Source organism: Oryza sativa, chromosome 11 (assembly GCF_034140825.1).
Source record: "Oryza sativa Japonica Group chromosome 11, ASM3414082v1".
NCBI lineage: Eukaryota > Viridiplantae > Streptophyta > Magnoliopsida > Poales > Poaceae > Oryza > Oryza sativa.
In genome coordinates this window covers 15,948,076-16,092,254 of record NC_089045.1, presented here as the reverse complement: position 1 = coordinate 16,092,254, position 144,179 = coordinate 15,948,076, and the positions used below count along the sequence as shown (strand labels likewise).

General features: G+C 42.9%; 4 protein-coding genes, 2 long non-coding RNA genes and 1 pseudogene across 10 annotated transcripts; 4 read left to right on the top strand and 3 right to left on the bottom strand.

The window, feature by feature from the left end:
• Positions 1 to 49,565: 49,565 nt before the first annotated feature.
• LOC107279459 (ankyrin repeat-containing protein At5g02620-like) lies at positions 49,566 to 73,877 on the top strand. 3 transcript variants are annotated; one of them, XM_066305526.1, is made up of 9 exons: positions 49,566 to 50,306; positions 50,875 to 51,087; positions 51,195 to 51,244; positions 53,173 to 53,339; positions 53,432 to 53,660; positions 67,974 to 68,190; positions 68,329 to 68,841; positions 72,386 to 72,912; positions 73,019 to 73,877. In XM_066305526.1, the coding sequence occupies exons 6-9, from the start codon at positions 68,010 to 68,012 to the stop codon at positions 73,712 to 73,714; spliced, it is 1,917 nt and encodes a 638-aa protein (XP_066161623.1). In that variant the 5' UTR covers positions 49,566 to 50,306; positions 50,875 to 51,087; positions 51,195 to 51,244; positions 53,173 to 53,339; positions 53,432 to 53,660; positions 67,974 to 68,009; the 3' UTR covers positions 73,715 to 73,877. The 3 variants fall into 3 exon arrangements, 1 of the variants encoding a protein (XP_066161623.1); XR_001541319.3 differs by lacking the exons at positions 67,974 to 68,190; positions 68,329 to 68,841; positions 72,386 to 72,912; positions 73,019 to 73,877 and adding an exon at positions 50,402 to 50,694 and having other exon boundaries at positions 49,699 to 50,306; positions 53,432 to 53,944; XR_010737673.1 differs by lacking the exons at positions 53,173 to 53,339; positions 53,432 to 53,660; positions 67,974 to 68,190; ... (1 more) ...; positions 72,386 to 72,912; positions 73,019 to 73,877 and adding exons at positions 50,402 to 50,694; positions 51,780 to 52,135 and having other exon boundaries at positions 50,101 to 50,306.
• A 1,913-nt stretch (positions 73,878 to 75,790) lies between these two features.
• Positions 75,791 to 84,434, bottom strand: LOC9266549 (uncharacterized). 2 transcript variants are annotated; one of them, XR_010737817.1, is made up of 3 exons: positions 83,979 to 84,434; positions 76,906 to 77,030; positions 75,791 to 76,211 (listed from the first exon to the last, which is right to left on the bottom strand). It is a non-coding gene; the product is annotated as an uncharacterized lncRNA (long non-coding RNA). The 2 variants fall into 2 exon arrangements; XR_001541167.3 differs by having other exon boundaries at positions 75,791 to 76,208.
• Positions 84,435 to 94,324: 9,890 nt separating this feature from the next.
• LOC136354172 (protein MAIN-LIKE 1-like) lies at positions 94,325 to 99,589 on the bottom strand (annotated as a pseudogene).
• Positions 99,590 to 101,276: 1,687 nt separating this feature from the next.
• Positions 101,277 to 103,876, top strand: LOC112936923 (probable galactinol--sucrose galactosyltransferase 1). The gene is given in 4 exon segments (XM_026021483.2): positions 101,277 to 101,527; positions 101,633 to 101,965; positions 101,967 to 102,264; positions 102,384 to 103,876. Coding segments are annotated over 3 exon segments (783 nt in total). The 3' UTR covers positions 102,166 to 102,264; positions 102,384 to 103,876.
• A 4,335-nt stretch (positions 103,877 to 108,211) lies between these two features.
• On the bottom strand, positions 108,212 to 110,553 carry LOC9266386 (uncharacterized). 2 transcript variants are annotated; one of them, XR_001541628.3, is made up of 4 exons: positions 110,411 to 110,553; positions 109,627 to 109,705; positions 109,244 to 109,371; positions 108,212 to 108,789 (listed from the first exon to the last, which is right to left on the bottom strand). It is a non-coding gene; the product is annotated as an uncharacterized lncRNA (long non-coding RNA). The 2 variants fall into 2 exon arrangements; XR_010737672.1 differs by having other exon boundaries at positions 109,244 to 109,360.
• A 5,620-nt stretch (positions 110,554 to 116,173) lies between these two features.
• On the top strand, positions 116,174 to 120,201 carry LOC107276594 (ankyrin repeat-containing protein NPR4-like). Its single transcript, XM_015760256.3, has 4 exons — positions 116,174 to 116,401; positions 116,570 to 117,082; positions 118,624 to 119,150; positions 119,256 to 120,201. Exons 1-4 carry the CDS (start codon positions 116,221 to 116,223, stop codon positions 119,946 to 119,948), a joined length of 1,914 nt encoding a protein of 637 aa, XP_015615742.1. The 5' UTR covers positions 116,174 to 116,220; the 3' UTR covers positions 119,949 to 120,201.
• Positions 120,202 to 125,556: 5,355 nt separating this feature from the next.
• LOC107277716 (protein ACCELERATED CELL DEATH 6-like) lies at positions 125,557 to 140,675 on the top strand. The gene is made up of 4 exons (XM_066305136.1): positions 125,557 to 125,740; positions 126,019 to 126,525; positions 139,153 to 139,679; positions 139,773 to 140,675. The coding sequence occupies exons 1-4, from the start codon at positions 125,557 to 125,559 to the stop codon at positions 139,803 to 139,805; spliced, it is 1,251 nt and encodes a 416-aa protein (XP_066161233.1). The 3' UTR covers positions 139,806 to 140,675.
• Positions 140,676 to 144,179: the final 3,504 nt, after the last annotated feature.

Sequence of the window (144,179 nt, the reverse complement as noted above, 5' to 3'; positions counted from 1 at the left end):
CACATTGCAGATTCCACTGGGTGCTTTTACTCATCGACCTGGAGGCCTGCACCGTCAACGTATATGACTCAATGGATAAAAAAGAGTCTACGTTTGACAAGGTTTTCGAACTTATAGACAGGTACCGTCATAAGTTCCTTTGTTAATTAAGAAAATCTTGTTATGTTAATTGCTACTACGAATCATAGCTTTAAACTCCATGTAGGGCTTGGTATCGGTTCCGTCATTTGGTCCGCGGCAAATGGAGAGAAAGACTTAGGCGGAAGTTCAAATTTCCTGTGAGTACACATGCTCTACATTTATATTTCTCCGATTCAAATACATACAAGTGTATATTAATTAGATCTCTCGTTGTTTGTCATTTATTTGTAGTGCGCAAAGCAAAAGCAGGGAACTAACTTGTGCGGCTATTACGTGTGCGAGTATTGCCACTGCCTTGCAGACCAAATCATCACCACAAGAGAGCTCGATGTACGTACAAATAAATTCAAAATTTCATTACGTAGCGATTTCTTGTTTAATTACTAATCAATTTCATACATTCATATAGTTTATTCGCATGAGGGATAACCTGACCACACACAAGGAATTTATCGCGGCGGTTCAAGAACAACTCATGGGATTCATCAACGAAGAAATCCTTGATCCCAAGGGTGAATTCTACTACGACGGAAACACAATTCACCGGTCCTTAGCTTCTGAGCTAGCAGCGAGTACTACTACGTCGAAATCGTAGCTAGCTAGGATATATAATGGATTGTAATTAATACATGACTACATATGTTTCTATATGCATGTGTACACATTTTCTATAATGTAAATATATTTTGTTCATATATATATCTATATACATATGCATTTGCATAACATATATATGTATAAATACATATATATATGTATGCATATATATGTATTGAAACATATATATGCATGGTTTATATATATATATATATATATATATATATATATATATATATATATATAAACCATGCAGCAACAGGGGCATGCAAAAAAAAAAAGGTCAGCTCTATCTTTAGTCCCGGTTGGTAACACCAACCGGGACTAAAGATGGCTCAGCCGGCCACGTGGTTGGTACTCCCGGATTGGTATTCCCGGTTTGGAAACCGGGACTAAAGGGGGGTTACGAACCGGGACTACAAAGGGTTTCTCCACCAGTGATAGTAGATTGATTTTTACAATGAACCGGTCTTGTCCCTTATATAGGGGTTGGTCTTACCCTCTACAGGCCCTTCTCCACATCCAACTCGGGGTAGAATCCAAAGGAAACCCGAAACATGCCTTCCCGAGCAAGGAAACCTCGAGACCCGACGAAACAGGGTCGGACTCGGTCTCGCCGGTCAGACCGGCCACACACCGCCGGTCTGACCGGCCTACAACCGGCGGTCAGACCGGCCCACCTCGAAGAAAACCGGTAGACTTCCAAATTTTGGCAATATTTCCTATTTTAATCTTAGGTGCCAAATTTGGGTGTAAACACATGCCCCCCTGCCTTTTTGATGAACAACGTGAATCTAAAAACATAGAACATGTTTTTTGGTGTTAGGACGATAATCCAATTACCGGCCATAGTACCTCCTAAGCGTCTTGCCAAACACTCGGGAAGTATTTCTTCAAGTATTTCCCATTGATTGCTCGCTGAAAACGCTCCCCTTGTAGTGTCTCCAAAAAGTATGCGTTCCCTCGAACAATGCCGCAAACTCGATAATGACCTTCCCAACTAGGAGACCACTTACCGAACTCCTTGGATCGAGTACCCAAAGGCAAAATTGTCTTTCAAACCAAGTCTCCAACTTGAAACAATTTTACTTTCACCCTCTTGTTGTACGCCTTGGCCACCCTCTTCTTCTTTTTCTCTATCTCTTCCAATGCCTTCGAGCGCTTGTCGATGACTTCATCAAGGTTGTCTCCCATCAACGACTTTTAATCTTTACTTGACAAATCATCTTGCTTGATATAACGAAGAGAACCAAGATTTGCCTCCACTGGTAAAACGGCTTCTTGACCATAAACCAACTCAAAAGGAGTGACTTTAGTGGCACCATGTTTAGATATCCTATGCGCCCACAATGCTTCAGAAAGCACCTCATGCCACCTCTTCGGGTGTTCCTCAATCTTCTTTTTTACTAGCTTTAACAATGTCTTATTACTCGACTCGGCTTGTCCATTAGCCTGAGCGTAGTAAGGAGAAGAACTCAACAATTTAATGCCATAAGATTTGGTAAAACTCTTCACTTCCTTAGACATAAAAGAAGCACCTTGGTCCGTAGTTAATGTTTGCGGAATACCGAATCTATGAATAATATGCTTCAAAATAAAGTCAATTACCTCCGTATGAGTCATATTCTTCAAAGGCACGGCTTCGGCCCATTTGGTGAAGTAATCCGTAGCAACTAGCACGAACCTATGCCCCTTTGATGACGAAGGATAAATTTGACCAATGAAATCCAAAGCCCATCCTCGGAACGGCCATGGTTTGATTATAGGGTTCAACACGGCGGCGGGCGCCAATTAAACATTGCCGAACCGTTGACAAGCCTCGCATCCTCTATAATACTTGAAGCAATCATCAATCATCCTCGGCCAATAGAACCCCGCTCTTCTAAGCAACCAATTCGTCTTGTGGACCGATTAATGAGTTCCACAAATTCCTTCATGCACCTCTCCCATAGCCACTTTAGATTGATCTTCATCTAAACACTTCAACAAGACACCATCTATGTTTCGGCGATACAAATCTCCATTAAGCAATGTATATTTGAACGCTTGCCGCCGAATTTTCCGATCAACCTTAAGTGTGGGATCTTTTAGATATTGAATCAAAGGAATTCTCCAATCCTCTTCTGTGTCCTGGGCACAAATGTCCGAATTTTCAATTAATTCGGCCTCCAAATTGATTGAAGCGTGCCCCCCAGCCTTCTGCCCAGCACCGGTCAGACCGGCCACGCAGGGCCGGTCAGACCGCTCGGGGTCGCCGGTCAGACCGGCGGCATGTGGCCGGTCAGACCACCCCTGGTCACCGGTCAGACCGGCCGTGCAATGCCGGTCAGACCGCCCCTAGTCTCCAATTTTGCCAATTTCGCACAAAGATTTAAAATCAAGCACCGGTTCTTCTAATATCAGAAATAACCCCTTTTTCACATTATAACCAGATGCTTGTTGTGCCAAGTCATTTGCTCTAGAATTATCATGCCTAGCAATATGTCTAATAGCAAAATTATCAAAATTGGCAATAATATCTAAACATGAATTGAGGTACCTATTTAGTGATCCATCCAAGCATTTGTAGACTCCGGCGACTTGTTGCACCACCAATTCCGAATCACCAAAGGCCTCCACATATTTAGCTCCAACCATCTCCATAACTTGTAAGCCGAACAATAAAACATTGTATTCGGTTTGATTATTTGTGCAATAATATTCCAAAAGAACCGATGCCTCATAACACATGCCATTAGGTGAAATCAAAACTACCCCTATGCCTTGACCTTCTTTGCAAGAAGAACCATCAAAATAAATCTTCCAAGGTATAACTTCAACTAAGCAAACATCTCTCTCATAGGCAACATCTATATGATGGTCCACTATAAAATCACATACAACTTGGCCTTTTATAGTTTTCAATGGTTCATAAGCCAAATCATATTCTATCAAAGCATATGCCCACTTGCCAATTCTCCCACTTAGAATTGGCCTTTGCAACATGTGTTTAATAACATCGGTTTGACAAGTAACTATGCATGTACTAGATAACAAATAATGCCTCAATTTGGTACAAGCATAGTATAAGCATAGACAAAGTCTCTCTATAAAAACATACCACGTTTCGGCATCCAAAAGACGGCGGCTCAAATATGTAATGATATATTCCTTGCCATCTTCCTCTTGTGTCAAAACGGCACCAATGACTTTGTCTTCGGAGGCAATATATAACCGAAAAGGCTTTCCGGCTTTAGGCGCTCGCACAACGGGTGGAGTAGTCAAATATCTCTTCAATTCTTCAAACGCCTCTTGTTGTTTTGCCCCGCAAGTAAAATCGGCTTCTTTTTTCAAGCGAAGTATAGGAACAAAAGCATCGATTTTACCCGCTAGGTTAGAAATAAACCTCCTCAAATAATTCACCTTACCTAGCAACTTTTGGACCTCTTTCTTGCACGTCGGCGCTTTGAAATCACGAATTTTTTCTATCTTCTTAGGATCAATCTCAACTCCTCTCTCATGCACCATGAATCCTAAGAACTTCCCCGCTGACACACCAAAAGCACATTTAAGTGGGTTCATCTTCAAACCATACCGGCGCATCCTCTCAAAAGCTAATCTCAAATCGGCTATATGGCCTTCCATACCATCCGATTTGACAACAATATCATCAATATAGATATCTAAGATAATACCTAGCAAATCATGGAAGATCAAATTCATTGCCCTTTGATATGTTGCACCGGTATTCTTCAACCCAAAAGTCATAACAACCCACTCAAATAAACCAACAAACCCCGGGCACCTAAAAGCTGTCTTGTACATATCCTCTTCGACCATAAAGATTTGATTGTAGCCGGCATTACCATCTAAAAAGCTAATCACCTTATGACCCGAGGCATCATTAATCAATCATATCGGCTATAGGCATAGGATACTCATCTTTTGGAGTGGCTTTATTTAAATCTCTAAAATCTATGCAAACTCTAATCTTACCACTCCCCTTCTTCTCCACCAGGACTATGCTAGAAACCCACTCCGCATAACGACATGGCCTAATAAACCCCGCCTTCAACAACCGATCAATCTCCTCTTTGACTCGGTCATATAGTAAAGGATTAAAACGACGAGGTGGTTGTTTATAAGGCCTAAAACCCGGTTTAATTGGAAGCCGATGCTCAACAAGCTCACGGTTAAGACTCGGCATCTCATGGTACTCCCATGCAAAGCAATCAACAAACTCTTTAAGTAGCTCGATTACCTTAACCTTATAATCGGCTTTCATGTTTTTGTTTACAAAAATCGGCCTTGGTTTAGTTCCATCACCTATGTCTACTTCCTCTAATGGATCGGCCGATATAAACCCTTGTCCAATCTTCTCAATTTCATCAAAATCTCCAACGGTTTCACCAATATCGTTCTTTGTAGACCGATATTCTTGCACCCTCTTTTGTAACCACTCTAAACTAGCCTCTTTACTCATTATACAAATTTATATGGCTTAGCCGTGCTACACTAGCCGGCTTTACAGAGATAGGTACAAATTTGCCATCGGAGATGCTAATAAAATCATAGCTAGAAAGATCCCTCCCCGATAAGCATTGGATATTCCCATGACGCCACTCAAAAGTAGCATCGGCCATTGCAACCTCGGCCGATGTATCCGCTTGAACAATTTCAACATCATCGCCGTCCCATTGGATTAAACATTGATGCAAGGTAGAAGGCACACAACAATTTGCATGAATCCAACAACGACCCAAAATAACATTGTAGTTACCTTGCACATCGACGATGAAGAAAGCGGTTGGTAGCGTCTTGTTTCCCACGGTGAGCTCCACCGAAAAGATGCCCCTCGCCTCCGTTGGTTCACCATTGAAGCCATTGAGAATTATGTTGGTCCTCTTCAACTCATCATCCTCACGCCCCAACTTCTTGAATAGCGAATACGGCATCAAGTTCACGGCGGCACCTCCATCCACTAGCATCCTAGAGACCGGTTTTCCATCAACATGGCCTTTGAGATAGAGAGGCTTCATGTGACGGTTTGACTCATCGGGTTTCTCAAAAACCGCGTCTTTAGGACCTAAAGAGAATTGGGCAACCTCGGCTTCATCCATAGCACAAAACTCCATAGGCAACATACACACCATGTTGATATCCATGTCCTCCTTTGGAGACGATTTATCTTTGTCAACCGATTGTTCTCCCTTCTCCTCTACATCAATCGGTTTTGCCTTCTCTATGGATTTAGACCTCCATACCGGTGGTGGTCGCAACTCATTGAACCTTTTATCTCTTTGTTCTTCGGCCATTTTCTCCCTTAATTCTTGGGCCCGAAGACGTTGCAACCTTCTCTTTTGCGTAGCCGTCAAATCCTTAGGCATCCACCTAGGATTCGGCTCTGTTCCAGGAGGCAAATAGTGTCCTCTATTAACCTTGTTTGAAGACGATGAAGCCCTCACATCGCCCTTTGCAGCCCTCCCATCAAACCGACGCTGGAGCCCAGTCAGACAGGCGGCAGACCACCGGTCAGACCGGCCAGACGCGACGGTCAGACCGACGTGTGGCGCACGGTCGGACCGGCCTGAGGCGTCGGTCAGACCGTCGTCAGGTCGGCGGTCAGACCGGCCTGATGGCCCGGTCAAACCGGCTACATGGCCGCGGTCAGACCGGCCAGAGGGCCTGGTCAGACCGGCCGACTGCGAGGAGCTGGTATCGGCTTCGGATTTCTTGCTCGGGGACTTTCCAACTCCATCTCCAGAAGGTATAGGCACATCATGGGACCCTATCTTGATGGTAATCACCTCCGAAGTCCTCTCTTCTACCTTGACGCGCTTTCCTTCCCTCTTCTCTTCATTAACCCGATTTTTACCATAAAATCGGCTTTTGTTTGGTGAAGACAAACGCTCATGAATTGGCCTCCATGGTCCTCCCCATCCTTGGTTGAATCTCATTGGCGGCATATGATTGTACATTGGCGGCGTTGCCCCACATGGCATGAAGTAAGGATAAGGATAACCCGGCGGCGGCATCGGATAAGAACCCCATGACATGTCTTGTGGATGATGATATGAAGGTGAAGGCGATCGCCTTGGTGAATGACCAAATCGCTCCCTAGGGGGTGATCTTGGTCTTTTCCCTTTGTTGTGATTCTTCTCACCACCTTGCTTCTCATACTTCTCCAAAAGTATATCGAAGGTTACTTTGGTCTTCCTAGGAGCCTTAGAAGTTGAAGCTCCACTCTTATTCTCTTTCCAAACACCAACCTTCGGCTTTTTTGGCACCATCATCTTAGGCCTTGGCTCACCAATGACCACTTCCTTTCCCTTAGTAGATTCGGCTTGCTCCAGCCGAATCAACACCTTCTTATTATTGAAATTAATTGTATTCACCGGAAAAGGATCATGATCAAGCTTCATCTTGGAGCCATCGGTGAATTTCAATCGTCCCTCATCTATGGCCGATTGAACCTGTCGTCGAAACACATTGCAATCATTAGTAGAGTGAGAATGAGAATCATGCCACTTACAATATGCTCGACGTTTCAACTCTTCTTGTGATGGTATGACATGGCCTTTAGGTAATCTAATTTGCTTCTCTTGCAAAAGATAATCAAAAATCTTATCACACTTGGCTACATCAAAACTATACTTAACCTCACTTTGCCGATCTTTGCGAGGAGTCTGCATTAAGTTAGAATAAACAAAAGGTTTATTTTTGTTAGTCCATGACCATTCGGCAACATAAATATCATGATCACCCTCCTCTTCACTATCACTAGCATCAGAGTAATAAACTACATTAACATTAGGCTTTTTGTCGAATGGTCTAGCAAATTTTTTATCTTTAACCCGGCTTTCTTGAGCCAGAGCCCTTTGCATAAGTTGACTAACATCAAGAAATTGTTGGCCATCTAGTTTCTCTCTAAGAGGAGCAACTAAACCATTAAAAGCAAGCCCGGCCAAATCTCTATCAGTTATATTCAAAGTATAACATCGGTTTCTAACATCTCTAAACCTCTTAATGTAATCAACAACAGATTCATTATACTTTTGCTTAACCGATGTTAAATCACATAACCTAAGCTCAGTTTCTCCAGTATAGAAATAATCATGAAATTGTTCTTCTAATTGAGCCCAAGTATGAATAGAATTTGCCGATAAAGAAGTAAACCATGTAAAAGCATTACCGGATAAAGATAAAGAAAATAAGCGCAATTTAAAAGTATCACTATTAGCCTCACCACATTGCGCTAAAAATTGACCTACATGCTCCCATGTGGTCTTATCATCCTCACCACTAAACTTGGTAAATTCGGGAACTCTATAATTTCTAGGAAACGGCACATTAACATAATAATCTGGATATGGCTTTTTGTAAGCTCTAGCACGATTCCTAGTTTCGATCCCGAATTTAGTCCTCATAATATCTCTAATCATGTTCTCCATATTATTAGGCCCTTGTGGATTTGGTGGTGGGTTTGGTGGCCTAATAGGTTGGTTTTGTGGCACAATATGATTATATTGGCCTTGCCTAGTATCAGGAGGATATCCCCTAGAAACATCATTGTAAACATTAGGAATATGTGGGGGAATTTGAGGACTAGTGGTGGCAGTAGATACAGGGGAATCAAATGTTCTAAAGTGGTACAAATAACTAGCGTTAGTCATTGGATCTATACCCTGTATTGGAACAATTGCGCCGGTCTGACCGGCCTAGGGCCCGGTCTGACCGGCGTCAGGTTGCGTGGTTGGACCGGCCTGAGGGCCGGTCTGACCGGTGGGACAATACTCGGTCTGACTGGCCATTTGGCCGGTCGGACCGACAGGATAATACCCGGTCTGACCGGCCATCTGGCCGATCGGACCGACGGCTGTGTCGCGGTCTGACCGGCCGTCAGACCCGGTCGGACCGGCCGTGAACGCCGCCCCGTCGGTTTTAGACCCCATCGGATCTATAGGAGGTTGATCAGTAGTGGTATAGGCTTTATCTTTTAATGTGTAACCATCCATAAAAGAACCTAGCCTACTCCTTAAAAACCCATCAACTTTTTCCTTCAACATCACATCTAATCTATCTTTAAAATTAGCCATAGATGAATCTATTGTATTTGCAATTTGTTGGTCGATAGATTGTGATACCTCATTATTACTTACCACGTCGGGAGCGAGCTTAGGACGTGGCCCGGGCTTGATGATCACGCCTTGACGAGTCCTAGTAGTTGCTCTCATCAACGCCTCCTGTGTGAGCTCGTTGATGTATTCCTCCATGGCTTTGCGATCCTCTCCTTCAAAGTCATCTAATGTGACTGGTATCACATGAGATGGCTCCACCTCCGTCTTGGACGATGGCTTCGTCATGGCGAAGTCGAAGTCGAGTTGGCGATGAACGGATCTCTTCCCCAGTGGAGTCGCCAAAAATTGTGTTGGCAACTTTTTGTGACAAGTTGACAACGACGATCGCAGCACCTTAAGCTTTGCGGTGATCCTAGAGTCGCCAACCACCTTGATCTAGCAAAGAGCTAAACCTAGATGGGTTTTGATAACTAAACCGGCTAGCGGAGCCGATTTCTAGATAACTACCTGTCTCATGGGCAAAACGGAAGGTTTTCAGCACAAACCTACAAAGAGATGTCGCACTCTCGCAGCGGCGGCGGACGGTTTACGGCGCAAACCGACAAAAATGGACAAACTAAGAGAAAGCTAAAAGCAATATGAAAAGAACGATTCGATTGATTGATAGTAGATTGATTTTTACAATGAACCGGCCTTGTCCCTTATACAGGGGTTGGTCTTGCCCTCTACAGGCCCTTCTCCACGTCCAACTCGGGGAAGAATCCAAAGGAAACCCGAAACATGCCTTCCCGAGCAAGGAAACCTCGAGACCCGATGAAACAGGGTCGGACTCGGACCCGCCGGTCAGACCGGCCACACACCGCCGGTCTGACCGGCCTACAACCGGCGGTCTGACTGCCCAACACATGGCGGTCAGACCGGCCCACCTCGAAGGAAACCGGTAGACTTCCAAATTTTGGCAATATTTCCTATTTTAATCTTAGGTGCTAAATTTGGGTGTAAACAGCAACTATATATGCATGCCAGATGGGAGATGGGATTTTTTTTGCTCGAAAGGGAAATTCTTTATTTTTTACCTATCATCTAAATAGTTGTAAAAAAACATATAAAAAATTAATAAGATAGGTCGATACGTGATAGTATTACTCAACAAACATGCAAATATTTGACTGAATTTTATGTTGTATGTTTGTATAGTGATACATTACATATTAATCAATTTTGTTATTTTTTAAAAAAGATTTAGTGACAATTTAGGCAGCAATGCAGCATCAAAAACGAGGGTACATGCTCTTGTGACTTGTGAGACGAATAGGCTTTCCCTGTGCGAGTAGTAGGATAATTCATTATGGGATGGCATAGGACGTAATAAAGTAGGAGTAAGAAAATTATGCAAAATGTATACTCCCTCCGTATTTTATTTTAATGTATGACGCCGTTGACTTTTTAACCAACGTTTGACCATTCGTCTTATTCAAATTTTTTATACAAATACAAAAACACTTATGTCATACTTAAAGAACATTTGATGATAAATCAAGTCACAATAAAATAAATGATAATTACATGAATTTTTTTGAATAAGATGAAAGGTCAAACGTTTATTAAAAAGTTAACGGTGTCATACATTAAAATACGGAGGGAGTAGTAATTAGTAAGGTCATTTTCGGTTGGTACAAGAATAATAGTGCTGCCGTAATCGTGCATGCATATTAGCCGTCAAATAAAAGTATGTGTGAATCCTCAAGCAAGTTTGGACGTTTGTTTTACGAGGTTTTGGTAATTAATTAATACCAAGATAAACCACAAATTTGGATACTGTGCTGTGTACTCTCCCTCTGTATTATAGTAGCTTCTTATCTATAAGTCAAATTTGACTAAATTTATAAAAAACATGTATAACAACGTTTTCAATATAAAACAAAAATAGTACCAAAATAATTCAATGCTAGATGTAATGAATCTAATTTGATATTGTGGATGTTGCTAAATTTTTATACATACATAGTACATCTAGTAATCACTAAGGCTTCGTTCGTTCCCGGTTGATCTGGGAGATTGAGAGAGAAACCACCTCATTTTCCGCGCGCACGCTTCCCAAACTACTAAACGGTGTGTTTTTTTTAAAAAAATTCTATAGAAAAGTTGCTTTAAAAAATTATATTAATCCATTTTTAAAATTTAAAATAATTAATACTCAACTAATCATACGCTAATGGCTCACCTCGTTTTGCGTATCTTCTTAATCTTCCCAATCTCCTCAATCCCCTTCTCCTCGAACACACCCTAAATCGTGTGCATGTATATGCTTCGATCAAGCAACCAATCGAAGTAAAAGGGGATCAAGATAGGATATGCTACGTTATATGCTAACTGTTGGGCCAAAAATGGGAATGTTTGAACTTTCCAGTACCAGAAGGACACCAGCCAATATACTATCGAAAGGACACATGCAATAGTTACCCAGAGCTGGACACAATGATTAATATCTATAGTAAATATGAGGATTACAATTTCCTAGTTCCTGTGTAATGACAATTAATTTGGCGTAATAATCATCAGTTTGGAAATATTTGTAGTGCTTGTGTAATGATCGAGAATTAAGTTGGAGAAAGAATCAGTTTGGAAAATGTCGGTATAATAATCCTAGGACACGAAGTTCTTTTTTATATAGCTAGCATTCCTGAATAATATATGTAGTATCTGAAAAATATCAACAATATTTTTTGGCGTCCATGTCATTGCTAGCTTGACCCCAATCATGCTGTACAATTATAGTGGACGGACGATTATTAAAACTAGAACTAGTACGATCATCTTAAAAAGTTGATTAAAAAGTCTCCTAGGACGTTGATGCGATAATGAAATTTCTTGGCGTTGAATGGGTCAACAAGGGGCACTAGTAATAAATAATCATACCTTATCTTTGTGATCCTCAGAATGATTAATTACAACTATATGGTAACATATATAGTTGATCTCGAAGAAAACTGAAAACAAAGTCACCTTCAAGTCAGTGAGATGTAGGCACTTGTAGTTCTGAATAGGAACTTGAACAGCATACAAAAACAGTTATCCGAGGCTAATCTTAAAAATATTAAAGATCAGACATAATTTGAAACAAAGTACAATGGTTGTCCTGAACTATTAAGTTGGACACAAAGCCTCGTACCCACAAATTTACCTTATAAAATCTGGCATTGATGCAACCTAAGCAAGTGAAAAATACATAATCCAAGCAAATTTTTAGTATGATAGGAGTGCTGGGAGGACGTTTAATTGACTTCTAGTATATAATAACTAGCAAACTTGCCCGTGCGTTACAACGGGGAGAAAAAATTGAGAAAGTTAAAAGGAAAGATGGAACATGGCCGAGAGAGGAGTTGTCGTACGACTGACCCTACTACGCTACAATTGCTTTCTGAAATAATCAATTAGTTAAAATATGTTTTTGCTTTTTACCTATTCTGGTCCAAGATTGCTTCGTATGCAACTGCTGATTGTAGACAGGTACAGTAAGATACAATTCTCTCAACAAAATTTTTGACAAGACCAGTACAACACGAGTGTTTAGGACAGAATGGAATGTTAAGAACTCGTGCGTGCTGCAATATAGGCCGGTTCAGTAGCGCACATAAGCCCTAGCCCAAGCAAAGCCAAGCATTATACTATAAAACAACACATGATGCATTTGCAGGAGGACGGAAGAATTGAACGGTGGCGGTATCATCGACTTGGAGCAGGCTTGGCTCCTTGTCGATTTTCTACTCTTGCCTTGGTTACCTCTTCTAGAATCTTCCAGTACTTTCTAGAGCTATGTTTCCTCTCGCTTCTTCTTCTTCTTCTTCTTCTTCTTCTTCTTTCTTCCGCCACCAACATTGCGAGATGTATTACAACATGCAACTTCCAACCCCAATTTCGCTTTTTTGCATTTAATCTTACATGTTATTGAGTTGAGAGAAGAGCTGGTTGCTAACAATTTGGTATTAGAGCTCACTAATTCCCACCAAGCTTACCAAGCAAGCAGCCACGGCAAGGGAGGATAAGTTCGATATGCTTTTGAGACGGATCGCGGAGTTCGAGCAGAGACAGGTGGAGGCAGATTAGAGAAGGAGCGATGATCTGTTGTCTCTTAAGGCGGTGGTAGAATCTGGATACCCAAGGTCCAAAAGAATGCTGAAGATTTGCAAAGACAAGCAGTCCAAGGTGACGCCAACCATGTGTTCGACGACATGCTCTAGCCCCACCGTCGAGCCCGATCCTCCTGTGGCTGGTGGTTACATTTGCCACCACTGACACGACTTCTGTGGAGTTGGTAGCTGTTGATGATGCCATCGAATCAACCTACATTGACAATCCCAACCAACCAAGGGCGATGCTCGCCAAGTGTTCGATGAATTGCTCTAGCTCAGATGCTATGGCTGACCTCACTGTGACCATGGTGGATAGGTGCGCCTCCAATGCTATAGCCCTCCTGGAGTTGGTAGATGGCGAGGACAAGGACCCGGCTCCTTGCATTGGCACCTCAAACTATTCCGTGGTGACGCCAACAAGGTGTTCGACAGTTGTCATCAACATCAGTGACATCGCTATTCAGGTCTTGGTTGCACCTCTAATCATAGCAGTTTCTTGGGAGATGATCATAGGGCTCATAGAGCCATCACAAGTCATGGTGTTGCAGCCGAATGTTGTGCTCATCTTGGAAAAGAAGATGGACAATAGATGTTCGATGACCCTGGACTAGTTGGGCATGCCAACAAGGCACCAAAGTCAAGCAGATGACAGTTGCAAGCAGCATCCAGCCTGATCTTCGGCTGCTGTTCTCCTGGAGTATATTGTTTGCAACCTTGGCCACCACCCACTGAAGTAAGTTATCTTGAATTGGCATGTCAAAATATTGGAATATGTTCCACTGAGCTGATGCCTGATGTCTTGCACTAGGGTGAGTTCAAACCATGGCCTCCACCAGATTCATCCAAATTGTGTGTTGTGCTTATTGCGAATGAAATATACAGTGGCTGGCATCTAGGTGATGATAAGGCTACCCAGCACATGATTATGTTGGATCCTTCTCTTAGATCATGTTACTTTTGTTTGGGTATGAGGTCATTGGTTATTGCACATGCACCAGGTACAGCGCAGAACAAGGTATCATGTACTAAAGAAAAAAAGCTCTGGTGTGATTGGTTTTCACATTGCTATCTATTTGCTCGAGTTAGTAGGAAAGGTGATTGCTCCCTGCAGCAATCTAAACATCAATCAACTTCGTGTACGAGTGCACAGAATTCTAAGAAGAGTGCATATGAGCTCACCGACGGTGTTGTTATCGATGGGGATAATCCTAGAATTGGTAGTACTACAGGAAAATGTTGCATTGATGAGCATAGTGCCAAGGAGGATTTATACATGCTATATGTTTCAGTTACAATTGATGTTTTTTGGCCCATTGAATACTTGAGATATCAACATATAATGGGTGCAATTCATGCATGATATTAACACTGACAGATGATAAAGTTAGTCAATGGTGTTTTCTCATGGACAAGAGATGCTTGGGTTTCTTAGGAATTCAGTCATTGTTAGATGGAATTTGGACAGAGTTTCAATAATTGCTATGCAAACCTGAGTTTATTCCTTGGTGCAATCAGCTTGGACAGACATATGAGTTTATTACAGAGGAAGCAGATCAACCTTTCTATGGTCAATTTCATTGTGGACTATCTTTCAAATCACTTGATTGAGTTAGGAACAATGGTGAACAGCAGTTTTTAGATTGCAACTGCCCTAGACATAGGTCGTGTCAACCCTGCACTTCTGAATCAATGGAAATACATTATTCAAGATGAGATTGTTCATGTCAAGCATTGGGCAAGCTTTCAGTCCAAGATGATGCTTTCAGAGCTTCTTCAATTTTTGGTTGGCATGTCGCAGGCTATATAAGAAAATTTTAGTCTGAAGCTAGTGCAAGCTGCCAATTCACCAAGTAATGCAACATTTTCATCAACCATGACTTTTATGTTGGAAGGTGACAGTTCTTTGTTTCCACTTGAATGGGGTATACTTGAATGGAATATCAGTATGGGGGGTTGGGAGCTACTTGATTGTTACAACAGAACAAGGAGGAATCTGGAACAATTTTAATTAGAGGACAGCCAAGGCATTGTTATACAATCATGTATAACAATTCAACTATATGCAGAGCCAAACTTTTACACCTGCCATGGGAACTAGGCGGAGCTGAGTTTTGCACACCCTCTACTAGTTGGCTTGAGGACAAGCCAAATTTCAAGAAATGGGGATTGTTAAGAACTCAAGTGTGCTGCAATATAGACTGGTTCAGTAGCCCACATAAGCCCTGGCCCAAGCAAAGCCAAGCAGTATACTATGAATCAACACATGATGCATTTGCTGGAGGACGCCAGAATTGAACGGTGGCGGCATCGGCGGCGGCGGCGGCGAATTGGAGCAGGCTTGGCTCGTTGTCAATTTTCTACTCTTGTCTTGGTTATCTCTTCTAGAATCTAGCAGTACTTTCTTGAGTTATGTATGCTCTCGCTTCTTCTTCTTCTTTCTTCCACCACCAACATTACCCCAATTTCGCTTTCTTGCATTTAATCTTTCAGGTTCTTGAGTTGAGAGAAGAGGTTGCTAACACGGAACTGATCTTTTAGGATGAAATTACCATCAGACTTCTTTTTCATTTAGGCTTGTTAGTTCGGTTTTCGATTTTCAACAGTACACAATGATGCAAATTGATGAGAATTATCTAATCGAATCAATTGAACAGTAAAAATTTGTGGGGAAAGATCTAAGACATCTATAAACATGCAACACATCCGGCAAAATAGAATCCAATCCTATCTTACTATAAAGTTATAACCCACTAATTCTAAAGCTCAACATGCAAGCATGCCACCTCATCATCCACTAACAATAATTACATACAAAACTTATGCAAGCATGCAACCTCATCTATAATTCACTGAATTCTACAAATCAACATCCAATTATCTTCCTTATCATATTTCATCTATAATCTCATACAGAGTCTACTAAATGTATTTCTCTCTGAACGTAGTTTGATAAACGAGTTTTATTTGTTGTTAATAACTAATATATTTTTAACTTTTAGCTTGATTATTAAAAAATATTAAAAATTACTTGGGAATTTCCGCAGCAAAGTGCGAGGAAACACCTAGTTATTATTATACCTTTGCTTTGAGGGGCTTCTTGCGTTGGCGGATCAGTCCTGACCATAACAGTAATTGGTCGACAAAAAGCACAGGATCATTGTTGGCAACTTTTTTGACAAGTTGACAAGCACAATCGCAACACCTAAACGCCTTGCGGTGATATGGAGTCGCCAACCACCTCGATCTAGCCAAAGGGCCAAATCAAGATGGGTTTTGTAGAAAAACAGCTAAACCGGCTAGCGAAGCCGATTTAGAGATCAAAATCAGCCTCTAGGCCGATTTAGATTGATATGAGGATAACTACCCATCTCGTGGGCAAAACGGAAGGTTTTCAGGACAAACCTACAAAGAGGTGTCGCACCCTCGCAGCGGCGGCGGACGATTTACGGCACAAATCGACAAAAATGGACTAAAGTTAGGGTAAAATAGAAAACATAGTAAAAGAACGATTGAAGTAGATTGTATTCGGGGGTTTTACAATGAACTGACCTTGTCCCTTAAATAGGGGTTGGTCTTGCCCTCTACAGGCCCTTCTCCACATCCAACTCGGGATAGAAACGAAAGGAAACACGAAACCTGCCTTCCTGAGTAAGGAAACCCGTCACTTTCCAAACTTTAGCAATTTTCCCCTATTTCGTCCATAGGTGGCAAATTTGGGTGTAAACACATGCCCCCCTGCCTTTTTGGTGAACAAACGTGAACCTAAATGCATAGAACATGTTATCTCAGGGCGATAATCCAATTACCGGCCATAGGACTTCCTAAGCATCATGCCAAATGCTCGGGAAGTATTTCTTTAAGTATTTCCCATTAATTGATCTCTGAAAACACCGTCTTGAAGTGTCTTCATCTCCCTCAAAGTCTTCAAACGCTCGTCGATGACATCTTCAAAAATTACTTCCCATCAAGGTCTTGTAATCTTCAACAGACAAGTCGCCTTGCTTGAAATGCCGAAGAGAGCCAAGACTTACCTCAACTGGCAAAACGGCAATTTCAACATTGTTTTATTACTCGACTCGGCTTATCCATTAGCCTGAGCGTAGTAAAGAGAAGAACTCAACAACTTAATATCATAAGATTCGGCAAAACTTCTCACTTCTTTGGACATAAAAGAAGCTCCTTTAACGTTTGAGGAATACCGAATCTATAAACTATATGCTTCAAAATAAGGTCAATTACCTCCGTACAAGTAATATACTCGAGCGGCACGGCTTCGGCTCACTTAGTGAAGTAATCCATTGCAACTAGCACGAACCAATGCCCTTTTGATGACGAAGGATAAATTTGACCAATGAAATCCAAAGCCCAACCTTGAAACGACCATGGTTTGATGATAATATTCAATATAGCGATAGGCGCTAATTTGAACATTGCCGATCCGTTAACAAGCTGCACTCCCTCTATAACATTTGAAACAATCATTAATTATTTTCGGCCAATGCAACTCCACTCTCCTAACACTGGTGGAGAAACCATCTTTCGTCGGTCGGCCGATTTCCACAATAGTCCCGGATGCAATAAAAACCGGGGCTAAAGATGATCTTTAGTCCTGGTTCAAAAGGGTAACGGGCATATTTGATCTTTAGTCCCGGTTGGTAACACCAACCGGGACTAAAGATCATCTTTAGTCCCGGTTCGAATGCTGTCAGGGTATGTCAGGCCCCCCCGGGATCTTTAGTCCCGGTTGGTACCAACCGGGACTAAAGATCATAACTTTAGTCCCGGTTGGTAATACCAACTGGGACTAAAGATCCCGGTGATCTTTAGCACCGGCTACCAACCGGGACTAAAGTCCCACCCCTATATATATGTCTTCTTCCTCCTCCAGCTGCCCGAGCAAGCTTCAAAATTTCTTCAAAAAAGAGGGGAGGTCATGCCAAAATTTCTATTGAATTTATTTTGGTGATTACATACAAATCGAAGGTGCCTAAAAGGTTTGCAACTTCATCCTCCAATGTTTTTTTTGTCAAACTACATTTGCACCTATGTTTTGCACACTTTTTTTCCTCCAAAATTTAGTTGTAAGTTGATGAGAGAGAAAATGTGTGTGGGGAAGAAAGAATATATAGAAATTTAGTTCATTTGCTAAACAAGGTTTTATAAAATATTTGAGAAGGAAAACTCTAGTGAAAGTTAATCTTAAATAATAGAGAACAAACTAAAATTAAAATTAAAAGAAGTAAAACACATTAAAATTAGTTTAAAACTTTACAAATAGTTTTTAAGGATTATTTGGTGTAATATTTTATGATTTTTGTATGAATAAAGATATCTTATAATTATTGTATGACTGTCATTATTGTAAGAATAATTATTTGTGTACGGTTTTTTTGACTCATGTAGATGGATCGGCAATGGATGTACGCTGACTGGCGGTCCAAAGAGTTTATTGACGGCATGCACTATTTTTTGAGAGTGGCCGAAACTAACAGGCAAAGGGGTTTTATTTGTTGTCCATGCAATAAGTGTAAGAATCAGAAGGAGTATTCTGCATCCAGGACTATTCATTTCCACTTGTTTGAGTCGAGGCTCATGCCAAGCTATAATTGTTGGACATCCCACGGAGAGCAAGGTGTTGAAATGGAAGAAGATGAAGTGGAAGACGACAATATTCCGGACTTTGCTCAGTATGTTGGATTTGAAGGAAATCAAACAGGTGAGGAGGAAATAGCTGCTGATGGTAACGACGTTGCGGATGATCTTGGTCAGATGTTGCAGGACGCCAGGGAGGACTGTGAAAGTGAAAAGGAGGCCCATAAATTAGACAAGATGTTGGAGGACCACAGAACTTCGTTATACCCAGGTTGCGAGCAGGGGCACAAAAAGTTGGATACCACTCTGGAGTTCTTGCAATGGAAGGCAAAAAATGGGGTTAGTGACAAGGCATTTGGCGATTTATTGAAACTCGTCAAGAACATTCTTCCGGGGGGAAACAAATTGCCCGAGACAATGTACGAGGCTAAGAAGATAGTCTGCCCGTTAGGACTGGAAGTTCATAAGATTCACGCATGTCCGAACGATTGTATCCTATATCGCGGTGAGGAGTATGAGAACCTAGAAGCATGCCCTGTTTGCAAAGCACTACGATACAAGATTAGACGAGACGATCCAGGAGAAGTTGACGGGCAGCTAACAAAGAAGAGAATTCCTGCTAAGGTGATGTGGTATTTCCCTATAATACCACGGCTAAGGCGTTTGTTCAGGAACAAGGGGAATGCTAGAATGTTACGATGGCACACTGAATAGCGTCAACATGACGGGATGCTGAGACACCTCGCCGATGGTTCGCAGTGGCGAAACATTGACAGAAAATTTAAAGAATTTGGAAAGGACGCACGAAACATACGGTTTGGTTTGAGTACGGATGGCATGAATCCTTTTGGAGAGATGAGCAGCGGCCATAGCACTTGGCCCGTTACGATGTGTATCTACAACCTCTCCCCTGGCTATGCATGAAGAGGAAGTACATAATGATGCCGATTATTATTCAAGGCCCCAAGTAACCTGGTAACGACATCGATGTGTACCTAAGACCACTGGTCGAAGATCTTAAACAGTTGTGGAAGAAGGAAGGTGTCCCCGTGTGGGACGAGGACAAACAGGAGGAGTTTAACCTACAAGCGCTGCTGTTCGTAACCATCAACGATTGGCCTGCACTTAGCAACCTATCTGGACAGTCCAACAAGGGGTACAAGGCTTGCACTCACTGTATGGATGAAACAGAAAGTACGTATCTTAAGCACTGTAGGAAGGTTGTATACATGGGTCATCGTCGATTCCTTGCAGCAAACCACCCGGTACGAAAGAAAGGCAAGGACTTCGAACATAAGGCCGACCACCGTACGAAGCCTAAACATCGCACGTAAGGTTGTGTAGGGTTCTAATATACGGCATTTACACTTAGCATACATGACTTAGATTGTTAAAACATAAATGTCTCGTGACTTAGCAGATGTTTCTTGTATCAACAGATGGCTGACCGCGATGAGGAACAGATATTGTATGATACAATCGCGGAGGGAAGCAGCCAGTACTGGAATGAAGAAGAGGGGAACAAGGATCCAAACCAGTACTTGAACGAGGAAGGGAACGTGGAGAGGGATGCGGAGGAGAACTAGCAAGGGCACGTGGAAAGGGATGTGGAGGGGAACCAGGAGGAGGAGGCTAGTGGTAGTCAACCCTCCGTTGGACAGAAGAGGGCACGCGGGCAACGAGGTGCAGCGAAGAAGCTTGAGGGTGGGCACATCATAACGGAAGTGGAAGAAGATGGACGTCCTAGTGCCCCGGCCGAAGCCGCCAAGAACTATGTACGTCACAGCGGTTGGGTTGTGCAGGATAACGTGCCTGTCAGTACGGTGTACTGGCGAAGAACAAGGGCACGCGGAGATCATGAGAGCTTTGTCCCAGATTCGGAGAAAGAGATGCTGTGGACCACAATGCTCGAGACATTCACCCTTCCTGCGGGTACAGAGGACAAAGTGAAAAGGTGGACTCTGAAGAAAATGGTAGAACAGTTTCAGAGCTTCAAGGGAGATCTGTACCAGAAGTATATCCTGAAGAGGCAGACACCGAACATCGACACATTCCCAAAGCTAAGGGATCACTCGGACGAGTTCGTTGCATATAAGACAGGTGAACAAGGGCAGGCGATGATGGAAAGAAACAAAGAAAATGCCGCCAAGAAGAAATACCATCACCACTTGGGGTCAGGAGGCTATAGTGTCGCGATGCCGAAGTGGGAGGAGATGGAGGCTAGCTTGATTGAGAGGGGTATCGAACTGGCAACCGCCAATTGGCCGGAACGATCGAAGTTCTGGTACTATGCTCACGGTGGAACGCTCAACCCAGCTGATGGCTCACTGGTCTTCAGCGATCAGATACGAGAGGCTGCGCGACGACTAACAGATGCAGTGGAAGCCTCCTCTCAGGGCACGTTCCGACCGGATAGAGATAGGGACGAGCTGACACTCGCCCTGCAGACTCCTGAGCATCCAGGACGAACACGAGGGAAATGGGTGATTCCTTGGAAGATTGGTTTCAAGGAGGACATCCACACGTACAGGAGTCGGATGAGGAGCAAGAGAGATACCGAGGCGAAGATTGCAGATCTAGAGTTCCGGGTATCGAGCTACGAACTCAACATGCAAGAGGAGGTGGCAAGGAAGGTTGATGAACGCATGGCCGCACATCGGTCCCATGATCTCCAGCCGACCATTCCTCCTTCAATGGTGAGCCCGTCAGGAAACCGTAGCAGCTGCGCCTCAACGGGGCAGGTAGGATCACAGAGCATGGACGCCATGCAAACACAGGACGAATCGACCTGTCCCGTTGATGACATCACTCAGCGGACACCATGTGAGCTGCATATTCCTTTCAAGAACTTATCAATAAAGGTAAGCTCGTAGTTTATATATTTTAGATTTAGCCATCCCGCTAGTTGCTGCTTATATATGTTGATTACTAATAAATAATCTCTGACAACATGAAGGTGGCGTCGGGCATGGCCATCCCAACGGACCCTTCAGGTTCTTACCACTACAGGCCGATTCCAGCAGGATACTCGAAGGTCGAAGTTGAGTTGGTCGAAGGCGCGTACGAGGACCTCAAGCTGGATTACCCTAGAGGAGACGGTGAGACGCATCTATGAGACACAAGCCATGCCATTATTCTATGGCGCAGGCGGTACATCATCCTCCCTGGGCGACAAGTGACGTCTCGTGCACCATCTCCTCCGGCTCCGCCATCTCCTCCTTAGGATCCTGCACCGTCTCCTCCTCATGCTCCGCCAGCACCGTCTCCACCTCAGGCTCCAGCACCGACTCCTCCTCAGGATCCTGCACCGACTCCTCCTCGGGCTCCTACACCTACTCCTCCGCAAGCTCCTCTTCCGGCACCTTCAAAGTCAAGGGCCCCCCCCCAGCTCCACCGCCTGCCCACACAAGGGCAACGAAGAAGGCGAAAGTTGACGCCGCCAAGAACAAGGATCCGGGGTACGATTGCACGCAAGAGGAGCTTGACGCTTACGTTGCATCAGAAGTCAAGAGACAATTCAAGCCTCGAAGTCCAGAAAAGAAGATTCCTATAGACCCCAGTGTCAGGAATTTCTTCAGGGGTATATCTGCACCTATCAAGGAGGCCATCAAGCTATCGGACTATGAGCGAACGCTGAAGAAAGCATCTTCTGGAAAGTCCAAACCAGTCCCTCAGCTTGGAGAGCAACCAAACTAGGAGATCGAGCCGTTGGTGACCGGGGAAGACATGACGATAGAAGAATTTATTATTGACACCGGTCTAACTACGGATCAATTGCTAGGAGTTGAACCAATAGAAAAGGCGAAATTGAAATACATGTACGAACTCGGTAAACCGCTTGTCAAGCCCGAGCTGGTGCAGTCCCTACCCACACAAATGTACAAGTTCCATCAGCTGTACATGGAGATGAGCACCACTAGTAGAGAGATGATCGGAGCGAGGATCACGGACCCGGACTTCTTGCAAGGAGATGATATTCTCTGGATCAATTTCAAGGGAATCTACGAAGTATACCAGCTGGACGCCCTCGACGTCTCTATTATGAGTTGCTGGATTTTGTAAGTATATCGTTCAATTATATTTCTTAATTACTACGTCTCCTTTAATTAATTAGGTCCTTGTATATAAGTAGACTATATAAAATAAAATACTCCCTTTTATCGTTGTAGAATGGAGATTCAAAGGGCCCGACGGCGGAGGGTTTTCGATACTGGATTCATCGACCCTCGGAGAGTAAACGTCGCAATGCTCGACCAATATCCGCAGGAAACAGAGGACAATCTCGTCCATCTCCTGAAGGCGCAGCATTACAAGACATTCATACTGTTGCCGTACAACACAGAGTTAGTTTAATTTTACTGTCTTCCTACATACCAAATTTCATTCCCGTACGAACTTGCTAAGTGTTTCATATGTAATGCATCCCACGCACATTGCAGATTCCACTGGGTGCTTTTACTCTTTGACCTGTCGGCCTGCACCGTCAACGTATATGACTCAATGGATAAAAAAGAGTCCACGTTTGACAAGGTTTTCGAACTTATAGACAGGTACTGGCATAAGTTCCTCTGTTAATTAAGAAATTCTTGTTATGTTAATTATTTCTACTACGAATCATATCTTTAAACTCCATGTAGGGCTTGGTATCGATTCCGTCATTTGGTCCGCGGCAACTGGAGAGAAAGACTTAGGCGGAGGTTCAAATTTCCTGTGAGTACACATGCTCTACATTTATATTTCTCCGATTCAAATTAATACATACAAGTGTATATTAATTAGATCTCACGCCGTTAATTTGTCATTTATTTGTAGTGCGCAAAGCAAAAGCAGGGAACTAACTTGTGCGGCTACTATGTGTGTGAGTATTGCCACTGCCTTGCAGACCAAATCATCACCACAAGAGAGCTCGATGTACGTACAAATAAATTCAAAATTTCATTACGTAACGATTTCTTGTTTAATTACTAATCAATTTCATACATTCATATAGTTTATTCGCATGAGGGATAATCTGACCACACACAAGGAATTTATCGCGGCGGTTCAAGAACAACTCATGGGATTCATCAACGAAGAAATCCTTGATCCCAAGGGTGAATTCTACTACGACGGAAACACAATTCACCAGTCCTTAGCTTCTGAGCTAGCAGCGACTACTACTACGTCGAAATCGTAGCTAGCTAGGACATATAATGGATTGTAATTAATACATGACTACATATGTTTCTATATGCATGTGTACACATTTTCTATAATGTAAATATATTTTGGTCATATATATATATATATATATATATATATATATATGTATATATATATATATATATATATATATATATGTATATATGTATATATATATATATATATATATATGTATATATATATATATATATATATATGTATATATATATATATATATATATGTGTATATATATATATATATATATATGTATATATATATATATATATATATGTATATATATATATATATATATATATATATATATATATATATATATATATATACATATGCATTTGCATAACATATATATGTATAAATACATATATATTATGCATGTACATATGTACTGAACCATATATACATATAATATATATATATATATATATATATATATATATATATATATATATATATATATATATATATATATATATATATATATATATATATATATATATGTATTGAAACATATATATGCATGGTTTATATATATGTATAAACCATGCGGCAACAGGGCCATGCAAAAAAAAAAGGTCAGCTCGATCTTTAGTCCCGGTTGGTAACACCAACCGGGACTAAAGATTGATCTTTAGTCCGGTTATTTCACCCGGGACTAAAGATAGCGATCCTTAGTCCCGGATTGGTACTCCCGGTTTGGAAACCGGGACTAAAGGGGGGTTACAAACCGGGACTACAAAGGGTTTCTCCACCAGTGTAAGCAACCAATTTATCTTACAGTCGATTGATGAATTCCACAAATCCCTTCATGTACTACTCTCCTAGCAACTTTAGATTGATCATTATCTAAGTAATACTCCATCTATTTTTCGGCGACATAATATTTGAACACTTGCCACCGAATCTTTCGATCAACCTTAAGTGTAGGATCTTTCAAATATCTAATCAAAAGAATTCTCTAAGCTATTTCTAACTCATGGGCACAAATGTCCGAATTCACAATTAATTCGGCCTTTTAATCAATTGTAACGTGCCCCCCAGCTCTCTGCCCGAGATCGGTCAGACTGGCGGTGCAATGCCGGTCAGACCGCCCTGTCTACCCGGTCAGACCGGCCATGCAGAGCCGGTCAGACCGCCGGTATCACCAGTCAGACCGGCTGTGCAATGCCGGTCAGACCGCCCCTGGTCTATGACTTTGCCAATTTCGTCCAAACCTTTGAAATCAAGCATCGGCCTTTAGTATATAATTTTTCTTCACATAATAGCCAGATGCTTGGTGTATCAAATTATTGGACCAAACATTCTTCTTCCTAGACATATGAAAAATTATGACATCCAACTAATAGGTCTAGAATTCAAGTGGCTTTTGAGACAATAATCATCATGGCATCAAAACACTTAGCCAATTGAAGTATGATCAATAATGAATCACCAAAGTCATATGTGTCACATGCATAGATTCCAATAAACTAAAAATGTAAGTAATCGACTTGAGAATGTATGCAAAATATTAACAATGCCAATGTTCCTAAATACAATAACTCTAGAACAAATCATCACATTGACCATTGACATTAGCCGAATTACTAATAAGCAAAACTTTCATGGTGCAATAAATATGAAATCTATATATTATATGGTGATCCATAAAAACACATATGGTTTGGCTTTAAATAAATATCAGACTCATGAGGCAAATCATACTTTAAACAAATTATATGCCAACCTACCAATTCCACTACCTAGAACTGGCATTTGCAACATGTATGCATAATATCAATTTGATAAGCAAAAACACACATGTGCAAGATATCAAGCAATGTTCTAACATGGCATAGGCATATAATATAACGTTGAAAACAATAAACCCATACCTTGCCTTAGCATCCAACAAACGGCGGCTCAAAGATGTGATGTTGTATCCATCGCCGTTCATCTTCTTTTGGTTCCCTCATGAGCATATTAATGTCTTGCCCCCTGAGCAAAATCGGCTTTCTTGACTACACGATTTCGAAGGCAAGACAAACACCGCACCAACATCCACAGCATCATGTGAAGGAGACTTATCTCTAATGACCGATGATTCTTCTCTCATCAAATTGGATTTATCTCTACTATGGGAAATCACCGGTCTCTTAACTTTTACTTCTTTAGGTCTCCACACTCGCTTAGGTGTCGTTCGAGGCTCTAAATTATTACATGTTTTGTTCTCTACATCTTCGGCCTCCTTTTCTTTTTGACCTATGGCTCGAAGACGCTGTAGCCTCCTCTTTTGAGAGCGAGATAAGCCAGAAGGTATCCACTTAGGCTGTGGTTGTTTTCCAGGAGCTAAGCAATGATTCTTCATATTTTTGGTTGAAGTGGAAGTTCCTTTGTTGCTCTCAATTTTCCCACTCTTCTCCAATGCCCCCCGGTCAGATCGGCCTCTAGGCCCAGTCAGACCGGCTGCAAGCCGTTGGTTAGACCGGCCAGTAAGGTCGGTCAGACCGGCCGTAGACTGGCGGTTAAACTGGCTAGCTGTCTCGGTTAGACCCCCAATGTTGGCAGTCACGGCGTCGGCTTCGATCTCCTTTGCCCGCGTGGTTTCCACCGCATATCCAGTAGGTACATGAACATCTTGAGACTCCTCTTTGGCAGCAACGACCTCCGGTGCTTTGGCTTCTTTCCTGACCCACACCTTCTTAAACTTTTTCACCTTTGATCCACCGGACCGATTCTTTTGTGGGAAACGGTCTTGTCTTGAGTTAGAATGACTTGGTACTGTCCTAGGTGATTGCTTCCATTCTTGATGACACGGTATAGGTGGTTGAGGTATCCATGGCATATAATACATAAAAGGATAACCATATAGTGACATTGGATATGGATACCATGGCATCACAACCGGAGGTTTGTATGGAATCGGTATAGTTGATGGCTCCGATTGCTTCAGTGTTTGACCAAATCTTTTTCTACGAAATGATCTTGGTCTTTTTGAATCACTAGTTTGATTATCAAATCGTTGACCGGCTAATCCTTTATTGTACTTAGCCATAAGCATCTCAAAAGTGAGCTTCGGCTTTTTGGTCCTTTGGAAACTAGATGATTCATCCTTTGCAACTTTATGATCTTCGGCCTTCGCATTTTTTATCCTATTCTTGAGCCGAGGATCCCCAATAATAACACTTTTCCCTTTCTTTTTGTCAACATCAATAGAACTAATAGGGAGAGGATCATTAACAATTCCGGTCTTAGGCATAGATGTAACCGAAATAGTTTCACAAGTGACCGATGAAGTATCAATCGGTCTTTGCTCCATCAAACTTGCATCTTTGAAATAATCATGAAACTCATGCTCCATTTGTGACCATGTAGAAATTGAACTAGGAGCAAGCAAACTATACCATATAGATGCAAAGTTTGACAAAGAAAGGGGAAACAACTTCAACTAAAGCAAGCTACCGGCCTTACTACATTGATCAATAAAGCGGCCGATATGCTCCATTGTAGTCATAGCATTCTCACCTGTGAATTTCGTGAAGTTGGGCACCTCAAATCCTTGCGGGTATGGGACCGAATCTACATATTCAGGATACGGCCTTTGATATGTATGCATAACTACTTTGGATTCTATTGCACCACTATCCCGCAAGACATTGTCATTATCTTTTCCAATATCCACGTGACCGATTTGTGATTCGGTCTTAGGTGACAATGCTATTTCACTTTTGCTTGTGATATAACCTGAACCGTCACTTAGTTCAGCTATATATTTTTAATAATGCTATTATCTAAACTAGCAACACAATCTGAACCACCACTTGGTTCGGCTATTCCATCATTGTCTAAACTAGTAACACAATCCAAACCATCACTTGGTTCGGCTATAATGGTTGTTGCATTATTATCCAAGCTAGCAAGACAATCCGAACCAACTTTTGGTTCGGCTATACTTATTATGGCATCATTGCATAAATTATTAGCACAATCCGAACTATTGCTTGGTTCGGCTATACATGATATTGCACTTTCATCTAAACTAGCATTTAATCTATTGTCATCCACTCAGCTTTCCTAAGCCAAAGCTTCATGCAACACATGATCAACATCAAGAAATATTTGGCCATTCAATCTCTCTTTAATAGAATCAAGCAATCCATCATATGCAATGTTGGCCAAATCTTTGTCAGTTATTTTCAAGCTATAACATCGGTTTCTAACATCTCTAAATCTCTTGATATAATCAGTAACAGATTCATTGTATTTATGCCTAACAGATGTTAAATCAGACAACTTAAGCTCAGTTTCATTAGCGTGAAAATAATCATGAAATTTTTGTTTTAATTGAGCCCAAGTACTAACAGAATTTGCCGGTAAAGAAGTAAACCATATCAAAGCAGTACCGGACAAAGATAAAGAAAACAAGCGCAATTTACATGTATCCATACTACTAGCCCTACCACATTGCGCTAAAAATTGATCTACATGCTCGCATGTAGTCCTACTATCCTCACCACTAAACTTGGTAAATTCAGGAATTTTATAATCGCAAGGATATGGGAGAATGTCATAATAATCAGGATACGGCTTTTGGTTCACCTTAGCACGATTCCTAGTTTCAATCCCGAATCTATTCTTAATAATATCACTAATTATATCCTCCATATTATAAGGCCCTTGTTGATTTGGCGGTGGATTCGGTGGCCTAATAGGTTGTGTTTGTGGCGCAATATTGTTATATTGGCCATACCTAGTATCGGGAGAATATCCTCTAATAGAATCATTGTAAGCATTAGGGACATATGGAATAGCATGACTAACAGTATTAACAGGTGATGAATAATAATTAAAATCCGTACTGCTAGTCGTGGTATAAAAACCTGGAGAAACTCCCAGGGAACCGGTCTGACCGGCCCATGGCCCGGTCTGACCGGTGGTCAGTGGTGCGGTCAGACCGGCCACAGGAGGCGCGATCTGGCCAGGATAGGGCACGGCCTGACCGGTTATGGTAGGCACGGTCTGACCGGCATAGGACGCGGTTAGACCGGTGTCATGACCGGCCATACCGTTAGCTAGGTTTTGCATATAGCCGATTCCTGTACAATCGGCTGTATAATCACCCATTGACCCCCCCTAAGCATTATAAGCATATTGTATAGGAGCAAAACTAGAAGTAGCATATGCATCTACACAATGATTATTAACGTTTCGAATAGCAAAGGACGGGTTAGGCGAATCGAAGGTTATCTTTGGTGAAATTACAACTTGAGGTAGCGGGACGTTTCTTCTCACGACGCCTTGATCGGTCCTAATGTATTGTGTAGCAATATTGTTGAACCCGTTCCCGCTCGTCATAGTTGATGAAGAAATTCCTTGATTAAATCTGGCCATATAGCTCATAGCCGAAATATTTGACCGAATAGATTAATATACGGTCTTAATTTTTCTTCTTATGTTACTGTATGCTACTGTACTCGGCAGAAATATTTGATCTATTTGGTAAGCAACCGGGTAAGTCTAGCGGAAATTTTGGAATTTTCCACAGAACAGCCGAATATGAATCGGCTTTGATTTTTTTTTCTTCAAAATACGTGAGCAGTAGTAAATCGGCTTTGTTAGTCTTATTTTTCTTTTTTAAATAACTTCACTCGGTTTCTGTGCACAACAAAGAATATACAGAAACCAATACTCCTGTTGCTGGCTCTAGATAGATCGGCTTTGTACAGCGGCCTGATCGTTTTCTTTCAGAACGTGTTAGACAGCAAACTAAATAGGATTGGATTCCTTTTTTTTTTTAGACCGTGTACAGCAAGGATACTGCCGGTTGCTTGTTGCTGTCTTGACGACTCGACGTGCACGCGTATAGATTGGTTTTGGCTGTATAGCCGAAACACTCGACTAGATGGGAAAACAACACAAAGACGGCAATATATAGATTGATTGATTTCGGCCGTTCGGCCGAAACTCTCAATTTGACGGAAACAACTAGATTAAACGAAATTCAGCCGTGATATGGCCGATTAGATCGTCCCCAGTAGAGTCACCAAATATCGTGTTGGCAACTTTTTTGACAAGTTAACAAGCACGATCGCAACACCTAAACGCCTTGTGGTGATATGGAGTCGCCAACCACCTCGATCTAGCCAAAGGGCCAAATCAAGATTGGTTTTATAGAAAAACAGCTAAACCGGCTAGCGGAGCCGATTTAGGGATCAAAATCAGCCTCTAGGCCGATTTAGATTGATATGAGGATAACTACCCGTCTCGTGGGTAAAACGGAAGGTTTTCAGGACAAACCTACAAAGAGGTGTCGCACTCTCGCAGCGGCGGCGGACGGTTTACGGCGCAAACCGACAAAGATGGACTAAAATAAGGTAAAATAGAAAACATAGTAAAAGAACGATTCAAGTAGATTGTATTCAGGGGTTTTACAATGAACCGGCCTTGTCTCTTAAATAGGGGTTGGTCTTGCCCTCTACAGGCCCTTCTCCACATCCAACTCGGGATAGAAACCAAAAGAAACACGAAACCTGCCTTCCCGAGTAAGGAAACCCGTCATTTTCCAAACTTTGGCAATTTTCCCCTATTTCGTCCATAGGTACTAAAATTTGGGTGTAAACAACCATAACAGTAATTGGTCAACCAAACAAACATTACCAGAGTGAAAAGAAACTTAGGTGATCACCTCTTTAAACAGAAGCAGAAGCAACAAAGCAACCATTAGGTTAGGCCCTGTATAGATGGGACTAAAACTTTTAAGTCCCTATCACATCGGATGTTTGAAAATTAATTATAAATATTAAACGTAGACTATTAATAAAACCCATCCATAATCTTGGACTAATTTGCGAGACGAATCTAATGAGCCTAATTAATCCATGATTAGCCTATGTGATGCTACAGTAAACATTCTCTAATTATAGATTAATTAGGCTTAAAAAATTTGTCTCGTGAATTAGCTTTTATTTATGTAATTAGTTTTGTAAGTAGTCTATATTTAATACTCTAAATTAGTGTTTAAAGACAGGGACTAAAGTTAAGTCCCTGGATCTAAACACCACCTTAGTACAAAAGACGAGAAACACTACTAGTTCTGTGTTCCTGCTCACGTTTCACATGCTCGCCAGGCGCAACTTGATGCTAGCTACGGCTGGACGGCGATGGTGGTGACGCACCGGCCTGTTCGGCTTGTTCGCCATGTTGTCTGCCAATCTTCTTGTGTTCTCCTGCTGTTTCGATTGAATTCAACCTCTTGGGCCTCGACTCTCACACGGCGATGCCAGCGTTCTCTGCCGCAGGCACCATCGCCAACTTGGTGACCGTCGGCATCGCTGGCGTGGTTTTGACCAGCCCTGTCATGTCAGGTACTCAGGTGTACTGTACTCCTCGTGCCCTCATGCGAATAGACAAGTCCTGGAATCAGGCACATAAACCAAGAAGATGGCAGTAATCCATCTGTCTCAATATAATCTAATCTAATACTATATACGTGGTATTTTAGTATTTTTATTTTCTTCAATAAAATCACAATTTTCTCTGAGAAAATTGTGATTTTATCGAAGAAAATAAAAATACTAAAATACCACATATATAGTATTAGATTAGATTATATTGAGACAGCAAAAGAGTGGTTTCGCTGGAATGCTATCCCTTCAAACTGATTTATTAAAATGCTATCCTAAACTAGAGGTGTTCACCAAAATGCTATTTTCGCTCTTTTGGGTAATAGAAATGTTTTTCCTCATATTTTAACTTTTTCCCAGACCAAAATACCCTTGATACGTGCCTGCTTGTCATTCTCTCTCTACTCTTTCCTCCTCCTCTTCCTCTCTCACGAGGGAGCGCCGGCCACTGCTCTCCTCCGGCCACCGGCGCTCCGCCTCACCTGCCACCGGCCACTGATCTCCCCGTCCCCGCTCGCCGCCCTCCACCCGCCTCGCCCGGTCGCCTCCTTCGCTCTGCTGCGGCGCGCCACCGCCACCGTAGCCGTGCGCACGGCCGCGGCGTCCAACTCCCCGGCGGCCGCGTCCCTAAAGAAGAGGGCGGCGAGGGTGGGGTGGGCGTGGTGGTGCGGGGCCAGCGAGGGTGGGGCGGGTGTGGTGGCGCGGGGCTAACCTCGTCACCGAGGACGACAAATCCACCGCCGATTGCTCCTCGGTGGCGGCGATGCGGCGGTGATGCGGCGGCGGCGGCGAGAAAAAGGAGGGGAGTTGGACGCCGCGACCGCGTCGCACGGCTACGGTGGCGGCGGCGCGCCGCAGCAGAGCGGGCGGAGGGCGGCGCCGGCGGCTGTGGACAGGGCGCTAATGACTGAGGCGGCGGCGGCGCGAGCAGAAAGGGGGAGGTGGGGGGAGGAGCAAGTGGGGGAGTGTCGGGGGCCGGCGCCGGTGCCAGAGCCGGAGCCGACACGGACGGCGACAGCACGAGCAGACAGGCGGCGGCGCGTGCAAACTGAGGCGACGACGCGAGTAGAAAGGGGAGGGGGAAGGGGAGGAGCAGGTGAGGGAGTGGCGGGGGCCGGCGCCGGCGCCGGAGCCAGAGCCGAGCGGAGGGTGATGGCGCTCACCGCTGGCGAGAGGCCGAGAAGAGATGGCAGAGAATGGCTTTGATTCAATTCGATTTGGGGCTCTCGATTTTGTCTCTGCTGAGAGTAGGGTATTTTGGTCAGAAGAAAAACTAAAATAGAGCAAAATCATTTCTATTAACCAAAAAGACCAAAAATAGTATTTTGGTGAACACCCCTCAGTTTAGGATAACATTTTAATGAATCATTTTAAAGGAATAACATTCCAGCGAAACCACTCTTTTGTGATAGAAAATCACAATTTTCTCTACCGTGGTGGTGCCCGTCATGGAGCCGCGTGCTGACCCCGCCGTGGTGCTTAGGCTGCGTCGTGATTTGGGGCCAGGAACAAACCTAGTCATGGCAGCAGAGATGGAGGCGCTACCGCGCTATTCCATGGGCAGGCGTGTATATGCAACCTTGAACTCATATCGCGATCAAAGTCATCGAACTCCGGATGAATCCTGATCCTATTTAATGTCGATCAGGACTGACGAAGTGTGGTGACCATGCACGTCAAGAGTTTGCAATGGATACATGCGCGCTAAAATGAGTAAATGACCCGTCACGCCAACAGATGAAAGCGCATGAGGATGACGCGGAAAAGGGGCGATTGCGCTTCGGTGTTGCCCATCTCCCGGCGTGTCCCCCACTTGGCATCGCTGCTCCCTATCGGAGGACAGATGAAATAAAACACAAGCGGGCGGGAAAAACAGAATTGGACACCGGTATGCTTCGTGCGGCACAAACGACATCAACCGAATCGGATACAGGCAACATAACAAAAGACTTGACAAAGACATCTTCAATTTTTTATAATAGTAGAGGTAAAGAAAGAGATTAGAAATAAAAATAGGAGAAATAGGAATAGGAAATAGCTTTGGGCTAAGGTGTTCGGATGTAATATGGGATATTTTGGGGTGTTCGGATTAGGATCTGAACAAAGTGGGCCTCAACTAATCTGGGGAGGGAGCGATTTGTGAGGAATTCAGTCTGAAAAAATTGGTCGCTAGGTCTCGGATTTTATTTTTATTACCTATTTCCTATTTTCCGGGTCGGATCTAGGGAGGGAGAAGGATTCAGACTAGATATGGGGAGGGAGCGATCTGGTGAGGGAGGGGTCTGAGAAAATATTGGTGGCAAGTTAGATTATATTTTTTATTTCCCCTTCATATTTTCAGGGTCGGTATGTTAGGTTGGACGATAAAATTACTATGAAACTTTTAAGTAGGTACATATAGATGGCTAAAAACTAGAAAAAAGTTACGAAGCGGTATTAAAGAGGGTCAGTGAACCACTCTAAAACTGCATTCCTTTCATAACAGATGGAGTACTAGAAAAATAAAAATGGAGAAATAGAAGTACTGGAACGAAACTAATAATATATGTTTTAGAAACAGCCCAAAATCTAATCAATAACAAAATCCTTCAGCATATCTAAAGCTAAATAGGCTACGGTTTTTGGTCGGTTGGGAGCATCCATAATGTTCTCAAGATACTATCAGGAGAAGCTTCAGCACCATGGATGCTATGCACATGTGAGGTTCCATCCTCTACATTAGAAACGGTGAAAGATTTGTCACCCAAGTAGCGAACAGAGTAGACGCAGTTCTTCTGAATCCCGTACTTGCCACCGGCCACGCACGACGCGCCAAAATAGAAAGGAGCTACGAAGAATGCGCGGTCACCGAGATCAACAGCTCGGCACCATCTCCGCTCGGAGAAATCCATCTTGTAGACACCCACCTGCAATGGCGATGGCGACGACGACGACGACGATGATGCAGGCGACGACTGGGATCCCAAGGTTGTCTTCAGGCGGACCATGTAGAGCTCCCCGTCGGATTCCAGCAAGAAAACGTGGAAGGCTCCTCTTCCCCAGTCGCCCGGTGCGCCGCCGTCCAGTCTGATGGAGCTGAACCGCGGCGGCCCAGCTGGGCCGCAGAACTCGAGCACGCTGATCTCGGTGAAGAAGCTGTTGAAGTAGAACTTACCACGGCATGCTACAATATGTATCTTTTCAGTGAAGCCATACTTGTCACCCTGGATTCCGATGTCGTATTCATGCCTCGTCCACTCTCCGCCGGCGCCGGCGCCGATGTGGTGGTACACGGTGTCCTGGGGCTCCACTAGAAGCACGACGCAGCCGGCGGCGGCCTGAGCGGTGGGCTGGTCGGAGAGGAGACAGTTGCAGTCCATGAGCACGTCGTCGTCGATCCCGGTGAGGGGCGGCAGCGGGATCTTGTCGTCCTGACGAGACTGTGGATCGAGAAGGTAGGTGCTACCGCTCGCGGATTCGCGGACGAGGATCCACCCCAGCGGAGTCGGGCAGACGGTGGCCTTGACGTTAAGCAGTTCCGGCAAGCCGTGGGCGACGGGCTTCTTCTCGGCGGCGCTGATGAACGTCGTGTTGGGTTTGCAACAGCTGCACTGTACCGCGAGGCACGGCAGCACCGGGCGATGGCTCGACGACGACGATGCCGCCATGGACGAAATTTCACTCGATCGGATGCACTCGATTCGATCAGATTTGCACCGAGGCCGTCTACTGAAGATTAAATATATGCCTCGTATTCTATTATGGAAGCAGAGAGGGATAGGACTAGGATTAAATCTTTGCAGGCACAACAGCCCGGCTAATCGTGCTCAAATACAACCGGGGATACCGAACTCGAAAATGTATCGAATATTTCGTACGACAGTTTCGAAAAGTTTATTCGTCAAATCTAAACAATACAAGGGTAATGCCCGTACTTTGCGATGGATTCTAAATAATAATTAGTAACATAAATTACTAATTAGTAACATAAATTAAAATCCTTAACCATAAATCACAATTTGACAAGGAAATATAATCATAAAACTAACAACATGAAAGTATAAATAACTTGACCGAAACGAAAATTCAATATAAGGAAATTCATATAACTAAATCCCCATTTTTTTCGTTTAACTATAAATAATTCAATACAAAGGGAAATTATAGGTTACAATAATTTTGAATTAATCAAATAGTGCTAAAACTAATACTGTAAATAAAAAGATGAAATCTACTATAAATTTTTTAAAAAAACTTATTTTAGCTAATAGATGAAAATCCGATCCATTACTTAGAAGATTGCAGATTTGTTAGGACAACACAAAGAGGCTGTGTTCGGGAGCTAGCACACAAAATAAAGCAGCGTTTAGCGCTTGATTAATTAAGTATTAGCTAAAATAAATTTGAAAAATGGATTAATATGATTTTTTTTAAATAACTTTCATATAGATTTTTTTTTAAAAAAAAGTACCGTTCAGCAGTTTAAAAAGCGTGTGCACGAAAAACGAGGGATGTGAGTTGGGAAAGTGGAGATAAGAACTCAGCCTTACTAGGCCTATGGAATCCAGTATGGCCGATGGTTTTTCATAAGGATGTTCTGGCCAAGCACTGCTACACGAACTTCTGTCTCGCCCTACTTTAAAAATACGGATTACTATTACACGAACTTCTATCCTGTCCTACTTTAAAAATACCGATTTTTTCAATCGTCAAGCTTTATTTCGTTCATCGCTTACGTGGACTGTGCTGAATCGCCCGATTGAGTCATCCAACGTTTAACTCGATTCGGTAAGGATCCCGAAAGTTAGAAGGAATTAACCTGCCTTGCCATCCACTTACCCATTCGATCCAATCATTCCCCACGCACGCACCTGCTCCTCCCTTGTCCCTTCTCCGTTTCTCCCATCTCTCATCAGTGATGTGTGGGTAATGGCGCCTGCTGGTCCCCTCCCTTGATCGCCTATCCGCCGTCTGCGTGTGACATGATTGGTCTGCATGCGAGTTCGCGTATGGTTTTAGAAAGGAGATCGGACTTTATGCTACACGAGAGTTGAGAAAGAGCAAGTATTATGAGAATATGAGTATATCAATATGCAATAGTAGTTTTTATCCATCCTAATTATCATTGAAATTCTGATCAATATTTAGCCTAATAAATAATTTATCTGTCTTTTATCCATAGCGAAGCACGAGTATTTTTCTAGTCTAAGCTAAATATGCTACGGTTTTTCGTCGGTTGGGAGCATCCATAATGTTCTGCAAATACTATCCGGAGAAGCTTCAGCACCATGGATGCTATGCACATGTGAGGTTCCATCCTCTATGCTGGAGACGGTGAAAGATTTGTCACCCAAGTAGCGAACAGAGTAGACGCAGTTCTTCTGAATCCCGTAATTGCCTTCGGCCAAGCACGACGCGCCAAAATAGAAAGGAGCAACGAAGAATGCGCGGTTACCAAGATCATCAGCTCGGCACCATCTCCGCTCTGAGAAATCCATCTTGTAAACACCGACCTGCAGAGACGACAACGACGACGATGATGATGCAGGCGTCTTCAGGCAGACCATGTAGAGCTGCCCGTCGGATTCCACCAAGAAAACGTGGCAGGCTCCTCTTCCCCAGTCGCCTGGAACGCCGCCGGCCAGTTTGATGGAGCTGAACTGCGGCGGCCCGCCGCTGAACTCGAGTACGCTTGTGGAGATTATGAATATCCCATATCTATACGGCTGTTATATTTAGACTGGATATAGGATGCCGAATATAGATAGAATATTTTTATTTGTATCTCGGGTTTGTTTCTTAACTTATACGTCAAGGAAATACCCTGAGGTTTAGTCGGTTACGATTGTATTTTATCCGTATTTTCGTATTCCGTTAGGGATATGAGTTATACCTTATAATACGGACTCCTTCCCCTATATAAGGAGGGGTCTGAGTCCTTCTTGGGACACACAATTCTCTTGGAGATCATACATCCAATAATACACTCGGCGGATTCATCTCCGGACAGGAGTAGGGTATTACTTCTTAAATAAGAAGGCCTGAACCTGTATAAATCCTTTGTCTCCAAACCCATCCACTTTTCTAGCTTGATAGCCACCCCCTTTTAGTATTGCCGAAATCTTGTTTCGACAGTTGGCGCGCCAGGTAGGGGTTGCGTCAAGCTTTTCGCCGATCAGTGCAATGGGTTCCATCTCCGGCATCGACGACCTCGTCTTCCCTCCCGGGCAAGCGTTTCGGTTCGGCAGCCTCGACTTCATCACCAACGACTTCGGCAAGATCTCTCTCCTCGACTCGGAATCAGACCAGTCGGGAGAGAGCCGGATCTCGGCCCCGTTTGGAATTCCGAACGCGGCTAAGATCTACTCCAAGTCCATCTCGATCGAATCGGCTTCAAACCACTCGGACGAGATCGCATCTTTTTCAACGTCACCAGATCGAGATGATGGGGTCTACCCACCGATCCTAATGAAGCTCCCCAACGATTTGACGGCCGTCTTCACCACCACGACGTCCCCTCCCCGTAGGCCTAGGCGGAGGTCGACTTCGATACCGATCTCGCCTAGCTCCAGGGAAGTTGGCGTCATCCTCCAGCCACTCGGCACAGTTTCGACGGACCAGTTGGAGGGCTACTGGAGCTCTCCCGGCGTCGACTTGCGTCCAACCGAGATCGTGGAGTACGATGAGTTTGGCTTTCACAGCAACGACCCGGATCTCGACGACTTCGACGAAAGCCTAGAAGACAACTACACCCTCTCTATTTCGGCGTCTTCATGGCCGATAACGAGACGGAGGAGCAACGCCAAGCCCGAGAAACCGAAGCGCGACGCGAAGCCGAACGACGCCGACTGAAGGAGGAGCGTCAAGCACAAGAACAAGAACGGCTGCGGCGTGAGCAACAGGAGCGCGAGCGGGCCGCAAAGGAGGCTGAGGACCGGCGGCTACGAGCCTTGGAAGCAGGGCGCCGAGCGCGAGATCTTATCGGCCAGCAAGATGTTGAGGGGACACCGGTTTTCCGCACCCCACAACAGAATGTTGTGGCCGCGATCACCCTCCTCGACACCCTCCTAAGGGAGAACGAGCTCAATCAGTCTAATCATGTTGTCAACATCTTGAACCAGACCAAGACCATGATTGCTGCTTCGGTCCCAGTTAACTCCGGAAGCGTCTGCACGCCGAGTGGCAGCCGAGTCCCCCATATTCGATCTCATGACTACCACCAGCCAAGCCTCAGCATCGCCGGCGCAGGATCTAATCGCAGGAGCAGGGGTCACGACGAGTGATCTGTCCACTCGCCTCCCGAGCATCATAGGGAGCGCCGAGTGGAACGACCTCTCTCGCCGCCTCGTCGCCGCCCCGTCGATCTTCGCGACACGATCATTCAGTGCCGAGCGGCCCGAGGCCACCATCATTCACCGGATCGTTACGACGATGACCTAGATGGAGTTGCCGCTTTCACCAACGACCTGCGTCGAGTGGATTGGCCAGCCGGCTTTAAGCCGACTGGAATAGAGAAGTACGACGGTACCACTAATCCAGAATCATGGCTTACTGTCTACGGTCTCGCAATCCGCGCAGCAGGAGGAGACAGCAAGGCTATGGCAAACTATTTACCTGTGGCTTTAGCGGATTCTGCCCGATCCTGGCTCCACGGATTGCCCCGTGGTACGATTGGATCTTGGGCCGAACTACGCGACCACTTCATTGCCAACTTCCAAGGCACTTTCGAGTGTCCCGGCACACAATTCGACCTTTACAACGTTATTCAGAAGTCCAGAGAATCCCTTGGAGATTACATCCGGCGATTTTCTGAACAACGCAACAAGATCTCCGACATTACCGACGATGTTATCATCGCCGCATTCACCAAAGGAATTCGCCATGAAGAATTGGTCGGCAAGTTTGGGCGTAAACCTCCCAAAACCGTCAAACTTATGTTTGAAAAAGCCAACGAGTACGCCAAGGCTGAAGACGCCGTCATCGCATCAAAGCAGTCGGGCTCCAGTTGGAAGCCAAAAAAGGATACGCCGGCTACGGGAGGGGGTGGAAGTAACAACCATAAGGACCGCAAGCGTAAGCCTGAGGAACTTGTTGCAACCATTACTCACTCTTCTCGACAGCGTTCGCGCGTCAACACGTTCGACAAGATCATGAACTCCCAATGCCCGCATCATCCTAACTCCAACCACGCGGCCAAAGATTGTTTCGTCTACAAACAGTTCGCGGAACAATACACCAAGACTACACGGAAGAACTCCGACGAAGAACAAAGCACGTCGAAGAAGAAGGACGATGGCGACCCCCCGGCAGGTTTTCAAGACCACCGCAAGGAGCTTAACCACATCTTCGGCGGCCCCTTGGCTTATGAATCTAAAAGAAAGCAAAAGTTGACTGAACGGGAGATTAACGCTGTTCAGCCCGACACGCCCCAATATCTTTGATGGTCAGAAACAGCAATCAAGTTTGACCGCTCGGATCATCCCGACCGAGTGGTCCACCCGGGGCGGTACCCCCTGGTACTAGACCCAGTGGTCCGTAACGTCAAGCTTCGCAGAACCCTCATCGACGGTGGCAGCGCACTAAATATCCTCTTCGCCAAGACCCTGGATGATATGCTGATTCCCCGCTCCGAGTTAAAATCGAGCAATGCGCCCTTTCACGGAGTCATCCCAGGGCTATCTGCGACTCCACTCGGCCAGATCACCCTTCCGGTTACCTTCGGCACTCGGGAAAACTTCCGCACAGAGAATATCTGTTTTCAAATCGCCGATTTCGAGACAGCGTATCATGCTATACTCGGACGCCCGGCGTTAGCCAAGTTCATGGCCGTCCCATACTACACCTACATGATGATGAAGATGCCCGGTCCCCAAGGAGTCCTATCCCTATGGAGCGACATCAAGCAAGCCGTCACATGCGACAAGGAAAGTTGCGAGATGGCCCAAACTCGCGAGATGGCGTCCGCCCGGGAAGATGTCCGACTGGCTGCGTCCACAGCAAGCGAAGGAGAGGTGCCCGCAACCAAGGTCTCGAAGAGCGGAGAAAGCGAAGCCAAGACTAAGAAGATTCCCCTAGATCCTTCTGATCCCAACAAAACTGCTGTAATAGGCGCCGAGTTAGATTGTAAATAGGAAAGCGCGCTCATCACCTTTCTTCAAAATAATAAAGATATCTTTGCATGGAAACCATCTGATATGCCTGGTATTCCTAGAGAGGTGATTGAGCACTCTTTAAATGTCAAAGAAGACGCTAAACCTATTAAACAACGACTCCGCCGCTTCGCACAAGACAGGAAGGATGCGATCAAGGAGGAATTAACCAAGCTGTTAGCAGCAGGCTTCATTAAAGAAGTCCTTCATCCCGACTGGCTGGCTAACCCGGTCCTAGTTCGGAAGAAAACTGGGCAATGGCGTATGTGCGTCGATTATACCGACCTCAACAAATCTTGCCCTAAAGATCCTTTTGGGTTGTCTCGCATTGACCAGGTAGTCGATTCGACCGCCGGCTGCGAGCTACTCAGTTTCCTAGATTGCTACTCGGGGTATCATCAGATCCGACTGAAGGAATCCGACTGCTTGAAGACTTCATTCATCACGCCCTTTGGGGCCTACTGCTACATAACTATGCCATTCGGGTTGAAAAACGCAGGAGCAACTTATCAGCGCATGATTCAGAGATGCTTCTCGACTCAAATTGGCCGCAATGTTGAAGCCTACATAGATGATGTAGTCGTCAAGACCAAGCAGAAGGACGATTTAATTTCGGACCTAGAAGAAACCTTCGCAAGCATCCGTGCTTTCAGGATGAAACTAAACCCTGAAAAATGCACCTTCAGAGTACCGTCAGGGAAGCTGCTTGGTTTTATGGTGTCTCATAGAGGCATACAAGCCAACCCGGAGAAAGTCACTGCCATCCTCAACATGAAACCGCCGAGCTCCCAGTAGGACGTTCAAAAGCTGACTGGGTGCATGGCGGCGCTCAGCCGATTCGTTTCACGACTTGGCGAGCGGGGGATGCCCATCTTCAAGCTACTAAAGAAAACAGATAATTTCCAGTGGGGACCCAAAGCACAGAAGGCCTTCGAAGACTTCAAGAAACTCCTCACCGAGCCATCAGTCTTAGCCTCACCACACCCACATGAACCGCTGCTATTATATGTATCAGCCACCTCCCAGGTTGTGAGCACAGTCTTGGTCGTCGAGCATGAGGAAGAAGGCCACGTCTAGAAAGTCCAGCGACCGATCTACTTCGTCAGCGAGGTCCTAGCCGAATCCAAAACGAGATATCCTCAGGTTCAGAAGCTGTTATACGGTATTCTGATCACTGCCAGGAAATTATCCCACTACTTCCAAGGTCACTCGGTTACGGTGGTTACATCGTTCCCGCTCGGCGATATATTGCACAATCGTGAAGCAAATGGACGGATTGCTAAATGGGCTTTAGAATTGATGTCTTTGGACATATCCTTCAAGCCCCGAACCTCAATCAAGTCCCAAGCATTAGCAGACTTCGTCGCCGAGTGGACCGAGTGCCAGGAGGATATTCCCGGAGAAAAGATGGAGCACTGGACCATGCACCTTGACGGATCAAAAAGGCTTTCGGGCACTGGAGCGGGAGTGGTTCTAATTTCCCCAACTGGAGAAAGATTAAGTTATGTGCTTTGGATACATTTTTCTGCATCTCACAATGTCGCAGAATATGAGGCGCTCCTCCATGGACTACGGATCGCGATTTCCCTAGGGATCAAGCGTCTAATAGTTCGAAGGGATTCACAGCTAGTTGTCAACCAAGTTATGAAAGAGTGGTCCTGCCTCGACGACAACATGACAGCATATCGACAAGAGGTACGCAAACTGGAAAGCAAGTTCGCTGGACTCGAGCTTAGTCATGTTCTCCGACACAACAATGAAGCCGCCGACAGACTAGCCAACTTTGGATCCAAGCGCGAGGCGGCCCCCTCCGATATATTCGTCGAACACCTTTGTGAGCCGACCGTACCTCAGAAAGAAACGACTCAAGTTGTGGACACTCGAGACATAGCCATGATTGAAGCCGACTGGAGAGAGCCCCTCATACGATTTTTAACCTCCCAAGAGCTCCCTCAAGACAAAGATGAAGCTGAGCGGATTTCAAGGCGTAGCAGGCTTTATATTATTCATGAAGCCGAGTTATACAAGAAAAGCCCTTCAGGAATTCTGCAACGCTGCATATCTCTAGAGGAAGGGAGACAACTGCTGAAAGACATATATTCTGGCATATGCGGAAACCATGCCGCCGCATGCACCATTGTCGGCAAAGCTTACCGACAGGGTTTTTTCTGGCCCACTGCTGTGTCCGATGCCGACAAAATTGTGCGCACGTGCGAAGGTTGCCAATTTTTTGCCAGACAAATTCATCTACCAGCTCAAGAGTTGCAAACAATCCCACTGTGCTGGCCGTTTGCGGTTTGGGGGCTCGACATGGTTGGCCCGTTTAAAAAGGCAGTCGGCGGTTATACGCATCTCTTTGTCGCTATTGACAAATTCTCCAAGTGGATTGAAGCTAAACCCGTTGTCACAATCACGGCCGATAAAGTTAGAGATTTTTTCATCAACATTGTGCATAGGTTTGGAGTGCCTAATAGGATTATCACCGATAACGGCACACAATTCACTGGCGGAGTTTTTAAGGATTTTTGCGAAGACTTCGGAATTAAAATTTGCTATGCCTCTGTAGCGCACCCCATGAGCAATGGACAGGTCGAACGAGCCAACGGCATGATACTTCAAGGGATAAAAGCACGAGTTTTTGACCGACTAAAACCCTACGCTAGAAAATGGGTAGAACAGCTGCCATCAGTACTTTGGTCTTTGCGTACTACCCCCAGTCGGGCCACAGGCCAGTCACCTTTTTTCCTAGTCTACGGGGCAGAAGCAATGTTACCTAGTGAAGTGGAATTCGAATCTTTGCGCTTTCGCAACTTTCGCGAAGAACGTTATGAAGAGGACCGAGTGGATGATCTGTACCGATTGGAAGAAGCCCGCGAAGCAGCTTTGATTCAGTCGGCCCGATATTTACAAGGGTTGCGACGCTATCATAATCGTAACGTCCGATCACGAGCTTTTCTAGTCGGCGACCTGGTTCTGAGGAAAATTCAAACTACATGAGATCGGCACAAGTTATCTCCTTTATGGGAAGGGCCATTCATAATCTCTGAAGTCACCCGGCCAGGTTCCTACCGACTCAAGCGCGAAGATGGTACACTTGTCGACAACTCTTGGAATATCGAACATCTTCGTCGTTTCTACGCTTAAGTTTATCTATGTATTTCCCTGTCTTGACTGTCAACATCAAGCTTTTTCTTGAGGTTGTCAGTCGGGGGCTACCATAATAATAATGGAGTGTGATTTTTATCAATTCCATTTGCTTACTCGGTCTATCATTGCCTTGCTTGATTTTTCTGCTTAGTTTACGAGGACTGAAAGTTTTTAATAGCTTTTGCGGGTTTTAGGCTCAACAAAGCTTGACAAAGGCTTTTAAGAAATCAACAGCTAAGCAAGAAACACCAAGCACAGCATATATACACCGGCATTGTACAAATTGTGCCTCCATCATTCGTCATCAAATATATTTACATTCAATCAGTATCAGTTTTCTCATCATCAGAGTTGCCGCTGCCTGTCGGCCGAAGGTCGGTATCTTGAAACCGATCTACTACATCACCCGCAATTTTGTCGGCTGCTTTTTGTGCGTCGTTGATGAGATCAAGGGCAGCCTCTTCGCTCGTCCCGTCCGCAAAACCGTCGATGGCATCAATGTCGATTTTAGGGTACAAGGATTTGGTCATCGCCAGGGCTAAACTTGCTCCCATGCTTCCGGCTTCTTTAATGTTCTTGAAATAGGTGTCCGGAGCGACTCTTAGCTTGTCAAATACTTCGGAAGCATCGAATCTACTCGGACCATTGTTATTATATAACATTGCCTGGACAAGCGGGGTAGCGGCATTGGCGACCTTATCCATGGCTCCTTCAAGTCTTTTGATCTTGCCAACCAGGACGTCGAACTGGGCTTGCGACTTGATCTTGCGGTCTACAATAACAAATCCATGTCAATGATCTGCTGCATCAAAGAGAGAAACTCAGGTTGTTGGCTGACAATACCTTCAACCTCCTTCAAAGACGAGTCCCTTTGTGCAGCCAATTCTGTCTTGTCACTTTCTATGGTCTTGATTCGCTTCTCCAGTTGAGCTATCTTGGCAGCTTGCACTGTTTTGATTCCAGATAGTTGAGGATACAATTATAACAGCGCGAATTAATGGGGCAAATCTTGAGGTTACCTTTTGAAGAGCCACTCAGTTTAAAGTTTGAATCCTGGAGTTGAGCAATCCGGTCCCTTAGATCGTGCTCTGTCTTTTTAGCGAGCTCTTTAGCTTCGTGTAGCTGATCTCTAACCGCTTCAAGGGTCCCTAAATGAGGGACCAGCTTCTCTAGAGTTGTGGTTTTGGCCTCATTTCGGAGATGGATTCTCTGCGTAATAATTCACAGTTAAGTCTTGCCGAGAAGGAAACAAGGTAGCCAAAGGCAGCCACCCGGAAAACTTACATTCACAATGCGGGTAGCTTCTCCGAGTGCTTTCTTCAGCTGGCGCACCTCTTCGTCTTCTTTCTGTCGGTTTATGACAATGCCTGCAGGCTGCAAGTTGTCGTCCCACCATTTGATTAGAATAGGGGGACGAGAGTCAGCAGCTGCCTTTATCCGAGGAATTTCTTCTTCGTCGCCGGCTAGTGGTCCTGATGTATTCCCAGACATTAGACAGGCAAATCGGAGTTACTCAGATTGGCATTGCCTGAGAAGATGGGTTACCTGAAGAAGTTTCTAGATGAGCGCGAGGTGATCCTTGCCCTTTATCTGATGACCCAGGTGTTGGGTCGTTATCAGCGTTCGGTTCTTGGGAAGCATTAGCCTGAGTTTCAACCTTAGGGATTTCCTGGTCTGGCCCTGCTTCCGACTGGTTTCCAGTCGGGGGCTCCTGGCTGGTTGCGGTTTCCGCTTCCACCGACTGGTTTCCAGTTGGGGGTTGGTCGCTTGGGTTTATGTTGTCAGTTGATGCTTGAGCGCCAGTCGGGTGGTCTTCAGGAATCGACCCAGCGTCTTTGGATGAACTTGTTTTTGTGTTAGCCGGATCGGAGTCCTTTCCGGATGGATCTATATCAGACGGTTTCCTGCAAATGTTTTTTCAGTCTTCAATGATGTTTTCATGTGAGAAGCATGTCAAAAAGTGAGATGGCACCGAATGGTTTATACCTGGAGGATTGTCTGAACTTTGGCATGGGACAGCTAGACGTTTTCTTCTTCGGAGCAGTGTGTTTCGGCAATTTTTTGGGTGATCCCTTATCCCCAAGTTTAGTGTTGTCATCGCCTTCGTCGTCGCTCAGCACAAGCTTTCTTTTGCGAGAATCTGCTTGCCCAGTCGGATTGGGAGCTTTGGATTGGGAGTCTGACCTGATTTTTGGTCCCCCACTCCCCTGGACGGTCTGACAACGGGGAGATCGGCGTTGAGCAATTGGGGGGTCAGACTTCATCAAAGCAAATTCCTAAATAAGATGCTTTCCACGGTCAGTTCATTCAATAAGAAGACACAATCATATTATGAGGAAAGTTGAAGAACTTTAACACATACCGGTGGAGGGGGGTTGAATGCGTTATATGGCACAACTAGCAGCAGATGTGAATAGCTGACGACGATAGCGTTTGAGAAGATCTTGTACATCCTCTCCTTCATGATCTTAAAGTCCAATGAATCTGGATCTTCGCGATTTGGATCATGTTTGCCATCACACTCAAAAGCCGTGCGGGATCTTTCTTTGATTGGAGCTAACCGACTTTTGATGAAGTGCCGAGTGATCTGTTCTCCCTGCAAACCTTGCTCCTTGAGCTTCAGCATACGTTCCATTAGTTCCACGGCCTGAGCAGCTTCATCTACTATAGGCAATGAATTCCATATACCTTGGTAGACAGGAGGAAGACAGGAGTACTCGGGGAGTGCAGGCTTAGGGCTTTGAACATAGAACCAATTGGCATGCCAACCTTTGTTAGAAGTTTTGAAGGGCATGGAGAAGTATTTTTGGCTCAAGGTTCCCCTGAGTTGGAAACCAGCCCCTCCCACGACACATGGTTTACTCTTGTTTGGTTGGGGCTTGAGGAAGAAGATGCGGCGGAACAAGGCGAAATGTGGCCTAATGCCCAAAAAAGCTTCACAAGCTTGAATAAAGTTGGCAATGTGGACTATGGAGTTTGGGTTCAAGTGATGCAGGTTAATCCCGTAGAAGTTCAAGATCCCACGGAAAAACTTCGAAGTTGGAAGAGCAAAACCGCCATAGAAGAAGTGAGAAAAAACCATGACCTCATGTGTATCGGGGGTTGGGAAAGCTTCACCAAATGCTGGCCGCCATCCGATGATCTCCTTTGCTGGGAGAACGCCGTGCACCACCATCTCCTTCAAGTTCTCCTCCGTCACGTCGGACGGCGCCCATTGGCTTTTAAAGCTTTCCTTTTCTTCCGTCATCGATTTGATCCGAATGAGTTGATTTGATTCGAGAGATGGCTGGGGAGAGATGTGGAATCGAAGCGGTGAGTTGCGTGGAGGATTTTTGTGAACTTTTGGAGGTGGATTGGGGTGGAATGGTGAACCCTAGTTTCGCCGGCGCAGCTCTGTACTGTAGCAAGGAATGGGGGAAATGGCGAGAGTTCCGGCGGGGAAGACGAAGCGCCGCTTAGACTTCGGGATTTTTGTTAAGGATTTCGGGGGTGCTAATGGGCCTAGGCCTGAACAGTACTTCAGCCCAATATTATTAACAGCGTGGCCCGTTGTGCTCCTTAGGGACTCAGGCATTTTTGCTTTGGCAATTTATGCTCGCAATGGTGTGGCCCAATGCTGATAAAATCCTTTTTAATGCGGTTATATAATTCTTCGGAATTATTGCAATGCAAATTAAATGGTACCCGACAGAAAAGTGTTATACTATTTTTGTAAGTTTTTTTTTAGGCTGCAAAAGCTGTCTGGGTTGATTTGGGATGACTTGCTTTTACAATGGTCATTCTCTTGGCGTGTTATATGCCTATTTTAATTATGGTGAGAGTCATAGCCTAAGCTATTAGACTTATTAATTACCATAATTTTTATAACATTTGATGGATCATCTTGAGAGTTTTTACTCGGATGCCTGTCGAATATGTTCATTTGTGAACCTTTTAGAGTGTTATTCACTCGGATTCTTTTTACTATGGCTAGAAAGCAGTCGGCTGAATGTCTTGTTGGACGCCGCATGTGCTTTTGCCATATGATGCTTGATTGTGCAATTATTTTGTTATTGACTACATGTTTAGTTTGTTTTAACTAATCATATAGTCGGGGGCTACACCTAATTAGGTGCATCTATTCGATGCACCATGTTTTTTATTTTTCGCCCTTTACAGTCTTCGTTTTGCTACTCGGCAGCCCTTAGCAAGAAAAATTAAAGCACTCGGATTATTATTTTTGAGAGAGCTATGTTGTCGACTGCAAAGGTCTCGGGGGCTACTGTGGAGATTATGGATACCCCATATCTACACGGCGGTTATATTTAGACTGGATATAGGATGCCGAATATAGATAGAATATCTTTATTTGTATCTCGGGTTTGTTTCTTAACTTGTACGTCAAGGAAATACCCTGAGGTTTAGTCGGTTACGATTGTATTTTATCTGTATTTTCGTATTCCGTTAGGGATATGAGTTATACCTTGTAATACGGACTCCTTCCCCTATATAAGGAGGGGTCCGAGTCCTTCTTGGGACACACAATTCTCTTGGAGATCATACATCCAATAATACACTCGGCGGATTCATCCCCGGACAGGAGTAGGGTATTACTTCTTGAATAAGAAGGCCTGAACCTGTATAAATCCTTTGTCTCCAAACCCATCCACTTTTTTAGCTTGATAGCCACCCCCTTTTAGTATTGCCGAAATCTTGTTTCGACAACGCTGATCTCGGTGAAGAAGCTGTTGAAGTAGAACTTGCCACGGCATGCTGCGATCGGGACAATATGTATCTTTTCAGTGAAGCCATACTTATCACTCTGGATTCCGATGTCGTATTCATGCCTTGTCCACTCTCCGCCGGCGCCGATGTGGTGGTACCAGATGACGGTGTCCTGGGGCTCCACTAGGAGCACAACGCAGCCGGCAGCGGCCGAAGCGGTGGGCTGGTCGGAGAGGAGACAGTTGCAGTCCATGAGCACGTCGTCGTCGATCCTGGTGAGGGGCGGCAGCGGGATCTTGTCCTGACGAGACTGAGGATCGAGAAGGTAGGTGCTACCGCTCGCGGATTCGCGGACGAGGATCCACCCCAGCGAAGTCGGGCAGACGGTGGCCTTGACGTCAAGCAGTTCCGACGGCAAGCCGGCAGCGGCAGCGACGAGCTTCTTCTCCGCGGCGCTGACGAACGTAGTGTTGGGTCTGAACAGCTGCACTCTACCGCAAGGCACGGCAGCACCAGGCCATGGCTCGACGATGACGCCATGGAGGAAATCTTTACTTGATTTCGATTTTGTCTGTGCCGAATCCATCTACTGAAGATTAAATTGGGCAGACTGGCAGTACATCAGAAATGCTACTGGGCGAGCGATCGCCCAGAGCGATCGGTTCCCTCCCTCTCCCCCTCTCCACCTAGTTTCTTTTTTTGGCACCGCATTACTTTTCTATTTTAATAAATTTATACACCTGAAGTTTATACACCTTAAGTTTACACATCTAAAGTTTAGAGACTTTGAATTCAAATGCTTTTTATATATAGTATTTCTATACATCCAAAGTTTATACACCTAAAGTTTATAGACCTAAAGTTTATATATCCGATTCAAATTTAAATTTGGACTATGTCCTATTCAAATTTGAATTTGAATTCAAATATTTTTCATATATAGTATTTCTATACATTTAAAGTTTATACACCTAAAGTTTATATACCTGATTTCAAATTTGAATTTGAATTATACCCGATTTCAAATTTGAATTTGAATTATATCTGATTCAAATTTGAATTTGAATTCAAATTTCCGATTTAAATTTGAATTTAAATTCAAATATTTTTCATATATAGTATTTCTATACCTCTAAAGTTTATACACATAAAGTTTATAGACCTAAAGTTTATAGATCCAAAGTTTATAAGTCAAAAGTTTACGTACCCGATTCAAATTTAAATTTGAATTCAAATTTTTTATACATAAATTTTTCTAACTTTTTGTTTTTTTTAAAAAAATTTTGTGTGGTGTAATGTAATAGGAAAAGAAGGGGAGGAGGAAGGGGAGAAAGGAGGGGGCGGGACCGATCGCTGGATCGCTCGCTGAGCGATCGATCGCCCATCAGGCGCCCCCGCAGTAGATCGATGGAAGCGGAGCGGAATAGGACTCGGGGTAAACCTTTCCAGGGAAAACGGCCCCGGCTAGTCCTGCTCAAATAGATTTCGTTGTGGAAAAATAAAACTCAACCTTGAGATCCAACGAACGAAATTCATCGGACGATCCTCCCACGCGCTCTGCCTCCCATTTTTCGCGAAAAAACTGCCTCCCTTTCCCCGTTCCTCCATGCCGCACCGCCTCCCCATCGTCGTCGTCGCCGCCCCGTCGCCCCTGCTCGCCCGCATCCACCGCGCCGCCTCCCTCCCTGGGGGCCCTAGCCCCTTCTTCCTCCCCCCACCGCACCCCCGTGCCTCCCTCCCCGCAGCGTCGCCATACCCTCCTCCTCCTCGCTGCGCCCCCGGCTCCGCCCACATCCACGTTTGGGAGTGCATATTCTCCGCGGTCCGCGGCGGCCAAGCAGTTTTCTCTCACGGGTGGTGCCACCCCCTCACCGCCGTTCGTCTTCTCGGCAAAAATCCGGCGACCAAAGCAGCAATAGGAGGTTGCAGGATGAGCAACAGTCGGTCACCCCGCCGCCGCAGAACGTTTGCCAAGACGGCCGGGGGCGAGGCCTCCCGCTCCTCCATCACGTCCGGATCGGCGGGCACGCAGTGCTGCACATTCTTCACTTCGCCGGCTAAGGCGGCCTCCTCCATTGCTTTCGGCTTCCTATTCTTTATCTGAATAACCACCCAGGTCTTCATTTCTATCGCCACTTCTTGCGCATCTCATGCTCTGATTTTATTGCAGCAGCCAGCTGGAATCAAAGAATTCCTCTATCGAGGCATCGTGTTAGATCACGCCGGTAAAGCCTTCCGCTCCCAGTCCATTTCTTCCTTCGCATAATCTGAAATCGAACAGAAAGAAGAACAAACTAACATGATGTGCTTGTACATTTAGACCTGCCAAAATGTCTGCCACTGGCCCACTGCCGCTTCCGCCCTTCCTCCTGCTCCCCCGCGCCGCCGCGCTTCACTGACCCACCGCTGGTAACCCTTGCGTTGGTCCCACTTTCTCTGAGGTCGCTGCCTACTTGGAGGGCCGGCCAGATGTGGTCGTGCAGTCCTTGAGAGAGGAGGAGGGTTGGCGCCATATGCATTGCATCACACGCAAGTGCGTCACTACCCCGAGCTCCGTATGTGCGATTGCAGCCGCCTCCACTCGCCAAGTCGCCATGCCAATCTGATCTAAGAGTACTCCCTTTATTCTGTTTGATTTTCTTTTTTCCTGTTACTTGATCGGTGTTCAGGCCTTTTTCCTCGTGCTGTTTCAAATCTACTTTACTTTCTAGGTGGAATTTCCCCAGGTTTTAGTTGAGTGCTTAGGGCTAAACAGCACTGCAGCAAGCATTATCGGCCTATTTTTGTTCGCAGGCGCATGTTGCAGAGTGAACACCATGGATGCGGCTTGCATGCAGAGTTGCAGAGTGAAGACAATGGCCATCGTTGTTCAGTCTACCACGAGCCAGCTGCACAAATGCTTGATTCAGCTTTCAACTTCCAACCTGATTTTAGAGCAAGCAGGCAATAATCTCGCCAATTGAAATCAACCGATCAACATATCTATCGATGTGCCTATAAGATGCGGTAAGTATTTTGGATTGATGATCTGTAAGATTTGAGTTCAGCTCGTGCTTGTTGTGAGAGCACAGGACACATCGGTTGAATAATTGACAGAAGCCTATATTTTACAGGTAAACCAACAAGAAGAAGTGCTTGATTTACTTTCCAATTCATATTTCAGGTAAGGTAACAGCTGACTTTGAGTTCTTTTTAATTGATGCATAATCCATTATTCTTTTGTTAAATTTTCTGATAACTTAATAGGAAAAGATATTAATTAACTATGCCATGCCTGCCCCTATAGGCAGGGTTCAACCTATCGGAACACTGATTTGTATCGGGGTCACTGAAATTCTGAAATTTCGGAAATTTCGGGGAAATTTCGGACGAAATTTTTTTAAAAATTTTGAATTCAAATTTAAAAATTTCGGGCGAAATTTCCAAAAAAATGAACAAAAACAGAAAGCAACAAAAGTTCTGTTCGGCAGGCATATGCTGCATCACAAATTCACAAAATAAAGCCAAACAAACGCACTAACAGATGCTAAAATGTAGGTTCAAAGTCTGACATCAGCCGAACACACCCACTGACAGATACAAATTTCCACGGCATATCAATTCATAATGTCCACAAATATAGCAGCACATCAGTTCTTAATGTCCCAATGGCAGAAATAGGATTTTTTTTTTACCTCTACTCCCTGTTGCTTCCCCAGTCCCAGTGCCATGGCTACCAGCAGGCGACGGCTAGGGGCGACGCCGACCAGCAGGCAATGGCTCGGGGCGCAGAGAAGCGGGCGACGGCTGGGGAGGCTGGGGGCAACGGTGCGACGGCTTGGAGGCGGGTGTGCAGCGCCGGCGGTGGACTGGATCAAGGTGGCGAGGCAGCGACCGGCGTCGAGGCGCGGAGGCGGCGACTGGCGAGTGGCGATTTTTTTCGATCTGATGCGGTTTCTGTGTGGCGGCGCAATGAGGTGAGGCGGAGGGGGAGAGCGAACAGCGACTTTAGGGTTTGGTGAGAAATTCCCGTCGAATTTTTTTTGGCCGAAATATTTGACCGGAACGCACTTACTATCGGGACCCACCGAAACGGCCGAAATTTCGGAAATTTCGGTCCGAAATTTCCGACCCTGCCTATAGGCTATATATAATATAACTGTAGAACATTGGATATTTTATTTCTTTGTACTCAAATATAATCAATGTTGGCCGATTTTGCAATCTTATTTTTGCGTGACAATCACATGTGGAACCCACATGGTACTACTTGGTAAGATCTAAGTAATTAGTTATACTTAGATCTAAGATCTAAGGGCCGGGAGAAATTAATCCTTAACAACATTGTGAAATGCAGTTGGATTGAATCTTGGAGGTAAATTACTAAAGAACTGAACTATTATTGTGAGTATAATTTACTTTCTGATCTTTTAACAAATAAGGATATTGTTTGTTAGTGCTTCTAGTTTCGGTTACCCTGCCCTTTTCTCATGAGTGCAATTAGGGCTGAGCTTTTGTGCAGCCTTGTCAGAGAGAATGAAAAGGTACATAGGCAGTGCATCACTTATCAGAAAATTGGTTATGAATTTTACTTCATTGGATATTGATGTCAATAACATATATATTTGCTTTTGAGATGTACTAATATTAGTAATTTATATGTGGCTATATACTCTGTTGATAATATTAACTATTCCCTGCTAACATGTTCTCATTCATTTATGAATCTGAAATGATGTCCTTGACTGCTAATGAAGTAGTGATATGCTCCTGATTTTCAGGATAAGGAGACTATGAGAGTCACTAGGAAGATCTACTACTAATAATTTGCAGGACAAGCAGAATTGATATTTATGTTTCATTTCCTATGATGTTTTAAGCATGTATATAATAATTACAGTGTAGCTAAGAGGGTTGGAATTTAAAGGGATTAAAATTATATATTTTTTTTGTCAAGATTGCTTTGTTAGTTACCAAGGAATGGAGGTAAAGCCCACTTCGCTGGGTTTTTCCTCGGGCTTAGTTTAAATTTGATGCCAATAAGTGAAACCTTAGTTTCACTAAAGTTATAGATTGAGCTGCGTTTAAAGGTAGCTTGTTGTGGATCTGTAGGTATCTTTAAGACCTCACAAAATTTTCTCCAGAAGCAATACTTGTATGAGCAAAGCGAGGAGTTAGCTAGGGGGGCAACAACTGCATGCCTAAGCAAGTCAATGAGCTGTGGGCTGAAGTCGAGCAAGTGCGTGGGTGAAGTTAGTGTACTACAGTAATTCTCCTGTGTATGTAATCTTTATTGTCTCTGCTATTTGCTCTAATACTTAGACGCATCTTTTAGTTTTCATCCTGTGTCACTGGCTCACTGCTCCTCCAGATCAAGGGAGCAGCAACAGAAAAAGCTGCCTTGCCGCCGCCAACATTGAAGAGAATGGCATAGATGCCATGTTGAGGATGGGTAGCACCTGCAGAAGGCACAAACCTGCTGCCCCAAGGCTGGAGGGGGCACTCGAGGAAAACACCATGGTGGGCGGTTGCTATCGGGGACCCGTGATGGTTATCGTCAAGGAGAAGCAACAGTGCAAAAAATTACACCTCCTTTCACAGTAAGGAAACCTGCAACCTTATATACTACCATTTTATCCCCCATGCGCTATTTTAGATAGAGTTTCAGGGTTTTGAGCTTGAAATTTTCCAATGGTTTGAGATGGTTGATAGTTCTTAAAAAGTAGTTGCTTGTGATCGATATAATTTTTTTTTGACGTAAATGATCGATATAATGCAAGGGTCAATGTGGAAGGTATATATTATTTTTATCATTTATGGCCAGATGATCCAATTTGGTAATGTATACATTTCTTATGAATTATGCAAGGAGAGCAATTGTGTTCTTACCTCTACTTTGTGTTGCAATTGTGATTTTACCCTTCGTTTTTAGGGTTTATGTTTTTTCCTTACTTTTTTCAAACGAAACTTTAGTTTGCCCATATTTTAGATGGCAGTTAGGTGGACCCAAATTTATGAGATTAAACAAAAGAAAAAAGTATTTACAAAATACAAAGGGACTATTGTACCCCTGGCAAAATAACTTACCCACCTCCAAGTCTCCAACCCCATCTAGCTCGTTCTGCCGTCTCCAGCGCAGGGCCACAGCTAAGGAGCAGTTCCGGGACCAGCGTGTGGGAAGGCCACAACAGAGGTTATGGGCAGCCCGCGGGTAGCTCCGACGCAACGCATGGGCAGTAGGGATGACAACGGAGCGGATAGTTTCCATCTGCTCCGGACAAAAACGGATATTGATACCTTTCGGATCAGATAATCTCTGATAGTTCGGATATGGATACGAATACGGATATGGTATCAGGGTTTCCGTCGGATACGGATAATAATTCGGATATCCGGTGAACAGTATTATTCAGATATCCGCAGAAGCTATGAGACATACCCCATTTCTTTCTAACTCTATAACCTTCAATATACATTTATAGATTTTAATAGTAGTTTATCTCTTAACACTAGTCCATACTATTAATATTATTTAAATTTTAAAAAATATTTATAAATTATACTTCATTTTATATAAAATGAGCTAATTATATATGTTGATATTTGTTTCTATTAGAAGTTGAGTTTGTTTTCGTTTTCCGAGAAAATAATGTTTCTGTATTCGTGCCCGATCATATTCGATTCTTATTCGTATTAGAGATAATCCGTATTTGTTTCCGTACTCTAGCTATCCGTATTCGTTTTCGTATCCGGTAAAAAAATATGAAAACGAATATGGTATGAGCATTATCCGTCTGTATCTGCTCTGTTCTCATCCCTAGAGAAAAGAAGGCGTGGTGATGTTGGAGTAGACTTGGGGAATGTTTGTATTGGTCCCAATCAACTTGATGGATCATCCAAACATTTTGTGAGCCCACACTCCTTTCCTTCATCCGCACAAGTATTACGACAAACAAAAAAAAACAAAATTCTTGGTGCAGTAACGTTTGTTCAAACATATAATAAACAAATATAATGTAGAACATATGCACATTTAGCTTGTTGATTTATAACATAAGCATGCATATATCCGAGTTAGTGATGTCCTCATCATCCTCCCCTTCTCGATTCGAAACCGTCCTTGGTTTCACCTTGTTATTGAGCCTATTGAACTTATTTTGTCTATCACAATATAGGGTTAGGTAGTCTTCTTGTTGATCATATGGTTGGATTCTGAAATTATAAAACTTGGAAAACCACAACACTTCCGTTCTTACAAACCAACCTGTAAATCACTTAAACAACTAGAGAAACTAGATAGAGAATTAGATATACACAGGCAATCCTTTATGCACATTATACTTCCCTTTATTATCATAATTGCCAATCACATAAAATTCTACGTGAGAAGGACATGGCAATTCAAATCTAGCAAATAATATTTTTTTCTCTAAACAGTTGAGTAGACAAAGATCATCAAATTGAAAATATAACCCCAAATATTTAAAGAAGTAAACATTCTAAGATTTTCATTCTCGCTAGCAATGTGAATAGCATGTTTAAACTCAATACATGGTGATTCAATTATAGAATTAATATGTTCATTCACTAGTTGTGGCATAGATATAAGTGAAGCACCACACAACTCTTCTTTATCACCAGAAATAAAAAGTAAAGTTGAATAAGTAGTGGATATATTTTTGAAAAAAATATGCTTTTGGCTTAGGTTTTGATTTGAGTTCAAAAATTAAGAGGAGAGTGTTGTTGTTGCATTTTGTATAAACACAGTTGGAAGCAATAAAATTGATTTACTTTCAAGAATTCTTCGGTTTGTATTAACACAGTCAGATCGGCATATACACACCTGTCATGCCGGATACCATCCACTGGTGGAGAAACCCTTTGTAGTCCCGGTTCGTAACCCCCCTTTAGTCCCGGTTTCCAAACCGGGAGTACCAATCCGGGACTAAAGATCGCTATCTTTAGTCCCGGGTGAAATAACCGGGAGTAAAAATCGATCTTTAGTCCCGGTTGGTGTTACCAACCGGGACTAAAGATCGAGCTGACCATTTTTTTTTTTGCATGGCCCTGTTGCTGCATGGTTTATATATATATATATATATATATATATATATATATATATATATATATATATATATATATATATATATATATATATATATATATATATATATATATATATATATATATATATATATATATATATATATATATATATATATATATATATATATATATATAGGACACTCATATGGGGCACCATGGTGCCCGGGCACCATGGTATCTAATGCACAAAATCACTCAAATTTTTCAAATTTTTCAAATTGTGAGTATATACCTAGTTATAATAATTTGATTCATACCTATACTTATCAACAAACAACTCAAATCTAACTTTATTTCACAATCCATGATTACATACCTAACTAATTATATGTATGGATGCTATATACCTAGAATCAAAATCTAACAAAAACAAGTTCAAATTCAGTTCAAACTTGCTTTAAACTAGTTAGTAAAGTAGTTAATGTTAATACTTAAGTAATTGAAAAAGTTTCATACTCATTTGAATTGGGTATATACTCAATTTCAACAATGGAGCCCAGGCACCATGGAGCACCAAACAAATTTACTATATATATATATATATATATATATATATATATATATATATATATATATATATATATATATATATATATATATATATATATATATATATATATATATATATAAAAACCATGCATATATATGTTTCAATACATATATATGCATACATATATATATGTATTTATACATATATATGTTATGCAAATGCATATGTATATAGATATATATATGAACAAAATATATTTACATTATAGAAAATGTGTACACATGCATATAGAAACATATGTAGTCATGTATTAATTACAATCCATTATATGTCCTAGCTAGCTACGATTTCGACGTAGTAGTACTCGCTGCTAGTTCAGAAGCTAAGGACCGGTGAATTGTGTTTCCGTCGTAGTAGAATTCACCCTTGGGATCAAGGATTTCTTCGTTGATGAATCCCATGAGTTGTTCTTGAACCGTCGCGATAAATTCCTTGTGTGTGGTCAGGTTATCCCTCATGCGAATAAACTATATGAATGTATGAAATTGATTAGTAATTAAACAAGAAATCGCTACGTAATGAAATTTTGAATTTATTTGTACGTACATCGAGCTCTCTTGTGGTGATGATTTGGTCTGCAAGGCAGTGGCAATACTCGCACACGTAATAGCCGCACAAGTTAGTTCCCTGCTTTTGCTTTGCGCACTAAAAATAAATGACAAACAACGAGAGATCTAATTAATATACACTTGTATGTATTTGAATCGGAGAAATATAAATGTAGAGCATGTGTACTCACAGGAAATTTGAACTTCCGCCTAAGTCTTTCTCTCCATTTGCCGCGGACCAAATGACGGAACCGATACCAAGCCCTACATGGAGTTTAAAGCTATGATTCGTAGTAGCAATTAACATAACAAGATTTTCTTAATTAACAAAGGAACTTATGACGGTACCTGTCTATAAGTTCGAAAACCTTGTCAAACGTAGACTCTTTTTTATCCATTGAGTCATATACGTTGACGGTGCAGGCCTCCAGGTCGATGAGTAAAAGCACCCAGTGGAATCTGCAATGTGCGTGGGATGCATTACATATGAAACACTTAGCAAGTTCGTACGGGAATGAAATTTGGTATGTAGGAAGACAGTAAAATTAAACTAACTCTGTGTTGTATGGCAACAGTATGAACGTCTTGTAATGCTGCGCCTTCAGGAGATGGACGAGATTGTCCTCTGTTTCTTGTGGATATTGGTCGAGCATTGCGACGTTTACTTTCCGAGGGTCGATGAATCCAGTATCGAAAACCCTCCGCCGTCGGGCCCTTTGAATCTCCATTCTACAACGATAAAAGGGAGTATATTATTTTCTATGGTCTACTTATATACAAGGACCTAATTAATTAAAGGAGACGTATAGTAAGAAATCTAACTGAACGATATACTTACAAAATCCAGCAACTCATAATAGAGACGTCGAGGGCGTCCAGCTGGTATAGTTCGTAGATTCCCCTGAAATTGATCTAGAGAATGTCATCTCCTTGCAAGAAGTCCGTGTCCCTGATCCTCACTCCGATCATCTCTCTACCGGTGGCGCTCATCTCCATGTACAGCTGATGGAACTTGTACATTTGTGTGGGTAGGGACTGCAGCAGCTCAGGCTTGACAAGCGGTTTACCGAGTTCATACATGTATTTCACTTCCGCCTTTTCGATTGGTGCGACTCCTAGCAATTGATCCGTAGTTAGACCGGTGTCAGTAATAAATTGTTCTATCGTCATTTCTTTACCGGTCACCAACGGCTCGATCTCCTGGTTTGGTTGCTCTCCAAGCTGATGGACTGGTTTGGACTTTCCAGAAGATGCTTTCTTCAGCGTTCGCTCATAGTCCGATAGCTTGATGGCCTCCTTGACAGATGCAGACATACCCCTGAAGAAGTTCCTGACACTGGGGTCTATAGGAATCTTCTTTTCTGGACTTCGAGGCTTGAATTGTCTCTTGACTTCTGATGCAACGTAAGCGTCAAGCTCCTCTTGCGTGCAATCGTACCCCGGGTCCTTGTTCTTGGCGGCGTCAACTTTCGCCTTCTTTGTTGCCCTTGTGTGGGCAAGCGGTGGAGCTGTGGGGGCCCTTGACTTTGAAGGTGCCGGAAGAGGAGCTTGCGGGGGAGTAGGTGTAGGAGCACGAGGAGGAGTCGGTGCAGGATCCTGAGGAGTCGATGCTGGAGCCTGAGGTGGAGACGGTGCTGGCGGAGCATGAAGAGGAGACGGTGCAGGATCCTGAGGAGGAGATGGCGGAGCCGGAGGAGATGGTGCACGAGACGCCGCTTGTCGCCCAGGGAGGATGATGTACCGCCTGCGCCATAGAATAATGGCATGGCATGTGTCTCGTAGATGCGTCTCACCGTCTCCTCCAGGGTAATCCAGCTCGAGGTCCTCGTACGCGCCTTCGACCAACTCAACTTCGACCTTGGAGTATCCTGCTGGAATCGGCCTGCAGTGGTAAGTACCTGAAGGGTCCGTTGGGATGGCCATGCCCGACGCCACCTTCATGTTGTGAGAGATTATTTATTAGTAATCAACATATATAAGCAGCAACTAGCGGAATGGCTAAATCTTACCTTTATTGATAAGTTCTTGAAAGGAATATGCAGCTCACATGGTGTCCGCTGAGTGATGTCATCAACGGGACAGGTCGATTCATCCTGTGTTTGCATGGCGTCCATGCTCTGTGATCCTACCTGCCCCGTTGAGGCGCAGCTGCTACGGTTTCCTGACGGGCTCACCATTGCAGGAGGAATGGTCGGCTGGGGATCATGGGACCGATGTGCGGCCATGCGTTCATCAACCTTCCTTGCCACCTCCTCTTGCATGTTGAGTTCGTAGCTCGATACCCGGAACTCTAGGTCTGCAATCTTCGCCTCGGTATCTCTCTTGCTCCTCATCCAACTCCTGTACGTGTGGATGTCCTCCTTGAAACCAATCTTCCAAGGAATCACCCCTTTCCCTCGAGTTCGTCCTGGATGCTCTGGAGTCTGCAGGGCGAGTGTCAGCTCGTCCCTATCTCTGTCTGGTCGGAACGTGCCCTGAGAGGAGGCTTCCACTGCATCTGTTAGTCGTCGCGCAGCCTCTTGTATCTGATAGCCGAAGACCAGTGAGCCATCAGCTGGGTTGAGCGTTCCACCGTGAGCATAGTACCAGAACTTCGATCGTTCCGGCCAATTGGCTGTTGCTGGTTCGATACCCCTCTCAATCAAGCTAGCCTCCATCTGCTCCCACTTCGGCATCGCAACGCTATAGCCTCCTGACCCCAAGTGGTGATGGTACTTCTTCTTGGCGGCATTTTCTTTGTTTCTTTCCATCATCGCCTTCCCTTGTTCACCTGTCTTATATGCAACGAACTCGTCCCAGTGATCCCTTAGCTTTGGGAATGTGTCGAAGTTCGGTGTCTGCCCCTTCAGTATATACTTCTGGTACAGATCTCCCTTGAAGCTCTGAAACTGTTCTGCCATTTTCTTCAGAGTCCACCTTTTCACTTTGTCCTCTGTACCCGCAGGAAGGGTGAATGTCTCGAGCATTGTGGTCCACAGCATCTCTTTCTCCGAATCTGGGACAAAGCTCTCATGATCTCCGCGTGCCCTTGTTCTTCGCCAGTACACCGTACTGACAGGCACGTTATCCCGCACAACCCAACCGCTGTGACGTACATAGTTCTTGGCGGCTTCGGCCGGGGCACTAGGACGTCCATCTTCTTCCACTTCCGTTATGATGTGCCGACCCTCAAGCTTCTTCGCTGCACCTCGTTGCCCGCGTGCCCTCTTCTGTCCAACGGAGGGTTAACTACCACTAGCCTCCTCCTCCTGGTTCCCCTCCACATCCCTTTCCACGTGCCCCTGCTGGTTCCCCTCCGCATCCCTCTCCACGTTCCCTTCCTCGTTCAAGTACTGGTTTGGATCCTCGTTCCCCTCTTCTTCATTCCAGTACTGGCTGCTTCCCTCCGCGATTGTATCGTACAATATCTGTTCCTCATCGCGGTCAGCCATCTGTTGATACAAGAAACATCTGCTAAGTCACGAGACATTTATGTTTTAACAATCTAAGTCATGTATGCTAAGTGTAAATGTCGTACATTAGAACCCTACACAACCTTACGTGCTAAGTCTAATTACAAATCGTGATATAAGCTAAGTCTAGGTGACGTATATTATACAACCCTAGCTAGTAAATAATTATATACTAAGTCTAATTACAAATAAAATAATCTTATATTAAAACTCAAATAATATTACATGCTAATACTAAAATAGTCATGTATATGCTAAGTGTTTCGTGCGTATATGCTAAGTCTAATTAAGACTACAATAGTCAATTGCTACTTGTCGCACCAATTCCGTAGTCAATAATTACATACCAAGTCTAATTACAAATAAAGTAATATTATATTAAAACTCAAATAATATTACATGCTAAGACTAAAATAGTAATGTATGCTAAGTGTTTCGTGCGTATATGCTAAGTCTAATTAAGACTACAATAGTCAATTCCTAGGAGTCGCACCAATTCCGTAGTCAATAATGTCATACTAAGTCTAATTTGCAATAAAATAATCTTATATTAAAACTCAAATAATATTAGAACACTACACAATCTTATATGATAAGTCTAATTACAGGTCTAATAATCTTAATTAATTGCATTACAAATATAACAATCATTTATATTATTACGTCACTTGCCTGCTCCAATTCCTTCTAGGGCTAGCTCTTCCACTCAGGCTTGACGGACGACTCCGACAACACGTCTTTTCTGCAAAATAAAAAAAATGTATTAGGATAAATGCGAAGTAACATATATATATATATACATGTATATATATATATATTGCATTTCACGTTAACGTTCGTCCTCGTTCGTTCGCTCGTTCACGTTCCCTAGCTCGTTCACGTTCGTTCGATCGTTCTCGTTCTCGTTCACGTTGTCGCGGCAACGTACGTTGACGTGTTCGTTCTCGCTCTCGTTCGTTCGATCGTTCTCGTTCTCGTTCGTTAACGGCGGTGTGGCGGCATCGGGGCGGCGGTTGGCGCGGCGGCGTGGCGACGGCGGCGTGGCGTTGTGGGGCCGTGGCGGCGGCGGCGTGGCGTGGCGGCGGTGGCATGGCGTGGCGTGGCGGCGGCGGCATTGCGCGCGCGGCGGCGAAGGCGGCGGCGGCGTGGCGACGGCGGCGGCGGCGTGGCGTTGGCATGCGGCGGCGGCGTTGCGCGGCGTCGAAGGCGGCGGCGTCGAAGGCGACGGAGAGAGATCGAGATCGGAGAGATCGAGATGCATGAAGGGAGATGCGGCGGCTCTCACCCCAGAGATGCGGCGGCAGCGGAGGAGGCGGAGGCGGCGGCGAGGACGACGAGCTCGAGACGACGGCGAGATACGGCGGCGTCGGCGCGGGGATTTGCCCTAGGCAGTGGCAGCGAAGGAGAGAGGCCGAGAGAGATCGATCGGCCGAAAACGTTTAAGTGTTGGTGAAGAAGACGAGGGCGCACCAGGAATATATATACCCCTGGATCTTTACTCCCGGTTGTTGAGAACAACCGGGACTAAAGATATCTTGATATCTTTAGTCCCGGTTGTTGAGAACAACCGGGAGTAAAGAAAAGATCTTTAGTCCCGGTTGTTCTCAACAACCGGGAGTAAATATCTTTTCCCGCTATTTCGAAATTCTTTTTAAACCCGGTTAGGGTTAAGAACCGGGACTAAAGATTATAGCACTGCATATGATTTTCGCTTACATATGTGTTTATAAAATAGAAGTTAATGCATTAACATTATTTAAAGTACAAAGATTGATGACAATTACTTCGAAAAATTATTTTTGTCTGTAATAAATTAAGTGGATAAATCGTAATAAGCAAATATAATTAATAAAAATTCCAATAATCATATATACTTAGCATATATATGAATGATATTATTATATTGGTAAAAACTCTAATTAAGATATGTATGTACATACTGCATGATTTAAAATTAATAAAAATTGTAACCATCATATGTACTTAGCGTAGGAATTATATTAAATTAAATGCTAAAAACTCTAATTAACATATGTAAATGCCACATGCATGATTTTAACCTTTTAAAAATTCGAATAGTCATATATAAGTAGCATATGAAAGATAGTAAATTAAATTGTGAAAAACTCTAATATATGAATGATAGTTTTAAAAATATATTAAATTTAATACTTTTAAAAATTCTCCAGTCAATTATAATTAGCATATGAATGATAGTAAATTAAATGTTAAAAACTCCAATTAACATATGAAATTGCCACTTGCGTGATTTAAAACTTTTAAAAATCCTCTAGTCAATTATAATTAGCATATGAATGCTAGTAAATTAAATGTTAAAAACTCTAATTAACATACATATGAAATTGCCACCTGTGATTTAAAACTTTTAAAAATTGTAAGTATCACATATAACTAGCATATACATGATTTAAACTTGTTGAAACCTCTAATAATCGTGCGTAATTAACATATGCCATACATCAATTGATTTATATGGATAATCAATACATCCAAAATAGTTTACATCGTGTACACAATAATTACGGCACGTACTTTCTCCTCACTATTGTTCCCTCCTTGTGATCGCTGCGTGAGTAAGGGGTGTCTTCATTTGATAGGAGGATGCTAGGGTCAATCGTCACCGTGAATGGGGGTTGCCCATCCAACTGATCGTAATCCTCGTCAGTCTTGTCCTCAACTCCGACGATTTTTCTTTTGCCTGGGAGAACCACTTGACGCTTAGGCTCATCAGGCCCTCTGCCCTTCTTTCCTTTGCTAGACATGTCCTTCACGAAAAAGACTTGCGTTACATCATTGGCAAGGACAAAAGGTTCGTCCGAGTATCCAACCTTGTTAAGGTCAACAGTTGTCATCCTACTGTCATCAATCATTACGCCTCCACCAGTCAACCTAACCCATTGGCACCGGAACAGAGGAACCTTGAGAGGACCATAGTCAAGTTCCCATATGTCCTCGATGGCACCGTAATACGTGACAGTTGTTCCATCGTGTCCCATGACATCGACACGAACAGCGCTGTTTTGGTTCGTGCTCTTCATGTCTTGGGCTCTCGTGTAGAATGTGTACCCATTGATCTCATATCCCTGGAATGTCGCGATCGACCCAGACGGTCCCCTCGCCAGGAAGGCAAGTTGTTGGTTGATCGACTCGTTACCCATGAGATGTTGTCGTAGCCACGCGGGGAAAGTATCAATGTGATGTCGTGTAATCCATGCATCGGACTTACCGATGTTCCTTGCGCGAACTAGAGCCAAGTGCTCCTCGATGTAAGGAGCTACCAATGAAGAGTGTTGCAGAACAGTGAAATGGGCTTTACGGAATAAATTGTTGTCTACCGTCGTTATTGCTTTCCTTCCGAGAGTTCCCTTTCCCCGTAGTCTCCCTTCATGGCGTGATTCAGGTACCCCGATTGGGCGAAGGTCTTCGATAAATTCTACGCAAAATTCGATGACCTCCTCTGTTCCATAACCCTTGGCGATGCTTGCCTCTGGACGAGCACGGTTACGAACATACTTCTTCAGAACGCCCATGTACCTCTCGAAAGGAAACATGTTGTGTAGGTACATAAGCCCGAGAATACGGATCTCTTTCACAAGGTGACAAAGCAGATGCGTCATTATATTGAAAAATGAAGGTGGAAATATCAACTCAAAACTGACGAGACATTGCACCACTTCATTCTGAAGGGCTTCTAATCTATCCGGATCGATGACCTTCTGCGAAATTGCGTTCATGAATGCACATAGCTTTGTTATTGTTGTCCGGACATTGTCTGGAAGGATACCCCTTATTACAACTGGTAGCAGTTGTGTCATCAACACGTGACAGTCATGAGACTTTAGGTTTGTGAACTTCTTCTCCTTCGTGCTTATTATTCGCTTGATATTCGTGGAGTATCCAGACGGTACCTTTATGCTCTCCAAGCATTCAAACATACTTTCCTTCTCTGCCTTGCTAAGAGTGTAGCTGGCTGGACTCAAGTAATGGCTTCCTTTCTCCTTTGGTTCCGGGTGAAGGTCGCCGCGTTGTTCCATATGCTTCAGATCATTACGTGCTTCCAGTGTATCTTTCGACTTTCCGTATACACCTAGGAAGCCAAGAAGGTTTACGCAAAGGTTCTTAGTGAGGTGCATCACGTCGATTGCGTGGCGTACGTCCAAGAATTCCCAATATGGTAACTCCCAAAATATAGAGTTCTTTTTCCACATCGCCGCGTGACCATCTTCGCTCTCTATATGCTGGCTTCCAGGCCCCTTTCCGAACACTACTTTAAGATCTTTAACCATAGCAAACACTGTTTTCCCGCTGCGATGTTTAGGCTTCGTACGGTGGTCGGCCTTATGTTCGAAGTGCTTGCCTTTCTTCCGTACCGGGTGGTTTGCTGCAAGGAATCGACGATGACCCATGTATACAACCTTCCTACAGTGCTTAAGATACGTACTTTCTGTTTCATCCATACAGTGAGTGCAAGCCTTGTACCCCTTGTTGGACTGTCCGGATAGGTTGCTAAGTGCAGGCCAATCGTTGATGGTTACGAACAGCAGCGCTCGTAGGTTAAACTCCTCCTGTTTGTCCTCGTCCCACACGGGGACACCTTCCTTCTTCCACAACTGTTTAAGATCTTCGACCAGTGGTCTTAGGTACACGTCGATGTCGTTACCAGGTTGCTTGGGGCCTTGAATAATAATCGGCATCATTATGTACTTCCTCTTCATGCATAGCCAGGGGGGGAGGTTGTAGATACACATCGTAACGGGCCAAGTGCTATGGCCGCTGCTCATCTCTCCAAAAGGATTCATGCCATCCGTACTCAAACCAAACCGTATGTTTCGTGCGTCCTTTCCAAATTCTTTAAATTTTCTGTCGACGTTTCGCCACTGCGAACCATCGGCGGGGTGTCTCAGCATCCCGTCCTGTTGACGCTCTTCAGCGTGCCATCGCAACATTCTAGCATTCCCCTTGTTCCTGAACAAACGCCTTAGCCGTGGTATTATAGGGAAATACCACATCACCTTAGCAGGAATTCTCTTCTTTGTTAGCTGCCCGTCAACTTCTCCTGGATCGTCCCGTCTAATCTTGTATCGTAGTGCTTTGCAAACAGGGCATGCTTCTAGGTTCTCATACTCCTCACCGCGATATAGGATACAATCGTTCGGACATGCGTGAATCTTATGAACTTCCAGTCCTAACGGGCAGACTATCTTCTTAGCCTCGTACGTTGTCTCGGGCAATTTGTTTCCCCCCGGAAGAATGTTCTTGACGAGTTTCAATAAATCGCCAAATGCCTTGTCACTAACCCCATTTTTTGCCTTCCATTGCAACAACTCCAGAGTGGTATCCAACTTTTTGTGCCCCTGCTCGCAACCTGGGTACAACGAAGTTCTATGGTCCTCCAACATCTTGTCCAATTTATGGGCCTCCTTTTCACTTTCGCAGTCTTCCCTGGCATCCTGCAACATCTGACCAAGATCATCCGCAACGTCGTTACCATCAACAGCTATTTCCTCCTCGCCCGTTTGATTTCCTTCAAATCCAACATACTGAGCAAAGTCCGGAATATTGTCGTCTTCCACTTCATCTTCTTCCATTTCAACACCTTGCTCTCCGTGGGATGTCCAACAATTATAGCTTGGCATGAACCCCGACTCAAACAAGTGGAAATGAATAGTCCTGGATGCAGAATACTCCTTCTGATTCTTACACTTATTGCATGGACAACAAATAAAACCCCTTTGCCTGTTAGCTTCGGCCACTCTCAAAAAATAGTGCACGCCGTCAATAAACTCTTTGGACCGCCGGTCAGCGTACATCCATTGCCGATCCATCTACATGAGTCAAAAAAACCGCACACAAATAATCATTCTTACAATAATGACAGTCATACAATAATTATAAGATATCTTTATTCATACAAAAATCATAAAATATTACACCAAATAATTCTTAAAAACTATTTGTAAAGTTTTAAACTAATTTTAATGTGTTTTACTTCTTTTAATTTTTATTTTAGTTTGTTTTCTATTATTTAATATTAACTTTCACTAGAGTTTTCCTTCTCAACTATTTTATAAAACCTTGTTTAGCAAATGAACTAAATTTCTATATATTCTTTCTTCCCCACACACATTTTCTCTCTCATCAACTTACAACTAAATTTTGGAGACAAAAAAAGTGTGCAAAACATAGGTGCAAATGTAGTATGACAAAAAAAAAACATTGGAGGATGAAGTTGCAAACCTTTTAGGCACCTCCGATTTGTATGTAATCACCAAAATAAATTCAATAGAAATTTTGGCATGACCTCCCCTCTTTTTTGAAGAAATTTTGAAGCTTGCTCGGGCAGCTGGAGGAGGAAGAAGACATATATATAGGGGTGGGACTTTAGTCCCGGTTGGTAGCACCAACCGGGGCTAAAGATCACCGGGATCATTAGTCCCGGTTGGTACCAACCGGGACTAAAGTTAAGATTTTAGTCTCGGTTGGTAGCACCAACCGGGGTTAAAGATCACCGGGATCTTTAGTCCCGGTTGGTATATTACCAACCGGGACTAAAGTTAAGATCTTTAGTCCCGGTTGGTGCTACCAACCTATCAACCGGGACTAAAGATCCCGGGGGGGCCTGACAGGTCCTGACAGCATTCGAACCAGGACTAAAGATGATCTTTAGTCCCGGTTGGTAACACAAACCGGGACTAAAGATCAAATATGCCCGTTACCCTTTTGAACCGGGACTAAAGATCATCTTTAGCCCCGGTTTTTATTGCATCCGGGACTATTGTGGAAATCGGCCGACCGACGAAAGATGGTTTCTCCATCAGTGATCAGGTTTGAAGGTTTCTTTTTATTCCATGAAAAGATTTCGGTTTTTGGTGTTTTTTTACCATTCGCCCTCCCGTGTGATAAGCTTGCTTCTTAAGTTCAATCCTACAAATGGTTCAGGGTGTAGCTCACTAGTGGAAGTATGGGGAATGACATCATCACGGTCCGACGGAGATATAGAGCTCTTAATCTCAGTTTGTTCTCCGCAGCCTTATCCCCCACTACCTTTGAGGTTAATTACTGTGGGAGTCTAGGTTATTTGACCATCTGCCACCTCTATATTCAATTCAACAAATGACATGCCATGATACAGACGGTCTAAAGAAAATCACCATTGACCGAGAATACATGCTGCTCATAATATATGTATTCTAATCAGGGGAGGTATCATCCTAACTCGTTTATAAACCCTAACAGGGACTAGGATGTGTATCAACTATCAAGACAAAGCTAATGGAGTTCACACATGCTGGTTGTAAGAAGAAGATTCCTGACCACCTATTCATGTGCTCTGAACTTTACATCGCAGCATATGACGGGCAAACAGATGAGGTCGTCAGGCTCTTAGGAGAAAGCAGTGGCGTTGCCGTCGAGTCACCGACTATCCGGGCAACTCCGGCCGCGCAAGCAGCTGGTACTTCAACTATGCAAGTTCTCTCCTGTTCATACTGTTTTTACGAATTTCACACGCAGATTTCTCCATGGAAAAGTGATATTTTCCGTGAGGAGTATCATGAAAGATGAAGCCTACAGATATTCACATGTTTTACAGCCAATCAACATGCAGCCTGCAACATTCATGAGGTGACTGCAGAGCGGAGCACGCTCCTCCACGTCGCCGCGGCACAAGGGCACTGCGATCTGATCGCCGAGCTGTGCCGCCGGGACAGCAACCTCCTCTCCGCGGCGAACTCGACGGGGGACACGCCGCTGCACTGCGTGGCGAGGGCGGGGCACACCGGAGCGATCCTGGCGATCGCACGGTTCGCTCGGGACAGCGTGGAGGAGGACAGGCTGAGGGAGATCCTGCGTGGCAAGAACTCGGCGGGGGACACGGCGCTGCACCTCGCCGCGAGGCACGGCCATGGCGAAGCGGCTTCGGAGCTGGTCGCGATAGCCCCCGCCATGGCTTCGGAGCTGAATGGCTCTGGGATGTCGCCGCTCTACCTGGCGGTGATGAGCAGGTCAGTGGCTGCTGTTAGAGCGGTGCTGTCATGTGGGGATGCATCGGCAGCAGGCCCTGACTCACAGAACGCGTTGCACGCCGCCGTGCTGCAAAATCCAGGTTAGAAAGTTGATCTTATTTTAGATAATGGAAATGATTTACATCCTAGCTTATCTGCCTAACCAATACGATACGGAGGCAGCGCCCGATCCGTAGCAAAAGAATCAGGCGCCTGTGACTCTTTTTTCAGCCTGACCACACCTAACATGCTTTTACACCCTCCTTTGCATCAATGGTGCCCTTGCTCAGCCTATATGTTGTAGTACATGTATAGACTCTCTCCTCTCTCTCGCTGCTTTCCATGCATTAATTATCTCATTAAAATTTAAACGATTTTATCTTCTAAATTATATAGTCGATGTATTATATATCCAATTATATCATTGAATTCGTTTAAATATTTATACCAAAAGTTCCAAAAGTTTAGACGTTCCCCACGTATACAAAATTGTTTCACTATATTGGTCAAATATGTTTAAACTCACAACATGGATTGTTTCATGGAGACATAAGAAAAATACGAATTGCAACACCAACAGGTTCTAGAAGAAACCCTGAGCCTCAATGAGGGAAACATGGAATATTAAGTTATACGAAATATTCCATATATTAGCATATACTTGATTTTGCTAAAAGATTTTTATACACCTATGAAATATTAAGTTATAACTATTGAAACATTATAAAAATATTTACTAAAACATCTAGATATGTGCAACATTTGCAAATAAATTAGTGAAACATCACAAGATAATTATTGAAACATCCAAATAAAACTGCATGCAACACTAGTAATGCATTGAAAAAACATTTTTGTTGTCAGAATATAATCATATGAGATTTGATTTTGTTGTAGAGCTTTAATTGCATCAAATATATTGGTGTAATTAGATTATAGATATGATAAGTAGTTTAGGAGAATAAAATCAACAATTAACTACCAAAATATACCACTTGCATGCATATAGAATGGGAACATATCCTATGTACATAAGCTTTCCGTGAATACTCTGTGCACACCAACTAGCAAATATCACCGAAATTCTTGAAAAAAATTTGACACGTACTTTCAATAGCATTACCCCTACGTGTGAAATCTTATCTTCAAATTCATTATACTTTAGCTGTACCAAAAAAGACAAAATTCGGACAGAATTTTACCCTTAAAACTGTCAGAATTTTCACTTTTTTATTACGGCTAAAATATAATGAATTTGAGTATGAGACTTTAAAGATATGTGAAATACTATTAGAAGTAAATATCCAATTTTTTTTTTTTGTAAAATTTTTCAAAACACTTGCTAGTTGGTGTGTACGGAGTGTGCATGGGAAACTTGTGTGCATAGAATATGCTCCCGTATAGAATAGAGAGACACTAGGCTGATTAGTATACCAGGCTGCTCATGTAAGGGTACCGCACTACCTGGCACCTCACCCGCTGCATGCGCGAGATGCTGTTGCTCATGCATACGCAGCCTGATTTTTTTTCTCCCTGTGGCCGGGACGCCCGGCGACAGCGCTATAACTGGAAGTCTAGCTAGCTGGTTATCAGCTCGGCAAGACTGCAAGTCTGCAACTACATATACACAGAGTAATTTGTAGTGAAACAGGGTTCTTTATACTCCTATGTATACTAACTATAAAGTCAGTCTTTCCAACTGAACCAGAAGAACAGTTGACTCAACAAACCAGGAAGGATGCATTTTTGCTAAAGACGTCAATTGTGATTATTATATAATCTTTATTTATATCCATTTTTTTATGTGACACAACCTGTAAACCGTGAAAGCAAATTAAAAACAGGTGTTGAGATATCTACTCGGCCAACGAAACTTGCAGTAATATATATTAAAGCCAAAGGTAACAAGGTGCATCAATGAAGACAAAACTATGCCTTCTGTACACAGGATGTGCTAACCCGTTTGCTCTAACAGTTGCACCTTTAGTCAACACAGAATAGATGGATGATGGTATGAATATTTTATTTCTATATGTTCTTTTTTCTACAGACGATCCATGTTTTAGACCAAAGGCAACCTATGAAATCACCATCCGAACTAGCCATCACTAGCCGTTCTTATACAGACATGCAACCTTTCCCGATGGTAAAATTACCGTTGACAATTCCAAACTGTAGGAAATGTTGTAGCCGATAGTTTATGGTTAGAAATGATCCATCGAGAATGAGTTTATTAGGGATATGTCACAGTGATCCAATGTAGTGTTGACCATCACATTCCTATGGGCTATGGGACGATACCACTGTAAGCCCACTAGGGGTTTAATAGATCTCAATTATGCCCTCCGTAACAGATTCTATACTTTCCGATAGAACAAATAAATTACCGATGGATCGCAAACTATCAGTGGTATATGTTAAATTAATAGTTAATAATTCCTACATACTAAAAAGAACTATCAAGTTCTATTTATTGTTGGCAAACAATAATATGGGCACAAGTACCATTATTTTCACATAGAGATTTCCATCTTTTTAATCATATAAATAATTTTTTTCATCACACTACTACACAAGATCTTTGCGAGCATTCTTTCCACATGTGGCTCACATATGCAGCCTCTTGTGTGACGGGCCTCTTGCCTTAGACTCGCCATCTTTGAAAATAATTTTTGCAATCCTTTTACTATTTTAGTGAAGTGTTTAACCCGCAATGTAGCTTTGAAACTTTTACATATAGATCTATTTTAATTGAATCAATCTATTCCCTTTCATTATAGAAAAACAAAGCTCATTTTAATTGCGTCCTAGCGATATTTTATTCTTTTTTAAAAAATATTTTTATCTTCATACAAGTCATATCACACACACCTAGAGAGAAACGTCAATGATAAATCAACGAACTTAGTAAATTCATTTCCTTTAAAGTAGCTTCATGGGTTTCTATAAACCTCGATGGTGGCAATACAAAATCAATAGCCTTTTCTTATAATAATATGATTAAAAATTATATTTTTTAAAAAAATATCATTTTAAGATTCATGTTGACCAGGTCTTTTCTTAAAAATACCGTAGGGTCTCACATATTATAGACAATCGCTATCTAAGATATGTATATTTGAGAGCTAGCAGGATGGTAAAAATATAAATTTATGAGTAATAAAAGTTTCTCAAGATTTCTTATGGAAAAAGTAAACAATGAAAATGCAATTAAAAATAGAAAACACCTTACATTAATTTCAACTTATTTTGTTAGAACTTTAAAAGTAATTTAGAGTGTCAAATAGGTCGTGGGTTTGAATGCCATATACTGCACACGACCGAACAATTGTGTGACTTATAATCCCATGTACATGTGAGTATTTGACCATCTATAGATACTTAGTAAAATAAAAATTTTACTTTTGGCACGTATGATCTAAAAGTTTGAATTCTTTTGTCAGATCAAATATTCAACTTATTCCCAAATCGTTCTAAAAAGTCCTTATAAAGTAGTATCAAGAAACATTTTGTGTTTGTTTTGAGAAACTTACATGCAGTCAAAATGATGTGTATAAATTAGGTAATTAACTTATTCCTTATTCATTTTATACTGCGCCATGCTTTGTTAATTCTAATGAGAGCGACATAATTTGTTATCTCCAGAAATGGTTTCTTTGCTATTGCAATGGCGAGAAGAGCTTGCAACCCAACTTGACAGCAGCCAGAGCACCCCACTCCATTATGCCTCATCTGACGGAGATTGTTCTGTCATCCAAGAAATCCTCAAACACACTCCACCCAGTGCTACACAGTTACAGGATAGTGACGGCCTCTCCGCCTTGCATGTGGCAGCGTTGATGGGTCATACAACTGCAGTACGCTTGTTGCTGAAGTTCTCCCCAGCTTCCGCAGACATTCGTGACAACCATGGAAGAACCTTTTTGCATGTTGCAGCTATGCGAGGCCATGTTTCGGTTATCTCATATGCTATAAAAAACAGGATGCTTATGCATATTTTGAATGAACAAGACAACGAGGGGAATACACCACTTCACTTAGCTGTTATTGCAGGGGAATATAAAGTTATATCTAAGCTGTTATATAGTGGAAAGGTACAGAACCACATCATGAACTATGCAGGGCACACTCCATATGACCTGGCAGAAAAGTCCACAGGTTTCTACACAATGGTATTTGCATCTCAATCTTCCATCTTCATTTCATTATTCCTGAGTTTGAAGATGTATTTTCAAATAGGTGAATATAATGTATTATCTTTATATTTGCCTAATGCAGGTAAGGATAATTTTGAAACTATATGTATCTGGAGCGCAATTCCGACCACAAAGGCAAGACCATATAGTGAAATGGAACGGTCAGGACATCATAAAATGGCAAGCGACTACATCAAAGTATCTTGCAATTGTTTCTACTCTTGTGGCGACAATCGCCTTCTCGGCTACATTCAACATGCCTGGATCATATGGATCAGATGGAAAGGCAAATCTGAATGGTGACCGTTTGTACCACGCCTTCGTGGTGCTAGACACTGTTGCAGTCACCACTTCTGTAGTTGCAACAATACTTTTGTTGTATGGAAGGATTGCACAGTCGCATCGCTCATGGCCAAGCTTTATAATCGCAATGCACTCACTTTGGCTCTCACTGATTTGTATGTTGCTAGCCTTCTTCATAAGTATAATTGCAGTGATGGACAAGAATAATTCTATAAGGATTGCACCAACACGTGTTATGTATCACGGATTGTACATCTTGATGATGATGCTAACAAAGGCTACAATGCCTGGATCAGTTAAAGGCATTCTAATGTTTCTGATAGGGGGACGCTTGGAACAAGAACGCCGCGCGAAGAGACGCATCAGGCGGCAATATCCGCTAATCGTTGTTTACATATTCAACATAATTGTCTTTGCTGTGGTGACTATTATGGCACTCACTGCCATTGATGTCATTGGAAACCTTCGGTATTAAGTCACGCAAGTTGGTAGGTCCTGCATGTATAATATAGTTTATTAGCCGCAAGAATATAGATAATAATCAAGTATATTCCTTTTATGTATATGAATTCTTGAACCATCTATAATTCTATATGTTGTATAAATATCAGGTTATATTCATATATACATATACGTCGCATGTTCGTGAATCTCAATGTTAGTTTGTAGACATCCACATTTCGGTCGTTTCATATAACACAATGAGATACGAAAGGGCATGTAGCCTAGTGGTTGCAGTGACCTGAGTAGCACCCCAAGGTCCTGAGTTCAAATCTCCATAGGAGCGAATTTTAGATTGGGTTATTTGAGGGCTGAGTTCCCTGTTTGATAGGCTAAGTTCCTAAAATTAAAATGGTTGCATATATCCGGTTGGATGTAGAGGCCGGTGTTGACAGAAAACACGAGGCCTGGGAGATCTGCTTAACTCCAGTGCAGGTCCAAAACTCGCCTTCGGATGTGTAAGCGTGCCAGTTGATTTGATCCTGTAATCAACAAGAAATAAAGACAAAGGAACCGTGGTTAAATCTATAAATGATAGCCGATCGGCCAGATGCCGATGACATATCATTTATATTCGAGCCGATGTCATCTGTGTATCGATCGGCAGTCGTGAATAAGTAAGGAAAAACTAAATCTACTTGATCGGCTGTAAATATTAATGATATATAATCCTTATATCGATGTTTATTTAAATCAGGTGATTGGGATAGATCGGTTATTATACCGAGATAGTATAAATCACTTAGATTGAAATATACATCCATAACGGGATTATATGTGTTTATAACATAGCCGATCAGATAGATCTAACATGTATCGGCTAATACTCCGATACTACTTTATATTAAGATGTTAAAACAATAATAATATATTGAACAATAGTTTAATACATTTGAATATAGCATTGTCTCAATATAAAAAGCAGATTTAACATACCAGCGAAGCAAATAGAGTAAGTATAGTTAAATCAGATACGATTGGCTGAAACTCCGATGCTATTCTAATCAACAACTAGATGGCAGGCTAGAGATCAGTATTCTAAGCACGACTTAATAGATCAAACTCAATTGATGCAGCATTAAGTATGAAAAGAAGAACAATATCTAGACAATCAAGCCGCTAGAAGATTCATAGAATGGTAGATATCTTATATAATCTAAATCAACGTCGAGATCTAACCTAATCGGCTGTCTTCTGCATACAAATGTTAGCCGATAATAGATTAGATAAAGATATTGTTGAAGATTATGTAAGATATATGATAACTCGGCGAATTATATAAACGAGATTAGAGTGTCATGAAGATATAAGCACTAATCCCTAAGAACATAATTCGTCATAACGAGTTTTACCTCTTATTGAAGATCGAAACCGATGCAGCTTAACCCGAAAGCAAGAACTTGTCGAAATAAAACTAAAGCAAAAGGTGGCGATGCACCGGGATTGTATTGAATGTGTGTGTTCAAATTACATAGGGCTCGGGGTCTATTTATACCCGAGGATTACAAGATATGCCCATACCAGACACGACCATTATCCACTACTGGAGAGGGAGTGTCTCCCTAGTGCCAAAAACACACGGCAACGTTCAAAAAACACTCATTAACCTGTTTGCGTAGTGCCACACTCTGCAAACTTCACCCGGGAGAGATTTTGTTTTACCGTGCAACCTCGCGGTGTGTATTGGCTGCATACACTCCGTAACAACAGGAAACTTACAGAGTGCAGTAGAAACTCGGTAACGTTTTCAGAACACCGTCCAACCAGACAGAACAGCAACGGGCAACGGCAGACGGTGACGGAACGGGCAAGGCAGAATTGCATAGTGTCGGGGAGACACACGGCAAGTGTTCCCTCGTTACCTGGTGCAGCTTAAAGCGCGGCACTCCGCAATGTAACGGTTGGAACAGTTTCACATGGTTACCGACTAATTCCAGGGGCAAATTAAATACTATTTCGCTGCTTCATTTATACTAATTAATTAGCTACATCAGAATTATAGTAGCATCCAAACTACACATCACAGGCAGTCACATAAAAAACACCATAGTGGATTCAAATGCATCGACATACATATTCATTCGATTAATCAATTTGACAACAATATGGTATCAAACAATAGCAATACAAATATCATAAACAGCTACAACTGAGATCGAATTGAACACTACTTCCTACAAGTACAGGCTTAGAAACCAAAAGCCGTTCAACCAGACATAAGTTTAGATGAACGGCATCGCAAGCAGTCCAAAAAAAGGGACTTACTAGGCAAATTTCAATGTATCTCTTTTGCATCCTGGGAATACTACTTCACTCTAAAATGGCATGGTACTATTGCTCTAAGCCATGATGTCAAACCCCTGTCTGGACCTTCAGCTATATTGTGCTTCCTAGTTTTCCAAGCAATTAGCGATTGCTTAACTCAACTAGTGAAGTAGAGATGACTGCGGCATCAGGACATAAATGATCTGCTGATTTCACAAAAAAAAAAAGTTAAGATCAAACTCCCATATTGTATAGATATTACAAAAGCAATATGCATCAATACTATGTTCGGATGTTAACAACGGAGTATAAACAAAAACTTAGTTATGGTATGCATTTCTTGAACTAAAGCAGTGTAGGTCAAATTAATTCTTGCAATCACCCAATACTATTCATGCTAAAGAGAGCAGTTGGACATACCAATTAATTTTTGCAGTCACCCAATAGTATTCATAATCAGAGATTAAGGAATACAAGAATCATCTAACAAGTGCTTCACAAATTTGCATATTTTACCAAGGATAGGTCAAGTGAGTCACTAGAAGTAACATCAGATCCAGCATAGCAGCAAGAAAAGAGCAGAGACAAGGTTACCGTAGGACCAAACTATATTTTCACTCTTCAGAAGTGATCGACACTCCAAGCTTACATGGTTTAGTACTAATTTTCTTCAGTTAACTAGCAGAGCAGAGACAAGGTTTCCATACGATCAAACTACATTTTCACTTTTCTGAAGTGATCAATACACCATACTTAGATGGTTCAGTACTAATTTTCTTCATTTATCTAGCAGTACAGTCTATTTTTGAGGCTATCGTTTTACCCCTCCTGTACAAATTATGAAGGATAGTTTTTTGAAGAATCAAATATTTGAAATAAAAAAAGAGTGATAGTAAGAACCTTTTGAAATGATTGCATAAACAGTCCAATATGCAGATTTTCATAGCACCAGTTTCTCAGGTATGAGTGTGATGGGTGAGCACTGAGTAGGCCGCAACACCAAAATCATAGTTCACTGCAAAAGACTGAAAAATTTAAGTTATAATTATAATCAGAAGGTTGTACAACCAGAAAATAAAATAAATTTAGCATATGAACAAGAAGTGCTTATTCTGGGTTCGGAGAAGGGAACAATGAAACTAATCCTGATTAACAAATTACATGATCATGTGAACGACCATAGCAGCCAGCCACCACCAATCAAGACTACTAAGAATTAGAATTGAGCAATAGGCCATGAATCCATGTTGCAAATGTTAATTTTGACCATGCAGAGAAATTGAAGGAAAATCAATTTGCAGTGCAGCTTGAGAGAATAATCTCACACCGCAACCTTCAGACACAAATCCGCATACACAGTAATTAAGGTGAAGGAACTGGTCACCAAGTTCATATTACAGGCAGTAGTATTGTTAGAATAATTGGGCTAGGCCCAATTTATTCTATTAAATCTCAAAGGCCCATAATAAATGTTAAGGATAATAATACCACCTCAGGATTTAAGCGAGAAATATCTCAACCTAAATAGGGAGTTATTAGAGGCTCCCTGTTGACCAGTTGAGGTGGGGGTCACAATGCCACACGCGCGCGCGCGCGCCGGGCCGGGCCGGGCCGTGGGCGAGGGCGAGGCGTGGCTGGCGGCGGGCGTGCGTCACGTCGCTATCCTTTTGCAGCCACTAACCCACGTTCCCACGATTCCCTCCGCAACAGCGCGTCCACGTTCTTTCTCCTGATAGATAAGGAGGCCGCGAGTCTGATCCGTTTTCTTCGCTTCTTTCCCGGTGTTAGTTTCTCCTCCTCCGTGCCTGAGTCGCTCTCTCGCTTCCTCGCTTCTGATCTCTTGCGCGCACGAGAGATTGGAAGAAGCAGTGCCTCCGAAACCACACCTTCGCCTGAGATCTGCACCGGGTAGGCGGGTGATCAGGTTTTTGGGGAGTGCCTCCTGCACGACTGCTCATCGCCATGTCTGGAGTTGCTACCGCCGCTATTGGCGGAGGTGGTGCGGCTCCGCCGACAGGAGCTGCGCCGACGCCGACAGGAGCTGGATCCGGAGCTGGTGCGCCAGGAGGAGGTGCCGTGAACGACTACAACAACGGAGGCAATTCTGCCTCACCATCCAGCGGAGGGCCATTCTCGGGGTATAATCTTCTCCTTCTACTGCTGTTAGAGCTACTCCTGTTCCCATTGTTAGCGCTATACTGTGTGCGCTATGTTCTTGTTCCTGTTCTACATGATGCCTCTAGCATGTTATCGCATTACTGGTATGTTCCTGTTTCTGACATTCATGATGCGCATAGTATGCTACTGGTTATGTTAAGATCACCCTACACTGCTTATGCCATGATCATAGTTTCAATTTCTTGGATTAAAATATGCCGAATAATGACTATATTTCCAACAATCCAAAAACCTGATAGGTCATTTTCGGTAGTTGGCTTTGCTGCTGCACTGAAACCACATGCTTTTGATGGTTCAAACTATAAGAGATGGAAAGCACGTGCACTATTGTGGTTGACAGCGATGCAGTGCTTCTATGTTTCACGGGGCAAACGAAGTGAACCACCTCTTTCTCCTGAGGAAGAGGCTAAGTTCGAGGCTTCGGATTGCCTGTTCCGTGGAGCATTGATCAGTGTACTCGCTGACAACATAGTGGACGTGTACATGCACATGCCTTCTGGGAAGGACATGTGGGATGCACTCGAGGCCAAGTTCGGAGTTTCTGACGCCGGCAGTGAGCTGTATGTCATGGAGCAGTTCTATGACTACAAGATGGTCGATGACCGTTCTGTAGTAGAACAAGCTCATGAGATTCAGATGCTGGCTAAGGAACTTGAGAACAACAACCGTGAGTTGCCGGACAAGTTTGTGGCGGGTGGCATTATTGCCAAACTAAAGCACAAGAGACAAGAGTTCAGTGTTCCTGATCTCATTGGCTCTTTGGGTGTTGAGGAGAAGGCGAGGGCAAAGGACGTCCGGGGCAAAAAGGTTGAGGGAGGTTCTAGTGCCAATATGGTACAGAAGAAGAACCCTCATGCATCCCACAACAACAAGAAAGTCAAGCCTGATGTCAAACCCAAGGCTGCAACCAACTTTAAGAAGAAAGGCAAGGGAAAGGCAAAGGGAGACTGCTTTGTGTGTGGCAAGTCTGGGCATTGGGCCAAGGACTGTCCTAAGCGCAAAGACAGGAAGTCTGCCAACATGATCATTAGCGAGGGCGGAGGAACATCGGGGTACGGTAAAATATTACCTACAGTTCTCTCTGTTTTTCATTCACCTGATTGGTGGGTGGATACTGGTGCTAATATTCATGTATGTGCTGACATTTCTCTGTTTTCTTCTTATCAGGTCGGGAGAGGTTCCTCCTTGTTGATGGGAAACGGGTCGCTTGCGGCTGTTAATGGTGTTGGTACGGTCGATCTGAAGTTTACTTCGGGAAAGACCGTGCAGCTGAAGAACGTGCAGCATGTCCCTTCAATAAAGAAGAATCTAGTTAGCGGCTCTCTATTGTGTAGAGAAGGTTTTAGACTTGTGTTTGAGTCCAATAAATGTGTCGTATCTAAATATGGGACTTTTGTTGGAAAAGGTTATGACAGCGGAGGCTTGTTCCGCTTTTCTTTGAATGACATGTGTAATAATCATAACGCTGTGAACCATATTAGCAAGAATGATGAGTCTAATGTGTGGCATTCGCGACTCTATCATGTGAATTTCGGTTGTATGACGCGCTTAGCTAACATGAGTTTAATTCCAAAATTCACTTTGGTCAAAGGTTCCAAGTGCCATACTTGTGTTCAATCGAAACAACCTCGCAAGCCTCACAAGGCATCTGAGGCGAGGAATTTGGCACCTCTAGAACTTGTTCATTCCGATTTGTGCGAAATGAACGGCGTGTTGACTAAAGGGGGAAAGAAATATTTCATGACACTGATAGATGATTGCACTAGATTTTGCTATGTGTATCTATTGAAAACAAAGGATGAGGCATTGCATTACTTTAAAATCTATAAAGCTGAGGTAGAAAACCAACTTGAAAGGAAAATCAAACGGTTGAGGTCTGATAGAGGTGGGGAGTATTTTTCCAATGAGTTTGCATCTTTTTGCGAATAGTTTGGAATTATTCATGAGATGACGCCTCCCTATTCACCCCAATCAAATGGGGTGGCCGAAAGAAAGAACCGTACTCTAACTGAGATGGTGAATGCCATGTTAGACACTGCGGGGCTTTCGAAGGAATGGTGGGGTGAGGCAGTTTTGACTGCGTGTCATGTCCTGAATAAAATTCCAATGAAGCATAAGGAAGTAACACCATTCGAGGAATGGGAAAGGAAGAAATTAAATCTCTCATACCTACGAACATGGGGCTGTTTGGCCAAGGTAAATGTACCTATAGTCAAAAAGCGGAAACTTGGACCAAAAACTGTTGATTGTGTGTTTCTTGGTTATGCTATCCACAGTGTGGGTTATAGATTCTTAATAGTAAACTCTGGAGTACCCGACATGCATGCTGGTACAATTTTTGAGTCTAGAGATGCTACATTCTTTGATAATGAATTTCCTATGAAATATACACCTAGCACTTCTAGTAAAGAAACTGTCATGCCCCATGAGCACTTTGCACCGATAGAACACAATGATGAAACGCCTGAGGAAAATCCTGAGGAGGACAACATTGTAGATACTCGCAAGAGTAAGAGACAAAGGGTTGCAAAATCCTTTGGAGATGACTACATTGTATACCTCGTGGATGACACCCCAAGAACCATAGAAGAGGCATATTCATCTCCTGACGCTGACTACTGGAAGGAAGCAGTACGCAGTGAAATGGACTCGATTATGTCTAATGGTACTTGGGAAGTCGTTGAGCGTCCATATGGGTGCAAGCCCGTAGGATGCAAATGGGTTTTCAAGAAAAAGCTTAGGCCTGATGGTACAATCGAAAAGTACAAGGCAAGGCTTGTGGCCAAGGGTTATACCCAAAAGGAAGGCGAGGATTTCTTCGACACATATTCACCAGTTGCTCGCTTGACTACGATTCGAGTACTACTTGCTCTGGCAGCCTCTCATGGTCTTCTCGTCCATCAGATGGACGTTAAGACAGCTTTCCTAAACGGAGAGCTGGAGGAGATCTATATGGATCAACCAGACGGGTATGTACTAGAAGGTCGGGAGGGAATGGTGTGTAAACTATTGAAATCCTTGTATGGCCTCAAGCAAGCACCTAAGCAATGGCATGAGAAGTTTGACATCACGCTTACATCTGCAGGCTTTGTTGTGAACGAAGCTGACAAATGTGTATACTATCGCTATGGTGGGGGAGAAGGGGTGATCTTGTGCTTGTATGTCGATGACATACTGATCTTTGGGACCAGCCTTAATGTGATTGAGGAGGTCAAAGACTATCTGTCTAAGAATTTTGAAATGAAGGATTTGGGAGAGGCTAATGTTATTCTTAACATCAAACTACAAAGAGGAGATGAGGATGGGATTACACTTGTGCAATCCCACTATGTGGACAAGGTTTTGAGTCGCTTTGGATATAGTGACTGCAAGCCAGCTCCTACTCCTTATGATCCCAGCATGCTATTAAGGAAAAACCGAAGAATAGCAAGGGATCAACTGAGATACTCTCAAATCATTGGTTCATTGATGTACTTGGCTAGCGCAACGAGGCCTGACATCTCATTTGCTGTAAGCAAGCTGAGCCGGTTTGTCTCAAATCCGGGAGATGATCATTGGCAGGCTCTGGAAAGAGTAATGCGCTATCTAAAGGGCACTATGAGCTATGGAATTCACTATACCGGGTATCCAAAAGTACTATAAGGGTATAGTGACTCAAACTGGATATCTGATGCTGATGAGATAAAAGCCACAAGTGGATTTGTGTTCACACTTGGAGGTGGCGCTGTTTCCTGGAAGTCTTGCAAGCAGACCATCTTAACGAGGTCAACAATGGAAGCAGAACTTACAGCACTAGATACTGCGACAGTTGAGGCCGAGTGGCTTCGTGAACTCCTGATGGATTTGCCGGTGGTTGAAAAACCAGTGCCAGCTATCCTAATGAACTGCGATAATCAAACAGTGATTATTAAAGTGAACAGTTCAAAGGACAACATGAAGTCATCTAGACACATCAAGAGAAGACTGAAATCTGTCAGAAAGCAGAAAAACTCCGGAGTGATAGCATTGGACTATGTCCAAACGGCTAGAAATCTGGCAGATCAGTTTACAAAGGGGCTACCACGTAATGTGATAGACAGTGCATCGAGGGAAATGGGCTTGATACCCACCTAAGGTTGCATAATAGTGGAAACCTGTCCATTGTGATCGGAGATCCCGTGAATTTGGATGGTGAAACAAACTATTGTGTGACTGAGAGAAGAGACCCTTGAAAAGGGCTCATTTCCATGATGTGCTTCTCTTCTTTCCTGCATGGTAGGATGGCTTATGTCTTAATGTGATCCGAGTGGCTTTTCCAAGCAGAGATGTTGACCTGCAGAACATCTCAGAAGGAACACACCTATATGAGTTCGACTGCTAGTCACAGTCTATGAGGTTTGGGCAATCTCTAGATACTCATGAAAGGCCTGGAGTTTGACTTATATGCTCCAAACAGAGGGGATGCGAACGGCAGACCAGTACCAGTCAAGGTTCTAAGTGAAACCTGATCACACAAAACTTACAATTCAAGGCATAGTCCATTGTTAAGTTGTGGTCTGATGTAGCTCATTTCCTAGGTGGAAGTTCAACTTAACAGTCTCCACCAAAACCCTGGTATATCAAACAGGCACAACATTGAGAACATTTCTTATGAGCCTTGAAATTTGGTGGGGATTGTTAGAATAATTGGGCTAGGCCCAATTTATTCTATTAAATCTCAAAGGCCCATAATAAATGTTAAGGATAATAATACCACCTCAGGATTTAAGCGAGAAATATCTCAACCTAAATAGGGAGTTATTAGAGGCTCCCTGTTGACCAGTTGAGGTGGGGGTCAGAATGCCACACGCGCGCGCGTGCGCGCCGGGCCGGGCCGGGGCGTGGGCGTGGGCGAGGCGTGGCGAGGCGTGGCGTGGCGTGGCTGGCTGGCGGCGTGCGTCACGTCACGTCGCTATCCTTTTGCAGCCACTAACCCACGTTCCCACGATTCCCTCCGCAACAGCGCGTCCACGTTCTTTCTCCTGATAGATAAGGAGGCCGCGAGTCTGATCCGTTTTCTTCGCTTCTTTCCCGGTGTTAGTTTCTCCTCCTCCGTGCCTGAGTCGCTCTCTCGCTTCCTCGCTTCTGATCTCTTGCGCGCACGAGAGATTGGAAGAAGCAGTGCCTCCGAAACCACACCTTCGCCTGAGATCTGCACCGGGTAGGCGGGTGATCAGGTTTTTGGGGAGTGCCTCCTGCACGACTGCTCATCGCCATGTCTGGAGTTGCTGCCGCCGCTATTGGCGGAGGTGGTGCGGCTCCGCCGACAGGAGCTGCGCCGACGCCGACAGGAGCTGGATCCGGAGCTGGTGCGCCAGGAGGAGGTGCCGTGAACGACTACAACAACGGAGGCAATTCTGCCTCACCATCCAGCGGAGGGCCATTCTCGGGGTATAATCTTCTCCTTCTACTGCTGTTAGCGCTACTCCTGTTCCCATTGTTAGCGCTATACTGTGTGCGCTATGTTCTTGTTCCTGTTCTACATGATGCCTCTAGCATGTTATCGCATTACTGGTATGTTCCTGTTTCTGACATTCATGATGCGCATAGTATGGTACTGGTTATGTTAAGATCACCCTACACTGCTTATGCCATGATCATAGTTTCAATTTCTTGGATTAAAATATGCCGAATAATGACTATATTTCCAACAAGTATTAGGTTTTTAAAAAAGACACAATGAGTATGGTGAAAACTACGACCAAATAGCATTAGAGTGGACCACTGTGGCAACAAGCAAATACACATATTAGCACGGGTTGAACATGTACCCTTACCAAGCAATCAAGCAGCGGCTGCCAGAAGGGAGGACGTCGAGAGGCCGGGCCAGCAGTGCGCACGAGCAGTGACTGGGATTCTCCAGTTCCAGAGGGTGGCGCTGGTCAGCTGGCGTTCGGATCTGAAGCGTGAGAGCCGGCTATTGGTGGCGATTCCTGGTGGAGCCCCAGACGCAGCCTTCACGGGCGTCGGCCGCTCGCCTGGCCGCCACCCGCCTGGTTGCAGGCTCCTCCGCGCCTTTCCGTCCATCGCTCATGGGCACGGCGCAGCCGCTGTGCGCGCCCGCGATTCGCGACGCCGCCTACCTCACACCCTCAGCCCGCCAGCCAGCAAGCCGCCAACGCGCCTAACGCCGTCGGCCGTCGCCTGAGCCGAAGTCGGCGCATCCAGATCTAGCGGCGGTCGCAGGGGGAGAGTGAAGATAGGCAGGGAGGAGGGATGGTGGAGTGGGGACTGGGGATTGTATGGAGCAGGCGGTGACTTATCTAAGGGACTGTTCACTTTGCTGCCAAAAAAACCTTACCAAATTTTGGCAAATTTTGGCAGGATTTGTTATATAGTTACCAAAATTTGGCAGCAAACTAAATGTAGCCACTTTTTTGGCAACTTTACCAAAATTTGGTAAGGTTGAAAATGGCACCAAAGTGAACAGGCCCTAAATGAAGATGTGAAATTTGTATTCCTCCGCGCCACCAGACATTGAAATATGTCTTGGAGGGAGAATTTTGTTTCCCTGGTGGTAGGGTACCAAATGCGTGAAAATTTGATTGATTTTGGACTAAAACCATTGAACTTTTTGAAATTATAATTTGAATGTTGGCAGCTGGTTTGACCAAACCGAGGTGGAATAATTTGGACCAAATTTAACTGAAATCTGACTAGTTTTTATTATATTAACAAAACAGATTTGCTCTAAATGTGTTGTCATATTTCCCATGAAAAATAGTCAACATGTATTTATACTGTAAGTTTCTAAATTACATAATTCTAAAAAAACATATTTAGTAGGTACCTCAATTCATTTTCTTAAGTAAATTTCATAAAACTATATAAACTTTAACCAAACTATCGTATAGCTAAAAATTTAGCCGGTGTATAATAAAATTGTAGATTTGTTAATGTTATGGATCAGGTGTATCTCCTATACTCGGATCAATGTTATGTAATAATTTTTCCATATACTCGGTCAAATCTAGGGACTTTGACTTGGGATAAAACTAAAACACCTTATATTTTTTAAAAATATAGGGAGTATTATATTCGTAATACTTAAAAGGCTCCACGTGTGTCAGTCTGACTTAAGTGCGAACTAAAAGATCAATGACATCCTTTGGACCGAAAGTCTATACCTATTTATAAACCATTATATTGGCATCATTGCTTGGGTCGATTGCAATGTATTATATCTTCTATATTATCTCTGTCTAAAGAACTTCATCCTTTTCCCTGGCAGCAGGATCCAGGAGTAGCGTCGACAGCCATCGTTGCCCTACCCCACATCCTTTACCTAGAGCATGTCAATGTCCTTTCATCCACGCCAATGATTGCGCTGCTGCCAAGGAGAGAGATCAAGGAGGTCGTCATTGTAAGCCCAATTCAGGCGCTTTGCCCCAAGCGCAGTACCGCGGCCTCTAACCAGATCTGATTTAACGCTGGAGCTCCAACGTTGTGTGCCATGGCTCCCTGATCGCAACCTTGAGAAGGAGAAAGAACGAATGAGCACAAGGTAGTGGTTGGCTACCGTCACCAAAGAGGAAAAGGTGGAGGAAAGATATCAAAGATGTGGACGGATATGCTGGCGAGGATGTGAGCAAGGTCTGGGAAGTCCAGATCTAGGCAAGTGGTATGGCAGGCATGCTTTATGTGCAGTGCGAAGGCCGCCGACATCGACCTTGGTCTCGGTCCATCGTCCTCGTCGGATTAGGGGGAAATAAGCAAAGGTGTAATGTAGGTTGTTTTTTTTTCTTTTACATATAGGTAATTTCTTTAAATTTTTATGATACAATTTTTCTGATATGTGGGTCCTACAATTTCTCCCCTTAATGTAAACACAATCACTTCCTCTGTTTTGTTTCATATTACAAGTCGTTTGATTTTTTCGTAAAATCAAATTTCTTTAGGTTTGATCAAATTTATAGAAAAATATTAGCAATATCTACAACATGAAATTAGTTTCATTAAATTCATTATTCAGCATATTTTGATAATACGTTTGTTTTTAGAAAATTCTATTATATTTTTATATAAATCTAATCAAATTTAAAGAAGTCTGAAAAAAAAAGTCAAACGAGAGAGTAATAATTAGTTAATCCTAGCTAAGTTGTTTTTTCGGTTTTCTAAATTTCAAAGTTTAATTATTCTATAATTTTCCACTGGAGGTAACCAAAGGACGGCTGGACGTGGCAAATCTTCAGCTCAAGATCGACAGGTGGGCCAAGACCTGTTGTTCCGTTCAACAGTTGGGATTACCGAGTTCCCTGCACGAGGACACGCGGCAAGCGTTACGTGTCGTTACAGAACTCTATATTTGCCGTTCCCTCCGCTTCTAATTTGATCCCGCCGCAACCAAATAAAATTCGCGCCAACGGAAACCGGAATTTGGATGGATGGGGCCCTCAAGTTTCCGTTCCCGCCGTGACAAAATAAAGTTCGCGGCAAAAAAAATCGCCGTTTCGATCGATGTCGCCCTGAAATCCGTAGCTTCGTTGCAGAACACTCCGTAATCCTTTTGATTACCTGGTGTAGTGAGCTAACACACGGTAACGTATTTTCTTACCTAGTGCTCCTTCCAAACACCCGGTAACTTACGGAGTGCTGCTTGAAACACACGGTACCATTTTGCTGCACTCGGGAGAGGCTCCCCTCCTGGTAGTGATCCCTAACAAACTCTAAAATATCACAAAGCTTTGCGGCAGACTTTTGCCCACACTTATCTATAAGGAATTTACATAAATAATCCTAATTAATAGATACAATTGCCTTCCCAGGACTCTATCCATGCGTGGAAATCATCTTGAAGCACATCAACCTGAGCCTGACGTCGCGCACAAGTTGTATTGTTAAAATCAGCTATATCAGCTTATTTAGCTTAACTCAACCTTAGCCGATCCTAGCCGTAGCCGATCCTAACCGTAGCCGATCCAGACTCCAGCCCATTCTTGCTTTGTTCCAGAAATCGATCTCCGCCTCCAACTCTTCTTCGATCAAATCACCTTTCCTGATACGAATACTACCAAATTCGGTTGTTAACAGCCGGGCAAAAAATACCATTCTCTAAAAAAAATAACATAGTGAGATTTACATTGAGAATTTGTTTTGTTATATTTCCTTTTGTTTTGTGTTATCGTTTACCTTGTAATAATTGCATGTACTGTACATATGGTCATATAATGGTTGTGTGCATCCTTGTCGCATATGATGTTGAGAGGTATAAAGAACCAATGTACTTATTTAAAGGGATAGATTGACTAAATGAGGAGAGCGATGCAATTATATGGCATATGGAACAAGAGATGGTTTTTCAACTAAATCCCTATAGATTGTTCAGCTCTAGAGGTGTTCAAGATAGAAAGGCAACGTCGATTTGGAAAAGCATGTTAGCAAAAGACATCAGATCGAACATCTTGACAACATACTGTAGTTGATCCGGTAGGAACCACACAGAACAGAGAAAACCTAAACTTTGGGCCAGCTTTTATTGGAGTATTTCTCGGAATAGAACTTTGTGGCTCAGTCTTTACATGTTCTAGCTTCTGCTTCATATAAACTGCACTCAAAGTACCAACTACATGCTCTAGCTGCTACCCTATGCTGTGTGTGAAGCTGTGTACTGAATTAGATTTGACAAGTCGCCCTGGTCAGCAGTAGTAGGTGGACGCAGATTTAAAATGCAGACAGGGCAAAGATAGATGTTTGCTTGATAAAGACAACCAAATGTAACACATATTGTACTTATAGTGCTATCTCATAAAAATTATAGCACAGTTAATAAATAGAGGTTCGCACGAAAGCTTATTTACCCAAGACCCTTAAGCAATACAACTAAGGGTAGAACCTTACTGAACCATTCGGAGAAGAAAAACGAAACCCACGGCACGCAACTAATCCTACAAAACAATTTAAATATACCACAAAGAGACACGTGTTAGTACATTAACAAGCAATACGATCCTACGTACATGCAAGCTCTAAATATCAAAGAAAGGCTATTTGTAGGTTAATTTGCACAAAGCTAAGTCGTTTCACAATATTTCACAAACGGTAAATTTGTTAAGCATTTGAAGAACATGTATGTAACATAAAGCATGGTGATTGTCATAATTAATTGTAGCAACATAATCATAATTTTCTTCTCATTAACTTCATCATAAATCATAAAAAATTATACTCGCACCTTCCATGGTAACAAGTCATCATCATAAATCCAAATCATCATCAAGCTTCCATTCCCAACCATTTTCTATGAAGTATTTTGGAAAGCATAAAATTATACTCATGCTAATTACCCAAGTCGCTCATGACAATTGTTGGTATTTCTTAACGACATTACTAGAAATATAATTCCCAGCAATGGCGCAAGAATACTCCTGATATATTATGGTTACAGAGTTCATCCGCAAGCGCACGGATATACCATTGTAGCATTTTACCCGAGAGTATTCCAATGGTATTGTATTTATTTAATCCCGTGGGAAGATCATGGTAGAGAGAACATGTCTAATAATGTATATGTTACTTGTAAATATCATAGTCTAAGTAGGGGTTAAGATAATCCAAGGGTAGAGTGACACACAACTAGTAAGCTACTCATTCTCATACTAAAATATCTAAGCTAAGTGGAAAGAAAAGAGAAAGAGAATCTATTCATATATTTCTAGTATACATAGTATACATACATCCTAATTATCTGATATACTAGCTAATACCCTCTATCCAATGCCCTCCTGGTACTTCGAGAAGCCACCCCTGACTGCCGAGTTCCTTACAACAGCCCGTCATGACCATACAACCCGGGCTAAATATGGAGGAGTATCCTTCCCAGGAAATTAACTTAGGACTACATACACGCATGGAGGAATACCTGTACTGAGCTGTCACCATCAGCGGCCTACCTCTCATCCGCAACATATAACCCCAAATAATGATATCTCGTAATCTAGACACCACGCCTAAACTAACAGATACTACTCTAATATTATCGTCATGACATAGAGTAATTGCATGAGCAAACATTATACCGCACCAAAGCATCTCCCAGATAGGCTAGCAGTGTGGAGTAATCAATATAACATGAACATAATGTAAAGTTGGCATTCATATACTCGGAAAGTATTTCAATACCATAAATATATAAAGAAGAGTATTCTAAATAAAGTACAAAGCTTACAAAAGAGGAAAGGAAAGCTACTAGAGCCATACCCGAACTCTTCCGAAGACTTCCGGACTCCTGATTTCTACTCTATTCCTATTCCACTAGCTTAAGAACACTAAACTAACTTTAGAGAATATGAGAGAGCTCTTGCGTGAGGTGTGTGAGTGCAGTGAGAAGAGGGGCTCCTTTTATAGGCAGGTAATGATGGTTGTGACGGTTGAAATGGTCGGTAATACCCTCCAACCGTCATTGGGGATCAATCCCAGCCGTCCATCCAAACCCTGCATCCATCGGCACCACGGGAGGTTCGACCGAACCAGGGTCCAGCCCAACCAGCCCACATTTCGGCTGGTGGCCTCCTCCGCTGCTTTACTTCGTAGACTTGTGAATTTTGGCCCAATTCATCGTGTCAATTCTGAGTTTTTGGCCCATTCATACATAAGTCTGGTTTTCGACATTGTCCGATTGATTTATCGTCTGATTTGATGTCGATTCTCCTCCACTTTATGGTTATTCTCTGCAAAAGGTTAGTGAACCTAATACTAGTGGAATATTAGTATTCTAACATGTATATGCATTGCAAGCATAACTAGTTCTCCTCTATTTTGGTAATAATGACGGTCGAAACTTGCTAACGACCGTCAACAACCGTGAGCACGACTAACCGGTTAGTTTTTTCTCTGTAGAGTTCGTACAAATCCACATGATATGAGATCTCTAGTTTGTTTTGAGTTTGCAAGGCTCCACCACACTCTTCAGGTTGACTATGGTCTAGAGGTCATAACATGGCCGTTACATTGCTTATTGTTTAACCTTGCATGAGAATGATGTGTGAATCCACCCTAGGCTTAAGTCCTAAAGCCGTTAGGTGGCAAGCCCACGCCTTAACCTAATGTCGTGGTGACGAACAGAACTGTTCCCCCATGAGGCACGTTATCATTGTATTGGACAGAGTTAGACGCCCATGCTGTGAGGCGGAACATCCGTCCCCTCACAGCATATGGAATTAATCATCCTACAAACAAACATACACCCATGGGTAGTTCCTAAAGATAGCTCCACAAACCATGACTGCTATGTCTACTACAACTTATTAAGCTAAGGTCATCCCATACTAACATATGTGGTAGTACTGCATACTTAGTTGGTAACATAGAGTTCGGTCCTTAATCGACTCAGGCGAATACTCCCCTTATTGGTGCACAACTACTACCATATGTATACCATTCGCCCCCCAAGTCTAGAATCAAGTTTTTACTCCATTTTAGTTCAACAATAACCAAAGGCTTCACCTCTGTCCAGATGTTAAAAATTTCCCATTTTCAAATGTATAAAGTGATCACAATGTTTATTAGCATATTACTAGGCATGGCAAAGCATATGACATCTTATTTAGCAACTATAAGCCCTTTTAAGCACATGGAGAATACTCTAAACAACTCTAGGATAACAAGTCTCAAGGTGGATTATGCAGCAATTAGTCTATAGCTACCATTGTACCACTTTCAAATACACAATAATATTTTCCAAACATAACTATCTAACGCATGCAATTTTGCAATAGAAATGTTTGCCCAAGAAAAAGGCCACTTGCCTTTAGTTAGAAATCCACCATGGTCAACAACAAAATCAAACTCCTCACCGAAAGCGGATTCGATCACTATACGAAATAACGGTAAAGGTAAAAACACCAATTCAAGCAAAAAAATCCAAAATGACTCTAATATGCATGAATTCTCTACTGTGATTAGGTACTGATTAAGCATGATTTATGATGGAAGAATTTCTATTTTATCACTTGTATTTTGGGAGATATGAAGATTATAAGTTCTATACTAAACCTACATAAATTATGCTTTAATTAATCCTAGATGCAATTTATGTCCAGATTCTGTCAAGTATTAGGTCACAGTAGTAGAAGAAATGATTCTCTGAGTCCATCAAAGCTGATTTCACTATTTTTAGAACTAGAATGAATTTATTATGAAATTTAATTATAAACTATGTGTCACATTGTGGTATTTATTCGTTATTCAAAATTTTAGAAGCATTTTCATTACAGTATGAGATGAACATGAGATTATGAATATAAAAAAACTGGAATCAACTAATTTGGAGATGGAACCAATTTCCTATCAATTTTAGAAGTTCCCATATTAGTTACGACTATTTATAATTACTGAAAAGTGATTGCATTATACTAGTTGGTCTAGAACTCAATTCATATAAATAAACTTAAGAATTTGGTGATTCTAACAAATTTTAGTTCAGCTAATTCGGAGCTAAAATTGATTTACTACAAAATTCATAAATTATATTGTGCTTTATGTCAATTATTTTTTATACAAAATTTTAGGGATATTTATTGTACTGTGAGTGTATCAATATTTTAATCTAAAACATTAAATATCATAATTCTGTGAGGCTACTGGAGTTTGCTTCATCTAAAGGGACTATCTATGTGGCGAACAGATGAATTTTTTTGCATTTTCAGCCGTTTTTCTTCTAAGGGACTATCTATGTGGCAAACAGATGAAATTTTTTGCATTTTCAGCCGTTTTTCTTCTGATCGTTCGATCGGGGTGTCTTTCATGCTGTCCGTACGCGAAAAAACTCCCGCGCCGCGTGTGGGGCAATTTGTTGCATTGTCATGTGGGTTTTGTTGGCCCAGGGCCAGCAGCTCGTTTTGGATGGAGACAAGAAAAGCCCATGATATTTTGTCCTCTAAAAATAAAAGCCCACAGCCTAGGATATTTTGTTCTGTCCAGTACAAAAGGCTCACTGACTCGCATGATCCACAGCCTAAGATGCTTTTGGAATTTTTTTCGTTTTTAGATTTTTTTTAATATTTACAGAAATAATCTATCGGCGAACAAAATTGCAAAAATAGACCCTGCCGCCCACCATTGGGGCGGCAAGCTGACGTGGCAGACGGTGGGTCGACCGCGCCGTCTGCCGCCGTCGGCCAAAATTGCGATTAGGCCCTTGCCGCCCATACAGAGGGCGGCAAGGGGCTAATTGCAATTTTGGCCGCCCCCTCAGAGCTTGCGGCCGTACTTTTTGCATCTGGGTCCCTTGCCGCCCCAATAGAGGGCGGCAAGGGACCCAGATGTAAAAAATACGGCTAAAAGATTTTTCTATGTAATGTTAATAATAAATAAAGAAGTATTTGTTGGTAAAACTTGTTAATATTGTTATAAAAATGTATTGAAGTTGGTTGTTGCGCAATTTCATATGTTAAGTGAGGTATTATTTTGTACCTTATTCGACGTATTAGTACTCGGATAATTAATATAGGCCTATCGCAGTCTCGGTCGTAGAAACATTATATGGACTTAAACAAGGAGAATTATGTAACATGAAGAAATAGTAGTACAATTTGAACATGATGTAACTATTTCCATTGCGGTTACATAGATGATATTAGATTCGAACTAGGAGGGAGGTAGTGCAATAGTTGAACACAACGACGATGTAGTAATGGGACAAGGAAGCATGACAGTAGAAATTTCAATATGCCAAGTTGTCCGATAATAGCTAACCCCTACGTGAGGATCCCTCTCCTCTCTCAAACCGCGCTTTAGTAACCCTGTATTGCTCTGGTAGTTCAAGCTGCACAACACGGCAAGTTGGAGTTAGAACCCTTCTGGTGTCTATCCATTCTCTGTATTGACATCTCCTTGGTGGTTCCTGGGAGGAAAGAATAGATGTAAAGCGAGCAAAGTTAGTAAATGTTGTGAGAAAATAAGGATTCATATAATCAAAATATTCTTACCATGAAATCGTCGTCAAGAATATTTGGACAAACAAAGAACCTTCGACCCAATGTTGTAGGATTTATGGAACGAAGAACCTGACAACGATCACCACACCTGCATCTTGGACGGGCTTCCCATGGAGGGAGTGCCGTAGTTAGCACCCGCCAGTCGCTCTGTTGTTCACGACATTGTCATTCATAAGCCGCTTTTCTCTGTAAGTATTGCTCAGTACTTTCGGATGCGAAATACCAGCGACCTTCTTGTAAACAAGTGGTTAGGTCGAGAACGGGATTTTCTGTATCGACCCACTCGATGTATGCGCAAGCCGTAGTGCGGGTCTGCCGAATAGAGTAGTGTTACGAAGAATAAAGCGATTGCCCATACGGAATGAATAAGCATATGCAGATAATAAAATACCTCACGGTCATAGTTAGGGCACCTAAAAAAGCGCCTTCCTCGAATATCAGGATTCCTCGAAGCCATTAGTTGGCATCGATCACCGCATAGGCAGAGAGGACGCTGGCACCAAGGTGGTAGTAGGTATACACAAGGATCGCTGCGCCAGTTTGGATCCTCAACACCCCGGCGTCTAGCTATTGACGAAAGCCGGTAGGATTTGTAATGAAGCAAGTGGGGAAGAGAGTGCTGAATGTGACTGAGTTCTGAAAGATTGTGAGGCCTCACTCGTTAAGGCGACTTATATAGGCGCAAAAAATCGAGTGATATCCTTGACATGTGAACGTGGTAGGGCATGGTGGGTACGCCTGATTGGCGCCGAAAGTTGCATGCCTGATCGGCGCCGAAAGTTACATTGGTCGTATGCGGCAAATGGCGGGCAAATACTCGTATCACATGCGAATAAAGGAGGCTGCATCGGTGCGGCAGAAAGTAGTCGTGCATGCGCCGAAAGATATCGTGCACATATAAAAACAACGTAGTCATTACACAAGCATACAGAACTGGAAAGTGAAGCAAATAAACAAAGAGAAGACTGCTCTACTGGCCCTGCCCCACGCCGCGACCACGCTTGGTCCTCCGGGCCTATGCTCGCACGTGGTCCTGGGAGTAGGTGAAACGATCCGGTGGCACAGCACGGGTAGCACGAGTGTCACGCGGAGGAGTGGCCTGTGCCTGGTCCTGCGTCTGCATCAGCGGTGCGCCTCCCAGCTGTGAGGGGCCGATGACGTTCTCTGCCGAGCCTGAAGCGAAGTTAAAGTCAGTGATGTCGAAGAGCACAGTGGAAGGCAGCAAGCGGTCCGACGAGGTCCCAGCATGGTCCAGTGGTGGACCCTGACTCGACGTGCCGGCTGCCTGTGACGAAGTCCCGGTGTACTGGCAGAACTGCGCTGAGTGTGAGGTCGACGCAGCTGCCTGAGACGCTGACCCTGTAGCCTGGGAGAAGTGGGCGGCCTGCGTCATAGCGAACTGGGCGAAACCTACACATCGACAATGGGACCTTGTAAGCTAAGACATAAAATGCATGTAAATTGATTGTCGAAGTAATATTGTTTTTTTAAGTACCTGTGGGGGGCACACCAGAAGGCCTAGCCGAGGAAGGCGGGGTGCTGAACGGTGCACGAAACCCTGAATCAATCGGCAAGTGAAACGGCTCACATATATGTGCGAGGCATGTACAGAAAAATCCTTAAAAATACTTACCTCCGTGCGGAGGGGGAGTCGGCCTAGGAACGTGCGCAGCTGGACGGGGACCAGTCGGTACGGGTGGTTGCTGTACAGCTGCGTCTGCCCGAGCAACGTCGTCTGCACGACAGGTGAGCACTCGGAGAATCGAGTGCATCGACTCCACCATCCGCGTGTACGTCGTCAGGTGCTCCTCTACGGGTACCGGAATCCCCGCGCCTAAACGTTGGATCGTCGTTGAACCGTCAACGACGACCCGGTTGATGTTGTCGGCCTGCATGGTTAATTTGTTCATACATATTCGTAAAATTTGACGATGAGAAAGACATGAAAACATAAAGGAATGGTGCGATGCAGGGTACTCACACAACGAGCGAAGTCCTAGTCGCGGTGCCTGGCGTAGAGGTCTCTACTGCTCGCAACGTGGGGCTGCTCCTCCAAGGGAGCGAAGGTGACCCTAGTACGGGTGCGTGGCTAGTACCAGCGTAGGTAGGCCTGGTACGCCTCCTCAGTGTGCGGCTCTCCCTCGTGGTCCACGACCTGCTCGGTTGCGAGCAACCAGTCCTCAACAAAAGTCGCCAACTTGGTGGGTCAGTCGCCAGCTAACTGCTGACCCTTGCGCGAGTACCTGCGAATTAATGTGTAATATTAGTGTGAATCGAGAGATGTTATAAATTATTGTGAACAGGTAGATTTTAATGCAATAACGGAAAGCGTAGTGAAAGATCTTACCGGTGAACAGCAGCTGGGACGGTCGTCGGAAAAGGTACTGGAAAGGGCTGACGGAAGCCGAACTGCCGCATCACGCGGAAAGGGGAGTGAGGCTCAATGCAGATGTCGAAGACCATCGGAACCATAGTCATCCAGTACGCCTGGTCCCTGGTGCAGAGTGTGGACAGACCCAATGGCACACGAGCCTGGGTAGCCGCGGCACTGTAGGGATCCCACACGACGTCAGTCGGCAGAAGGCGGTCGAACTCCATAACAAACTCAGGATACGACCGCCTAACCTGGACGTGAGCCCATCGGCGCTGCAATACGAGACGATCGATTTGATGTATAATGAACTGAGCAATTAACTTAACAATACGAGAAGATCGATGCAACGTACCTGACGACGACACCACAGAGTACCCATCGTAGGGTAGTCGACCTCTGGTCGCTCCTCGTACAGTGACTCCTCGTACGCGTGCTGGTCCACCTCCGGGCGGCCGATCGCAATTCTCTCAGCTGCCCAGATAGAAAGAAAGAGAGGGCACCCACCAATGGTCGCGCTGGGATCCGTCTTCATGCAAGCCTCACAAAGTCCACGGTACAGAGCCGCCAACAACGCGGAACCCCAGCTCCACTGAGGCACCTCGCCTACCGCGGCGTCGGCGATGCTCCTGGCGTAGTGCACGAGTCCCTTATCGACCGCGTGCCCGTGACCGCCACAGAACATCACCCAGCCGAAAAGCCAGAGCAAGTACGCCTCCAAACAGCGGCTGTAGGAGTACTCGTTGGCCTCCGCCTGTAGCCGATCGACCTGCAAGCGTTCGTTAAAATGTTAGGAACCTTAACATGTGGAATAAATATGTAGTACGCTTGTCATTTCGGTACAAAAACACTCACGGTGAACTGAAGCAGCCACCTCTTCGTAGGTCCGGTGTTGCGGTGGTGTGCCAACGGCTCGAGCGGGAGGTGCGGTGCGCGCTGTACTAGTGCGAAACGTGCCGTCAGATCGTCCTGCCAGTCCACAGCCGTGGTCACTGGCCCAACAGCGTCTCCCGTGAGCGGTAGCCCCAACAAGTACGATACGTCCTGTAGGGTAGGGGCTACCTCACCGCACGACATGTGAAAAGTGTGCGTCTCTGGCCTCCATCGGTCGACCAAAGCTGCTAGGAGGGACCTGTCCACAGTCCATCGTCTGGCCGGGTCCGCGTGGCCGGCGGCAGCCTCCACCAGCCGACACATCGGTAGGAAGCCGGCCTCACGCAGCCTGCAATAAGAAATTAATATGTCATTATAAAAAATATTATAGCGCAACTAATTTATAGTAATACACTGTTCGTACCTCTCGACAAAGGAGTCGTGAACCGTGAGTAGCTCACCGCACGTCCGTGCCCGGAACGTCCCAAGCTGAGCCCCCTGCACCGCAGTAAGGTGAGACCGGTGTCGGTGATCTATCGCCGGGTCCAACAGCTGAGGTGTATCCTGACGTGCCATCTCTGAAAAATATAGTGTTTCGTGTTAGAACAATTCAAAAAGTAGTAATGTAAAACAAAAGATGACTCGCAAAATTATGAAATAGTAATAAAATCATGAGAATAATTATGTACAACAAGAGTACAGGCTATTTAAATAAAGCAAACGTTACTAATGGTACATAACGATGACGTGCAATTTAACATTTATGTAGAGTTCGATAATATAACATATCATAACATAACATAACATTACATGTCGAAGTCCGACATACATTAGCATATCTAAAGACACTAGGTGCCTTAGTCTGACGTTACATCACGAGACCTAAAGACATGACATGCCGAAGTCTGACATTACACGACGAAACATAAACACATCGATAAGTTCGAAACAAATTACAAGCAAACCCACATGCCAACATAGAACATAAGAACTACACCACGTAGCCAGACGTGGCACGACGACGCCTAGGACGTGGTCGAGTGGAGGTAATGCCTTTACCCGTAGGGCGAGCTCTATCTGCTGCTGATCCTGATAGTCCTGCCTCCGCCGCACTTGGTTTCTCCTTGTCTTTAGGATAATGCTTGTAGGTGTGCCCACGTTCATCGCATTTGCTGCAACGCTTCACCCTGCCAGCCTCCGACTCGTCCATATCATTGCGGATGCGACGAGTCCTCCTCCTTCCAGCCTTGCCTTGGAGCTTCGATGGGTCAGGAATATTGAGTACTTCATCGTTAGTCTCTGTGAACTCCCTAGCTATGCCGAACCCATAAATCTCGCCGCTCCATGTATGATATATTGCTTGCTTACTGAAGTACTGTGACACATATACTGCATCTGGTATGCCACACTCCGCTGCGGCAGCAATGACATGGGTGCATGGCCTGTGGAGCAGCTTCGGCTTTGAACAAGAGCAATGACATGTGCCGTCGGCTTTGAGAACACACTCCTGCTTCACTCTCTTGCGGTAGATACCCCTGCCTGCCTTATCTTGACATAGTATCTCAAACCTATGTTGTTGGGTACCTTGCACTAGAGCTCGATGTTTTATGGCCTTTTTACGCAACTCCTCTAGCTTTTTCTGCATGAAAGTTCCAAACAAAATGTTGTTGTTCGGCATAGAGGGAAGAACTGCCTGGAACCGATCCCTAAAATACCTGCATGTCCCATGTAAAATGAACTCCACTATGCCAACTAGTGGCTGTCCACGGACACCGCGCATCACCCAGTTGTAAACTTCTGCCAAATTTGTTGTCATTATTCCATATCTAGCACCACCTGTGTCATACGCCTTGGCCCATTTCTCTTTTGGTTCATGCAGAATCCACTGAGAAAATTTCCGAATCTCCAATCCAGTTCTTCTAACCAAAATTGGACTATCCGTTGGGAGAGGCCCAAGAGCTTGAGGAGGGTCAGCAATGGCGGTCGATGGAGCCGCTGCACGCCGATCACTGCATTTGGCTGTCAACTCATCTAATCTCTTCCAAAGCTCATTGAATTTTTTCTCCTGGTTCTGATTGCACAGCCTCTTGAACATGTTCATGAGCTCCTTGTTCTTGAATTGCTTGAAGAAATTAGCTCCCATATGACGCATGCACCACCTACTCTGTACATCGTCCCAAACACCAGGGTATCCTCGTTCCATGCTCCCAAACTGCAACTCTTCTATCGCTCACAGAATGCCAGCGTGCCTATCATGTATCAGGCACACATTTGGCCTCATACCAACAACTTTTGTTTTAACCAATTTCAGGAAACAGTACCAGCTGTCGGTATTCTCACTCTCAACAAAAGCAAATGCCAAGGGCAATACCTGATTGTTCCCATCTACCCCTATTGCTGTCAATATCTAGCCCCGATACTTTCCTGTCAAGAATGTCCCATCAATGCAGAGAACAGGACGACAGTTCACGAATGCCATCTTGCATGCATGTAGAGCTAAGAACACCCTTTGCAGCACACTCTTGCCAGGATGTTCAATTGATGGGAATTTTTTCACTTCGTAAGAGCTCCCAGGGTTTCTTTCCTCGATAACACCAAGCAGGCGTGGCAAATTGTCATACGAGGCTTCGTAAGTTCCAAATCTCATCTCTATTATTTTCTGTTTGGCCCTCCAGGCCTTGGCATAGCTAATAGTATACTTGTATGTCTCCTCGATGTGTCGGATTATTGACCTTGGTTCATATGTGAGATTATCGATGACATGCGCATACATCTCAGATGCAACAAATGCACATGTAATGTTCCTGTGGTATTTCTGAACACCAGGTAGAAAACATGTATGCTTGGTAACGACTGACACTGTCCAATAATCCTTCCATTTCCCCTTATACGCGTGCACTCTCCAGGGACAACCATCTTTTTCCTTAACACACCGAACTTCATATTGCGACCGGTTGGACTTGGCAACCCAAAACTCTCTATGAAGTGACACTGCAAAATGTTTTACCGCCTCCTTCATATCTTCTGCTCTACTATAAATCGCTTCCTGAATAACCTCATTTTCTTTGTACTCCCATCTCACACTATCCTCTTCAGAGACAATCAACCTAGAAAAATCCTGACTAGCCCATTCTGCTGGATTAATATCCGTTTCCTCATCTGATGAATCACCTTCCTCTACACGCTCGTTGTCAGAATCCTCCCTCTCCATTTCATCCACAATGGCTGCGACAGTCTCCCCCTCGTTGGCCACTCCACCTGGTTGAATGCCCACTGGAGCTACTACGCCCCCGTCCTCTCCTGCGTTGACCTCCTCCACAGAAGTCTCATTTACTTAGCACTTGGTCTCTCGCCATCATCCATGTTCATCTGCACACCTGGATCCTTCGGGTGCACAAACGGAACCAAAGCTAGAGGCCACCCGCGTTGCATTGTATTTTCCACATACCATCTCCACAGTTGAGAGTTTTGAACTGGCATTAGTTCCCAATAAAAACCCTCAGTTGCCCGACTTACTATAACATTGATTATTATGTCACTTGTCTGTGGATCAACTCTCAAGCCCCTCATTAACCATTCTTTTATAGAAGGTACACCCCTCTCAGCCGGTCTATCAATTCCCCTTTCTGATACAATAAAATCTGACAGATCTACCCCAGTTGGCCCGTAACGGACGTTTCCTGGTCCATGGTAAACTTGGAATATTTATTTGTTCGACATATCTGTCAACGAATTAACTAGATCATATTACTCTTTCATGCAATAAACATCTACAACGTAATATCTTCTTGTGTAAGCCAATGCAACGGTAAAGTATTGATTCCAAACTAGCAGATCTACGTAGTTACCGATATCTACAATACGCACTTCTAGATTAGTACAACTAAAACCCTAAAAATATAATGCATTTATTCAAACAAATTTTTTAAAAATACACACTATTTAACTCAATAGTCACATATAGGATCTATGAATATTACCTTAAATCGGCGTCTGAATCCGGCAGGGCTTCGCCCCTTCTTCTCTTCTCCTCCCCTCTCTTCTTTTTTTTTTCATTGGATTTGAGAGGGGTGAGGAATGAGGGTTGGGGGCTGGACGGCAGGCCTTTTATAGGCAGCGAGGCCTGCCGCCCGGCCAGAGGGCGGCAAGGGGCCGCCTGCAAAATAGCCGGCCCCCTGCGGCTCTTTTGCATTCGGACCCCTTGCCGCCCCACCAGAGGGCGGCAAGGGTTTTCATGCAAAAAAAACCACCCTCCGTCACCGCCTGTTCCTCCCCCGTTTGCCACGTCAGCTTGCCGCCCACCATTGGAGCGGCAGGGTCTATTTTTGCAATTTTTCTCGCCGATAGATTATTTCTGTAAATATTAAAAAAAATCTAAAAACAAAAAAAATTCGATGCTTTTGTCCTTTCCAGAAGGAAAAAGTACACCGAAGGTCCCTCAACTTGTCATCGGGACATAAAAACGTCCTCAAACCGTAAAACCAGTTATGCAGGGTCCCTTAACTATACAAAACCGGTCACCCGAAGTCCTTTGGTGGTTTTGATCCCGGTTTTGGTCTACGTGGCGGCTGAGTCAGCGTGGGACCCACGTGAACCCCACATGTCAGCACGCCACGTCATCACCATCTCTCTCTTTCCCTTCGTCCCCTCTCTCTCTCTGGCGGCAGGCGGGCGCACGCGCGGGGGCCGATGGATGGGGAGCGGCGGCTAGTAAGTGGCGGTGGCGGAGGCGCTGGAGGTGGCGGCGTGATGGCGGTGGGCATGGTGGTCGTCGGCGTCGGCGTGCCCCGCTTCTCCCAGTGGTCGTCGGCGTCGGCGTGCCCCGCTTCTCCCAGTGGTCGTCGGCGTCGCCATGGTGGTCGTTGTTGTCGCCATAGTGGTGGTCTCAGTGGCGACAGATGTGGTGGCCAGCGTGCGGCGTGCAGGCGGGCGGGGCCAGGAGATGGTGGCCAGCGTGCGGCGTGCCCGACGACAGCGGCGAAGGAGGCTCAACAGTCGGCGGAGGCGCGCCGCCTACAAGCCGAGCGTTGACTCACATAAAGGAGAACCACAAATTTCAGCTAAACAGGAGGAAAGGTCAAAGGGAAGAGAATCCAGCAAATGGCCTTGCACACCTTGTCATTGAAATTAAGAACAAACATGAGCTGAAGTATGATGTTCTCTTCTAATAGCTCCTCCTTTTATTGAGTTTATGCCTGTCAATTTTCAACCAAATTCATCTTCGTCACAAAAAATTTTGTGTCAAAAATTTCAGGTGTGTTTATGTGAGGCATGCGATTACCGTATACTGGGGTGGTGTAAGGCCTGGTGCTGATGGAATGGAGCACTACGAATCGAAGATGCAGCACCCGGTTTCATCAACCGGAGTTCAGAAGAACGAGCCATGTGATGCTCTGAACAGCATAACCACCAATGGCCTTGGCCTTGTGAACCCTGACAGAGTGTTCAGCTTCTACGACGAGCTACACGCCTACCTTGCATCAGCTGGGATCGATGGAGTGAAAGTAGATGTTCAGAACATTCTTGAGACACTGGGTGCTGGCCATGGAATGGTGGTTTTGGTTGTTTACATGCTTCTGCTGATGATGATGCAGTTCTAAGAGGAGTGCAGTTGTGAGAGCTTCTAATGATTTCTGACCCAGAGAACATGCCTCACATACTATACATATTGCATCTGTTGCATATAATACTGTATTTCTTGGAGAATTTATGCAGCCAGACTGGGACATGTTCCATTTGAGAATCATCACTACATTCCTTTGCTACCATGGATTATGTGATGTCTAAGCTGATAATCTGAATTTCTTTTGGTTGACAGAGCGTTCATCCGATGGCTGAATACCATGCTGCAGCAAGAGCAGTCAGCGGCTGTGCCATATATGTCAGGTATAACCAGAATGTGTATTCTTCAACATACATAAATAAAATTCTCTGCTTTGTAGTGCAGTGAGTTCTTGATGCTAAGTTAGATGTTCATGTGTGCATATATATGTGTGATGTTGCAGTGACAAGCCTGGGAACCATGACTTCAATCTGCTGAAGAAGCTGGTTCTTCCTGACGGATCGATCCTGAGAGCCAAACTCCCTGAGAATGCCATGACGATCCAGTGCGAGTCAATGTCGTCGTCGGTGCGGTCGTCTTCGTGGGTGAAAGACGTCGGTACGGCGTGGACGACCATGACGTTGCTAAGCAGCTGCAGCGCGCCGCGCAGTCCTCAATGACGTACGGCCGCTGCCGCTGCTCACCTGCTCCTGCGGCCGCGGGTAGTTCGAGTCACACGACGGCGCCGTTTCCGATTGCACGCGCGTACGCTTGGCTGCAGGCGAAGTCGTAGGTGTCGTCGGCTTCTCCTTCTCCCCGCCGGTCACCGCCTGTCGACGACGTCCCGGCACCACTCCACATCCGCCGGCCGCCGCGCTGAAGCAGCAACGGGGTTCCCGATCTTCGATGAGAGGTGGATAAACTTTGATTTGATGCTGCGCCTTAGCAACCGGTACACCGACTCCACGTTGTTGCTGTTCTTGTCGTGCCAAGAACAACCTTGAACCTACAAGCAATCGAAGAACAAGCAAGAACAAGTTGACAAGGAAACAGATCACGGCACTTGTCATATGATGAAACTGAAACAAACCAAAATGGGGTTCTGAATACAAGTATCCAGGTGGTCTAGCCGATACACGCGAGTACAATGAAGTAGCTGCAGCTAAACTTACATCCAAACAAAAACCCAAACTGCAAAATGGGGGCTGCTAGGAGTTTATATAGGTGGAGAAATGACCAGGAGAGGAGGTGGGAGCAAACCCTAGGTTTTATGGACCCCTAATGGGCTGTAAAGATACAAAGGCACAAGCCCAAGTTTCAGATGCGAAAACTATTTTGGTCATTCTGAGCAGCTCGGTTCGAATCTGAAGGTGAGGTTGGGCATATCTGAAAGTAGACAACAAGATCTTTCCAACGAGTACTCATATGGTTGAAATGGAGCTCATATGCAAATTTGGCGCCCGTTTGAAGCCAACTCTATTGCAGGTGGCCGAATTGGATTTCCGAAGTTGTGTGGGATCTTGATGACTTCCATTTGATGTATGATGTGAGCAATGGTTCTATCTGTAGTAGGCATGGTCACATCATCCTCTCCTTTTTCACAGAAAACCGTCCTCAGTTTTGCCATATGGTGCTCTTCACGTAGTGCATGATCTTGCCCATAGAAGAGTGTACATGAAAACAAATGCAACAAATTCTTGTCATGTAATATCAATAGTTCTTTAGCAAATAGAATTATTCTCCAGTGAGACGGATATACCTGGTTGTGAAGTAACACAACAAAGGATGTTGATACCATGTTTTCTTGCTGCTCATATCGTTTCCTTTCTTTGTAGGCCAAGTTCTCACATGGTATAGTTGTAGTAGTGGATGGAAACAATATTGAGCGATTCGGTCGCTCCCCTTCTTCATAGCCAACCTGCTTCTTTGAATCAAAACAACACATGCTGGACATAACGTGATTGGTCAAATTACAACCCTGTACCTTCCCATTTTCTTTCACAACTACAGGAGGTTCTATATCTAAACATATGAAAACTATATGCACAAAATATATTTCTCTATCATTATATGTGCCGAAAATGAGAAAACTCGCATTAGCTGGACGTGGCAAATTATCTTTGGCAAATAATTTATCCTTTAAATCACTGAGCTCACAAGGATCATTAAACTTAATATAGCCTAAAGTATTTAAAGAAGACATCAATTTAAGTTCCTCATTCTCACTAGCAAGGTGAACAACATGTTTAAAATCAGTACATGAAAAATCAACAACTGAATTAGCATGGTCATTTACAAGTTGTGGCATGTATATAAGTGAAGCGTTATCACACAACTCATCTTTATCAGAATTGCCAACAAGCAAATTAACTTGTGAGAAAGGAAATTCAGGACTTGATTCCACTAATTGTTGCTCAATGGTAGCATGAAGAGTAGACCGTTGAGAACAACCACCTCGATTTATTTCAGCACCATTTAATTTACCTTTCAAACACTCTTTAGATAAAGTAGGTGCATCAATCTTCTCTTTCTTCTTGAGCGATGGGTCTCGGATCTCATTCATGTCATTTTCCTCTGTTTGCTGAATGCCTTTAACTCCCTGCAAAATGTTAGTAACAGGAGGCACAAGCGTAGCATGTTGCTTCCTCTTGTCCTCCAAAATTTCAGTCTCAACATTGCAAGCAAGCATGAACAAGTGGGCTATATGATTATATGTCACATTAGCAAGCCTAAATTGAATATCTGAATTAAGCCCTTTCAAGAATCTACTCATTGTTTGTCCATTGTATTCGTTTAAACCACTGTATATGATACAAATTTTAATTCATCAAAGTACTCCCGCACAGTTTTATCACCTTGTTTCAAATGTTCTAATTTCTCAATGAGAGCCCTTCTATGACAAGAAAACACAAATCTCTTCCTCATCAATAACTTGCATTCCTCCTAAGTTTCAGGTTTGTTTCCAACATGATTCCACCAAAAAGAAGCAGAAGCGGTAAACTTATTACTAGCAGCCTTAATCATTTCAGCACTAGAAAAACCATGTTTGTCAAATTGTTTGTCTATTGCTAGCTCCCAATCAACATAAGCGGCTGAACCAAGCATACCATCAAAGAATGGCAAAATAGATTCTACTCTTGCAAGATTATAATCAGGTACCTTATATGCATCGTGTAGAGCACTCATCATGTCTTTTCGCAGGAGGAAATATTGATGTTCAGCATGATTAACTCCAATTCCTTTTCGTAGCCCTGCCATGGTTACTAACCAACAAGAAACATACCCAACAAAATATGGCCTATCAAATAATGGACTAGGTGATGTCCAACTCCATCTCAAATTCTCCAACCTTTGCAACCATGTTCTTACATGTTCTTACCACACTATGCAAGTGGTGTTTGGCAAAACAGCAGGAACAACAACAATAGCTAGTCGTGTCAATGCTAGCAACAAGCACAACCCTGTGATGTAGTAGATAAAAACTTGTGGAGCTATAGGTGGCTGCAAATAATATCAAGGAACAGCTAGAACAACATTAATCAAATCAAGTTGAATAATCGTTCAACGATGGTATTATGCTGGTCCTAGGTAAAACCCTGTTAGAGACGCGAACCTACTCACAAGCGTAGCCACTCAAAATTGCACCAAAAGAACACAAGGACAAAAATAGCAACAACTTCTTCTCTATTTTTTTTCTTTTCTTCTCCTTGTTTTTTTCACTTCTGATTTTTTTCCCTTTTTCTTCTTCCTTCTTTTTTTTTTGTAAACTAGTTTAAAGCTGAAAATTTTTCCCAATGAATTTCGAAATTACTCAAAACAGCAGGATCAACTTCTCTTTTCATTCAGCCAACATGTCAACACAAAGGAGGAAATGTTGGGCTGGTTGGAGTTACTTGGTTCAGCCAACAAGTCAAAAGTGAGAGCACTTAAATGCTTTCTTGGGAAGGACTGATTCACTTCACAAAGTTGCAAAATGGTTGGCTATTGGTGGGGGCAGCAATAAATGCATTTGGGGGTGGCTGATGTGGTGATGAGGGTGCCGCTGGTTGTGGTGGACGAAATTTGGTGGGGTTGAAGGTGGATTTCGTGGTAAATATGGTGGTGATGGTGGCAGCGGGATGAAGATAAATGAAGTGATGGTGGAAGTGTTTGTGGTGACGAAATCATGAGTAGAACCCGAAACACTAAAGGACTAAACTACTAGAACCAGCAACTTAACCAATCGATGCAACCGAAAACTCAGCAAGCAAAGACGAAGTAGAACAGCAAAGGCTCAACTTGTTTTGGTGGTTTTTCGGATTTGACCTATTTTTGTGGTTTTTATGGGCTGTAGGTAAAAACAAAGGAGTGATAAAATCTCTCACCGAGCAACTTGAGCTCTGATACCACTTGATGCAGCAACGGGGGTTCCCGATCTTTCGATGAGAGGTGGATAAACTTCGATTTGGGGGAGGACACGACGTTAGCGGTCCGACTACAACTACCACAGGGGTGCTGCGCCTTAGCAACCGGTACACCGACTCCACGTTGTTGCTGTTCTTGCCGTGACAAGAACAACCTTGAACCTACAAGCAATCGAAGAACAAGCAAGAACAAATTGACAAGGAAACAGCTCACGGCACTTGTCAGATGATGAAACTGAAACAAACCAAAATGGAGTTCTGAATACAAGTATCTAGGTGGTCTAGCCGACACACGTGAGTACATGGAAGTAGCTGCAGCTAAACTTACATCTAAACAAAAACCCAAACTGCAAAATGGGGGTTGCTAGGAGTTTATATAGGTGGAGGAATGACCAGGAGAGGAGGTGGGAGCAAACCCTAGGTTTTGTGGACCCCTAATGGGCTGTAAAGATACAAACGCCCAAGCCCGAGTTTCAGATGCGAAAACTATTTTGGTCATTCTGAGCAGCTCGGTTCGGATCTTAAGGTGAGGCTGGACATATCTGAAAGTAGACAACAAGATCTTTCCAACGAGTACTCATATGATTGAAATGGAGCTCATATGCAAATTTGGCGCCCGTTTGAAGCCAGCTCTATTGCAGGTGGCCGAATTGGATTTCCGAAGTTGTGTGGGATCTTGATGACTTCCATTTGATGTATGATGTGAGCAATGGTTCTATCTGTAGTAGGCATGGTCACATCACGCGCGCTCGCCCGCTTGCTGCCACCGCTGCTCTGTGCCTCCGCTCCACTCCGCTTCGCCGGCCGCCGCGCGCTCGCACGCCGCCTCCGCCGGCGCCGCTTAGCCCCGCTTGCCGCCCGGTCATCTGCTCCCTACCCGTCGGTCGGCCTGTGAGAGAAGAGAGAGTGAGAGAGAGGGGAGGAAGAGAGAGAAGAGGGGAAAGGGCACTTGACGTGGCACGCTGACATATGGGGCCCACGTGGGTCCCACGCTGACTCAGCCGCCACATTGGCCAAAATCGGGGTCAAAACCATCGAAGTACCTCGGGTGAGCGGTTTTGTATAGTTAAGGGACCCCGCATATCTGGTTTTACGGTTCGAGGACGTTTTTGTATCCCGATGACAAGTTGAGGGACCTTCGGTGTACTTTTTCCTTTCCAGAACATAATCAATTCTCCAGAAATCTGATAGTCAATGCAGCAGATGTCTAACAAAAAATCCTACTACATTAAAATTTCAGGAGGCCAGGGGCTGACTGCCAAATGTCAAGGACTGCTACCACTCATGGCATTTGAACTAAATAATCCCATGTTCTTTACATGTGTTTAAATGAAGAAACAAAACTCATAGCATATATTGTTATAAAACTCAAAACTGAGATACCATAGCTTGTTTTAAATTGATGCAAAACTATACAACGCTAGTATTTTCAAGGTTCAAAACTAGTTTGAAAACTAAGTGAATAGATATATTTGATATATGAATTAGATACCAAAGCTTTTTCTGTCATAGCATTAGATAAATATGTATCTTGCAAGTATTATTTGATATAAGACTGTTTCTGACAAAAACATAGACGCTAGAATTGAGAGATTTCTATGGCAAGCAAACAACAGTATTAAGAACGATTTCAAGTGGTTAGGCTATGACATAAATAAGCGATAAACTGATTAATATTACCAAAATTATAAAAATCTAACAAAGACAAAAAAAAAAAAACACTCCATTTCTGAAACTATGCTCATTTCTGACAAAGTAAATTTTTTGGATAAAAACAAACACAAAATCAAAAATACAAAAAGAAACAATACTTTTTCAGACAAAAGTAACATGACAAAAATAAGTAGTATTCACAAAGCTGACATGACATAACTTTTTCAGACAAAACTAACAAAAATAAGTAATATTCACTAAAATTATGAGGTGATGCAGTCTTATTGCTGATAAAATACAAATGTTAGCAACTGACAAAACATATGACTCGTCAGTAGTAATTTGCTTCAGTGTTGTAATCTTCATATGCAGATTACATATCTTTAGATGTTCAGATTACAAGATTATATTTCTTTGACCTAAATAATATGATTTCTTAGTTTCTACCACAAAGATGTAGAAAAAAAACTGACACGATTAGCCCACCTCGTAAAGGAGAGAGGCCTTGACCACCTCGCCCATCAACATGATTAGCGTCGGGACTGCATCGCCACCTGCGACAAAGGAATTCATATATGCCTCGCTGAAGACCATCAGGGTCATTGTGACTGCCTCCTCGATAGCCCTGGGAACGTGCTTGCTTGCTTACTGAGATCCAGGAGAGATATCACGGCTGCCTCGCCCACCGGTGCGAGAAAAACCATGGAAGCATCCCCCACCTCCTCGACGGCGTAATGGCAGCCTCTGGTGCCCTCATCTACAGTGTCACGGCTATCCCTCTGTCGAACCCTGCCTCACCGTGGCCTTCGGCGCCTAATCATTGAGCAATCCAACTTAGATACAGAGTTAATAAGCTCTCCTTATGAACCAACTACTGCAAATTCTGAATTCCATTGACAAAATATATCAGAGGTCAAGTGCAATTTCATTTATTAATGAAATTCTCCCCATTATATTTAAAAAAAGAGAAAGTATATTGTATGTCAACACGTCTGAAGAATAGAGAATGGAAAACCAGCTACATGATATCACAAAATTATAGAAAGAACCAAGAGCCAGCATTTTGTTGTTCGATAACAAAATGTTAGTTTTTAACTCCAGAAATCTATTGCCTGGTTGCTTGGAAAATAAAATGTCCTGTGATAAAATAAAGGTGACCTTCCATCATCCAAGGTGCTTTACTATAATTAACTAAGCGATATAGTTCCTAACAAAGATATCAAATAATCAAAACCAACTTGCACATGCTGGGACTGTAAATTCATACCATCTAAAACAGAGTCTTGGCTGATTTGCTTGTGGCCGAGAGGAAAAAAGAACTGAAGCAGCCAAGAAGAGGCACCATCCCCTTTCCCTCCTACTCCTTGCCTCTGGCTCTACCTCCCTAACTCCATTCTTGGTGAAGCAGATTGGAGAAAAAGACACAAATAAGTAATCTACATAGCTCTGATAAAAATACCCAATTGTCATACTCAATCTACATAGCTCTGATAAAAATACCCAACAACAAATCATCCCCAATGAAACTAGCCTACATGATCAAATATGCAAAAGGGCGGCATATTCAGAAAATTTTTTTTGCAGGAGATGGGGCATACATAGCAGTTACTCCACTAGTTAAGGCTTAAGAGTAAAAAAAGAAAATCTGACCTTGACCACTCCAGTGCCATTATCACATACAAGACGCAAGACGCTGGATGTCCTCACCGTCAGTCATTTCATATAGAAGCTGCAACGGTAGCAGAAAAAGGAATAGTTAATACTTCTAAAAAGCAGTAGTAGTAATCTTTTTTTTTTATAACTTGATGATGTGTGAAAGCATTTCTTTAATTAAATCATTGAGGCATTCTTAAGCTCTAGTTTGCAAGCTTGATTGTACTGTATGGCAAAACACATGTACATTCTGCTACTTCATAACCAATCAGGGACAGATAGTTGGACATGGATTATTGGGGTACAAACAAACAAATCGTTATTAGTACGTATCAAGGTTAAGGCGGTAAATTAAGAGGAAAAAAGGTTGCAGATCCACAGATCTAGAAGAGAAGTTATTAGGGTTAACGCAAGCAAAAAATTGGAGAAGAAAGTGTGAGGGTAGAGAGAGATGAGGAAGAGGATTGGATTGAATGGATGCTCACCACCGAGGATGCGGAGAGAGAGAGAGATGAGAAAGAGGATTGGATTGAATGGATGCTCACCACCGAGGATGCGGAGAGAGAGATGAGAAAGAGGATTGGATTGAATGGATGCTCACCACCGAGGATGCGGAGAGAGAGATGAGAAAGAGGATTGGATTGAATGGTGAGCAGATTCGGCGGAAGTTGACTCTGCTCTGCTCACGGAATGGAGATCGGCGCAGGCGGCGGGCGGAGCTAAGTCGCAGGGAGACGAAGAGGCTTCGAGTGGAGTCGACACGAGAATTTAGAGTATTTACCATCAATTGGAAGATCAGATGCACGATTGCAGATGGATGGTGGGCTGCTCGGCGGCAGGTGGGGTGGCAGCGCTCGGCGGCAGCCAGCAGGGTGGTGGCGCCCGGCGTTGGCAGTGCTCGGCTGTGGCGCGGCATCGCTCTCCATCGCGACAGGGAAGGGGCAAGCGACAGGAGATGATCGATCCGATCCAAAGATCTGACAGGTGGGTCCAGGGTAAAAATGTCCATTTATATGTGAAAAATAATATAAATGGATGAAAATAGTGAAAGTGGTATCAAATCTAACAATTAGCAGCTTTAGTGATATATTATAAATAGCATACGGATTGAGTGGTAAAAAAGTTGAGGCAAGCGAATTTGATGGTAAATAGTCCAAATTCTCATGGGAGACTGGCAGACAGATTGTCTAGACGGGACCGATAACAAGCACGAATTTTGATAAAAGCAAAAAAAAAACAGCATGCAACTGTATAGTAAATCCCTTAATTATTTTCTTTACATTTTTCTAGAATTTAAATACTAAGGCCCACTGTCAGTGACTGGCATATATGCGAAAAGGTCCTTCAGGATTGGGGTCCTAGCACGTGTTAAATCAAAATTCATTAAGAGTGATCAAGTTTTAATCTATTTGCATGCAAGTTCTTGGGTCCACATGTCATACTATGCAATTTTACAATTTCAACCTTACATGTTTTACTTTTGACTTATAAACTTTGGGTGTATAAACTTTAGATGTATAGAATACTATATATAGAAAATATTTGAATTCAAATTCAAATTTGAATCAATATTTGAATTCAAATTCAAATTTGAATCGGGTATGTAAACTTTTGACTTATAAACTTTGGATCTATAAACCTTAGATGTATAAACTTTATATGTATAGAAATACTATATATAGAAAATATTTGAATTCAAATTCAAATTTGGAACGGGTATATAAACCTTTGAAGTATAAACTTTATGGTCTATAAACTTTAGGTGTATAAACTTTAGATGTATAGAAATACTATATATAAAAAAGTATTTGAATTCAAATTTAAATTTGAATCGGATATATAAACTTTTGGTCTCAACTTTAGATGTGTAAACTTGAGATGTATAAACTTTATGTGTATAAATTTACTAAAATAGGAAAGTAATGCGGTGAAAAAAAAAAGAAACCAGATGGAGGGAGGGAGTGGGGAGGGGATCGATCACTACCCCGTCTCCAAGCGATCGATAGCCCATGGATCCCCCTCGATCTCTCCCTCTCTCGGCTGCACTGAGTGGAAATAGAGGAGATAAAGGAAACAGAGATGAGTGAGCTCGAGTGGCTGCATTGTGGGTCCTAGGCGTGGCAAACAACAGTAGAGTGAGAGGGGTGGGTAGAAAATTAGGTGTAAATAGTCTTTGGTAATTTTAAGAATTAATTGTACACCTCTTTTTTTTAATTCAATAGTTTAATTTGTGGAACAGATAAATTAGGGTGGATTTTTGGTGATAAATGAAGTAATATAGTTTCCTTTTTCCAGGTTTCAGAAAAAAATCAATATAGTTTATTCTCAGTAAAATAAATAAAAATGGCTTGATTGAATCTAGCTTGAATTTTTAGGAGGTTAAAACCAGTGATATAAATTCCGGAAAATTATATTCTTAATGACAAATAAACTAGTATTTAAATAAATTATGTTACATATACATGTATATACAATTTGATGAGGTATAATGTTTGCAATTCACGGTTTAGATTAAATTTGAATTTTGACTGCTTTGCCCAAATTAACAGAGGTATTAATTATAAGGATAAAATTATGTCAAATTTTCTAGTGAGTTTGAATTATGGATTAGTATTTGCATGTATTTTTTTCATGATTTTATTTTGCACGAATAATTGTTTTATGATATATTTATAGGGACGCGCTAAACCCCACCGAGGGTGCGCTATAACTAAAACGCTCCCCTGAGATCACACCTCCCTCCCCCCCCACCAACCCACCCCACCACCCCCACCCTCTACCCCTCCCCCATCCCCCGCCCCCACCCCACCCCCATCCATCCCGCGCAAACTCCTCCATCCCTCTCTCTCCAATAAATTCTTTCGTTAAGTAAATGAGTTACTATAAGTTAATTTGGTTCAATAAGTAAACAAGTTACTATCAAAAGATGCCCGCCCGCACTTTTTTTCCTTCCTCCCCCTCCTTTTTTGTTTTCTTTCCTCCCGCACTTTTTTCGTCATTGGCCCATTAATAACAAGATTACTGTGTCTTTTGGTGTAAGAGTAAACGAGTTACTAACACTTCAGCACTTTCAAATTGATTTTTTTCATTCCTCCCGCACTTCTTCCATGATTGGCCCATTAGTAATAAGATTACTGTGTCTTTCGGCCTAAGAGTAAACGAGTTACTAACACTTCCACACTTCCAAATTGATTTTTTTTTCTTTTCTCCCGCACTTCTTTCGTGATTGGCCCATTGGTAACAAGATTACTGTATCTTTTGGCCTAAGAGTAAACGAGCTACTAACACTTTCACACTTCCAAATTGATTTATTATCTCAGTAAATGAATTACTCCTAGGTTATTTTCAACCAATTTGATTCCTCCTTTCAGTAAATAAATTACTCTCAAGTCGTTCAGCTCTTCTCTTAGTAAATAAATTACTTAGGGTACTAGTACTCCCAATTGGTTTGCAAATCTTCTCTTAGTAAATAAATTAATATTTACACGCCGTTTGACTTCTCTTAGTAAAATAAGTTACTCCTGATACAGGAGTAAATATATTGCATATTGCACAAGGCCGCTGGAGTATTTAGTGACAAAACAAATGAAGGTAAAAAATTATGCTTCATATTATTAACCTAACCATAATTTAATAATTTCTTTACAAACATGAATTGTTTGATCCAGTGTCAGTGTTACATCAACAATCTGATAATGCACGCAATGATACATCGGTAGAAAAACACAAAACTAATAAAGAAAATCACATCAACACCACCCGCTAACGCATATGCCGACACCGATCGATGCCAGCACTAATATAGCAATGTAGATCAGGGCCGACGATGCTGATTATTAACTACAAAAGGCAATAAATCCTGAGTTCAGCTCACAAATATAGTAAATTTCTGATTTCATCTCCAACCCCACTAGCCAGCTGAAGCCTCATCCCATCTTGCTGCCTTGCCATGGCAGGCAAAATCACACCAAGAGAAAGCTCCACCCAATTAACTGTACAAAAACAAGAGCAGTATCAAAAAAAATTCGATGGATCGACAGATTCTACACAATTTTAGAACAAAATCAAGACCCTAATCAACATGACCATATGCAGTGAGCACTTCAGATAAATGAATCCATATGCTCTGTTGAACCACAAAATTGCAGAGAATTCAATGGATTGACTGGTTGTACGCATTTTTACAAGAAAATCAAGAACCTAATCAACGGGACCATATGCATTGAATAGTTGACATGCATTTAGATGGATACCGCTGTAGCATTTCACCCAGTAGTATTTCAAGGGTATCGTATTTATAGGGGTAGTGTGACACACAACAAATTCATCTCTAATAAAGATACACTAGGCAGTGGAGAAGGACTGAAGAAAGCTAAGCCTCATATGTACTTTTATATTAATAATGTTTAGTTTACACTTAACTCATACTTCATTTGTTTCATATTATAAGACTTTCTAGCATTGCTCATATTTATATAGATGTTAATTAATCTAGACACATATATATGTCTAGGTTCATTAACTTATATATGAATGTGGGTAAAGCTAAAAAGTCTTATAATATGAAACAAAGGAAGTACATGCTTACAAGACTAGGACTTAGTTCTAGGTACCCAGATACTACTAAGATACCTATCCCTATTAGTCTGCCAGCGTGGTGATGGCATTTTACGAACTTTTACATCACATCCAAACGTGCAGGAATATAAAGAACAAATAGGTTGTCACCACCTGTGGCATTCCTCACTTTTCCATGATACATACCCACATCCAACGAAACTTAAGTAACCTAAGCACCATGCTTATGTTAATAAAAAATATCATTAATTCCTGGGGCACCCATCCTTCAGATGGACAAGTTAGAAGTAGTGCAACCTATTAAGATTTTTTGGACCGTTACCGTAGCATAGATCGACTAGCCTAATCATGTGAAGTATAAGCTATTCATATAACATGTAAGTAGTAAAGCAGTTCATTGAACTATGAACACAGTATAATGAAAAAGATATTAGACCTATAGTCTTATAGGAAGAGTAAAGTACTAAAAACATATTGGAATCTCCGAGGAGACAATAGGACCGAAGACCACTCTAAGCCTAACTCCACTGCTAGTAGAGAGAATATACTATGTGGAAAGAGAGAATTGCTGCTTGAGGTGTGTGTTGTGAAGTGAGAAGCTCTCCTCCTTAAATAGGCTTATAATGATGGTTTAAAAGTCGGTTTTGACTGGAATCCACACATAACCGTCATTGCGAGTTGCTGAGCGAGTGACACGTGGAGGGTGGAGAGGCCGAATCCTGGGCCCCACCCCCTCAACTGCCTTTCTTCAGAAGATGACATGTGGGCCCCTATATGACGGTTTTGGATGCTTTGGCCACACTTTAGAACGATTTGATTTGACTTGAGGGCCCTCAATTCGTGTGCTCGCTTGTGATTTGTCTGAAGTATTTTTTTTTTCATGTTTGCTCATTTATCCTTCACTTTAACGTATAATCCCTACATACATAGTAATTCTCAAGACAAGTGGAATTGTATTATTTATAACTAATATAATATACATGTAAGAAAATTTAGTTCTCTCCTTATTTATCGGTACTTATCGGCCGTCAACAACACCAACAAATCTGACCTAGTTATCTTTGTCGGTCTGTAATAGGCAGCCGTCATGGCGATGACTCGTTAATGACGGCCAGGTAGTAGCATGGCTCATTTGTCTGATCAATCTTTATCGGTATCAGGTTTTTAGACCCTGTTTAGATGGGACTAAAACTTTTAAGTCCCTATCACATCGGATGTTTGAACACTAATTATAAATATTAAACGTAGACTATTAATAAAACCCATCCATAATCTTGGACTAATTCACGAGACGAATCTATTGAGCATAATTAATCCATGATTAGCCTATGTGATGCTACAGTAAACATTCTCTAATTATAGATTAATTAGGCTTAAAAAATTTGTCTCGCGAATTAGCTTTCATTTATGTAATTAGTTTTGTAAGTAGTCTATATTTAATACTCTAAATTAGTGTCTAAATAAAGGGACTAAAATTAAGTCCTTGGATCCAAACACCGCCTTAGTTAGGCCTGATAAAGATGACTGCTATCGGTGACAGCAGATGGCCTGACACAGATTGAGTTTTCACCTGACTGGCCAAGCCATTCGCTGACACATATGAGGGTTTTTCGTGCGATACAGATGACCTGTTCATAGTGGACATAGTACACGTAAACTGACACTGTATCTTTTTTTAGATTTTTTTAGAATTATCTTTTTTTAAGATAATGAACTGACACTGTATCTGTAGCCACGTACAACTCGCTCAATTATCATGTATAATTCTGTCTGTTATTATAACAAAAGAAATTGCCAAGTCTATAGCTATTTGGTTCTCATCATCTGCCATCTATAGGGCATGTTGAACAAAAAGATATGTTACAATATACAGACGGCCTCATCTCATGAACATAACCGTTGACTGAGCACACACTGACGCGTGTATTCTAAATTTCTAATCTTGGGGACGGCGCCATCCAATATCATTCATAATTCCTAACAGGTGTATCCATCAAAATGGAAAACTAACCAATGGACCTCACACCTGCTGGCGGTGAGCGTGACATTCCTGACGACTTGTTCATGTGCTCTGAGCTCTACATTGCAGCGTTCGAGGGGCACACCGATCAGGTCATCGGACTTTTAGAAGGAAGCCGCGCCTCCGCGGCAGTCGCCGGGAACGGCTGGTCGTCGCCGGCGGCACAACCAACAGGTAATCTCAAGGCCCTTTTCTCTCAGCTTGGTAGCTGCCGTTTCCTGCTCATCTTGCACGAAATGGGATTCGGAGAAATCACATGTTCTCTTGAAAGCGAGTTTTTAGGAGCAAAATTAATCATCGATTGAGCTGAAATTTTGATTTCAAATCGACGCGTTTTTCCAGCTAAACACCATGGAAACTGTAACATTCACGAGGTGACCGCCGAGCGCTGGACGCTGCTCCACATCGCGGCGGCGCAGGGGCACGACGACCTGATCGACGAGCTATGCCGCCGGGACAGCGGCCTCCTCTCCGCGGCGAGCTCGTCGGGGGACACGCCGCTGCACTGCGCGGCGAGGGCGGGGCACGCCGGCGCGGTCCGGGCCATCGACCGGCTGGCACGCGCGAACGTGGAGGAGGACAGGCTGCGGGAGGCCCTTCGCGGGAGGAACGAGGCCGGCGACACGGCGCTGCACCTCGCCGCGAGGCACGGCCACGGCGAGGCCGCGGAGGCGGTGGTGGAGGCGGCGCCGGAGACGGCGGCCGATCTGAACGGCGCCGGCGTGTCGCCGCTCTACCTGGCGGTGATGAGCGGGTCGGTGCGCGCCGTCACGGCGATCCTCTGGTGCAGGGACGCGTCAGCCACTGGACCGAAATCACAGAACGCGTTGCACGCTGCGGTTCTCCAGTGTTCAGGTCAGCTAATTACTATACTCCGTATCTTTTTCTTTTTTCTTTTTACCTGTGATATTCAGGTTAATTAAAGGGAAATGAGACATGTGCCAAGTGTTATTCACGATTATATTAATTGTGAGTTGGGCTCCATACATCTAACGATTATTAAACCAGCTGGGGATTCTTATTAATTTGGTCAAAATTCGAGGGATGGAACATCATAACAAGTTCAACATGTACACATTGATGAAAGAACAACAATCATATTTATATGTACACATGAGGGAAGTTGACCAATTTAGATGTGACATGCGGCATTGGAAATTCAAGGTATAGGCCGTGTTTACTTCCCCTCAAACTTTCAAAAATTTCGTCACATTAAATGTTTGGACATATACATGGAGCATTAAATGTGGACGAAAAACCAATTGCACAGTTTGCATGTAAATTGCGAGACGAATCTTTTTGAGCCTAATTACGCCATGATTTAACAATGTGATGCCACAGTAAACATTTGCTAATGACAGATTAATTAGGGTTAATAAATTCGTCTCACAGTGTACAAGCGGAATCTGTAATTTGTTTTGTTATTAGTCTACGTTTAATTCCTAAAATGTATATCCGTATACTTTAAAAAATATTGGCCAAAGAACTAAACACAACCATAACCATATTATGAAAGCTATGAAGATAAGTACTCGATCACACAACAAACCATGTCATGGCAAAGCGCGTCCTTTACTTAGAATAAAGGTTTTACGGTATTTGCATCAAAAAAGTAAAAATGCAACACTCCAAAAAGGGTATCACTTAAAATATATTGAAAAACTTATACAGTACTTCAGTAGTAAGAGCATAAAGAGATGGAGAAGGGTATAATTATTTTTAGTATTAGTTCTAGGTATGCATCGGTACTGGTGCTTATCTTCTCCAGTACGTTATTTACATGTTCCTTTTTGAGATTTACGTTTTCTTCTTGAGAACAAATTCACCCGGTAATCATCCGCTACGTTATTTACATGCTTTGTACAATTCTTTAATTAACAAAATTTTATATGCTTTAGGGAATGAAATAACTTATTTTTATAATGTCATGCACGCACCTAGATTTTAATATTGACCCAAAAATAACCAACTCACTGATCTACCCATGGCTGGCAAAATAGAAACAACCTAGCTCCTAATTGCACATATGTTTATTGGGCATATATGTGCATGCATGCAAACCACGGATTGCATGCCGTTTTAGAAGGCCGGCAATCTATATTTGATTGAAAAAAACGGCTTTCTATGTATTGAAATTTGCATGTCCGTGTAACCAGTGTGATGACTTTTGTTATGATTGATTTGGGATCTTTGTGCCAGGTTCATATTCATATCCAGTGTCTTTCTTGAATTAACTAACCGGCAAGGGCCCATAAATGGGTGTGAACACAGTTTATACTCTACTACATGCTAACCTGAACTCATTTCCTTACACATTTGTTCAACTATTTATCTACCATGTATTACTAGTTCTATACTATCATAATAACTGTAAAAGACTGCTATTTTGTTTGCAGAAATGGTTTCTTTGCTACTGAACTGGAAACCAGGACTGGTCATCGATCTTGACAGCAACAGGAGCAGCCCACTGCATTTTGCCTCATCTGATGGTGACTGCTCCATTATCAAAGCAATCCTAGCTCATGCACCTCCCGGAGCTGCACACATGCAGGACAACCAGGGCCTCTCACCGTTGCATGCCGCGGCGCTGATGGGCCATGCAGCTGCTGTCCGCTTGCTGATGCAGTTCTCACCGGCTTCGGCGGATGTTCGAGACAAGCATGGCATGAGCTTTCTACATGTTGCAGCTATGAAAGGCCATGCTTCCATCATCTCGCATGCTGCGAAAAACAGGATGCTTGAGCACCATCTGAATGCTCAGGACAGGGACGGAAACACGCCGCTCCATTTAGCGGTGGCTGCAGGGGAATACAATGTTGTTTCTAAGCTGTTATCAAGTGGCAAGGTGCAAACTCATATCATGAACAATGCAGGTTGCACACCATCTGACCTTGTGAAGGATTGCAAAGGTTTCTACTCAATGGTAATGTCTCTCTACATATATACATCCTTAAGCAAAATGTAACTGTTGGTAGCAATGTTCAATTAATTCAATAAGTAATTGGCACAACTAAATACCAATATGCAGGTAAGGTTAGTGGTGAAGATGTATGTCTCAGGAGTACAATTCCAACCACAAAGACAGGATCAGATAGAGAAATGGAACGGCCAAGATATAATGAAATGGCGAGAGACAACATCGAAAAATCTTGCAGTTGTTTCCACGCTTGTGGCAACAGTCGCCTTCTCCGCAGCTTTCAACGTTCCTGGATCATATGGAGATGATGGAAAAGCAATCCTAACCGGTGATCGCATGTATGATGCCTTCTTGGTTCTGGATACATTTGCTGTGGTTAGTTCAGTGACGGCAACAATACTTCTGGTCTATGGAAGAGCCTCCCAGTCTAACCGTTCATGGGTAGGCTTCATGATCTCGATGCACTTCCTATGGATGTCACTTAACAGCATGGTGCTAGGCTTCTTCACTGCTATGGCTGCAGTGACGAACAAGAAAGTGGGCACGAAGACAGCAATGTCCCAAATGATCTACTTCGGGATGTACTTCTTGGTAATGCTACTCATAAGCCTTGTAACACCAGGGTCACTTATAGGCACTTTGAAGTTTCTGATAGGGGGTTGCATGGAACGACAACGGCGTGTCAAGAGACGCATCTGCCGGCAGTATCCCTTCACCATTAGCTATGTGTTTAATGTGGTTATGTTCATAGTGCTAAGTTGTGTAGCCATTACTTCCGTTGATGTCACTAGAAACCTCCCATGATAGGTGCGATATGCTGCTAAGTGTAATTCATGCAAAACCAGTACAAAACTAACAAAGCATACGACAATCATTGAATAGCATCATGTCACTTTCAACCATAGTATATAGGTTACGCATCATATGTCAATCCAATATATGTATATCATAAGTGACACCTTATAAAGATTTGCATGCACTACACACACAAAATGCTCGATTTTCTTATATGTTTAGAAGACTTTATTTATGAGTGTGAGCAAGCTATGTTTGGAATTCTATTTGTAGACAAAATATCCACATGAGCACATTAATCCTTCGACCCGATGCCTAACAAAACAATGGGCATTTTGCTCCATTGTTTCTAGCAATAACGTGTAAAAATTAGCAAGGACACTAAACTCTCTTATTTATCAGCCAATAGCAATTGTTTAGTTATCTTAACTTGCTATATTCAGATTACACTAAGAAATACGTATGCAAGACATGTAAGCAAAATAACACAATTTAAACCATATGTAAACGTGTAAGTTGTGAACAAACCACCTAATTAAGTATGTCAAACATTATTTCAAAGTAATAAATCTCAATTTAGTGGCCCATCATATTAAATGTTAGACATCAGAATCTTGCCTATATACTTAAATCTTGATTTGCCATGCTCACATTTGAAATTACAGTGTTGCATGTGTTTACATGCAAAAAAGTCGGCATAAATGATGAGCTAGAATAGAAAGTGATTCACCTATTGCCATAGAGTTGCTATTTTTGACTTTCCAAATATAGTCATCGCATTTACTCCAAATAGACCCTCTATTAGCCTCTCTTTTACTTCTTCCTTCTCCTTCTCTAGTGTTTTCCCCACCCACCTGAGACTGCCAGTCACCGCACCCTCCCTCCATCGCCATCGAGCCGCATCGCTGCCTCTGCCATCGGCTGCGTGCCTTCCTCCACACCCTCCATCTCTCCTTCCTTGCCACTGCGCCGCCTCCTCTATCGCAAGCTCTCCCTTTTCACCAGCGCACGGATCCAGATGGGGACCCGCGGATCCAAGTGATGATGGAACAAGTGGTAGGTAACGATGGTTGGGGAGCAAAGGCGGTGTCAAGATCTTGGCAGAGGAGTGCAGAGAGGTTGACGCTCTGTGTTGACGTTGATCTTCTCCTTGCTGGCCTTAGCAAGATCGGGTTGACGACAGCAAAGCTAGTGCTCACCAAGGACCTGACACTCGTTGATGGCCTTGCCGAGATCATGCCGATGGCGGCAGAGGATTGGAAAGAGAGACGTTAGCTCACCGAAGGAGCCGGGTGATGCAGCTCGCGCTGAGGGAAGGAGCCAGCGGTGGCCAAGTATGAGGATGGTGAGGATGGCAGGAGGTCGTGATCGAGAGGAGAGTTTGAGGCAATGGAGCCTTTGCTACACGTGAAAGAGGGAAAACATGGTGGTACCCATCTTCACCAGCTGAGAAGGCTAGCAAGATTTGGCCACCCAGGGTGTTGTATTGACAAGCCGAATGGCTTGGCCAACCGAATAGTATGTTTGTTGGATGATGTTTTGTCCTAGTTATTTGCCAAATTTAGGCTTTGAGAGCCAAATAGTCATTCTCTTAAAGATGCTCACCAGGATTGCCTTATGACCCTCGCTACTTCCCAAATCCCACACCCACCAAGGGATGCGCAACGCGGTAAATGAATCACAGAAGCCTAAATCTTTATATTAATGTTCATTAATCACAATAAATTGTGTCATTCTGAATATGTTTCCAACATTAGTGCGGAGGACACCCGAACTTTACATTATATTGAAGTGAACATGGGGAATGAAGATGGGACTTTAGCTTGCCAGTCGACTTCAGCCTGACATATGCCTGTCAAACCACACGAAGGCGACTTGACAAAATAGCTGAAGCTCTACCGTATCTGAAATGTTCTAAACCCATACTCATGTGAAGTTAGTTCTCAGGATGTGCACTAGCTTCACACTTTCATGTTAAGCAATGATACACAGATGAAAATAATAATCGAGACATATAGAATTCATATTACAACTACCATAGATATAGATAGGCTAACCGACCAAATAATTAGAGTTCCCTGAAGCTTGGCTACCCAAACCATGAGCAAACCGACTAGGGGTAGACCCCTAAAAGAATCAAGTCCTAAACAATTACAAAGTAGGAGTCAATGCATTAATCGTATTAATTAGTATTTCTTACTGTCATAGATAAAATCCACGAACGCACGGATATACTGAATTAGCACTTTATCCGGAAGTATTCCAAGATATCGATTTTCCACATGGGATGTGTGTGCTTAACTCTTCTCCAGGTTCATCCAAGGACACGAGGCAAAAATGGGCAAATGATGGAAAGGACTTCCTTGTGAGAAATAGTGTCTACAGAAAGCTTGATTTAATCCTATCGTAATACTTGAGACACTGGCTCGCTCGCTGCTACCAGAACGCTATCTACCCCATACCTGGACAGGGAGGACTTTGCTAATCTCAAGGGCTATCACTACCTCTACACCAACCTCTAACAAACTGTGAGATACGCAACAAATACAGGTACTCAATAGTATAGGCATCACGCCTACACTATTTAATACTACTCTAATGCCAATCAAGCATTAAGGTAAACACTATTTCTAGTGAACAGTATTCCAGCGCGCTAATAGGAACTAATTAAGTGATAATCCTCACAAAGTAAATCTCAATTACTCGATAAAGATATTATCAATTAAAGCAGAGTAATTGACAGGGTACAAAAGTGAAGAGGAAAGTACCAACAACTCCAAAATTCCTCCGACTCTTTCTCCCTTACTCTCTCCCTATTCTAATGTATATAAAAGATACAATAAAGCCTTTTGTAATTCAGCTCATGCTTGGTGTTTTGTGAATGAGGGAAGAGAGGGGCATTTATAGGTGAAGGTGCCTTGGGTGGATAGAGTTTCTCCAAAGTATCCAATGAGCATCTCCATCCTCATTGTGCCATCTGTCCTCCTGATGATGGTTGGAGCACCGAAAATGGTCACAACCGTCATTGGGAGGTCGGTAGTAACTGCTTATGAAAAATTGGAGTGAACAGGTCAGTTTCGGGTTCGGCCGAACTAAGGTTTCGACCGAACCCTTGCTGGCCCATTTGGTTCCGAATTTTCTCCAAGATCATGGTAGGAGGGCCTTTAATCCAGTGGCATGGTGATTGGGCCCAATTATAGGTATTTCGTTGGGTTTCTGGGCCCAACACTCCATGGACTTGGATATGAATGTAATTCTTCCTCTTCCTTATATATATTTCTTCTCAACTTTAGTAGTTTGTCACCTGCATCCAAATATACACCAACACTCATGAAAATTATTAGAAATAAACCTTACCACTATGTTTCATGTTTTATACTTTTAGATTTATACAGGTATTGATGGCGCGAATTTGGTATTTAATAGCCGTCAACAACTAGCAAACATAAATCAATCCTAACATACAACATGCAAAGGCTTATCATCAAAGGAAAGCTATTTGTAGTTTATTTTAACATAAAATCAAGTTTTGTTTCACAATCATTTGCAAAAGGAGTTTGTAAAGCATTTTTTTAAGTATGAGCGCAAGTGTACCATAATATAAATTATAGCAATATCACAATATAGCCATTGTTGCCCTCATCGCAACAAAGCGCAATTTCATCATCACAATCAACATAAATCACCATTTTCATAAACACATTTAAAACACAAGTCTATACTCATGATACTTCACTATGTCGCTCATGACCGTGAGCACGGCTAATCGATTAGTTTTATACTCTAGTCGATTACCCACATTATATGAATCCTCTAGTTTATCTTATGCTGGCCAAAGTACTACCACCCTCTACACGTTGAATGCGGTCTAGAGGTCTTAACAAGGCTGTTACATTGCCTAGCACCTAACTTTGCATGAGCACGATGTGTGGTACTCCACACTAAGCCTAGAAACTTAATGTTGTCAGCACGGTTGGCCGACCAACCCTAATGCCGTGGCGACTTTGCTGTTCGGATGGGCCTAGAGCTGACGCAATGATTTGACCTTCAAATCTAGATGGTTGAGCTCACGTCGGTGACATTTTCCTTCCTTGAAAATCGGTTTGCCCTTAGAGCCTGTAAAGATTGACGACATTATAGGATCTTAAAAAATTAACTATTAAACTAATACTACTAGTTAGCTACAGAACAAATATGTATTTCTTTTAATGAAGGCAAATATGTATTTTATTTAAAAATACATACTGATATCAAATCCACAAAACATGCCACCATAGTCCACGACCAAATGTAAGATTTGGCATCCCATGGATACACAACAGCAAACAGTAACAAAATTAACATTTTAATTTCTAAAATTTGTTGCTACTATATGAATCTAGAAAATAAAAAATTCCAACCAAACCCCTTGCCCTACTTGTCAAGCACCCTACCCAGCACCAGCGGTTGCGGACTGTCTATCTAGAGAGATTTGATAATTTGATATTTCAGAAAGTGGTTTTCGATTATTTTACAAACTAGGATTTGATTATTTGATATACTGGCCTACTCAATTAAAGTAAATTGACAACGAAAAAAGTGTTAAATTTCAAATTCCTTGTCTGTCGGTGATGCCGTCCCCTCCATTCATCTTCAAGTCCCTGTGGCTTCAACCACCACCGTCAGCTGCTCATCCCTGGCCGCTTCTAATACGCACCTGTCCATTGGTTAAACAGTCTTTTGTTTCCACCACCATGTCCATTGGTTCTACTAGTTTTGCTATTTATCAATCACCTGATTTATTCTTGTATGTCAATTGACTAGAGTTGCACACCACATACACCAAATCTGAACAATCTGAGAAGGCACAACTCTAGAGTAAATTTATCGGATCACTAGATACATTTTTGTGTTTATCTAGATAATGGTCTTCTTTGTTTTCGTACTAGCATGATCCACTGAATTACTCCCTCCGTTTTTAATATATGATGCCGTTAATTTTTTTTAGATACGTTTGATTATTTGCCTTAGTAAAAACTTTATGTAATTATCATTTATATTATTGTAATTATCATTTATGTTATTGTCACTTGATTTATCGTTAAATGTTATTTTAGTATGACATATTTTTTATTATATTTGTATAAAAGATTTGAATAAGACGAATATTCGAATGTTTGTCGGTGTCATATATTAAAAAAACAGAAATAGTATTATCGGTAGATTCGATCCTTCCAAACTGAAGTGGTCATTGGTCGGTCAGGATGTTCAGGAACAGTTTTTCATCTCTGACTTGTCTCCATGTCCTAGTGCCAGATGTCTGCTTTACTTTCCCAATTCCAGTTCAATTGATCCAAGTGTACCCCCATCGAAGACTCAATTGTTGGGTCTAATGTTGTAGAGGACTAGAGATTGGTAACAAATATCATACGAGATTTGATTAACTTAATCAGTCAACATTTGGTTCTGGTCTTACGCCACCTAAACAGCCTATTCAACAAAGGATATGCTATAATACATGCAGTTTAGTGAATAACCACCTCTAAGTCAGAAGAAACTAGTCCGGTGGAGGTGGCAACTTCTTCTTGTTTATAAATCCTAACAGGGACGTACATATATGAACAAAATTACAAAAATAATGGAGCTCACTGCTGCTGGCTGTGAACGGCATCAGATTCCTGAACACCTAGTCATGTGCTCTGAGCTATACATTGCAGCATTTGAGGGCAACACAGTTAAGGTCATCGGGCTCTTAGCAAGAAGCGGCGCCTCGGCGGAGGCGCCGGCAGAAAACGGCCGGCGATCGGCCACGGCACCAACTGGTATGTTGCAAGCCCTTCTTTGCAGTTTTTGTGGTGATGGGTCAGTTCTTTGCAATATATCTTCGTTTTTAGTTCGTTTCATCATCTTTCACTGCTAATATACTAGTGTAATCTTGCACTTCATTAGTCAATTTATTTATTAATAATTTTAATTTGAGGCAAAAGTAAGTTTACTGTATGGAATATTACTATTTCTCTTTGTAACATAGAAAGTTACAAGATCTCCTGAAACATAACATTTTCAGCTTGTAATCAGTTAATCACCATGGAGCCTGCAGGCTGCAGCACAGACGAGGTGACCGGAGACCGTAGCACGCTTCTCCACATCGCTGCGTGGAAAGGGCACAGCGACCTGATTGCTCAGCTATGCCGCTGGGGAAACGGCAGCCTCATCACCTCGGTGAACTCATCGGGGTACACGCCGCTGCACTGCGCGGCGGGCGCAGGGCATGCCGGCGCGGTCGAGGCCATCATCCGGGCGCTGGCTGCAGGAGCCAACGTGGAGGAGGGCAGGCTGCAGGAGATCCTGCGCGGCAGGAACGAGGCCGGGGACACGCCGCTGCACCTCGCCGCGAGGCACGGCCATGGCGAGGCGGCGGAGGCGCTGGTGCGGGTGGATCCTGGGCTGGCGGCCGAGCTGAACGGCGCGGGGGTGTCGTCGCTGTACCTGGCAGTGATGAGCGGGTCAGTGCGCGCCGTCAGAGCAATTCTCTGGTGTCGGAATGCATCAGCTGTCGGCCCCAAGTCGCAGAATGCGCTGCATGCTGCTGTTCTCCAAAGTTCAGGTGATTACTTTGTTGACAACTTGGCATTTTATATCTGCACGTATGCTTGATTTTTGAGTTATTGTTTAGTTACGACATTACATGTAAATTAAATATGATTAAGTTTCACTTTGTGCCACATTTTATTATCATTGTTTCGCTTTAGATCACCCTTCAACAAATGTTTTTATTTTCAACCAGGTAAATTTACCTCTGTTGGCATTTTGGACCACTCTCAACTATTTTATCTATCTACATCAATTTATCATATGTCAAAGTAATTGTCTCGATATAATTATGAGAGTTCAATAACGAGTAGAAACCGATGCACTCGAAATTGTTCATATCTTTGATAAGAAGATTATATGTCTAAATAAAAATATTGGTTTACATGATGGTCCAAAGTGAAATATCTAAAAGGTGGTTCAAAATGAAATTAACATCAGTTCTAGATTATCCATCAGGCTGTACAGTTTCACAGGGCACGAGATTTGGATAATATTAGTAGATCACCAATACAACTTAAATTTTGACATATATGCCACATGGTTTTCATACTCACATACTAATAGTTGATTCCACATATGAAAATAATAACAACAAAGGCTTTACTTGAAAGCAGAGATCAGAATGTTTATATAATTCAGTAATCGACATTTTGGAACATTGACAGCCCTTGTATTTTGATATATAATGAATTAGCTCAGTACTTTTATCAACTAATAGTTTAATTTCCTCAAATTAATGAAATAACTAGTAACAGTTTTTTTATTGAGTAAATTACACTAGTGGTCCTTAAACTTGTAAGCGGGTTTCACCTAGGTTTATAAACTTACAAATCGCGCATTGAGATCATTTAACTTGGTTATTGTATCATTCTGTCCAAAATCTTCGTTTGACTGTGGTCTTGCCCACGTGACATGCCATGTGGACGATGACATAGCAAAATTTTCCCTTTTTCACCTTTTTTTCCTCCTCCCCTCCTTTCTCTTCTTCCTCCACCGTTCCCCTTCTTTTCTCATCTACTCTGCCGACAGCGGCGGTGACCATGTGCCTCCAGCACACAGCCGTCGTTGCCCGCTAGCCAGTGTCTGCACAAGAGGGGCACCACCTCCCGTTTCTGCCGCAGAGTCCACCACTGAGACCGCTCGTGAGTCGTGACAGCGGCCTTGCCCATCAGGGGCCAGCGACAGGAGGAGCACACCGGCCTACCGGAGAGGAGGGGAAGAGAGTATCCCCAGCCGCTTGAGGAGCCTCCTGCGCTCGGCCTCCTCCCAAGCCCTACCCTTCCGCTTGTCGTCATCGTGGGGGACCACAGCCAACGATGCCATGGGGCGGCCATCCCCATCGATCTGCTCTCTCCGCACAGGAACACGGCTACATCCCTATTTGTTCACATCGCCAATCTTGGCCAGTGTCAGCGGCTTGGGATGAAGAGGATGCCGTTGCCCACGGCCTCCTCGGTGGCCACCATGGTATGAGAAGAGGGGAGAGGAGGCTGATGCTGAAGAGCTCGAGGCCACGCTGCCACTCCACCTCGAGAGGCTAGCCCGCCACGGCTCCATCTCGTCCTCATTGCTAGCCCCGCGCCTCGAACGAGTGCCGCTGCCACTTGAGTACATCTGAGGTGGGGGCCATCGGATTTGATGAAGCGACGGCGACGGTGGCCTCCTCAACCATCGGCACGGTCTCGTCGACAGCGATGGGAGAGAGAAGGGAGATCACGGTTGCCGTCGTTAGCTCTGGCCTCGAGCCGCCACTCTGCCGTCGGGCCAACCCCGCCGCCGGTGTGGCCAGCGCTGCCATCTCTCTCACTGCTGCTTGCCTGCCATCGCCATTGGTGCATCCAGCAGTGGAGGAGTAGAGGAAGAAGAGAAAAGAATGGAGAAATGGGAACTTTTGCCAAGTCATCGTCCACGTGGCAAGACACGTGGGCAAGACCAAGGTCAAACGAGGCTTTGGACCAAAATGATACAATAAACCAAGTTAGAGAATCTCAATGCGTGATTTGTAAGTTCATAGATCTAGGTGAAACCTAATTATAAGTTTAAGGACCGTTGATGTAATTTACTCTTTTTTATTGGATGTCTCCAAAGAGACAATAATAGTAACAGTTGACTGAACAAACCAGCTGGAAATGCTTGTGTAACCAAATTGGACACGGGGAGCATCTAACAACGTGTACATGAAAGAACAATTAACATGAATATCATAATTTACTCCCGGTGAAAAAGTAGACATTTACGATGTGACATGCATGATCAGGAGGTCAATGAAAATAAATTACTAAATGAGTACCTATTAGTACATACAAAATTATGCATGGTATTCGAATGATCTCCATCTAGTCTCTCTCGAGGTAATAATTACTCCATCCATTCTATTTTGATCATCCGCTAAGCAAAGAGCACCACAACAAAGGACATCAACACAACACTATTATTCTAAAATTAATTCTCATCGATTAATGTGCTCTCTCGTCTCGTATCCAACACAAAACAATTCACACTTTAAATGTTGCATGGGTTAAACCAATAGAAATTAATTTTGGTTGGCCACATATATGTACAATTGCATGCATGTAACGCATTCCATGATGCGCATTTACTCCTTCTACAAATAAACAAAGAGAAACTTTTGTTGGCAACTTATTGTGACAAGTCGACTAGCACGATCACAACACCTAAACGCCTTGCGGTGATATGGAGTCGCCAACCACCTCGATCTAGCCAAAGGGCCAAATCAAGATGAGTTTTGCAAAAAGAAAAGCTAAACCGGCTAGCGAAGCCGATTTAGAGATTAAAATCAGCCTCTAGGCCGATTTAGATCGATATGAGGATAACTACCCGTCTCGTGGGCAAAACGGAAGGTTTTCAGGACAAACCTACAAAGAGGTGTCGCACTCTCGCAGCGGCGGCGGACGGTTTACGGCGCAAACCGACAAAGATAGACTAAAACTAGGGTAAAATAGAAAACATAGTAAAAGAACGATTCAAATAGATTGTATTCGGGGGTTTTACAATGAACCGGGCTTGTCTCTTAAATAGGGGTTGGTCTTGCCCTCTACAGGCCCTTCTCCACATCCAACTCGGGATAGAAACCAAAGGAAACACGGAACCTGCCTTCCCGAGTAAGGAAACCCGTCACTTTTCAAACTTTGGCAATTTTCCCCTATTTCGTCCATAGGTGCAAAATTTGGGTGTAAACACATGCCCCCCTTGCCTTTTTGGTGAACAGACGTGAACCTAAAAGCATACAACATGTTATCTCAGGGCGATAATCCAATTACCGGCCATAGGACTTCCTAAGCATCTTGCCAAATGCTTGGGAAGTATTTCTTCAAGTATTTCCCATTAATTGATCTCTGGAAACACCGTCTTGAAGTGTCTTCATCTCCCTCAAAGTCTTCAAACGCTCATCGATGACATTTTCAAAAATTACTTCCCATCAAGGTCTTGTAATCTTCAACCGACAAGTCGCCTTGCTTGAAATACCAAAGAGAGCCAAGATTTACCTCAACTGGCAAAATGGTAATTTCAACAATGTTTTATTACTCGACTCGGCTTATCCATTAGCCTGAGCGTAGTAAAAAGAAGAACTCAACAACTTAATATCATAAGATTCGGCAAAACTTCTCACTTCTTTGGACATAAAAGAAGCTCCTTTAATGTTTGAGGAATACCGAATCTATGAACAATATGCTTCAAAATAAAGTCAATTACCTCCGTACAAGTAATATTCTCGAGCGGCACGGCTTCGGCTCACTTAGTGAAGTAATCCATTGCAACTAGCACAAACCAATGCCCTTTTGATGATGAAGGATAAATTTGACCAATGAAATCCAAAGCCCAACCTTGGAACGGCCATTGTTTGATGATAATATTCAATATAGCGACATGCGCTAATTTGAACATTGCCGATCCGTTAACAAGCTTCACTCACTCTATAGCATTTGAAACAATCATCAATTATTTTCGGCCAATGAAACCCCACTCTCGTAAGCAACCAATTTATCTTACGGGCCGATTGATGAATTCCACAAATCCCTTCATGTACTACTCTCCTAGCAACTTTAGATTGATCATTATCTAAGTAATACTCCATCTATTTTTCGGCGATATAATATTTGAGCGCTTGCCGCCGAATCTTCCGATCAACCTTAAGTGTAGGATCTTTCAGATGTCTAATCAAAGAAATTCTCCAAGCTATTTCTAGCTCATGGGCACAAGTGTCCGAATTCACAACTAATTCGGCCTTTTAATCAATTGTAACGTGCCCCCCAGCCTCCTGTCTAGGATCGGTCCGACCGGCCACGCAATGCCGGTCAGACCACCCTGTCTGTCCGGTCAGACCGGCCATGCAGAGCCAGTCAGACCGCAGGTCACCACCGGTCAGACCGGCCATGCAATGCCGGTCAGACAGCCCCTGGCCTATGATTTTGCCAATTTCATCCAAAGACTTAAAAATCAAGCACCGGCTTTTCTAGTATCAAAAATACTCATTTCTTCATATTATAACCAGACGCTTGGTGTATCAAACTATTGGACCAAAATCCCTCCTCTCTAGACATATGAAAAATTATAATATCCAACTAACATGTCTAGATGAATACTAATTCAAATGGCTTTTGAAACAATAATCATCATGGCATCAAAACACTTAGCCAATTAAAGTATGATAAATAATGAATCACCAAAGTCATATGTGTCACATGTATAGATTCCAATAAACTACAAATATAAGTAATCGGCTTGAGCATGTATGCAAAATATTAACAACGCCAATGTTCCTAAATAAAATAACTCTAGAACAAATCATCACATTGACCACTGATATTAGCCGAATTACTAATAAGCAAAACTTTCATGGTGCAATAAATATGAAATCTATATCTTATATGGTGATCCATAAAAACTCATACAATTTGGCTTTAAACAAATATTAAAGACCCATGAGCCAAATCATACTTCAAATAAATTATATGCCAACCTACCAATTCTACTACCTAGAACTGGCATTTGCAACATGTATGTATAATATGAATTTGATAAGCAAAAACACACATGTGCTAGATAGCAAGCAATGTTCTAACATGGCATAGGCATATAATATGATGATGAACAAAATAAACCCATACCTTGCCTTAGCATCCAACAAACGGCGGCTCAAAGATGTGATGTCGTATCCATCGCCGTTCATCTTCTCTTGGTTTCTTCACGAGCATATTAATGTCTTGCCCCCCAAGCAAAATCGGCTTTCTTGATTGCACGATTTCGAAGGCAAGATAAATACCGTACTAACATCCATAGCCTCATGTGAAGGAGACTTATCTCTAATAACCGATGATTCTTCTCCCATCAAATTAGATTTATCACTACTTTGGGAAATCACCGATCTCTTAACTTTTACTTCTTTAGGTCTCCACACTCGCTTAGGTGTCGTTCGAGGCTCTAAATTATTACATGTTTTGTTCTCTACATCTTCGGCCTCCTTTTCTTTTTTACCTATGGCCCGAAGACGTTATAGCCTCCTCTTCTGAGAGCGAGATAAGCCAGAAGGTATCCACTTTGGCTGTGGTTGTTTTCCAGGAGCTAAGCAATGATTCTTCATATTTTTGGCCGAAGTGGAAGCTCCTATGTTGCTCTCAATTTTCCCACTCTTCTCCAATGCCCCCCGGTCAAACCGGCCTCTGGGCCCGGTTAGGGGCCGTCGGTCAGACCGGCCGTAGACTGGCGGTTAGAGCGGCCAGCTGTCTCGGTTAGACCACCAATGTTGACAGTCACGGCATCGGCTTCGATCTCCTTTGCTTGCGTGGTTTCCACCGCATCTCCAGTAGGTACATGAACATCTTGAGACTCCTCTTTGATAGCAACGACCTCCGGAGCTTTGGCTTCTTTTCTCACCCACACCTTCTTCCCCTTTGATTCACCGGACTGATTCTTTTGTGGGAAACGGTCTTGTCTTGAGTTAGAATGACTTGGTACCGTCCTAGGTGATTGCTTCCATCCTTGATGACACGGCATAGGTGGTTGAAGCATCCATGGCATATAATACATAAAAGGATAACCATATAGTGACATTGGATATGGATACCATGGCATCACAATCGGATGTTTGCATGGAGTTGGTATAGTTGATGGCTCCGATTGCTTTGATGTTTGACCAAATCTCTTCCTACGAGATGATCTTGGTCTTTTTGAATCACTAGTTTGATTATCAACTTGTTGACCGGCTAATCCTTTCTTGTACTTAGCCATAAGCATCTCAAAAGTGAGCTTCGGCTTTTTGGTCTTTTGGGAACTAGATGACTCACCCTTTGCAACTTTACGATCTTCGGCCTTCGCATTTTTTATCCTATTCTTGGGCCGAGTATCCCCAATAATAACACTTTTTCCTTTCTTTTTGTCAACATCAATAGGACTAACAGGGAGAGGATCACTAACAATTCCGGTCTTAGGCATAGATGTAACCGAAATAGTTTCACAAGTGACCGATGAATCATCAACCGGTCTTCTCTCCATCAAGCTTGCATCTTTAAAGTAATCATGAAACTCACGCTCCATTTGTGACCATGTAGAAATTGTATTGGGAGCAAGTAAACTATACCATGTAGATGCAAAGTTTGACAAAGAAAGAGGAAACAACTTTAACTTAAGAAAATCATCATTACTGGCCTTACCACATTGATCAATAAATTGGCCGATATGCTCCATTGTTGTTCTATCACCCTCACCTGTGAATTTTGTGAAGTTGGGCACCTCAAATCCTTGCGGGTATGGGACCGAATCTATGTGTTCAGGATACGGTCTTTGATATGTATGTACAGTTACTTTGGATTCTGTCTCACTACTATCCCGCAAGACATTGTCACTATCTTTTCCAACATCCACATGACCGATTTGTAATTCGGTCTTAGGTGACAATGCTATTTCACTTGAGCTTGTGATACAATCCGAACCGTCATTTAGTTCGGCTATATCTTCGATGGCATTATTCTCTAAGCTAGCAACACAATCCGAACCATTACTTGGTTCGGCTATTCCATCATTGTTTAAACTAGTAACACAATCCGAACCAACACTTGGTTCGGCTATATTGGTTATTGCGTTATCATCTAAACTAGTAAGACAATCTGAATCAACATTTGGTTTGGCTATACTCGTTACGGCATCATTGCACAAATTATTACCACAATCCGAACCATTGCTTGGTTCGACTATACATGATATTGCATTTTCATCTAAACTAGCTTGTAAGCTATTGTCATCCACTCGGCTTTCCTGAGCCAGAGCTTCATGCAACACATGATCAATATCAAGAAATATCTGGCCATTCAATTTCCCTTTAATAGAATCAAGCAATCCATCATATGCAATGTCGGCCAAATCTTTGTTAGTTATTTTCAAATTGAAACATCGGTTTTTAACATCTCTAAACCTTTCAATATAATCAGCAACAGACTCATTGTATTTGTGCTTAACCGATGTTAAATCAGACAACCTAAGCTCAGTTTTACCAGTGCAAAAATGATCATGAAATTCTAATTGAGCCCAAGTATAAATAGAATTTGCCGGTAAAGAAGTAAACCATGTAAAAGCAGTACCGAACAAAGATAAAGAAAACAAGCGCAATTTAAAAGTATCACTATTAGCGTCACCACATTGCGCTAAAAATTGACCTACATGCTCCCATGTGGTCCTACTATCCTCAGCACTAAATTTGGTAAATTCAGGAACTCTATAATTACGAGGAAACGGCACATTATCATAATAGTCAGGATACGACTTTTGATAAACCTTAGCACGATTCCTAGTTTCAATACCGAATTTATCCCTAATAATCCCACTAATTATTTCCTCCATATTATCAGGCCTATGTTGATTTGGTGGTGGATTTGGTGTCCTAATAGGTTGTGTTTGCGGCGCAATATGGTTATATTGGCCTTGTCTAGTATCGGGAGGATACCCCCTATTAGGATCATTGTAAGCATTAGGGACATGTGGAGGAACATGGGGACTATTTGCAGCAGTAGATACAGGAGGATCAAATGTTCTAAGATGATACAAACAACTAGCATTAGTCATTGGATCTATCCCCTGTATCGGAATAATTGCACCAGTCTGACCGGCCCAGGGCCCGGTCTGACCGACATCCAGCGGCGCGGTCAGACTGGCCTGAGTCTCGGTCTGACCGCCGTGGTAATACCCGGTCGGACCGGCCGTTTGGCCGGTCGGACCGACGGCGATGTCGTGGTCTGACCGGCCATCAGGCCCGGTCGGACCGGCTAGATGCGCCGCTCCATCGGTTCCACTATTTGTTTGATCTATAGGAGGTTGGTTAGCAGTGATAGATGCTTTATCCTTTAACATGTAATCGTCCATAGGAGGGCCGAATTTAATCCTTAAAAACCCATCAAATTTATCCTTAAACATTACATTTATCTTATTTTTAAAAGCAATCATAGATGAATCTATTGTCGATGCTACTTGTTATTGGATAGATTGTATTACCTCGTCATTGCTTACCAAATCGGGAGCGAGCTTAGGAAGTGGCCCGGGCTTGATGATCACGCCTTGACGAGTCCTAGTGCACGCCCTCATCAACACCTCCTGTGTGATCTCCTTGATGTACTCCTCCATGGACTTGCAGTCTTCTCCTTCGAAATCATCCAATGTGACCGGCATGATCTCGTTCCCACTCATCATGGTTGATGAAGAAATTGCTTGATTAATTTCGGCCATATAGCTCATAGCCGAAATTGCTGACCGAATAGATTAATATACGGTCTTTGATTTCCGTCGGTATATTTGATATGAGCACGTAGCAAATTTGACCAAATTGATTAATAACCGATGTACTGTACTCGCGTTTTTTTTTCACACAGTAGATCGATTTTCTAATCTCCTCGGTAGATGTGCTAATGCATGCACTAACAGATCAATATTGCTTCTGCTGCTTGCGACCGTGTGCAGTACTGCTGCCTCCTGTTGAATTGACTTCGGTTGATTGGCTTCAAAGGAAAGTGCTACTCCGATTAGTTTCCTTAATCGGCGAAAATCAGACGCGTACTGCAGATCAGCTTGGCGAATTGAAACGAATACGTCGGCGACGGCGTGATGCGTAGATTAATTTCGGCCGCTTGGCCGAAACTATTAATTCAATGAAACGACTAGGTTAAAGCCAATTCGGCCGTAATATGTCCGAATAGATCGAGTCCCCAGTGGAGTCGCCAAAAATCGTATTGGCAACTTTTTGTGACAAGTCGACAAGCACGATCACAACACCTAAACGCCTTGCGGTGATATGGAGTCGCCAACCACCTCGATCTAGCCAAAGGGCCAAATCAAGATGGGTTTTGCAAAAAGAAAAGCTAAACCGGCTAGCAAAGCCGATTTAGAGATCAAAATCAGCCTCTAGGCCGATTTAGATCGATATGAGGATAACTACCCGTCTCGTGGGTAAAACGGAAGGTTTTCAGGACAAACCTACAAAGAGGTGTCGCACTCTCGCAGCGGCGGCGGACGGTTTACGGCGCAAACCGACAAAGATAGACTAAAACTAGGGTAATATAGAAAACATAGTAAAAGAACGATTCAAATAGATTGTATTCGGGGGTTTTACAATGAACCGGCCTTATTCCTTAAATAGGGGTTGGTCTTGCCCTCTACAGGCCCTTCTCCACATCCAACTCGGGATAGAAACCAAAGGAAACACGAAACCTGCCTTCCTGAGTAAGGAAACCCGTCACTTTCCAAACTTTGGCAATTTTCCCCTATTTCGTCCATAGGTGTAAAATTTGGGTGTAAACAACTTTGTCAGATGATTATCATTGTGAGAAATCTTAGGTGATGATCAAACTCGGATGGTCAGTTGAATTGTATATTTTGAAGCAAAAGGTTTCAAAAAACCACATTTTTTTTTGTAAAATACTCTTGTTTCATCATTACATATGATTCTTTTTAATAAATTCACATAAGTTTACTCGAAGTAAACATTCCTCTTGTCTAGTTTATACTTTTTTCCACAAATTTTCAGTGCACCAAAAAACTCGATATAATCCTAAAGAGTAAGTTTCAGAAAACTGCAACTTTAGTAACAAAACTATCAGTTTGCTGCAACATTAGTGATATGTTTCAGTTTGCTGCAACAATAGTGTGAGAATTTATCACAAAATTACAACTTTTACGTTATATGTTGCTACAGTACATATAGGTGACAACTGTAGCAGCATATAATATAAAAGTTGCAGTTTTGTGATAAATTCCTTTGCTATTGTTGCAGCAAACTAAAATATGTCGCTAATATTGCAGTAAACTGATAGTTTTGTCATGAAAGTTGCAGTTTTCTAAAATTTACTCTAATCCTAAATGAAAGGGCATAATAATCTATCATGTACTAAAATTCCATTAAACTTCCTAAAAATGCTCCTAAGACATCACATAATGCCCCCTAAAAACTCTCCTAGGTCATAATTAATAAATTTTAGATGTTCTGAAAGAAACAAACATCTGACTGTCGAAACATCCATGAAAATATAAATAAAAAACATTATATAATAGTTAAATTCGGCTTGCATTTTCAAAATAAAAACAACTCTAATTGTGACTAACACTTCCAAAAAATTTCCCACTCCCTAGGTAAAAAATAATAATATGTCAAAATGATATTGCTAAATTTATCATCAACATTTTTCATGTATTATGTGTTTTCTCTATTCGTGTAATATTTGAAAATTAAAGAACTTATATATTCTTTTGACACCGTGTCGATATCCTCTATCTTGAACTTAGGCTTTGATCTAGCTCAATGGCTGAGTTTATCTTGGACACACGAAACGATACAGGTCATTAGTGCAAGATTAACTAAATATTAAATATTATAAAGCCAAATATATATATATATATATATATATATATATATATATATATATATATATATATATATATATATATATATATTTTAAAACTTTGAATAGAATATATTTCTAATAATATGCACGTTGCACTTAAATATAAACAATGTAGGTCATGATTATCAATTTAATTATAATGAATATAATAGTTCAGACGGACTTAGATATTATTATTTTTTTGAAGAAACTTAGATATTATTATCAAAAGATATTAATTTCTTTTGTAAAAACTCCTATATCAATGCCTAGATCAATCGGGGAAACGTGCTCACAATAAATAAGAGAGTAGCTAATCTGATAAGTACTAAAACCCATAATATGTAGTATACAAAATCCCTTTGTTTGTACGCATGTACATAAGAGATGTCAAAAACAATAAAAAAGAAGAGTTCATATACGATCTGCTCCGTCTGATATTTTTATTGTTTCTTTCTTTGCAGCACTAAAGTTTTTCTCAAATTATGCATATATGTAGTGACACTCCTAGCAATCTTCTCAAAGAAATTGCACCTCTGTGGCGCTGCTTCATACCATCCCACCAAAATTTTTGAAAGTATGTTTTACAAATGATGTAAAAGGCAATCATAAGCGCTCATATATGTCTGCACACCATCCTACGAATACACATATTACTGTTCACAAAAAGAAAACATACATACTTGCAATAAAAAATGCCACATGGAAACATATTATATCCTTATGTAATTATGCCATTCTCATCTAAAAAGTATTCAGAAAATTAGCACAAATAATTTTGATATTATGGATTATTCCATCATATATTACCCATGAACATGCGTAGGTGACTTAGATGTATATAAAAGAAAAAAGAACATATTAACTTGTATGTTTGCGAAAGTTGGTGATAGGCGAGTTTACGTATAACCAGGATAAAGTGAATTTGTTTGAATATAATAGACATTATCATTTAGTATATCAAAAGTTTATGGTTTATTTTATGGTATAAATATTTCTTTCTTTTAAGATTATAATGTAATATATGTTTCTTACCATGAATATAATGAGACATGATTATTTTAGTATTCTTTTTTATAAACAACAAATAAATTACCCACGCATCTGCATGGGCTTCTTTCCTAGTTGTTTAAATATACGCATAATGATCAGACCACAATGATCAGCTATTGTTGAAAGTAGCTAACGTGTATATGTACTAAAGAATATCTCATATATGTAAGCTTGTAGTTGGGGTTTTTTTCCAACACTTTGCACCAAACCTGGGGTTCATGAAACAAGTTGCAAAACCTGGGGTTAATTTTGCGTTACAGGTGCCCCAAAACCTGAGGTTTTGTGAAATTTGCTAATGAAATATTTGATGGATGCAAAAATACTTCGTATAGCATGAACAATTCTCAAATGTTTACAAGGATATGTTAATCTGAGCCATTTTGTCAAGCATACAGTTCACACCCATTCAGGATCGTGACAGGAAGTTAATTAAGTGATTTTCCATGATTCACTTGATATATAGGTTGAATGTGTACTCTATCTACCTAGACTATACTGTTCCTTTAGTACATAGATGATATATACCATTATAGTGTTTTCCTCTAAAACTATAGTTTAATTTCTTTATGAAGGATAAGTGCATGTATCACAAAAATATACATTCATGACATCATATTTTTTTCTTTTTTATGTGTTGTTCAAATGTATATATAGTTCTTAGAAGCAAAAGGAATATAATTCTAACATATATATTCCGTGGTTTGTAGAAATGGTTTCTTTGTTACTGCAGTGGAAACCCGCACTTCTTAGCGATTATGACAGCAGCAAGAGTAGCCCACTGCATTTTGCTTCATCTGACGGGGATTGCTCCATCATCCAAGAAATGTTAACTCATGCGCCACCTAGCACTGCCTTCATGCTGGACAATGAAGGCCTTTCACCTTTGCATGTTGCAGCATTGATGGGCCATGCAGCTATAGTCCATTTATTGCTACAGTTTTGTCCTTCTTCGGCAGACATTCGCGACAACTATGGCCGAACCTTTCTGCATGCAGCAGCTATGAAAGGCCATTCTTCCATCATCTCATATGCTATAAAGAAGAAGATTCTTGAGCATCTTTTGAATGCGCAAGACAAGGAGGGGAACACAACACTTCATTTAGCTGTTATTGCAGGGGAATGCAAGGTTGTTTCTAAACTATTATCAAGTGGAAAGATGCAAGCCAACATCATGAACAATGTTGGCCACGCACCAACTGACCTTATCAAAAATTGTAAAGGTTTCTACTCAATGGTAATTGCCTCTATATATTTTATTCTTAGGGTCATAGTTGAATTTTATTTAGTAGTCAGTAGGCAATAAACTTAATATTTTACCAATATGCAGGTAAGGTTAGTTCTAAAGTTGTACGCCTCATGAGCACAGTTTCAGCCACAAAGACAAGATTATATAGACAAATGGAACGTTCAGGACATCATGAAATGGAGAGAGACTACATCAAAAAATCTGGCTGTTGTTTCAACACTTGTGGCAACAATTGCCTTCTCTGCTGCATTCAACATTCCTGGATCATATGGAAATGATGGGAGAGCGAATCTAGCAGGGAATAGCTTGTATAGTGCTTTCCTTATTCTGGACACCTTCTCTGTGGTCACTTCAGTCATGGCAACAATACTACTAGTCTATGGGAGAGCTTCAAGGTCTCAACGCTCGTGGCTAGGCTTCATGGTCACAATGCACTTTCTTTGGTTGTCACTAAACAGCATGGTGTTAGGCTTCTTTGCAGCTCTAGCGGCGGTGATGAGTAAGGAGAAGGGCATAAAGATTGCAATGTCCCAGGTGATCTACTATGGGATGTACATCCTGACGACGCTGCTTTCAATCTTAGCAATGCCAGGATCATTTACAAGCATTGTGAAGTTCCTCATCAGTGCTCCCAAGGAGCGACAACGACACACTAAGAGACAGATTAGCCGGCAGTATCCCTTTGCCATCTTTTACATTGTCAACGCTGTTTTGTTCGTTATCATAAATAGTCTAGCAATGGCATCATTCGAAGTGGCTAGAAATCTTAGTTACTGATGCAAGGTTGTGACGAGGATATCAAAAAAAATTATGGATGTGGATGCTTTGTGTTTACTTTTTTTTTCTTGTACCATGTAGTTATGAGAAAATATACGTTCTCATTGTCAAACAAGGTTACACATGTTGTAAGAAAAGCTTTAAATATAAGTGCACAAATCTTTTTATATTATTGAAAGAAAAGAGGAAATGGGCTATATCCATTTCACTTTCTATTCAAGAGTCAGAAACGGCCTATATTCGTTTCTCTTTTTATTCGGGAGCCACTACCAAATAAGTTGAATCATTGGCGGCCAAAACAGTTTTCTCTTATGGCCGGTGGTGCTGTTAGCGAGCAAAGGCCACCAGTGAAAAATGACTTTCACAGGCAGCCAAGCTAAGATGGTAGCCAGCAAAAAGATGATTTTCACTAACGAAAGTGCTAGCAAAAATATTTTTTAGAGCAAGGAAAATTAAAATCAGAATACAAAAGGCATATGTAAAGAATCACAGATTCCCAAAATCCCCAATGACAATCCTTAAATCTCCAAACACAAACCCAAATCATCAAACACATGCAGTCCTCCCACCGTGGTTGTCATCGTGGTCATTGATGGAGAGCATGGTCGCCACCTTTTCATCCTCGCTTACAAGGAAGGAAATGGCTGGCCGATGGCTACCAAATCTGGCGAGGTTGTTGTCGCCGCTGCCATCACCGAGCCACAATCCTAGTCGCTATCACCACCAAGGGCCAGCATCCCGAGCCTACGCGCAGAACTATGCCCTAGGACCATCACCACCACGGCTAGATGTGGCGGTCGCGGGCATTGTCGTCAACCATCTTCTTGCACCTCCTCGTCGTTGTCCCATCCGCTATCCACTCCGGACACCCAGATCCACAGCAAGGAGGTGAGGTCGCTAGATCCGGTGGCCTCGGCCTCCTCCCTGGTCGATGCAGCAGCGATACTCGTTGACAGCGGATTCCTCATGGGGCTACGCGATGACGATGACGCTATTCAGTGTTGGCATGCCTCGGCGGCGGTGGAGGGATAGCCAGAGGAAAGGTGGAAGGAAGGAGGGAGGGAATGAGAGAGGCAGAGGGAGGAGGGGCAACGGAGCTGAGGAAGTTAGGCAAGAATGAATTTTAATACGGTGAATTTTTTTTCGTGAGCGGTGCTCTTTAGCTACTGCTAGGTAAAACTAATTTTCGCTAGCGGACAAGCCAAACCTTCTTATAGTTATTTTTCAATTTTCGCTAGCGGCCCCGGCCAATGACCTAGAATCCTCTTACATTTCTATAAGTATTTTCTTTAGTAGTCCAACAGTAAAAATAAAAGGGTTGTGTCATGAAAAATCACTTTTATATTGAGTTGTTAGCTGTTTACATTCCTTCACCTTTGGACTAGGAACATGTACAACAACAAAGCATTGATGCCGGTTACTAAGTGATAATGATCGACATTTTTATATAGATGCTTGTGGTGTTTGCATATTACTGTTGATAATTGTTACACACAAATAAATCCACAAGCTCACGAATATCATTGTAGCATTCTCTTAGAGTATTCCAAAGGTATCAAACACAAGTAACATGTGTGTATATCTAAGAACAGTATTCAACTAGGGACAATAACTAAATGGTAGGCTACTATGGATTCAACTAGCTAACTTAAGTTAAAGGTAAAACTCTATCAAATACTTCGGGCACCGGCCCTCTCCTGGTCTACCAGGGTGAGTCCGGCCTTGAGCTCTAGGATGTAGCCGAGCATGGAGGGATGCAAAGGACGGACATGGCTATCATCACCTGCCACCTACCTCACTTTCAGTGGAGCACACAACAAACGAAGGTAACCTCTAACGTAGGCACCACATTTACGTTATTGATTACTACTCTAGCCTCGCCTAAGAACTTCCTTCTATATCTAGAGTCTTAGTACTAGAGCACTCAGTATAATTAAATACTTGATGAACCAACACTGATGAGGATATATCTCACTTAAGTAAACTAATTAAATAACATAAAAGAATCTCGAACACTAACTTTATGAAAAGAACTGTCCGCCAAGGTACAAGCGAGATGAAGGCCGACAATCCCGGTGCTTCTCTGGAGCTCCGTTGGAAGAATGCTAACAAACCGGCACTTCTCCGGAAATTCTTGGAGAGAACTCTGATACTTTGCAGCACTCCTTCCAAAGCTTCCCCTCACTCTCTCACTAAACCAACATACCAAATATGAATCTATAAGTGAGCTGTACTCTACTTGAGCTCAAGTTGTGTGTCTTGACAGTGAAGTAAGCTCCCACTTTTATAGCCATCCTATGGCGGTTGTGGCAGTTATCCATGCCGGGAACCCTGCATAACCGCCATTTGGACTTCATCAGGAGGCAAAGGTGGTTCGGCCAAACTAGGGTTTGGCTGACCCCTTTGGCCCACCTCCTGGTCACTCCTTCGGCTGGGAGGATACCTGGTGGGCCCCTAATATATTGTACCTTAATTGGGCTCAAATTTAGGTGGTTTTGGTTGACATGCAGGCCCTCCAATCCACGTAATCGCGTTCGGTTGTCTGGAGGTGTATTTTGTCGCATGGTGGGTGTGTTTTCTCCATAATTCACCTGCATACAAATATTCAATACGACTTGTGAAAATGGTTAATAAAAACTACTAACTTTAAGTTTGGTATTTTACTTTATAATCTTTCATTTGCTTGTATGCATGATTTCACAGTCTAATTTGGTACTTAAGGACCGTTAACAATTACATGCCATGATTAATTTGGACAAACATGTAGGAGTCGATAACAAGCCAAGCTCAGTGAACTGGCTCACTTAGCTCCGTAGCATAATAACATATTTTCCCGCCCAACTCAACATCTTCTAGTGACTAATCACTACTACAGAAAATAACTTCAGTGCCGAGTCATAACCCCTTATCAGTGTAGGAAATCGAACCAGCACTAAACTTTCGGCACTGATTGGGGTGGGGGGGGTCATCAGTGCCGATTTGTGGCTACAACCGGCACTAATGATACGCATCCAAATTCAGAATTTAGGCTTATGAAAAACTAAAAAATATATTTTTGTACTCCTAACATCCTTAGCTGTGTATAGAGGAAGATGCAACCACTATTATCTATTTTTCAACTCAAATATAATTATTTTCATGGTGGAGATTCGTACCCAAAACCTCCCCCTCTCATGCACCCATCTTTACCAACTTACTTACACATCAATCTCGTTAGCAAATAGATATTTTTCCTTTTGAGCCATCCTAACCGAGATTTAAACCATGAATCTGCGTATCTAAAAGAATTCAAATGGAAAAGTTATCAACTACAAAATTGTAGATCTCGTCGAGAGCTACTATTTTCATATAAACTTTGTTGCAATCTGAGTTCGTATGAAAAAGTTAAATTCATATATCTGACGAAAGCACTGATATGGTTAAGATCATAAGTGCCGGATCATAAGAATACTCGACGCTGATGTATTTTCCTGCCAAAAGTGTAGTCATCCCGCTCCAACTGGCAAGACCCGACACTGATGTGTTACTCATCAGTGCCGTTAGTGGTAAGACTCTACACTGATATGTTGCCAAACAATCAGCGCCGAATGGTTGTAAGACCCAGCAGGGATGTCTTGTCATCGGTGCCAGGTGAAGGATATGCATAGTACAAGCTTGTTTTTTTTCGGACGGGAAAACATCATAAATGCCGGGTTTTCTCTGAACCAGCAC

What these genes read in the sequence shown, in the direction of transcription:
- LOC107276594 (XM_015760256.3), top strand. Translation starts at nt 116,221, where the DNA reads ATGGACCTCACACCTGCTGGCGGTGAGCGTGACATTCCTGACGACTTG. An exon ending in GCCGGCGGCACAACCAACAG is followed by an intron (nt 116,402 to 116,569) that starts GTAATCTCAAGG and finishes GCGTTTTTCCAG; the next exon opens with CTAAACACCATGGAAACTGT. An exon ending in TGCGGTTCTCCAGTGTTCAG is followed by an intron (nt 117,083 to 118,623) that starts GTCAGCTAATTA and finishes TTTTGTTTGCAG; the next exon opens with AAATGGTTTCTTTGCTACTG.
- LOC107279459 (XM_066305526.1), top strand. Translation starts at nt 68,010, where the DNA reads ATGGAGTTCACACATGCTGGTTGTAAGAAGAAGATTCCTGACCACCTA. An exon ending in TCCGGCCGCGCAAGCAGCTG is followed by an intron (nt 68,191 to 68,328) that starts GTACTTCAACTA and finishes CATGTTTTACAG; the next exon opens with CCAATCAACATGCAGCCTGC. An exon ending in CGCCGTGCTGCAAAATCCAG is followed by an intron (nt 68,842 to 72,385) that starts GTTAGAAAGTTG and finishes TGTTATCTCCAG; the next exon opens with AAATGGTTTCTTTGCTATTG.
- LOC107277716 (XM_066305136.1), top strand. Translation starts at nt 125,557, where the DNA reads ATGGAGCTCACTGCTGCTGGCTGTGAACGGCATCAGATTCCTGAACAC. An exon ending in ATCGGCCACGGCACCAACTG is followed by an intron (nt 125,741 to 126,018) that starts GTATGTTGCAAG and finishes TGGAGCCTGCAG; the next exon opens with GCTGCAGCACAGACGAGGTG. An exon ending in TGCTGTTCTCCAAAGTTCAG is followed by an intron (nt 126,526 to 139,152) that starts GTGATTACTTTG and finishes CGTGGTTTGTAG; the next exon opens with AAATGGTTTCTTTGTTACTG.